This window comes from Manis pentadactyla, chromosome 14 (assembly GCF_030020395.1).
Source record: "Manis pentadactyla isolate mManPen7 chromosome 14, mManPen7.hap1, whole genome shotgun sequence".
NCBI lineage: Eukaryota > Metazoa > Chordata > Mammalia > Pholidota > Manidae > Manis > Manis pentadactyla.
Genome location: NC_080032.1, coordinates 22,434,230 through 22,558,329, shown reverse-complemented (window position 1 = coordinate 22,558,329; position 124,100 = coordinate 22,434,230). Strand labels below are relative to the sequence as shown.

The following is a 124,100-nucleotide window of genomic DNA, read 5'->3' as shown; positions in this document are numbered from 1 at the left end:
CAGCTTGAATAAGGATAGGTTGAGTCTTAGCCATCCTAGTATTTGTGTTGGTAGCTTGTTTTAATTTGCAATCCTCTAGTGACAGGATGATGAGTATCTTCTCATATGCCTATTTGCCATCTGTGCATCTTCTTTGATGAGGTATCTTTTGTCTGCTTTTTATTTGGGTTATTCGTGTTCTTACTAAGTTTTAAGTGTTCTTTGTATATTTTGGATAACAGTCTTTTGTTACGTGCCTGTTTCACAAATATTTTTCCCAGTCTGTAGCTTGTTTTCTCCTCCTCTTGACCACTCCTTTTACAAAAAAACTGTTTTTCAGTAATAATCCTGAAATTAAATGACTAGTCATAATGGCCAGAAAAGAAATGGACAGCGAAAATATCATTTATTTAAATAATGATGCTAGTAAAATTTTTTAATGAGAAGAAAACCATATTGCAGTACAAAAAGGCAGTGGATTAATAATTTTGAGTCATATTAATGGATTTAAAAAAATTTTATCCTACGTATTGGACTAGCAAAGGAATGAATAATATACGGTTTGTTTTTAATCCTTAAATTATACAAATTTGTCAGTAACTCAAAATTGATCTTTGCATATTCACATTCAATAGGCAGTATAAAAGCAGATTTGTCAGTCGTTAGAGCACAGTCATGAAAAGATAGGAAAAACTGAAATATGTATTAAAGAAGCCAGTTTAAAAAGGCTACATACTATATGATTCCAACTATATGACATTTTAGAAGATGAAACTGGAGACAGTAAAAAGATCAGTGGTTGCCAGGGGTTGAGGGGAGAGAGGAAGTGGAGCTCAGAGGATTTAGGACAGTGAAACTATTCTATATGATGCTATAATGGTGGATACAAATCATACATATCAAAACATAGAATGCCTAACTGTGGACTTTGGGTGCTAATGATGTGTCGATGTAGGTACATCAGTTCTAACACGTAGGTACATCAGTTCTAACATGTCCCACTCTGGTGCAGTATATTGATAGTGGGGGAGGCAGTGCATGTGTGAGGGGGCTATTTTCAGCTAATTTTGCTCTGCACCTAAATCTGCTCTAAAAAATTAAGTTTACTAAAAGAAGCGGGGGTGGGTAAAAATTGACCTGCTCTGGGTGTCAAACATGCTAAATACACCACTCTAGCTAATACACTTAGAACAATGGCCGGCACACAGTAAACACTATCTAAATGTTTGCTATTATATCTTTTTCTACATTTGAGATATTTCATAATTAAAACCACACCTAATAATAGCCAAAATGTGGGAAAATTCAAATATTCACTAACTGATGACTACATAAACCAAATGTGGTCTATCCATACCATGTAATCCTATTCAGCAAAAAATTAAAAAATGAAAGGAACTACTGATAATAACAGATCAGTTTAGCACACTGTACAAGGACATCCTACCATTAAGAGGTTCCAGAAAAGAGGGGAAACCAGCAGAAGACACTGGGTTAGGAACAATCAATGAGGTGGAAAGAAAAGTAAGAGAGTGTTCTGGAAGCCAAATGAATATGGTTCCAAGAAGGTGGAAGTAATCAACTGTGTATATATAAAGTGTTGGTAAGAGGTCAAGTAAGATGAGAAATTGCCATCAGATTATCAACAGGGAGTTCACTGGTGACCTTCACAAGAGCATTTTCAGGGTGGTGGGGTGGTCAAAAGGTTGGAAGAGACAAACGTGAGATAAAATAGATGATTCTTGGCAGAGAAGTGGTTCTCAACTGGAGGTGATTTTGCCCCTAGGGGACATTTAGCAATGTCTGGAGACCTTGGGAGTAAGGGGACTATTTGGCAGTAGAAACCAGGGATGCTGCTAAACCCTGTGTAATGCACAGGACAGATCTCTACAATAAAGTGGAGCAGAAATTTAAATGTATATATTTAAATATCAAGTCCAAAATGACAAAATATTAAGGTTGGGAAGCCCTGTTGTAAGAGAAAGGATGAAACGGGTGGTTAGCAGGTGAGGAAGTAGAATAGAAAGGATTTGTCTTTAAGACAGGAGAAATAACATGTTTATATGTTGATGGGAATGAAGGAGAATATATCACTGGCTAAATGGCAGGAGAAAAGTTGATAACTTTGATAAATAGTGCTAAAACATACCTGTGGGGTTGACAAACCTACACAATGTATGAAGCAAAATATTAAAGAGGCAAAGGAGAACCTACCTCCTCTGGAAACACTTTTACAATCTTTTTAAAAAGCAATTAACCCAAGTAGGATGGATTCCATAGTTGTTCCATTAACCCAATATAAGCCAGATCATGATTTTAGTATTATTTAAAGGACATATATAGCATTCAATTATCTTGGGACACACAAGAGCTATATATCCCAGAGGACAAGGCATACTCGTTCTCACAGCATCACCTTCCAAAATGGTAATTTTGGAACTGGGGAAACTTTAGAGGTTATCTCATTTTCAGTTTCCATTTTATGAGTTAGGAAACCAAAGCCCTAGGATGGTAATTGACATGGGCATGCACAGGGCTGGTCTTGACCCTGTAGGTAAACCCTTTCATAGATGCAGAATGACATGTATACACTGGAGTGTTGAATCAGATACATTAGAGGAACAATTTATAATTGTAAATGTTCTGTTCTACTTAAGTTCATTTCTAAACATCCAGCAGTCAGCTAAGAATGAAAATCTTTCCCAGCTGCATTAGACGTTTTTCTTAGATCTGTCTTTTGTACAAGGGGAAAAATACAACACTTGTAAATTGCTCTAAGGGAAACATTACTTAACATCCCTTAAGTGTCTGCGGGCAGTGATAGCCTTCAAGTAGAAAAGTAACTTCAGGACAAAGAATTTGAGGGGAATGAATGTGGCCATCTTTCCAAACAAATTGCCCCCTTTTCAGTACAAGTGGCTGCAAAACAACATATTCTGGGGTTCTAAACTGTCTAGATTGGCGTTTTGTTTATGGGATGGTCAGACAAGAAGGCTAGAGCAACGAACTCATTCAAACACAAATGCAAAACCGAAAGGGCTTGCAGAGTTCAGCTGCCATAAAATAAGGCTTCCTGGAGATTTTCAAACTACTAACGACCCCCTCCGAGAAATTCCTTTCTATTACTCTCATCTTTTACTAATTAACCTTTTTTTTCTTGGTGTAGAGATTTTTTTAAATTAAGGTATCATTGATATACAATCTTATGAAAGTTTCACATGAGCTATATTGTGGTTTCAACATTCATGCATATTACCAAGTTCTCAACCCCCCATTGCAGTCACTGTCAGTGTAGTAAGATGCCACAGTCATTACTTGTCTTCTCTGTGTTGTACTACCTTCTGCATGACCTAACCTAGATTGTGAGTTCTAATTACAGTGCCCCTAATCTCCTTCTCGCTCCCTCCCAACCCAGCCTCCCCAATCCCTTTCCTTTCGAAACTGCTAGTCCCCTCTTGGGAATCTGAGTCTGCTCCCGTTTTGTTCCTTCAGTTTTGCTTTGTTGTTATATTCCGCAAATGAGTGAAATCACTTGGTACTTGTCTTTCTCCACCTGACTTATTTCATTAAGCATAATACCCCCTAGCTCCATCCATGTTGTTGCAAATAGTGGGATTTTCTTCTTATGGCTGAATAGTGTTCCATTGTATATATGTACATCTTCTTTATCCATTCATCTACTGATGGACACTTAGGTTGCTTCCATATTTTGGTTGCTGTAAATAGTGCTGCGATAAACATGGGGTGCATGTTTTTTTGAACCTGGGATCTTTTCTTTGGGTAAATTCCTATAAGTGGAATTCCTGGGTCAAATGGTATTTCTATTTTTAGTTTTTTGAGAAGCCTCCATATTGCTTTCCACAATGATTGAATTAATTTACATTCCCACCAATAGTGTAGGAGGTTCCCCTTTCTCCACATCCTCGCCAGCATTTGTTGTTCCTTGTCTTCTGGAGGTTGGCCATCCTAACTGGTGTGAGGTGATATCTCATTGTGTCAACCTCTTATTCTGATTAAGCTTTTAGACTGATTCTTTGCTAATTCCTTCCATCTTCCAGATTCCTAACTGCTTATTTGTTAGAGGGATCAGATTCTATTTCCTAATTCCACTAGAACTTCCTGTCTCAAGTCTTTATTTCTTTTCTTGCTACTTCACGTATTTTCTATTTGCTGCTGAATATCACCCAGGCAATCACCTGCTCCTAAAATTCGGCGTGCTCAGAATTAAACTCATCTTCCATTTTCCTTCCAAAGGACTCCAAACCCAACTACCTATTTCCAGAAGTTTGCTTAGGACAATCCCAGTTTATGCCTGTTTTCCCAACAGGATTAATCATAGAATATTCTTTTACGCTCAAGAGTTTGGATAATAAATTATATCATCACCCCAACTCTTTCCATCAAAGGCACTGCTATTTTCCAAATCAGCTATACTCAGAATCTCAACCTAGATTTCAGCTGCTAAATCCAATGCAGTGGAATCTTCTTTTAGAATGTCTCTTAAATTTCCTTGTATTTTTAGTCTCAGTCACAACCATGAAATCCTTACATGGAGACCACCAATAAAATGCCTCTTATTCCCTAGAATCCCTCCTGTTTCTCTACCCTCCATCTAGTACACTATAACTCAATCTTACAAAAATCCTGATTTGCTTATCTAGCCCTTCTGTTTAGTAACTCATCAACAAACATTTACTAGGTAGTTACTATGTGGGAAGCACTCTGTCTTGACCCTCAAAAAGCTTTATTGGTTCAGTATATGAGTGCCTATGCACCTCACCTTCCCAAGCACATTGGAGCACAATGATGACAGGCATGGCCATAGCCACACACAAAAAAAAACTAAACAGCAGTATAAGACAGCTAGACAATGGTTCAGGGAGAAATTTTAAGGGTACTTGTGATAAAGTGGCAAGTGAGTGTTTTTTTTTTTAAGCACTGTGAGAAGCAAGAACCCAAACATATTTGTACACTGATGTTCATTATAACATTACTCACAATGGCCAAAAGGTAGAAACAAATGATAGGCAGACGAATGGATAGACAAAATGTGGTTTATCATACAATGGAATATTACCCAGCCACAAAGAGATGAAGTTCTAATACATGTTACAACACGGATGACCTCCAAAACATTAAGTGAAAGAAGCCAGTCACAAAAGGACAAATACTGCATGATTCACCTAAATATCTAGAATGGACAAATCCAGAGACAGCAAGTAGTTTAAAGGTTACCAGGGACTGGGGAGAGAGAATGGGGAGTTAGTGTTTCCTGCTGTACAGAGTTTCTGTTTGGGGTGATGAAGTTTGGGAAATAGATGGTGGTGATGGTAGCATACTATCAATGTAATTAATACCACCAAATCATTTACTTAAAAATGGTTAAAATGGAAATTGTTATGTTCTATATAAAAATATGCTAAAAACCATTGCATACTTTAAATGGGTGAATTATTTGGTATGTAAATTGTATCTAAATAAAAACTGTTTTAAAAAGTTGAGAATCAAGGACATAAACTGTGGAATGGCTTGGAAAGAAAAAAAGAGCAGGGAAAGAGATGGTTACTCAGGCAAATGGTTCTCACAGTGGTGGGGAAAAGCCAAAAGGTGCTCTAGTGTGGAGATCTGTCATGTTCTTTGTCTTACTAATAGAATACCAAGTTTAACGTTCTAAGCCGATCCTGACTCTTAAAAATATGGGGCATTACCTCCTGCTAGGGCTGCTTCCTCCCTCCCCATCATATTCTTTGCCCTAAGGTTTCCTTTGCACTGAGCTTGATCATGTCACCTGGCTGGCCCAGTATACTCTTTCTTCATCAAACCTGCCCAATTTGGCTCACTTGTTCTGAGCTCAGATAGTTTGACTGCCATCTTCACTCTGCTTTCTCCTACTAACCTCAGCAATAACAGCCTGTCCTTCTCAGGGCTTCTACAGTCCTGGACAGTCATGTCAATTTCTTGGCTTTCTTGTTATACACATTTCTCATCAGATGGTTAAGGTTCTGGAGGGCAGAGTTCACATTTTCATTTCTTGTATAACCTTTCAATAGGTGGCACAGCACAACAGAGCAATCTCCCGATTTTATCTCCTGAATGCATTACTAAAATTTGCAAATAGGCAAGTGACCATCTTATAATGGCTGAGGGCCAACAGGCTCAGAAAGACAGGTTTAATCGACATTTCTGCCAATTTCCAGGTGAGTTTGAGCCAGTTATTTAATTTCTGTAGGCCTCGGCTTTCACCTAGCAAAGGGGATAGTATCTATCTGCTACCAAAGTTTTTGCAAGGTTTACATAGGATTTAAAAATGTAAAGTGTCTAGCACACTGCCAGATCACCTGTAAATTGTAGCTGCAGTATTAAATAAAGCAAAGTGGAAAATTATGATTGATAATTTATCTCAAAATCAACACAGAACAGATGTGGCCCTAAAATTACTCTCCTAATGGAACTATCTTCCAAACTTCTATAAACAAAATGAAGGGGGAAGCAAACCAAATGGCTTTTAATAGTATCACATCCTTTTTGGACACAGCTCCAAACTTTTTATCAAGGTCTTCAGTACTAATAATTTTGGAGAAAAGGAAAATGCAGGATAAAACAGTTCTCATAAATCTTGTTCAAGTATTTCCAGGTACTATAATTTTTTTATACTTATGACGGTAACTCATGGCATATTAAAATGATAAATATAAACAGGATGCTTAAGAAAAAGAACAAAGTGACTGCTATTCTCAGACTATTTTTGGCTAATATAATTTTTTTCTAAAATTTGACTTTCTATCAGTTTTTTAAGAAGTTTTCTCCCTATTATTGGTAACATGTATTTTACTTTAGTATGTATGCCTTAGAATGTACAAATCTTTGCAATTGCTTCTCCCCAACAGAATCAATGCTAACAAATAGTGTATGTACTCCTACAGGTTTTCCTGGAGTACATACAATTAAAGAAACAAAAATAGAATCACACTGTAATACTGTCCTCAACATTTTTTTAAAACTCAACAGTATATCCTAAGGCATCTTTTCATGACAATACAGATAGAGCCCCTTATCATTTTCAATGGCTGCATATGTTATGGCTGTAACATAACTTATTTACAATTATTTGCAGGTGTGTGTGTGTGTGTGACTGATGTTGAGTGTGTGTGTGTGTGTGTGTGTGTGTGTGTGTGTGTGTGTGTGTGTGTGTGTGTGTGTGTGTGTGTGTGACTGATGTTGAGGTGCTGGATCAAAAAGAACAAACATTTAAAAATCCAATATAATTTAAAAAGGACAAAAAAATGGAAAAAAGTAAAAATCTGGTAGTGATTATAAAATTGCCTTCCCTAAAAATGTGTGCCTTGTAAACAATCTTCTTTTAATGTCAGCATTACATTTACATTTTGATTAAAGCTGTATTTTTAAATTCACTGTGCTGTACTTTATATATATTCTAAATCACTTGGAAATTGTTCTTAGATACATTAAAAAACAAAAACTACAATTATACAGCGCCAGTGGAGAGCGTTTTAGAAACCAAGTTTTTAGCTTTTGTCTGCACTTCCTGCTGGCACTAATGGAACAGACACAATAGTGAGTTGGTTTCTATCACAAAGGTTCCACAATTTGAAAAATGACTGTTAAAACCAAACCTTTAATCTTGATATGAATCACAATGGCTTTCTTTTTCTGATATATATCTGAGTCTAATGGAAGTTCCAACCTGAACACACAGAATCTGATTTTAGGTAAGAATTTTAATTATACAACAGTAACACTTCTTTGGCTTTAAGACTATCCTTTCATGTATCTATGGAGTATGTTTTTACAGATTTATACTGTTGGTATGTGAAATGTGATACTCAGTCCATAATTCAGATCTTCCATGAACAGATGCTCAAGAGTATTTAACTTATACACTAAAATTACATAATAACCCATGAAACCAAAATGGAAATAACTCTAGTTGATCAAGTAACACCATAAAGCTCCAGTTTTAAATACAATTTTAAACTTAGTTCTGCTCCTGTACACCCTTCCCTTTGTTCTTAAGTAGCACAACACAAATGATCTGGGTAGCAACATGCTCAGTTAAAATTCTGCTGTCACCATAATCCCTTGCAGGTAGAGGCCAAGGAGACACAGTCCAAGTCTCTGGGCAGGATTTCTGTAAGAGTATTTAAGGTGGTAGTCAGCTGGTATGTCTCTCTGGCCCTCATGCTGTCCCCGGTTCTTCCTGCCAAGCTCAGAGATGCAGGAGCTTCTAGAGGCTATAAAGATGAAGAACCACATGTGAAGGAGAGCAGAACAGAAAAATAGGAGCCTGGGTCCTCAGTAACATCCATTCAGGGAATACATCCAAATTCGAAAGAAAAACAAAACCTCCAAGGGACTGTAAATTGGGTTGTGTGCACTTATGGCCAAATACAATCCCAATACAGATACTGAAACAACTGCCTCTTAAAATAAAGGCCAAACACATAAAGGTGTGATAGAGATGATAAGTGAAGTAACTTTATGTCCAGAGGACTCAAGCACGTCCTGCAACATCTAATTTATAATCTTAATATACCAGGAAATACGTGGTCCTGTAAGTTTTTGGGAGAACTCACATAACAGCTATTTTTCTCAGCCAAATAAAAACCTCCTACATGCTAAAAACTGACCAAATATAAAAGTGAATGTCATGTAAGAATAGACAGTAGAGTTCAGAAATAAATTCATGTTTATGATCAACTGATTTTAGACAAGGTAGCCAATACAATTCAGAAGGGAAAGAATAGTCTTTTCAACAAATGGTACGGGGACAAATGGATAACCACATGTAAAAGAATAAAGCCAGACCCTTACCTTACTTTATATAAAAGTTAACTCTAAATGGATCAAAGGTCTACATGTAAGAACTAAAAGTGTAAAATGCTTATGATATAGACATAAATTGACACTTCAGATAGGCAATGAGTTCTTAGATATGACACAAAGAGCACAAATGGCCAGAGAGAAATAGGTAAATGGGACGTCACCAAAATTAAAAACCTCTGTGCTTCAAAGGATACCATCAAGAAAGTGAAGAAAAAAACCCTACAGAAATAGGAGTAAGTTTCTGCAAATCATCTGACAAGTCTAGTATTCAAAACAACGAACTCCTACCACTCAACAACAAAGAAAAATAATTCAAGTAAAAAGTGGACAAAGGATGTGAATAAATATTTCTACAGATACACAAATGGCAAGTATCCATATGAAAAGATGCTCATCATTAGTCACAAGGGAAATACAAATGCAAACCGCAAATGAGATACTGCTTCACACCCACTAGGAGAGCTATAAACAAGTACCAAGTGTTGGTGAGGATGTAGAGAAATCAGAACCCTCATACATTGCTGGTGAGAATGTAACATAATGCAGCCATTGTGGAAAAAGGTCTCCCAGTTCTTCAGAAAGTTAAACAGAGGTACCATATGACTCAGCAATTCCACTAGCAGGTATATAACCAAGAGAAATGGAAACATGTCCACACAAAAAATTTGTACACAAATGTCCTTGGCAACTTTGTTTCATAATAATCAAAATGTGGAAACAACCCAGATGTCCATAGACTGATGACTGGATAAACAAAATTGGGGTCTATCCATACAATGGATACTATTTGGCTATACAGAGGAATGAAGTATGGACACATGCTGCAACATAAATGAACCTTAAAGACATTATGCTAAGTAAAAGAACTCAGACAAAAAACGACAAACATTGTATGATTCCATTTATATGAGGTGCTGGGAATAAGCAAATTCGGAGACTGCAAGTAGGTGAGAGATTACCAGGAGTTGGCAGTTAGTTAACAGGTTTAATGGTTAGTGTTTCTATTTGGGGCAAGAAATTTTAGAAATACAGAATGGTGACGGCTGCACAACATTGTGAATGTAATTACACCAGTGAAGTGAACATTCAAAAATGGCTAAAATGGCAAATGTTATATATATTTTTTACCACAATTTGCAGACAGAAGGAATGAAGTACTGATACATGTTGTAACATGATGAACCTTGAAAATATTATACAAAGTCAAAGAAACCAGATGTAAAAGGCCACATGTTGCATGATCTCATTTATGTGAAATATCCATAATAGGCAAATCCAGAGAGACAGGAAGTCCATCAGTGGTTACCAGGGACTAGGGAAAAGAGGAAGAGGGACCTGGAAAAGAATAGGGAGTGACTGCTAAAGAGAGGCACATCTTTTGGGACGGTGAAAATGTTCCACAATCAGTGATGGTTGGAAAACTGTGTATACACTAAAAAAATCACTGAAATGTACACTTTAAAAGGGTGAATATTACCTCAAAAAAACTTAAGTTACTGTCAAAGAAGCAATAAACTTTTTCTGAGCTGGAATGTAGAAATTTCTTTATTCTTACTTATTAAACACCAGCTTAAAACTGCAGGAAATTTCAAATCACCCCTTGACAACCCTTCTTCTCTCTCCCACCCACCCAAATTCTTGATAAAGAGCTTTTTCAAGTAAAGACATGCTCTCTTTTCTTAAAAATTTGTGAAATAAAGGCAAAGAACTGTGTACATCTTGCTGTGAAATGCTGCTCATGGCTGCGAAGACAGTGTCTGCCCAGGATGCTCTTACTGTCCAGGTCCTGAAAGACTCTTGTTCATGAACTGTCTCTTCACAAAGCAAGTCCACCACTAACAAGGGACAAAAAAAAGAATGAACAGTGGCAGTCAAATCACAATGTACCTTCAAGGAAAGGTCAGAACAGGGATTTATTTAATAACAAATTCAGTATTAGTCTGGCATCCCTTATGTTATAAACTTCTTGAAAACACATGTAAACATTTTAAGTGACTTTAAGTTACTTGAAATTATGTAATGACCAAATAGCTGTAATATACTCAAGATCTCTCACACAAATTGTCCTGTGGGTTAACAATGCCCTAACATAAGAACATACAACCAGAATTTTTATTACATGCAATCCATTATTGTGATTCAGTGAACCCCTACTATGTACTAGGCACACACACAAGGTCAAGTAAAACTGCAATGCAGAAACAAAAAGTATTCTTACAAAAGGAACCCTTGGTTTGCTTAATGGTGGCTACAGGATAAAAAGCAATGTTATCAACTAAATGGGCAAAGCAGAGGTCTTACCTTGCTGGGCTTATCATTCTGAGGGTCAAAAACCTTCTCACACAGTCTCAGTCCAGTCTCTTGCCTTAGCTGCTGTAAATAGGCCCTCATCACTTCTAAAATAAGGAGCAGGTAGAACAGTAAAAAAAATTGTATCTGAGGACACATCCCAAATGTGCTGGTTGCTGGTCTGGACACTGACTTGGTACTACATTTCAATATATTCAAACAGAGTGAGAAATAGAAATGACAGTCCACTTTCATTTTCATCCAAACTATATTCTACATTCATTCTGATCCAAACTATATTTTATAACTACATTCATTTTGAGCCAAACAATTCTTTACATGTCACACTTATTGCCAAGAACATTTTGAGAGTGACTAGTAAGGTACTGGTTCTACTCTCAACCTGTACACCAATCAAGGCAATAAAAGTAGGGGGGAAGTAGTCAAATAGAGAAAATCTTGTGCATACCGAGAGAGGCAGAGACCCCATTCTTACCATCTTCCTGTTTGTTGGCAGGTTTGGCATAAATTGCATTAAGTGGAAAACCAGGCTCTCCAGGAATGGGAAAATTAGTGATTCCCAGTGTATACATTTCTTTCTCACCTTGGCTTTTGGAACTGCACTAAAAAAAAATTATACACACACATGTAATTTACAGGGAAAAGTATGATATGCAACTTGCAATTTTTTAGTCTAAATAGCTATGGCTGGGACTACTAATGCTTTTGGCATCCTTTTATAACCTGGTGAAGCCTAAAGACTCCTTCTCAGAATAATCTGTTAAATAAAACATACAGAATTACAAAAGAAACCAATTTTAGTGCAATACAATAATTGTAATATTAAAAAACCAAATTTATGACAGTCACACATGTGCTTCTATGTTAATGCACTAAACAAGATCCACCAGTAGCCCTAAAAACTAAATTTTTCACTAATCAATGTAAATAGAATTTTAAAATATCTGAATATAATGTGAAGATGCTATGATTTCTGCCAGATAATAAGTCACAGGTATTGCTAATACTACTGAGGGCGGTTGTCTTCTTTAAATAATATTGAAGTAAATGCTCAATCTCAATTACAGATTAGGGAAAAGAAAGATGTAATCTTTTTCCCACTCAAGTTCATGAACCCTTGAATTCTATCCTTGGACCCCAGGTTAAGAACCTTTGAACCAAGAGCTTAACAGACATTTTTTGGTCAAGAATTCTGTCTTGGGAAAACACATGCAAAGCTTTAAAACACCAATACCTTTATCTTCTTATTAGTCAACTACAGTACAAGTTTAGAAGTCTATATTCAGATTTGTCTCTGAAGTCCTTTAAGTCAGAAGAAATATTTTCTACTTGTCCTTAAAGTTTCAACAAGTCCAGATAGTTATGAGGGTGAATACCTAATAGTAGTTTGTTTTCATAATAGATGATCATCCAAGTTTAATTACCTTCTGGAGTTTCTTTAGACACTCAGAAATGTAGAGAGTTACATATATCAAGGTTCTATCAGCTTCATTCTACAGGGGGTAAAACAAAACTTAAAAAGTAGTACTGATCAAACGTAACAGTTTTGTGCAATAAATGAGTTCCATCTTTGTCTTTTGATTATTAACTGAAAACTGTAAAAGTATAGTTACTATAGCATCAAAAATTCCTATTGTCCAAATGCAGTCTTCTCAAGCCCCCTTTCTGTCCCATCCCAGGGAGGGAGCTTCCAGCTTCACCTTCAGCTGTGGCTGCTCCTGCTTTCCTTGGTCCCCCACCTTGCCCATGGCTTCCCATGGAGCTGTGCTGACAGCCCCTTCCTTGGTGTAGGAAGGAGAGTTAACAAGGCGGCCTCCAAAACCTGAGGTGCACCATATGGTTGGCTAATTTTTAAAAGCGCTTTCACTTCAGGATCTTTGCTGAGAACAAAAACATTCATGACTCTAAAAGAGGAAGCAATTGTTTCACATGCGCCTTGTTCTTGAAGAGCTCCATAAGCCCAACTCTTGATCTAACCAAAAGGAAAATGGGAAGAATGGCTGTAGAGCAACTGTGGCACATACTGCAGGTCAAATTTTACACAGACTTATAGTTTTAAGTAAACAAACTAAACATCTCCCTATTTTTAAGATCATACTATACTTAAGGAGAGAATGCAATGTGGCAGAATTATATTTACACAATTCCAAACACAACACTTAGACCACGCAGTAGATACATAAAACATTGTTAGTATCACAGACTGTTTAGACTACAATTTGCAGACCAAGAATATATAAATAATTATTTTAAACCCTGTTCGATTCCAAAAGGTCAAAGTCTGGCAAGTACAGGTTGAAGTTCCATAGTCTAGAATATAATCAAGGAAATCTGTTGACAGCTTTTGTAACTTGCTCATAGGAGGAGGTCAGGGAAATTTTTTTTTTCCATTTCTTCCTCTCTTTTTCTGTCACTCCCCTGCTATCTTCTCCTTTAGCTCATTCCTCACAAGAACTAAGAGCAGAAGGGAAGAAAGGGTGGTTGAGGAAAGGGTTAGAGTTACTGAAGTTTCTTTATTTCTCCATCTCAGGTCTAGGACTTTTTAGTTTTGGACTGGCACATAGTAGGTGCTTAATTAATGTTGAATAAAAAAGCATCTAGCTTTGGGTTGGCAAACTTCCTCTGTAAAGGACCAGATTTTAAATATTTTAGGCTTTGGGAGCCATATAGTCTTCATCACAATTACTCAACCTAGCTGTTGTGGTATGAAAGTGGCCACAGACAATATAGAAACAAATTCGTGTGGCTGCGTTCCAATAAAACTTTATCTACAAAAAGAGGTGGAGGCCAGATTTATCCCTCAGGATGTAGTTCGCCAACTCCTGGTGTAGACTTTGGAGGAAAATGAGAAGCTAATAGTGATATACAGTCTAACATTAGGGACTATCCTGATTTTTTTAAATCATACAATTTTATTTTATTTTATTTATTCCTCAGAGCAACCATGACTGACAGGTAGATATTATTCCCACCAGAAAACTAAAGTTTAAAAGCTCTGTACTTTACCTTAATTTCATAGTTTTTGAAGAAGACATTGGCCTTGAAGTAATAGATGGCTTCATCCACAATATCTGTATCTTTTGCTAAGCAGAACACAAAAGGAAAAAGGTAGAGAACATCAGTCAAACCCAAAAATAACACCCAGAAAGGATATAAAGGAAGAAAACCAAGGTTCAGTGGTTAAGAGTTTTAAAGTTGAGTAAAATAAAATGAGGCTACTGAAATATAAAATCTTTAGAAACAATTTCTAGAAGTACAAGGTTTATTCTTATAACTTTATTGTTTTAATATAAGTTATACATGCTTAGAAGATAAACTCATCAATAAAAAAATTTTTTTCAGTTGTCACCTTAAAACTCACTACCCAGAAATAACAACTATCAACATTTGGTGAATATCATTCCAGACATCACTCAATGCATTTATAAAACTAGACTGGGACATAGGTAGACTAATTTGTAATGAAATGTTTTTTAAAAATAAAAAGTATTCAATATAATTTTATTTGATTATACATACTGTAGTTTCAGGGAAAAACTCTCAATTGTCATTTAAACATCATATATTTACACACTGGAGTTCATATCTAAGTTTTCTTTTTATCAAAACTATGACTTAAAATATACTTGTACAAGATGTTCTAGGTGGCTAGAGCCTGAGAATAGCCAGACATAATACAATTATGACAAAGACAGATCTCATTACACAATTTCTTTGGCAATTTTTTGTTTTCTCTTTATTTTTCTTAAAAAAAGGTCAAAATCCCAGGGTCTTAATATCTGGCAGCTGGCTTCAGCAATGCAGACAGTTATTTATATTTCTTGTCCATGACTGCTCTCTCTCTCACACAGCAGAAATGCAAGTAATGCTCAAGTTTTAGTACTCTGTAATTCAGCTGTCTTTTCCCTTGCTCACTCCCCTGCTAAAGGATTTTAACAGAAGCCTAACTTTAGATTTGCAATCTATTTTCTTATCTGCAAAAAGGAAACTTTCTCAGAGGATTCAGTAATGTTTACAAAACCAGCTAGTTCTTCTAAATGTAATGTGGATGGTAGGGGGTGGGGATGGGCTATAAGATTCAGAACCGAGGACAGTGTTTGGCACATAAATGGTGTTCAAAAGATATTTGCTGGATGTAAAAAAATTAATTTGATTAATGCTAACAATTACTTAGTTCACAGCAGAATCTTACCCTCCCCCATAATCCCAATTCAGCTCTAATCCAGTCCCTTGATAAGAGTAACAGGTCATCCTTGTCTATAGAAATGATGAGGATCTTATTTCTTGGAATCCCATTCTCCCTCAAGGGCCCAAAAAGTGCACAGGTACAATCAGATTTACTTCATCCTTGGTCAACTGAACTGTCTGCTGTTCTATACAGCATTTTGTATATGAAAAGGTTTCTTCTCAAGGAGTCTGGGCTAACATTGGTTCTCATTCTTTCTTTGCACTGTAATTCTTTCATGTTTTTCTCTCTTTCTTGGTCTGCTTTTTTGCCCAACTGTTCCCTTTTCTTCACCTCAAAATCCGGTAGAGACTGTGGTGACTCACCAAATTTATTAAGCTTACGGAGCTTTCAACTGGTGTTGAAAACAAAATTAAATTAAGAGGAAGTCTAGTCAAATATAGGCTGGCAGAGGAATGAAGATGGGGTCAGTACAAAATTGGTAATTAAACCATGATCTGGGAAACCATGAATGCAATTCAGTGCAGACCCTTCTGGGTACAGGGAAATCATGTCTAATATAATACAAATTACACAGGTGGCAGAACGTCTTGGGGTGTCAGAAATCTCATCACACATTGTCTGGAAAGAATGGAGCTTTCTGAACAGTTGGTTTCAAAAAAAAAAAGTAACTACAAACAAAGATGATATAACATTCAGAAAAGCAAAGGAAAAAATTAGTAATGTTATATACAGGACACTTAAAATTTAAGATTAAGATACTGCTAAAAATGAAAATCCTGAAGAATGAATAAAGGAAGTAGATTTAGATGAGACAGATTGAAATGTTTTGTTTTTCCAGCTTGATGACACAGAAAGGATGGGGACATGGTATTTTATAAGAGACAGAAGCAGCAGCACTAGATCAGCATGTAAGAACAGAGAGTGATGACTGGAGCAGTGCCAAGAATTACACACATTTCCTCTTCTCTCTCAACAAAATATCCTGGAGAAATGAGTAATAATACCATTTCCTGCTAGATGCAACATATACCATGATCTTCAAAGGTCTAGAATGGAATCTCCATCAAGCAAACAGAAAATACAAGAGCAATCTGAGACACAGGACTGAGCTAAGAATTTCCCAGATTTGATGTCACAGGATTGCTAGATGTTTCATACCAAAATCTGAAAGAAATGGAAAGGAGCTCTGACTTACTCTCTCTGGGGGCAGGTCCTTTGAACTGACTTCTGATAGGCAACAGTGCCATGTTTCCAATAAGTTTTGTGTCGGGGTCCATGAGGGAAGAGTGGTAAGCCTGCAGTGAGAAGTCAAGTAAGAATCAGAGCAGAAAGAGCAAATGTCAATGGGGTAGACAAGTATATTCCCCAAAGAGTAACCCACCCAAGAATAACTAGGGCAGAGGAAAAAAGGGATGGTGGCAGCCATGTGATAGAGGTGGCTCTTACTAGCTCATGAAAACCAACTTGAATTTTGAGAAACTTTGAGGCAAGATGGTTACTGAACATAGCTGTTATTAAAAAGTATATAAATTTGCAATTAGTTATATTAAAAACACAGATGATAAATATTCAAAACTCATTGCTGTTTTTAAATTTATTTATCATTGTTTGTGACCTTAAGGTTGTCTTTTGTATCTTTAAGGTGGAAAGATGATAATGGTGTGCTACTGTGCATCTCTTCCAATTCTGTGTTGGTGACATCACAATACATACCACACAAATAGGCAAACACCACATAAATCAGGGGTACCCAAACCCCAACTGTCAAACCAGAACCCAAGCACTGGCTTTTCAGCTCTGCCCTTTGCTGGCTTTATGTTTTTGACCAAGACATCACTTTTTCCTTCTCTTAGCCCATTTCCAAATGTGTACAATGAAGAGTTAAAATACTGCTTTCGGTGGGTAGGTGTGAGTTAAGAAAGAAGAAAGTCACATTTATGACAGCTTTTGTATACTGATTCCTAGTTCTGCTTTTTACAAGATGTCTGGCTTTTTGTAAGACAAGACAACATGGATCCCATTCATAAATTTATTCATTTGCCAAATAATCACTAAGCACCTTCTTTGTGCAAGGCATGGTGACAGAAAGGTAGGCAAGAACAGTGATGGTCCCCATCCTTGAAGGATTTAAAAGCTAATGAAGAAGGCAGATATTAAGCAATCACAGGGTCTGTCCAGGATGCTCTATGTGTAAATGAAAGGAGCACAGGGCTTTAGAGACCTGGCTTAAAGTCTGGCTTTACCTCTAGAGCGCAACCTTGGGAAACTTACTTCCCTAAGCCTCTCAGCTTCATCCACAAAATGAGAGTAACATCTATTTCATTGGGTCACTGCAAGGATTAAATGGGATAATTTATATAGGGTGTGTAGCTCAGGGCCTGCCTGGCACACATCAGGAGTTAAACAGTAGCTATGGGATTCATAAAATATTTAACTTTGGCTTGCTCCTTTTGGTCACAAGTATACTTCATCTAACAGCCTCCACCCTCCCCTGTACCAGCTACTGTCTTTGTTACCCATCTATCTCCTTCAGAGCCTTTGTCACATTAACTGAAACTTTATTTACATGTACATGTTTGTCCTCCATTAGAATGTATACTCCTTAAGAGTAGGTATTGTTGGTATTATTACTAATTTCTCCAGGATATTTTGTTGAGAGAGAAGAGGAAATGTGCATAATTCTTGGCACTGCTCTGGTCATCACTCTCTGTTCTTACACGCTGATCTAGTGTTGCTGCTTCTATCTCTTGCCAGAATTGGAAGAGATGCACTTGGCACGCAGTAGGTGTTCAGTAAATGCTCGTTGCGCGAATAATCACGTTATCGAAACTTTTTCCCTAATCTGCGAAATGGGGCCCACGATGTCGATAAATCTTTGCCGCCGGCAAAGACTGGCTGTCAGAAATGAAGGACAAACTGACCACCACCAATGTTACTCCTACTCTGATGCGTAAAAAACCGCAAACATTTGGAAACTAGGTGCCGACCCTGCACCTCTGGGGGCCTTCAGCCCAGCGGCTCGGAGGTGGCCGCCACTTCTGGGTCGAGAGGCGGAGTCCGGGAGGTGTCTGACAGTGACGAGCACCTGGAGGAGCCCGCCCCCTGGGGCGAAGAAGGAAGTGGGCCGTAGGAAAAGGAGAGAAGCCAGACCCCACAAGCTCTTGGCTTGGCCACTCTCGTGAGGCTTTGGGGAACCCTGCTAGGGCCGGGGGTGCAGAAAGAGCAAGAGAAGGGGTAGGGACTGGAAAGAAGGGGGCGGAAGAGCTGAGGCAGCCTCCCCTGCACGCGACGGGTCTCCGGCCCACTCCGCCGCCCCCCCATGGCCGACGGGCCCGGGGCTGCCCCATCCCTACAGAAACCAGCCTCCTCCCCTCGTCTCTTTCTCAGGACCTCGCTTCCTCTTTGCCTTTCCAACCCGCTTCTTTCGGCGCACGCACAATTTCCTGCCGTTCTCCCCAATTCTCGCTGTCTCCCCACAACCCCGACTCTGCCCCCTCACCGGCATCTTCGCAGCGCCGATTTTCAACCCACACGAAAGACGGGATGGGATGAGAGCACGGCGCTTCCGGCCTGGCGGCCCGGGCGGGGTACGCAGAAGTGAGCCGGAAAGGGAGGGCGACGGGAGGACGCGAGGCTTCCGGCTTTGCTGTCCGGCGGCTGGCTGCTGCGGCTGCGTGAGTCCGAGGGGCGCCGGGGGGTGGGGGCGCCAGAGCACTAGGCGGGGTCTGTGAGTGCCGCGCATGCGTGAGGCGCGCAGGAAACCGAGATGTATCTTGGAGTTTGGGGATTCTAGGAGTCAGTGACCGCCTTAGTTTTTTTCTCAAAGGTTATCTTTTCAGTGAAGTATTCCCTGCATCACACTATTTTAAATTAAACCCACTCCACGCACCCCCGCGTCATCCTTTTTCCCTCTTCTTGGTTCTTAATGATTCTTTTATTATTTAGTTTGCTTTTGGTGGTGTTCTGTCCACGTGAACGTCAGAAAAGCAGGGATTTTGTTTTGTTCACTGTGTGCATCCCCGGCGCCTCTAACAGTGATGGTACACAGTAAGCGTCAATAAATATTTGATGAGTGAATGAATGAATCCAGCCTCCAGGTTTTCACAATGGGGAAAGGAGAGCGCAGTGAGAAGGGATTTGTGCATTACTGTGTTTCAATTCTCTCTGTAAAGGCTCAGAAAGTGAACTCTGGGTTTGAATCCCAGCTCCAACATTTAATTAGCAGTGTAATTTGGGAAGTTAACTTCTCTGGGCCTCAGTTTCCTCACCTGAATATGGAGATAACAAGTACTTACCTCAGTAGTTTTGAGGGTGAAATGAACTACATGTAAAGTGCTTGACATTTACTGTAAATCCGGGGAGAGGAAATCCCGGGGCAAAACACCTCTAAAAACCGAAATCAGTCAAAGGGAGAAATAAAGTTTAAAATCCGTTTATTGCTTACAAAACTGCAGTCTGGCCCATCTCTCTCACCTGTTCAAGCAGCAGCAACACCGGCCCTCCCCCTCACCTCTCAGGTACAGATAAGCCTTCTGTTGTCCATTTATAGGGAGATGAGTCTCTCCACCCCTGAGGAAAGATGCAAATGCACTAAAGCCTACTTCTTTCCTCCTCTGAACACCTGTTGATATGCAGATGTACCAAAGCCAGGTGAGAAATTCTGGAAATGTTTCAATTTTACCTACAGGCCACCCCTCCAGAAATCTCACCTTACAATTTACTCGATCCCCCTCTTCTGACCAATCTAGTTAACATTAGTAGCAACAGCAATAAAATCTTGATAATCCTCAAGCCAGAGGATTCAACCTACGCAGATTAAGTAAATGTACTTTATAGCACAATCTCTCACTAAGCACAAAATGTTTCTACACTTGTTTCCTCATTCCTAACAATCATGCTAGATTGCTCACAAAACTTTTACCAAACATTAGACAAAGTCAGTCCTCTCTTTAAGCATTTTTTTCTTGACAACAGCAACACAATCATAATTCTCAAGCCAGAGGATTCAGCTAGGTTCAAAGACCCATGCAGATTAAGTCCAAAGCTCATCCATTCCAGCCATCACGTGGCAGCTGCAGCCTGGGGTCACATCCAGACCACAAGGACTGTAGAAGGAAATAACCATGATTGTTGGGGGCCAATTTGCTGTTATTCCAGGAATACACAAGAGGCCAGCTTCCAGGCCTTTTCCCCAAGGTGCCAGAAGAGCCAGCCATCACTGGTCCATATGTGGAAATGTCCAAGGCCACGTCCATTTTATTCCTAATTGCTGCACCCATCCTTGCAACGCATGTCCAATAAAGTGGGTGCCATGGTTACCGCAGGCTGCAAAGAGACGCTCTAGGCCCTTCTTGGTGGTTTGCTGATCTGCACAAAGTGCAGGGTACTTCTTCCAGGGTCAGCTGACTACTTCAAAGGTCAACGGCAAGCCCTGCCAATGGGCTACAGCCCACATTGTCTTTTGCCCCACATGCAACAAATGCTGATGTAGCCATTGGGCCACATCAGAGGCAGGCTTTCCTTCTAGCCAGTGCACCTGGACTAATGCGTCTGCTTCATTATTCCCTGAGGATGCCAAAGGCAAATGGCCAGTCACATGATATAAGGTAGGTGTCTGTGCCATGCCAGTTTTTGAGTCCAGTCTCTCACCCACCCCGTGATGGGATAGGTGGTTATTACCTTGGTCAGACCTGTTCTGGCAATGGTCTGTAGCCAGCAAGGCATGGTACACAGCAGCCAGTTGCTTCTCTACTAAGATGTACCTGACCTCTGCTCCTTTCCATAGTTGTGACCAGGCTCCAGCTGGCAGCAGAAGCAGCAGCAGTGGCAGCAGCAGTAGCCTTAGGCTCAGGCCACAGGCCGGGGTTGGCGTGGCCAGCAGTGGTGGTGGTGGCTCCACGACCACACGAGTGTAGACACAGTTCCTCAGCATGAGAGTCACTTCTCTCGATCATTTTTTGGGGTGGGCCTCCCAAAGGTCGCACCCATTATAACATATTTCAGGTTCAGAGGAATCCTACTGACTGTGCCAGATGTAAGTCCGGGGAAAGGAAATCCCGGGGCAAAATACCTCTAAAAATCTTAATCAGTCAAAGGGAGAAATAAAGTTCAAAACCCATTTATTGCTTAGAAAACTGCAGTCTGGCCCATCTCTCTCTCCTGCTCAAGCACCAACAACACGGGCCCTCCCCCTCACCTCTCAGGTACAGATAAGCCCTCTGTTGCCCAGGTAATTACCCACTGATATGGAGATGAACTTCTCCATCCCTGAGGAAAGATGCTGATGCACTAAAGCCTACTTCTTTCCTCCTCTGAATGCCTGTTGAGATGCAGATGAACCAAAGCCAGGCAAGATATTCTGGAAATGTTTCAATTTTACCCACACCTACTCTTGTCCAACCTGCTCAAGAATTCTTTCTCATGCAGAATCAGGAATCTCCCCCCTCCAGGTTGAGGTTTCACCTGGTGCACAGGGAGAGTCCTCCCCAGATGCAGCTGCCTGGCAAGTTTTAATAACCAAGGGAACTTACTAACAAGGCTTTTCTTAGCCATAGGTGAGTAGATCTCTAGACCTGTCAACCAAAATCTTAAGTTCATATAGAGGCCTTAATTGGTGCAGTCATGTCCAGATGGTCTCAACACCATCTTACTCCCTCAAGGTATGTCCTTGAAACAGCTCCCACTGTGGGAAGGGTTGGCAGAGCATATATTCCAAGGACAAGGGAGAGGTAGGGAGCCTCCAATTACCAGGGTCCAGCTTGGAGGTCAATCAGTGGTCACATCCTCTTGGTTACCTCCTCCATTATGTTAAAAGCCAAGTTCTTTGCTGTCTCAGGTTGTTTCTTCTGCCAGTCCTCTGCCTCATGTTCCCACAACTGATTTCTCATTTAGGTCTCTGGACAAATAGCACCTTATAGGAGGCGGCTTCTTTGACCACAAGCCCAAAGCAGCCCCTTAGTCACTCTCCATTTCATTACTGTTTTCTTCTTCCCATTCCTTATCTGAGGTTTCTGTGTATATGGTTGGTCTCAAGGGCCCAGCATGTCAGCTCTATGACAGTAAGGCCTTGTGTGCCCTGAACAATCCCAGTGCTGGAACTCACCAATAAATTAATCCACAGAATCATGCCAGTCTCTCCAACAAGACAATGAAATCCTTGGGGGCTGGAATTGTCATACTCATCTTTGAAACCCCAGTGTTCTGAGGGGAAAGAAATGGAATCTGGCCCTTCACATCTTGCCCAGAGGCACGTGGCAGACTCCAGACACTAAATCAGGCATGAATAATTTAAGGAGCAACAAGGAAGGTGAATGAAAAGTTGCTTTTCATTTTCCCCCCTCCCTTATGACAATAAAATCTGTAAGAATTAGCAACACTGGGTAATCAGGGCATTTTCATCCTTTCCACACCCCGATGGCCAGAGGAAAAGTCCCCAAACAGCACAGCACACTCTGTGCTGCCCTCTCATCATGTTCTCATGACTGCCCCAGTGAGAAGAGCTCACACCCAAGGACCATGATGAGAACACCTGACTCTTGCCCCTAGCCTGGCCGACCCCAGGCAAAATCACCCGACAGCTATGACCCCTCACGTTTTGCACCTTCAGTTAAAATGGATCAAATTTGACACTGCAGGTGTACTTCTGCTATCTAGGCCCAAGAATGATTAAAAATTTAACCTGAGTCACAGATTTTCTATAAGGGCTTAATTTGTATCAACTGAAGATCAAGCACCAAATGACCAATGGAACCTGGGCCTAATACATGGGTTAAATGAGATTATGTAAAATGTTTTTCAGGACAATGCCTGGCAAAACTCAAAAACTTGACATTCTGTTCTACTTTAGCAAGGCCTGGCCTAAAGTGGGTGCCAGAGAAACATCTGCTGACTGACTAGCCATTCCCCATGTTATAACACCCAACCCAGGTGAACTTAGAAATACTGAAAATAAACTGAATGTGACAAAAATTAAAAAGGAAAAGTTGTCTTTTGCATTGTTGTGTGCATGTTATTATTCAAGGAAAGTATCAATTTTTAAATGCTCAGAGACTACAAACAACATTTTTAAAGAAATCACTGCCTACATTCTGACACATGGGGAAATATACTGATTCGAAAATTTGCCTTGATTGAATATTTCAAATTCTGAGTAGAAAACAAGAGTGTAATGAAAGGTTAGTGCCATCTTTCTACTTCTTTTATTTATATACATATATATCTTAAAACATAGTTAACTTTTCACATTTTAATTATACAAATAATACATTTTCAATGTAGGAAAACTGAAAGACACAGATAAGTAATGGTCTTATTTCCTTCCAGATTTTTTCCTTTGACCACACATATGTATATTTTGTTACAATAATTCCTGCCCCTCCAAAGTCTTTAAAAATAACAAAATCAGTAAAAATAAAGGTAAACTGATCTTAACTGTTCCATGGGTGTGGTGTTATATACAAATATATATGCATTCATTTCAACCTCTAATATCTAAATTGATGCTGTTAAAATAATATTAAAAGATTCCACTTTAAACAGCAGCAGCCTCAGAATAATTAAGAACTTGATTCAAGACATGTTGCTGATAAAGAGCCATGTACTAATATTTTTCATTAAAGTAGCTTTTCAGTATTGTAGCCTTTGAAAAGAAGAATGTTCTGCTGGTTCAGCCACAAGCTTTTCACATATACAGTTACTTTTTAATAAATTCTTCATTCATTCTGATGCTCTTGAAAATATTCGTCAAACACTGAAGAAGATTCATCTTCATGTTCCTGACACAAAGGAAACATAAAGTAGAAAATACATTCATTTCCCCTAAGTTAGACCTAGTATGTGTTAACGTATTTTTCAGGTAATGCTCTACTAGGAACTAATGGCCAGCAGTAGTCCCAGGTGTCATTTATAGTAACAAAGGGAATGACTTATGTAATTTTTCCAGATGTGCAGTAATTAAAGTGCTACGTCTCATCAGAAGCATTTCTTACTTGAACTTATACCCACACCCATTCTCAGCTAGTTTGCTGTGACAGGTGCCCACTGACAACTATCACCAGGCTTTCCACCAACATATGTGAGGGCAGCCCAAGTTCAACTAGATCTCACCTCCTTCTTTGCACATGCTGTCAGGACAAAGCGACTCAGTATTATTGCTTCAATAACAGGTAGAGTAAAACTATTTGTTGAGCACAGGTGGCAGTTTCAGAGATGGCCCAGAAAAGCGCAGGTTACCACTGCCATTCAGACAAAAATTAACTTAAGCAGTTGCTGGGATTATGCTGGAGGCCAGTCAGTGCAGGCAAACATTTTTACCAAAGCCAATAATCAAAAATTACCTTTGGTTCTTTGAATTCTAAGTCCTCTCCATACTGAATGGCAAAATCAATATGCTGTAATACAATGTTCATGCTTTCTTCATCTGACTGATCATAAGGCAAAAACCGAACCATGCTGTAGTCATCAATCTACAAGTTGGGGGTTTTGGAAAGGATCATTCTGAACTTGTGTAAAATACTTAATCTTCAACTTATATTTGAATTTATAACCATTTAAACTTTTGATTAAAAACATTTGTGTGTGAGGGGAAGGATAGAGACAGAATAGCAAATCATCATTGATTTTTCTGACCTCTGACTAACTAGAATATTTATTAACTTATTATGTAACTAGACACTTACTATTTCATAGGTATTTATCTAAATTCAACGACCATTGAAAATTCAAAAGGACACAGACAGCTCTGAACTCTCAAAATGTATGGAATAGGTATGTCAGTTCATTTATCACCTACCACCAGTAGCTACTTCTAAATTAAACCACTGACCAGTCAACCCATAGCCTCCCACCACCCTCTCCCCCTCTGCAAAGAACTGGACTGTACTTTCCATAATGGTAGCCACTGACCAGATGTGATTAAATGCCTGACCAGGTCATTTTAAAAAAGAAAATCTTAAAAAGCATACCAGTCCACATATAGCTTTAGTCAATTTTTTGAATTTTTTGCTTCTTAAGTCACTTGCAGAATCATCTAGTAAGGAATACATGTCTGGGTCTAGAAACCTACAATGTGAGAAAGAAGACTGATGAGTAAAAGGAAGAATAAATCAGGAAACTAGACTTATAGACTGACAGAAGCTCACATCTCTGCAACTGAGAGCTGATGATAATGGAAGATGTGAACTCACTTCTCAATTTCCTTTTTGGCTTTCTTACTCAGCAGATCCATTTTTGTCATTATATTAACCTGTGGAATTTCTAGGGAGATCATAGCACTCAGGGCTGCCAGGACGCCAGAAATAAACTGGAAGAGGAAACAGAAAAGGGAAGATGAGGTAACTGCTGCCAACAAAGTTCCCTGGTCTCTACATAAGAGGCTTCTCCTCCTCCCTGGAACAAAATTGGCTTGAGTAACAAGTACCAGTCCTAAAGAAAAGGCAGTCCACAAATCACATGGTGGCCCCTCAGTTTCCAAAGGTAAAGATAAGGAGGGAAGGGGTAGGTTTAATTTTCAATGATCACAAATCTCAATTTAGACAATACCTTTAACCTCCTTTCCCTGAATGTTCCTTAAGACCTATTAATGAGAAATCAAGTTTGTTTCAGAAATCAACCAGACAAAAGGTCCTCAGAAAATATAAAACAGACTTACAAACTATACAGCTGCCTCATTTTTCTCGGTAAGTAGTTCCCCACAGTCTATATGATATCATAATTTACCATTTTTGAGTTAAAAATTCATTCTTATAAAAATAAAGGATACTAAATAATTCTGGAGTATAGTTTCTGAAGTGGCCAGAATGTCACAATGATTAAAGGACACTGTCACCTGCTTATGCCCGTGACCGAAAACAGATTTATCCTCAAACCTTGAATGACTCCACCATGAACTGAGAATCAACCAGGAAAACTCCACAGACTCGGAACTCCCACTGTTCTAGCTGCTGGACCAGCTGTTTCATCACAGGTAGATGTGTGTACAACTCAATCTGACCTACATGGAGACATTACAATAATATTACAATCAGGAAATATATCATCAGATTACAGGAAAAGATTTTTCCCATAAGACGGTTAAGAAGGAAGTCAATCCTGATAATAAGTAATATATTCAAAATTGTAAAGGATCTTACAGTGTCTTGAAGTAAATTAACACCTAAGGCACTGCCTCCATGGGAGCCCAAAGGAAACTATTCAGTTTATGCAGAAAATGAGATTCTCCATACTTTGGCTTTTTCCAGTTAAAATCAAATGCTACACAGATTATGATGTATGCCCTTTTCTGTGGGAGTATGTATGGTCAATTAAAACTAAAGGAAAATAGGGGTGAATGTTGAAACCACAATGTTGTTCATGTGAAACCTCCATAAGATTGTCTATCAATGATACCTTAATTTAAAACAAACAAACAAACAAACAAACAAATAAATAAAAGCAAGGGGGAAAAAAAGTGAGAGCCATGAATGATCAAAGCTACGTTAGACTCAAGCCTAAATTTCACAATTTGGCTTAAGAAGTTGTGTGATTATCTGTCCCTTACCAGCCTCATCCCATACTTTTCATTATTCATGGTGCTCCAGCTACACTGGCCTTTTCGTACCTCAAACCCACTTTGTTTCTTCCTGCCTTAGGCCTTCAGCGCGCTGTGCCCACAGCCTCCCTCACCATCATCCCACAGCTCAGCTTACAGGCAACTTGATCAGAAGCCTCTTCTGCCTGTCCTGCTGCATGATGGTCTGTGCTACTACAGTGAGGCCATCTGTCACAAATAAACATTAAATGGTAATCTGGGTGATTTTTATTTATACTGCTAGCACTCCCACTTGACTATAAGCTCCAGGAGGGCAGAAACCATAGGTGCTTGGCTTTCTGTGCTACGCCCAGTGTACAAAGAAAGCACTTAGTGAACTCAGTGAATGAATTAGAGTCAATGAGCAAATGCTTTGTTCCTTACTACAGTATGGTTTAGGGCTATGAATGCTCACTCCACTTTTTCTCACTGAGGACAGAACTAGCACAACTTCAAGGAAAGGGACACATTCAAATTGCTGACTTACCTGGACAGTCAAAAAGGATGTAGTCATCTTCTACGTGGCCAAGACAGTTCTCTAGCCAGTCGAAATTATTGGCAAAGTACTCCATGCAAAATACCAATCCTCCATTGGGGCCAAAGCGCAGAGAGTTGTCCTCCATCACATCGTCTACCTCAATCAGTTCCCGGATGTCTGAAAAGGAAAGACAGGGCCCAGAACATAAGTCTGTCCATTCAAAAGCCATTATCCTCGCTAGTGATAATTAACAATTATAGAAAAACTAGTGCATGATTTATTTCTGTACATGGTTATTCACTGTAGAAGTGCTCATGGGAATTCATTAATAAAGTATTGTACAGCCAGACAATGGAATCCTATGCAGCCATAAAAAAGAAGCTCTTTAAGCACTGATATAATACAATCTCCCAGGTATGCTGTTCAGTACACAGTGCAAGGTGTAGAACTCTGTGTAAGAATGCCATCATCTGTGTTTAAAAAAACAAAGAGTCAGTGGATTAAAAGATGGAGGCATGAGAGGTGAGACAGAGGCCTCATCGCAAAACCACATAGCATACGAAAATATAGTTAACACAACTAATCCTAAAAGAGCAACTGGAAAGAAGGCTGTGGCAGACTGCATACACCTGGAGAAAAGAACAGACCTCACAGAACAGGGTAACATACCAAAGCTGTGATCCGGTAGGACCCAAGCCCTTCCCCCACCCCAGCTCACTGGTGGGAGGAAGAGAAACGGAGCCGGGAGGGGGTGGAAGCCTAGGACTGCTGAACATCCAGCCCTGGAGATCTGCTCTGGGATGAACATACATTGTATGATGTTCTGGAGATTAGTGGGGTTGGAAAGCTAAGAAAGGCAGAATACTTGGAGAGACTGAGATTCCAGCCGCTTGTAGAAAACAGGGATCCACATCCAGCTGCTCTGGGACAAAAGAAAGGCAGGCAGTCTGAGAGACTTCCTAACAGCGAGAGGGCTGCTAAAGGGGCAAGGATTGCACAGAGCTTACTGCATGGAGAAATGACAGGTGGACCAAATTGTCTGGGCGTGCTCTGCCCAGCAGGTTGGGAACTTTTAAGAGCTTCAGGCACTCCATTCCCCTGGCTGGCTACGCAGCTCTCAAGCCCCCGACGATGATATGCAGCCTGCTGTGCCTTCCTCCTGCGCAGCACCGTGTCAGAAAACCAGCAGCTGCTGCCCTGGTGTCAGTCCAGACAGACAGAGGCCCTGCCTACAGCAAATACAAACTCCAAGCTCAGATGCTTACACCTGGGCACTCAGCCCACTGGTTCTGGCAGTGGAGACAGGCACAGCAGCCAGGAAGCAGGAAACAGATCTTTCCTCCCCCCAGGCACCAGCGCTGCTCCCCTGTCACCCCTGACATTGCTTCAAGGAGTAAAGGTTCTGGGCACTAAAGGGCACCACATACAAATATGTCAAAGGAACCTGGTTCAACCCCAAATCCCAAAAACAACAGAAAAAGAGCCAAGTGAAACTGAACTCATCAATCTTTCTGAAAGAGATTTCAAAATAAAAATCATAAATATGCTCATGGAGCTAGAGAAAAATATTCAAGAACTCAGTGTAGAACTCAGGACCGAGATTCAATAAGTAAGGAATGCAATATCTGAAATGAAACATACAATGGAGGGATTTAAAAGCAGGTTAGATGTAGTAGAAGAGATGGTAAATGGAATAGAAATTAGAGAACAGGAATACAAAGAAGCTGAGGCACAGGGAGAAAAAAGGATCTCTAGGAATGAAATAATATTGAGAAAACTGTGTGACCAATCCAAATAGAACAATATTCGCATTATAGGGGTACCAGAAGAAGAAGAGAGAGAAAAAGGGATAGAAAATGTCTTTGAGGAGGTAATTGCTGAAAACTTCCCCAATCTGGGGAGGGAGACAGTTTCTCAGGTCATGGAGGTGCACAGATCTCCCAACACAAGGGACCCAAGGAAGACAACACCAAGACATATAATAATTAAAATGGCAAAGAACAAGGATAATAACAGACTATTAAAAGCAGCCAGAGAGAGAAAAAAGATCACATATAATGGAAAACCCATCAGGCTATCATCAGACTTCTCAACAGAAACCTTACAGGCCAGAAGGGAGTGGCATGATATATTTAATGCAATGAAACAGAAGGGCCTCCAACCAAGAATACTCTAGCTGGCAAGATTATCATTTAAATTTGAAGGAGGGATTAAACAATTACCAGAAAAGCAAAAGCTGAGAGCATTTACCACCCACAAACTGTCTCTACAGTGTATTCTGGAGGGACTGCTATAGATGGAAGTGTTCCTAAGACTAAATAGCTGTCACCAGAGGAAATAAAACCAAAGCAAAGAAAGTAGAATAATGAATTACTAAGCAAATGCAAAATCAAATCAACGACCCCCAAAGTCAGTCAAGGGATAGACAAAGGTTACAGAATGTGATACCTAATATATAAAGAATAGAAGAGGATCCCCTAAGATTGGGAACAAGACAAGGATGCCCACTCTCCCTGCTTTTAGTCAACATAGTTCTGGAGGTCCTAGCCACGGCAATCAGACAACACAAAGAAATAAAAGGCATCCAGATCGGTAAGGAACAAGTTAAAGTATCACTGTTTACAGATTACATGATATTGTACATAGAAAACCCTAAGGAATCAACTCCAAAACTACTAGAATAACTGAATTCAGCAAAGTTGCAGGATACAAAATTAATACACAGAAATCTGCTGCATTCCTATATAATAGTGATGAACTAGCAGAAAAATCAGGAAAACAATTCCATTCACAATTGCATCAAAAAGAATAAAATACCTAGGAATAAACCTAACAAAGGAACTGAAAGACCTATACCCTGAAAACTACATGACACTCTTAAGAGAAATTAAAGAGGACACTAATAAGTGGAAATTCATCCCATGTTCTTGGGTAGGAAGAATTAATATTGCCAAAACGGCCATCCTGCCTAAAGCAATCTATAGATTCAATGCAATCACTAACAAAATACCAACAACATTCTTCAATGAACTGAAACAATTAGTTCTAAAATTCATATGGAACCACCAAAAGACCCCAAATAGCCAAAGTAATCCTGAGAAGGAAGAATAAAGTGGGGGGGGATCTCGCTCCCCAACTTCAAGCTCTACTACAAAGCCACAGTAATCAAGACAATTGGGTACTGGCACAAGAACAGATCCATACACCAGTGGAACAGAAGAGAGAGTCCAGATATTAACCCAAGCATATATGGTCAATTAATATACGATAAAGGAGCCATGGATATACAATGGGGAAATGACAGCCTCTTCAACAGCTGGTGTTGGCAAAACTGGACAGCTATATGTAAGAGAATGACACTGGGTTATTGTCTAACCCCATACACAAAAGTAAACTCAAAATGGATCAAAGACCTGAATGTAAGTCATGAAATCATAGAACTCTTAGAAAAGAAACATAGGCAAAAATCTCTTGGACATAAACATGAGCAACTTCTTCATGAACATATCTCCCAGGGCAAGGGAAACAAAAGCAAACATGAACGCATAGAACTATATCAAACTAAGAAGCTTCTGTATAGCAAAGGACACCATCAGTAGAACAAAAAGACATCCTACAGTATGGGAGAACACATTCATAAATGACATATCCAATAAAGGGTTGACGTCCAAAATATATAAAGAGCTCATGCGCCTCAACAAACAAAAAGCAAATAATCCAATTAAAAAGTGGGCACAGGATCTCAACACACTTCTCCAAAGAAGAATTTCAGATGGCCAACAGGCACATGAAAAGATGCTCCACATCGCTAATCATCATAGAATGCAAATTAAAACCACAATGAGATATCACCTCACACCAGTAAGGATGGCCAACATCCAAAAGACAAACAACAAATGTTGGCAAGAATGTGGAGAAAGGGGAACCCTCCTACACTGCTGGTGGGAATGTAAATTAGTTCAACCATTGTGGAAAGCAGTACGGAGGTTCCTCAGAATGCTCAAAATAGAAATACCATTTGACCCAGGAATTCCACTCCTAGGAAATTACCCTATGAAAACCGGATCACAGATTCACAAAGACATATGCACCCCTATGTTTATCACAGCACTATTTACAATAGCCAAGAAATGGAAGCAACCTAAGTGTCCATCAGTAGATGAATGGATAAAGAAGATGTGGTACATATACATAATGGAATACTATTCAGCCATAAGAAAGAAACAAATGCTACCATTTGCAACAGCATGGATGGAGCTGGAGGATATTATGCTCAGTGAAATAAGCCAGGTGGAGAAAGACAAGTACCAAATGATTTCCATCATTTGTGGAGTATAAGAACAGAGCAAAACTTTAGAAACAAAACTGTAACAGACTCATAGACTTCAAGAAGGGACTAGCAGTTACCAAAGGGGAGGGGTGGGGGAGGGCAGGTGGGGAGGGAGGAGAATGGGATTGAGGGATACTATGATTGGCACACATGGTGTGGGGGGGATCATGGGGATGATGGTGTAGCAGAGAGAAGGCAAATAGTGACTCTGTGGCATCTTACTATACTGTTCAGCAGTGACTATAATGCGGTATGGGGAGGCCACATTGTTTTTTCATGTGAAACCTTCATAAGAGTATATATCAATCATACCTTAATAATAATAACAAAAAAATTTTTAATGTAAAAAAAGAGACCTCACAGAGGTTCCTGGCCCTTTTCCATTGTGTGAAGACACAGCGAGAAGTCAGCAGTCTGCAACCCAGCAGAGGGCCTTTACCAGAACCCCACCATGCTAGCATCCTGATCTTGGACTTCCAGAACTGTAAAAGCAACACAGTTCTGTTCATAAGCCACCTAGTTTGTGTTATTTTGCTGGAGCATCCTGAACAGACAAAGACAATGGGATAAAACCAAACATCTAATGCACTACTAGCTCTTACCCACTTCTTTCCTTCACGTGCCAGCTCATCATCTTAGAACTTCCTGGAACAAACCAAACCTTTTCCCATGTCTAGACTGTTTATTGACCTTGATGTTCCCTCACCTTAGACGGCCTTTCCCCAGAGTGGTGAGCACATTGCTGTCTTTAGGTAGAGCCCAAACAGCCTCGTGAGAGACACTGTCCCCGACTACCCTACTAAAAGCAACGTCCCTCAGTTATTCCTTCACACCAGCCTACTTGCAGTCCTTATCACGGTCTATAATCTGTTTGTTATTCTGCTTATTGCTTATCTTCCTGCTTAAAGGTCCACAAAGGCAGGGATAGTGTTTGTCATGTTCTCTGCTATAAAAACAAAATACTTAGAGGATACTTACTACACTGTGATCAGCAATAAACCAGATTCACTACAGCAGGACTAAGCATGAGTGGGACAGAAAGGAGGGCGAGGGAGGAGTCTACTCACTTAATCCTTCAATCAGAGACCAAGAAAGGGTACTGGTACACATATCAACATCAGTGGCTGTCACCAAATGACTTTCAGCCTCATGAATGTTCACCATGAAACCAGGTGGCCAGACTAAAATAATTAAATTTTCAGCTTCTATGCTGAGCCACCAGCATGCACTGCCTCCCCACAGCCTTATTTTTCCTGAAGGAGGGAGAAGGCTCCACCTAGCACTCACCAGCCATGACGGAGTAGTTGAAGTGTTCTGCTGCAGGATCTAGGTTCACAACCTGGACAGACCGATTGAGGGCTTCACAGTGCTGGACCATAGTGGCACAGTAGGTGCTCTGTAATGTCACAAGGCACAAGGTGTCAGAGCCAACAGGCAGTGTGCTACTTGCAGTGCTACTCCCTAAAACACCGGAAAGATTCCCCACAACCCTTGGGCAGAGTCCTCTAAGGTCAAAACTGCTTTCATTGACCAAGAAGCTGACTGAAAATGGAAAAGGCACTGGGCTGAAAGTTGGGACTGACTGGGCTGCAGGTCCAGACCTGGCGGGGTATAATGGGAACCTGTGGGGAAGCTGCTTCTCTACTCTGCCCCTCAATTTTCTTGTCTCTAACTGGGATGGCCTCCACAACTAAAGCTCCTTGCTGCTCTAATGTGCAACAAGTGGAATTCAAAGGGAAGAGTTCTGATAACACACACACAGCACTCAACACAAAGTGTCTCCACCGGGACTTGTACAGGCCAAACAAAGCTTTAAGTAGGGCAATCAGGGACGATGTCTCTGAGGAGGGGATATTTGAGCCCAGGGATGGGAATGTGCTTGTCAAGCCAGGGGAACAGCATTTCAAGATAAGAGAATATCAAGTTCAATAAATAGTCTGGAGGTGGGCTATCAGTTTGTAACTTATGGTTCAGATAATCTTTTTTTTTTTTTGAGGAACGTTATGTTTACTAGACTCCCCTCTTCACCAAGTCTCCCCAATAAACCCCATTACAGTTACTGTCCATCAGCATAGTAAGATGCTGTAGAATCACTACTTATCTTCTCTGTGTTGCATACCCCTCCCCATGCCCCCCCTACATTATACATGCTAATCGTAATGCCCCCTTTCTTCCCCTCCCCTATCCCTCCCTTCCCACCTATCCTCCCCAGTCCCTTTCCATTTGGTAACTGTCAGCCCATTCTTGGGTTCTGTGATTCTGCTGCTGTTTTGTTCCTTCAGGTTTTTTCTTTGTTCTTATACTCCACATATGAGTGAAATCATTTGGTACTTGTCTTTCTCTGCCTGGCTTATTTCACTGAGCATAATACCCTCTAGCTCCATCCATGTTGTTGCAAATGGTAGGATTTGTTTTCTTCTTACGGTTGAATAATATTCCATTGTGTATGTGTATACCTTCTTTATCCATTCACCTACTGATGGACACTTAGGTTGCTTCAATTTCTTGGCTATTGTAAATAGTGCTGTGATAAACATAGGGGTGCATCTGTCTTTTTCAAACTGGGCTGCTGTATTCTTAGGGTAAATTCCCAGAAATGGAATTCCTGGGTCAAATGGTATGTCTATTTTGAGCTTTTTGAGGAACCTCCATACTGCTTTTCACAATGGTTGAACTAATTTACATTCCCACCAGCAGTGTAGGAGGGTTCCCCTTTCTCCACAACCTCACCAACATTTGTTGTTGTTTGTCTTTTGGATGGCAGCCATCCTTACTGGTATGAGGTGATATCTCATTGTCGTTTTAATTTGCATTTCTCTGATGACTAGCGATGTGGAGCATCTTTTCATGTGTCTGTTGGCCATCTGAATTTCTTCTTTGGAGAAGTGTCTGTTCAGCAACTCTGCCCATTTTTTAATTGGATTATTTGCTTTTTGTTTGTTGAGGTGTGTGAGCTCTTTATATATTTTGGATGTCAACCCTTTATTGGATCTGTCATTTATGAATATATTCTCCCATACTGTAGGATGCCCTTTTTGTTCTATTGATGGTGTCCTTTGTTGTGCAGAAGCTTTTCAGCTTGATATAGTCCCACTTGTTCATTTTTGTTTTTGTTTCCCTTGCCCGGGGAGATATGTTCATGAAGAAGTTGCTCATGTTTATATACAAGAGATTTTTGCCTATGTTTTTTTCTAAGAGTTCTATGGCTTCATGACTTACATTCAGGTCTTTGATCCACTTTGAGTTTACTTTTGTGTATGGGGTTAGACAATAACCCAGTGTCATTCTCTTACATGTAGCTGTCAAGTTTTGCCAACACCAATTGTTGAAGAGGCTATCATTTCCCCATTGTATGTCCATGGCTCCTTTATCATTTATTAATTGACCATATATGTTTGGGTTAATGTCTGGAGTCTCTGTTCTGTTCCACTGGTCTGTGGGTCTGTTCTTGTGCCAGTACCAAACTGTCTTGATTACAGTGGCTTTGTAGTAGAGCTTTTAGTTGGGGAGTGAGATCCCCCCAGCTTTATTCTTCCTTCTCAGGATTACTTTGGCTATTCGGGATCTTTGGTGGTTCCATATGAATTTTTGAACTATTTGTTCCAGTTCATTGAAGAATGCTGTTGCTAATTTGATAGGGATTACATTGAATGTGTAGATTGCTTTGGGCAACACTCCTGTTGTTTGACCAATACCTTTACCATTTGTACCATATTTGAATGCCCCTAATATTATTCCTTTAATATTCATGTACAAGAAAAAACTATATTACTATTAGAAAGAGAAAATGAGTTACATTTATCATAATATTAAAGTAACCATAAAATTAAATACAACCTTGAAACTTTTTCTTTTAGCTAAATATAATTGTCTGTGGAAAGCTCTAAGCCTAAGATCTCTCTCTTTAGAGACTTGAGGATTAAACACGTGTTGAAGATACACTAGCATCAAACTATTTCACCTCAAGACAAACTGAAGAAATTGGAAAGAGCAACTTTCTCAATGTTCATTAATGTCAGAACCGTATACCTCCTAAAATTGCGTCCAATACCAGATGTACCAGAAACAGTCATTAACGAGACCAAGACAGACAAGATTCTTGGGTGAAACAAAAGCGAATTCAAATTCCAGCCGTCACGTAACTAGCTGTGTAATCTTGGGCAAAGATTAACCTTTCTGTATCTCATTTTCTTTATCTGTAAAATAGGATTATCAGGGGTCATCTCACCGGCTTGTTATGGAAATAAATGAGGGGTTTAGCGCAGTCTCTGCGGCAGAAGTATACACTAAATATCAGCAACTATTCATGAATCTCCTTTCAAGCTACAACGAAAAGGACACTGAAGCCCAGACTTCAGAAGCAAGGTGTCCAGGAAGACACACACCCCCTCACCCTCACCCTCACCTCCCTGCACCCCACGAACTCCGACTTTTCTCTCCTCCCGTCAAATCCTCACCTTCCCGCTGCCGGCGGGGCCCATGACCAGCTGCGCGTACCGAGGCATATCGCCTCTGGGTTCCCGGCACCGCCAGCCGCGCAGCACGGAGAGCCTGACAGTCACGCTCTCTTCGGCCTCCGTGCAACGCCCACTGAGTTCCGGGAACAAGACCTGCGAACCAATCGCAACCCAATTTCCTTTTGTTCCTACTGTTCTGACACACCTCCGATTACGGAGCGGCCCGCGGGCCAAATCCCAAGTGACACGCGTCCTGGCTAAACCCCCGGGAAGGGGGGAAGGGTTTGCGCGTACGCAAAACTAGTTGGCGGAAATGGCCGTTGGGAGGCTAGCGAAGCCTGGTTGCCTTGGTGATAACATCCCGGCGCCGGCTGCTCTGGTCCTCGGTTTGAGTACTGACGTTTGGCCTGTGTGGTGACCCTCAAGATCTGGAGATTTGCGGAGGGTCCGGCATACTGAAGTGGAAGGCATCTCTTGTTTTTAGAGGAGTGTATTTCCTTCTCGTGACTCATTCCTTCCACACAAAGATGTAAATGTGCAAGTTCACAATCAGCTAAAGAACTCCGGCCCCTCCCCCAATTTACTCCAGGATCGTAGACCCGCTCTCCCCCCTCTCTCGAAGCTATTCGGGCAGTGTCCAGAGCGCATCGGAGGGGGCTATAATCCGGCATCAGCCTCCTCACCCCCAGTAACGCCGGGCCTGACGTACGCGTGCCGACGGGGGTGGGGGTCGGGGGAAAGGGGAAGCTTCTACAGCACGCAGTTCGCGGTCCGGGCACCCAAAAGGAGATGCCCGGCCGGAGTTCAGTGTCCGACTGGTCGGAACGCAGCTCTTCCGCAGAGCCTCCCGCAGTGGCCAGGCCTGAGGGTAGCGGCGGCAGGTGAGGCTGCGGGGCCCTGAGGGGTTAGGGAGGACGGCGATCAGCACCGGGTCGTGATCCCCTTGTAAAGGACGGGGTGGGAGCTGGCTGTTCCAATGGAGGGGTCCCCAGTGCACTGAGGTGCGAGAGGGTGAGAACCTTTGTTGTGGCCGGGATGGAGATATGGAAGCCGACCTCACTGTTTAGAGGAAAAGCTTCTGAGGGGAGGTTAAGGAGGAGGGTTGTTGGTGCAAAGACTAAACGCGGTGACTGCGACAGTCGCCTGGGTGGCTCTTTCTGCCCCGAGGGGGCGCTGCGAAACCTGCTGGAAAATTTGCTCTCTGCTCCCAAAAAAGGGAGGAAGGAGAACAGAGGGAACAGAGGATTAACTGAGGGCTTCCAAGTCAGTAAATCAGTTCCCTCGGTGTGACATTAGCCAACTTTATGTCAAGGGGATTCTTAATCACCAAGGACACAGAATATTATGAATATTAGAGGCACCTTGATCTTGATATTTTCTTCACACAGAAGTTCCTTTCTTCTTAACTCCATTTCATTTTGGGCAGGTTTTTACCATCATTTTCTGAATGCTGAAGACAATTAGTTGCTGAAGTCACTGCTGGAGGCAGTACCTCCTCATCCCTTCCACCAGTTATTCCCTAAAAGTGAGAGCTGCAAGGCTCAATTCAGCCCACAGGCATGGCTCCTGCTGCACCCATGACCATCTTAAAAAAAAAGAAAAAAAAATATGTTTATGTATGTATATCTGGTAGATTGAAAACGTCTAAGGATGGGGTCTTAGATTTCTTTTCTGTTTATTACTGTGCTTGGGATCCTGATCCTAGTGAACTCTTGGTCATTGAGGCTTAACTCAGGAAAAGAAAAAAACTTGTACAAAATTAGAGACATTACAGACCAACTTATTAGTTCCATTATACTTTAATTATATATGTTAAAGAACAAAATAGTCTTTTTCATGCCCAAATAACTTTATTAAAAATAGAGCAATATTTACTTGGCAGGGGAGATACCTTGATCATGAAGGTGGTTCTCCCAGGGCGAGGCTCAGCCATTGCATTCCGGATGTGCTGACCCCTGCGATTTCCCCAAATGTGGGAAACTCGACTGCATAATTTGTGGTAGTAGGAGACTGCGTCCACACTTTCCCCTGCAAAAAGGAAAAAAACAATAGAGCAAGAAAGCATTATGGATAGCACAGAAACCCAAACTACTGAGCTCAATGAAGAGATTAGATTTGGAGGCTATAAAAGACCAAATCGGGCTTAGAGTTAATACTTTCTAATATGGTGAAAATGCCAAATAACTCCTTTGAAAAAGACTGGAGCTTAGGATATAACCAGGCTTACAGGAGGAAATTTGCAAGACATTCTGTCTGATGGAAACATAAATAAAAATCATTTGTAATACTGCCCTTTTTTCATTTAAACTACTTTCTTTAATGCTTACAAAGCTGTCAACAGTTACATCTTTTTTTTTTAAACAGATCAGCTGGACATTCTTATTACCAGAATTCCAAAGATACTGGTGAGTAGAGCATATAAAGCTAATAATACCTATAAATAACATGGTTCAAAGAAACCAATTCTGCTATAGCTACTCACACAATGGAATTTTGAAAATAGGCTTCATAAGCATCCTTCATGAACTCAGTCTTTAAAATTTTCAAAGGACAATCCAGCAGGTTCTTTTTCTTCTGTTAAGATATCTCACATCAAGCATTTTAAGAAGAATACTTCAAAATAGCAATGAATCAGAAAAGAACTGTGTTTATCAATGATATTGGAAAAGAACAGAGCACACAGCCTGGGGTTTATACGCAGATTGAAGGAAAAAATTCTAAAGTGAACAACTTCAAAGAATACAAAATATTTCTTATTGCTGCTATTTTCCTCTTACTTGAAATAAAGGATAGAAGTGCTAGAGTTAAAAGAGTAAGACAGGTCCCCCAAAGGCCTCTCACTAATATTTTTGGAGGGGAGCAGTTTCAATTCAATTATATATAAACCTGGACTCACTTTGCTTTTCCTTGGAAAATGTATAGTCCTTACAGTTACCTAGGAAAAACATATACACATATCTATGTGTACATACATATATGTAAAAATACACACGCATAAAATATGGTTGTTTTCAAATGGAATTGCTGGATCATGTGGTAATTCTATGTTTAATATTTTGAGGAACTGCCATACTGCTTGCACAGCAGCTGTGCCATTTTACACTCCCAGCAGCAATGCAGAGGGTTGCAATTTCTCCACATCCTAGCTAACGTATGTTTGCTGTTTTTTTATTTTTTTATTTTGTTATCATTAATCTACAATTACATGAAGAACATTATGTTTACTAGGCTCTCCCCTTCACCAAGTCCCCCCGACAAACCCCATTACACTCACTGTCCATCAGCGTAGTAAGATGTTGTAGAATCACTACTTGTCTTCTCTGTGTTGTACAGCCCTCCCCTTTCCCCCACTCCCCACATTATACATGCTAATCATAATACCCCCTTTCTTCTACCCCACCCTTATCCCTCAATACCCTCCCATTCTCCCCAGTCCCTTTCCCTTTGGTAACTGTTAGTCCCTTCTTGGGTTCTGTGATTCTGCTGCTGTTTTGTTCCTTCAGTTTTTCTTTGTTCTTATACTCCACATATGAGTGAAATCATTTGGTACTTGTCTTTCTCCGCCTGGCTTATTTCACTGAGCATAATACCCTCTAGCTCCATCCATGTTGTTGCAAATGGTAGGATTTGTTTTCTTCTTATGGCTGAATAATATTCCATTGTGTATATGTACCACATCTTCTTTATCCATTCATCTACTGATGGACACTTAGGTTGCTTCCATTTCTTGGCTATTGTAAATAGTGCTGCGATAAACATGGGGGTGCATATGTCTTTTTCAAACTAGGCTGTTGCATTCTTAGGATAAATTCCTAGAAGTGGAATTCCTGGGTCAAATGGCAAGTCTATTTTGAGCATTTTGAGGAACCGCCATACTGCTTTCCACAATGGTTGAACTAATTTGCATTCCCACCAGCAGTGTAGGAGGGTTTCCTTTTTTCCACAACCTCACCAACATTTGTTGCTGTTTGTCTTTTGGATGGTAGCCATCCTTACTGGTGTGAGGTGATATCTCATTGTGGTTTTAATTTGCATTTCTCTGATGACTAGCGATGTGGAGCATCTTTTCATGTGTCTGTTGGCCATCTGAATTTCTTCTTTAGCGAACTGTCTGTTCAGCTCCTCTGCCCATTTTTTAATTGGATTATTTACTTTTTGTTTGTTGAGGTGCGTCAGCTCTTTATATATTTTGGGTGTCAACCCTTTATTGGATCTGTCATTTATGAATATATTCTCCCATACTGTAGGATGCCTTTTGTTCTATTGATGGTGTCCTTTGCTGTACAGAAGCTTTTTAGCTTGATATAGTCCCACTTGTTCATTTTTGCTTTTGTTTCCCTTGCCCAGGGAGATATGTTCATGAAGAAGTCACTCATGTTTATGTCCATGAAATTTTTGCCTATGTTTTTTTCTAAGAGTTTTATGGTTTCATGACTTACATTCAGGTCTTGGTCCATTTTGAATTTACTTTTGTATATGGGGTTAGACAGTGATCCAGTTTCATTCTCTTACATGTAGCTGTCCAGTTTTGCCAGCACCATCTGTTGAAGAGACTGTCATTTCCCCATTGTATGTCCATGGCTCCTTTATCATATATTAATCAGCCATGTATGTTTGGGTTAATATTTGGAGTCTCTATTCTGTTCCACTGGTCTGTGGGTCTGTTCTTGTGCCAGTACCAAATTGTCTTGATTACTGTGGCTTTGTAGTAGAGCTTGAAGTTGGGGAGCGAGATCCCCCCCACTTTATTCTTCCTTCTCAGGATTCCTTTGGCTATTAGAGGTCTTTGGTGTTTCCATATGAATTTTTGAACTATCTGTTCTAGTTCGTTGAAGAATGTTATTGGTAATTTGATAGGGATTGCCTCAAATCTGTATATTGCTTTGGGCAGGATGGCCATTTTGATGATATTAATTCTTTGTAGCCAGGAGCATGGGATGAGTTTCCATTTGTTACTGTCCTCTTTAATTTCTCTTAAGAGCATCTTATAGTTTTCAGGGTATAGGTCTTTCACTTCTTTGGTTAGGGTTATTCCTAGGTATTTTATTCTTTTTGATGCAATTGTGAATGGAATTGTTTTCCTGATTTCTCTTTCTATTGGTTCATTGTTAGTGTATAGGAAAGCCACAGATTTCTGTGTGTTAATTTTGTATCCTGCTACTTTGCTGTATTCCGATATCAGTTCTAGTAGTTTTGGGGTGGAGTCTTTAGGGTTTTTCATGTACAGTATCATGTCATCTGCAAATAGTGACAGTTTAACTTCTTCTTTACCAATCTGGACTCCTTGTATTTCTTTGTTTTGTCTAATTGCTGTGACTAGGACCTCCTGTACTATGTTAAATAACAGTGGAGAGAGTGGGCATCCCTGTCTTGTTCCCAATCTCAGAGGAAAAGCTCTCAGCTTCTTGCTGTTCAGTATGATATTAGCGGTGGGTTTATCATATATGGCCTTTATTATATTGAGGTACTTGCCCTGTATACCCATTTTGCTGAGAGTTTTTATCATGAATGGATGTTGAATTTTGTCAAATGCTTTTTCAGCATCTATGGAGATGATCATGTGGATTTTGTCCTTCTTTTTGTTGATGTGGTGGATGATGTTGATGGATTTTCGAATGCTGTACCATCCTTGCATCCCTGGGATGAATCCCACTTGGTCATGGTGTATGATCCTTTTGATATATTTTTGAATTCGGTTTGCTAATATTTTGTTGAGTATTTTTGCATCTATGTTCATCAGGGATATTGGTCTGTAATTTTCATTTTTGGTGGGGTCTTTGCCTGGTTTTGATATTAGGGTGATGTTGGCTTCATAGAATGAGTTTGGAAGTATTCCCTCCTCTTCTATTTTTGGAAAACATTAAGGAGAATGGGTATTATGTCTTCTCTGTATGTCTGATAAAATTCCGAGGTAAATCCGTCTGGCCTGGGGGTTTTGTTCTTGGGTAGTTTTTTTATCACTGTTTCAATTTCTTTGCTCATAATTGGTTTAACTTTTGTGTTTCTTCCTTGGTCAGTCTTGGAAGGTTATATTTTTGTAGGAAGTTGTCCATTTCTTCTAGGTTTTCCAGCTTGTTAGCATATAGGTTTTCATAGTAATCTTTAATAATTCTTTGTATTTTTGTGCGGTCTGTCATGATTTTTCCATTCTCATTTCTGATTCTGTTGATGTGTGTTGATTCTCTTTTTCTCTTAATAAGTTTGGCTAGAGGCTTATCTATTTTGTTTTCTCAAAGAACCAGCTCTTGGTTTCATTGATTTTTTCTATTGTTTTATTCTTCTCAAATCTTCATTACATCCCTCCTTCTGCTGACTTTAGGCCTCATTTGTTCTTCTTTTTCCAGTTTTGATAATTGTGATGTTAGAATATTTGGGATTGTTCTTCCTTCTTTAAGTATGCCTGGATTGCTGTATACTTTCCTCTTAAGACTGCTTTCGCTGCGTCCCACAGAAGTTGGGGCTTTGTGTTGTTATTATCATTTGTTTCCATATATTCCTTGATCTCTATTTTAATTTGTTCGTTTATCCATTGATTATTTAGGAGCATGTTGTTAAGCCTCCATGTGTTTGTGAGCCTTTTTGTTTTCTTTGTATAATTCATTTCTCATTTTATACCTTTGTGGTCTGAAAAGTTGGTTGGTAGAATTTCAATATTTTGGAATTTACTGAGGTATTTGGAAATTACTGAGGCTCTTTTTGTGGCCTAGTATGTGGTCTATTCTGGAGAATGTTCCATGTGCACTTGAGAAGAATGTGTATCCTGTTGCTTTTGGATGTAGAGTTCTATAGATGTCTATTAGGTCCATCTGTTCTAGTATGTTGTTCAGTGCCTCCGTGTCCTTACTTATTTTCTGTCCGGTGGATGTATCCTTTGGAGCGAGTGGCGTGTTGAAGTCTCCCAAAATGAATGCATTGCATTCTATTTCCTCCTTTAGTTCTGTTAGTATTTGTTTCACATATGCTGGGGCTCCTGTGTTGGGTGCATATATATTTATAATGGTTATATACTCTTGTTGGACTGAGCCCTTTATCATTATGTAATGTCCTTCTTTATCTCTTGTTACTTTCTTTGTTTTGAAGTCTATTTTGTTTGGTACAAGTACTGCAACACCTTCTTTTTTCTCCCTGTTGTTTGCATGAAACACCTTTTTCTATCCCTTCACTTTTAGTTTGTGCATGTCTTTGGGTTTGAGGTGAGTTTTTTGTAAGCAGCATATAGATGGGTCTTGCTTTTTTATCCATTCTATTACTGTGTGTCTTTTGATTGGTGCATTCAGTCCATTTACATTTAGGGTGATTATTGAAAGATATGTACTTATTGCCATTGTAGGCTTTAGATTCATGGTTACCAAAGGTTCAAGATTATCTTCTTTAGTATCTTAGTGTCTAACTTAACTCACTTATTGAGCTGTTGTAAACAGTCTGATGATTCTTTATTTCTCTCCCTTCTTATTCCTCCTCCTCCATTCTTTATATGTTGGTTGTTTTATTGTGTGCTCTTTTGTGTTTCCTTTAACTGCTTTTGTGGGTTGTTGATTTTATTTTTTGCCTTTAGTTAGTATTTGGTTGGTCTGCTTTCTTTGCTGTGATTTTTTTCTCTGGTGACATCTATTTAGTCTTAGGAGTGCTCCCATCTAGAGCAGTCCCTCTAAAATACCCTGTAGAGGTGGTTTGTGGGAGGCAAATTCCCTCAACTTTTGCTTGTCTGGGAATTGTTTAATCCCTCCTTCATATTTAAATGATAATCGGGCTGGATACAGTATTCTTGGTTCAAGGCCCTTCTGTTTCATTGCATTAAATATATCATGCCATTCTGTTCTGGCCTGTAAGGTTTCTGTTGAGAAGTCTGACGATAGCCTGATGGGTTTTCCTTTGTAGGTGACCTTTTTCCTCTCTCTGGCTGCCTTGAAAACTCTGTCCTTGTCCTTGATCTTTGCCATTTTAATTAGTATGTGTCTTGGTGTTGTCCTCCTTGGGTCCCTTCTGTTGGGAGTTCTGTGTGCTTCTGTGGTCTGATCAATTATTTCCTCCCCCAGTTTGGGGAAGTTTTCAGTCATTATTTCTTCAAAGATACTTTCTATCCCTTTTCTCTCTCTTCTTCTTCTGGTACCCCTATAATGCGGATATTGTTCCTTTTGGATTGGTCACACAGTTCTCTTAATATTGTTTCATTCCTGGAGATCCTTTTATCTCTCTCTGCATCAGCTTCCATGCGTTTGTGTTCTTTGATTTCTATTCCATCAATGGCCTCTTGCATCTTATCCATTCTGCTTATAAATCCTTTTAGAGATTGTTTCATTTCTGTAATCTCCCTCCAGACGTCATCCCTTAGCTCTTGCATATTTCTCTGCAGGTCTGTCAGTATGGTTATGACCTTTATTTTGAATTCTTTTTCAGGAAGATTGGTTGGGTCTATCTCCTTCTCAGGGGTTGACTCTGTGATTTTGGTCTGTATCAAATTATTCTGCCTTTTCATGGCAATAGAGATAGTTTGCGGAGCTGGCGCATGTGATGGCTGGGAGAACGTCCCTTCTTGCTGGTTTGTGGCATTCCTCTCCTGGGAGAACAGCGACCTCTAGTGGCTTGTGCTGGGCAGCTGCATGCAGATGGAGCTTCTGATTCTTGCCCGGCCGCTGTGGAGTTTAGCTCCGCCTGGTTGCTGTGGGCGCGGCCTGCCTCAGGCTCCTGCTCCAATATGGTGGAGCCACGTTGTAGGGGAAACGGCCAGGAGGCTGTTTATCTCTGTGAGGGGCCTCCGAGGTGCGCTGCTGCCCAGGGGGTTAGGGCGCTCGAAGTTCCCCGGGATTCCCAGCTGCTGGGCTAAGTGTCCTGGGACGCTTCTGTCCAGCTGTGGGGTCCTTGTCCCTTTAAGACTTTCAAAAAGCACTCGCTTTTCTTTGTCTTGGGTGCGTCGGCTTTGGGAACTCGCTCACAGGTCTTACTGTCCTGTTTCCCTAGTTTCCAGCACCCCATGCATGCACTGTGTCTGTGCTCCGGTGCGGATGGCTGGGGCTGGGTGTTTAGCAGTCCTGGGCTCCCTCTCCCTCCCCGCTCCGACTCCTCTCCTCCCACCAGGAGCTGGGGTGAGGGGAGCTCCGGTCCTGCCGGGCCGCGGCTTGTATCTTACCCCCTTTTGCGAGGCGCTGGGTTCTCGCGGGTGTGGATGTAGTCTGGCTGTTGTCCTGTGTCTTCTGGTCTCTCTTTTAGGAAGAGTTGTATTTGTTGTATTTTCAAAAATATATATGGTTTTGGGAGGAGATTTCCGCTGCTCTACTCATGCCGCCATCTTGGCTCCGCCCTGTTTTGTTTTGTTTTTATAATAGTCAGCCTTATGGGTATGAAGTGATTATCTCATTGTGATTTTGATTTGCAATTCCCTAATGATTGATGATAGTGAGCATCTTTTCATGCACCTGCCAGCCATTTGTTTACCTTCTTTGAAGATATCCAAAGTATATTCCAATCCACTTATCAATTGGGTTGTTTGTTGTTGAGTTTAACTATTATTTTTAAATGTTTAATTTTCTGTAAAGAAATGCTATCAAGACTTTGAGAAACTAAGTTTTAGTCCAGATTATAATATGCATTGCAGAAATACTGATTAGCAGGGACACAAAGATATGTTCTTAGATAATTAGCCCACATTTGTACTTTGAAAAAGGATTAAAAAAAAATAAACTTTTAAATGTTGAATTGGTATTCATTTGATTATTACAGATTCTAAATTATGTTTTAAGGATCATAACAACATAGTTTCCAGATGATTTTGTATTTCTTGTTGAACTAGTTAGTTCTTCAGTATGCAAATATAACTTATCTACATTAACCATCCAGTTTGCCAAATCTTAAAGAAATAAGTCAATTTAAAGTTTAATATGTAAAATTGTAGTGGCCTTTGTTATCAATAATGTTGAAACAAAACTGTGTTTATTTAATTTGGTTTACTAAGTACAAAATTTTAACTTAAAGTTTGTTCTGTCAGCTTTATTCATAATAGCCAAAAGCTGGAAAAAACCCAAGTGTCCATCAACAGGTGGATGGATAATCAAATTTTTGTATATACATAATACATACAATGGAATACAACCCAACAGTAAAACAAAATGAACTATTGTTGGAATGATCACATCAGTGGATGGATTTTAAAGTTAATTATGTTTGTGAAAGAAGCCAGATGTAAACAGAATATATACTATTTCCACTTATATCAAACTTAAGAAGATGCAAACTAATCTATAGTGATAGAAAGCCACTGGTGGTTGCCTGGAGAGAGGGGCCATGTGGAGAGGAGGGGAGTGTTACAAAGAGTCACTTCCTAATTAAGTTTTGCCAGATATTTTTTTTTCCCCAAACTGCTATTACCCTAAATTATTGGTCTCAGTATGTCTGAAACTGAAACCTCATTTCCATTCTTCTGGGAATATCTCAACTTTTATATTCATTAAAAGACTATTCTCTTAATAGACTCACATCAGTATTTCAAACAATGAAATAGCTGAAATTATGTAAAGATAAGTTTTAATAAATTTTTACAAAGCCCTTCATCTTAACCTGCCTCATTACAGGGATAAAAGTGTTATTCTATCTTGAGTCTAATACAGAATATAATTTTATAACTATTACTAACATCAAATGAATGATAAAATGTTATTGTAAATCTATAAAGTGCAAATCTTGCATGTATATTACTGCTTAGTATATAGTCTGACGTACAATAAACTGAAAAGGTAAATTCTTGTCATTAGTTTGCATCTCAGCTGAGTTCAAAATAATGTAGTCCATATATAATATATATAAAGAAAATATATCTTAGATATTTGTATGTTGTAAAACTAAATAGCATATAATACAGTCTCTTCAAATTTAACATTCTGACTTATATTAATACTCCAGGATAATCATTGAGAACAATTTAAATACATAGATCTTAGTAATTAATTTGTTGAACTCATCTTTGCTCATGAAATTCACATAATGTCCTTGCCTACAGATAGAGTCAAAGATGGACACAAAGTGAACTCACATATAGCCAAGCTGCAAGAGTTATGGAAAACTCCTCAAATTCAAACAATTCACATCCCTAAATCAATGACAGATGCATCCTTTCTAAAGGTATGTTAACTAAAATACCAACACAATATTTAAATACCAATATTCTTTGTATTCAGAGCTGAACCTGTATTGAAGATAAACTACTTAGAGGGTAAGGCATTGCGGAAGACAAAGTACAACCAGCATATTGTCTAGGAGTCTATAAATATATGCTGGGTAAAATCATGAATGAATGCATGGATTTTATCACTATAGATTCCATATCCCACAGGTTTTTTTCAGGGCTTTAAAATACTTCAGATCTAATGTATCTTTACTCAGGAATCTTGGTGTCTCAAGCACAAAGCTTCTTGAGGAAAGCTCCATTCTAGACATGGAAACCCAACCTCATAAAGATTTTGCCTCATGGACTACAAAAATATAAACAAGTAAAGAAATCGCATTTTATAACTGTTGACTTGTATTACCTTACCCATCAAAGATCATCACTGCCAGAAGTATCCTTTCTAGAGCAATGAAGATTAAATTACTAAAGCTTGTGCAAACTGGTAAAATTTTCTGACCAACATATTTGAATTTTCTCTGGATTTATTACATTTAGTGCAGTAAATCCTGTGTGTGTGTATACATGTGCGTATATAGTGGTGCCTTGCGTTTTAGGTGAACATTAACTTCTAAAATCAGCAAGTACAGTGAAAATCTTAATCAAAATTACTTTTTTTCAGAGAACAATATACTATCCCTTAGTCTGTCCCATGCAAACAGCTGTCTTTCTGGTGCTAGAAAAGGCTGTTTCTTTAGTTGAAATGAAGAATAACTAAGTTACTTTTAGGTACCATGTTCTACCTCAGAAATGATGTTTGGAAGGCAAGATGCCACAGTCACTGAGGGGCACATGGAAAGTAAGACTTGCTGACAGACAGCAGATTCCTACTTTGCTTATTTCTCTAGAGCAGTGGTTCTCAAATCTCACTGGGCATCTGAATCACTGGAGTGAAAATGACAGAGTCACTTGTACTATTTAAATGGCCATTTCTTTCTCTTTTGGCCAAATTAAGAGTTGAAATTTTCATTAAGTGACATGTACAGATGGTACAACCCTCCTGAACATTCGTCCTTTCAGATAAGAAATATTGCCCACCTCTGTTCTACAATTTGGCATATAAATCTTGTTCTGTCTTTTAGCATTCAGACCTCACCGTAGGCCAGGAGCGTTATCTGTGCAGCATTGCTAAGATCTATAATGCAAAACATTTGAGGATGTTGATGAAGAGGCAGTACGTGTACATGATCCAGCACAGTTCACAGAAGACAGGCAGGTGCACCTCCAGTTATTCTCTCACTGGTTCTCACAAGAAAACGAAGGGGTCTTCTAAAAGACATGATTTATACGGCAGGTGTCCTTGCTCATCCCAGGAGCCGCCTCAGTTCTCATTACTCACAGAGGCAGCATTCCCCCTGCACCACGTGGCGACACCAACTGGAGAGCGTGAACTCAGGGCCTACCATCACAGCTGCATCTGCACATGAAGTGGTCATACAGCACTCCCTTCGGCGGCCAGGGAGGAGCAAAGAAGGGTCTGTTTCTTATTGTTTAAAAGGAGGAAAATGTACCCCAGTTTTATTTGAAGGGTAGCTAAATGACATTAAACTGCATTCCCTACTATATTCACTTTGCTAAATTCAGAGTAAGTTGGGACAAAAAGCACAAAAGGATGCTGTCTTACAGTGTCTTTACTGAGCTGACTGGGGTATACCACTTCTTTCAAAACATATTTTGGGGAATTGTTAAAATTTCTTGATCAAGCCAGCGATATGGAAGACTGCCCTATTCAATGATTCCCACTCAAATACAAAATACAAACACTTCTAAAAAGAGAAGCATATGGTTGCTTCTGCACAGAGGTAATACTATAAACAAAAAGGGAAAGAGAAAAAGAGATTAAGAAGCCTGATTATTCAACTGAAACTACAATAGTTAACTTTGAATTTCAGGGTTAATAAATCATAGGAGAATTCAAGGGCTGAGTGGGTCTCTTTGGTGATGCTGGCAGCTTAATAAAAATAATTTATATCGTGTTCCACATATATTAGGCAGCTGTTCACTTTGCTGGTTCCAATTAAGGTGCTTCTCTTACAGTTTCAAATCTGGATATGCATCAAAAACAAGATCTAAGTCACTGAAGATTTTTAGAAAACCAGGCAGACTGTTCATACAATCAGGTAAATATGCAATTTTTTAAATATGCATTTTTAAAGATCTTATACATAAAACAATTAAACCAATAGTTTCATTTCTATTAAAGAAGACATTAAAAACTTTTAAGTGGTTTGCTTGTATTGCTGCAAAACATGAAATAGTTTGTTTTCACCTAAGAACACACTCCTCAAAGGCATTAAGATTGAAAGTATTTCCAATTCTAAATAGATACAATATTGAGCCTAAAGACTTAACAGAGAATTTGTCAGACCTCAGAGCTACATATACTTTTTCAAGCCATAGCACTTCTTTTATGACATAGTGCCATTTTTGTTACCTAAGCCATTTCCTTTAGTAGTCAACAAACCAGTAGAAGCAAGCCAACTGGTTGCTATTACCAAAATTTTGTGGAGCAACTCAGACAAATCCAGACTTGGTAAGAATCAGTAACAAGGATCCCTCTACCCCAAGTACAGAATACCACAAAATGAAAAAGGCAAAAGAGGGAGATCGAATGCTCAGAAGTATTTCTCAGAATTGATAAAATGGAAAGGACTACATGGAAGTTAAATGACTTTTTAGTTACTATCACGTGAGTAGGGAAGTGAGTAGAAAGGTCATCTAAACCCATATTCCATGGCTATGTGACAGTGTCACTCAGCTCTGCTGTAAATACTATACTAAACTTATGCAAGAAATGAGGGAAATGGCAGGGGCAAGTTAAGTCTGGTTCCAAAAATAACAGCTAGAGGAAACCCCAAGTAGTGGAAAGTTCCTGTGCTCCCTAAGGAAAGAGATGAGAAGGAACTTAGGGAAAATGGAGAATGCTGAAACTGTAACTTCCCCCTAATCAAAAGACTGAGAAGCCAAGGGAAATAGGACTTAGTAACAGAATCTGTATACAGATTCAGAATACAGTAATGAGTATCTTGTTTTAGAAAGTAAGAGATTTGGGGTAAGAGGGAGGTGATTAAGTTTTGAAAATTGCAGTCAATTTGCTTTTGCAAAAGGCTTAATAAGGTAGGTCATTTTGAAAGCTGTTCTTTATACAAATCTCAATTTTCAGAATGAAATTCAACTTTATTTCCAAGAGAGACATTCTATACTCTTATTTTTCATTCAGTTTCTGCAAATGATTCTGAATCACATGTGAATGAAGAAGAAAAGGAAGAAGATTTACTAAATAAGTGTATGCAATCAATGTCAATTGAAGAACAGGGAGAACATGTGATGTTAACTTGACAGTCTCGTGTATTAATGATGCACCAAAGTTCAGGGAAGGATTGTGAATTGTGTCCTCTCACTGCATTTAGGACAGTATTGTTAGTCACCACCAACTCACTGATTTTGGTTTGTTCAGAAACTTTTACAGCAGTATAACTGCTTTGATGTAGTTCGTGCACCGGTGACATTTGTGTAATAAAATTTATGTGTAATATATGCTTGTATAGCTAGATAAAATTAAAATTTTTCTTGCCACTTAAAATTATTTTTCTTTAAATCTAACAAATACACTGTATAATTCTTCCTGTTTACAGTAAGTCCTAAAACAGCAACCTTAGAATATCCTACAAGTATTTTCTTGATTGGGTTGAGAAAACTGAAATATCCTGGTATATGTTACATATTAAAAGAGAACAACATTTGATAGGGAAAACATACCGGCTTGCAAACAAGGTGCTTAATAAATATTTGCTCCTTGAACACAACTTAAAAATAGAAGTATCAATTTGCCCTATTTTAGGAAAACTGCCATGTATAAACACTTGGACTTTCAAACTATATTAAGCTGGGAGTACTTGTACTCATGATGAGAGGATACTTTACATTATAAATTCACACTTCCCTTCTAAACATTGTTTTCGAGAAAATTTTGTTAAAACTAGAAAAATAGGAATGGGCAATTAAAGCAAGTTTGAAGAATCACCGCTGATTCAGTATGTCAATATGGTATATTATTTAGAATAAAATCAGACTCCAACATTATGACCCAGAACATTGTTGATATGAAAGAACTCTGAAAGGGCATCTCATCAACCTCATCACTTTAATACTTGTCCACACTTTCATTTGGTCTCATTTTTATGATTAAAGAAAATTAAAACACAGTTTATCAAGAAAATATAAATGAAAGGTAACTGTTTATTATTGGAGAAGAGAAATGCATACAAGAAAGTCTAGATTCTTTTTCCTCATGCACTACTTTTGTAATAAAGCTCCAAATATCAACTTTGAAGATATTTACAAGGATAAATTTTTCTTAACACATGACCATTTACTGTGTGGAGGACATTTTTTCATAGAAATCATATACTCAAACTAAATACATTATTATAGTTTACAAGAAGCTTAGAGCATTGTATTAACAGAAGACAATACTGTGTTTTACTGCAAAATATTATAAAAGTGATATAATTTTTGTATCACTTTTATATGTTTAATTAACTTCATTTGAACAGGGTAATGAAAAAAAAAAAAACCCAAATAAAAAATCATCAAGACAGGCCTAGCTTTAAGATTTTTTGTATTCGATTCGTTCTACTTTCACGTCATCTCCAATTAGCTGATACACATAAGTGACAACTGTAGAAGCCTGGATATCCATCAACACAAATGAAGGAATAATGTTTCTGGAAGAAAATACAAATAATGTCAGTGTTCTGTACTAAAAAGCAGCAGCACTATAATTTTCAATTTAAGATGGCAATTTGGATTCAAGGAGAAATCTGGTTGTTACATTTAAAAAGAATAATCACCAAAAGATTGTCAAAAGGCTATAATCATTTAAATGGTCAAATTTCTAGTTTACAAAATGTCACATGTACAATTAACTACATAAAACCCCCAAATTCCCAAACTGCCTACTACTCACGTTTCCAAGGCATTATATGCTCCAGTGGCAGAACCTGGGTTAATGTAGAATTTATTTTCATGCTCAAATGCTTCAAATTTATGTGTGTGTCCTGAGATAAGAATGTCCACATCAAACTGCCTCTGCAACAGGGCTAAGCTGGCCATATCTCCCCATGGAATAACTTGATGTCCATGGATCAAACCAATTTTGAATTGCCCCACAGTCACAACTTTCTGTTCTGGGTAATTCAGATTCTAAAGAATAGACATAAGAAAAAAATGTATTTTAGAGATACTGATGTTTAAAAAAACCTGCTTAAATATTTGATTTCATATGGATGTTTTGATACAGTGCTCTACAACCATTTCTTAAATATTTGATTTCTTCGCAGTGTCCAAGACCACAACTATCCTCGAAACATACATTAGGTAAACTGGAGTTTATCATGCAATCTCTTAATTGTATATGGGTTCTTTTGGGCATTCTGTAGAGAAAAATTATTCCCCCAAATTTGTGAGTTTCCTCTAAGAATCCTAGGCGTAAGACCTGTAAGCCAGCGTATGTTCAAATTATATGGCAGGTTTTAATAGTTATACAGATGGCTTAAAATAATAATAGTTAACACATAACACTTAGTATGAACCACCAGACACTTTCAAAGGGCTTTATAAATATCGACCTATTTAATCCTTAACAATCCTAAGAGGTAGGTTCTATTATAACCCACATTTTATGGATGAGGAAACTTGAGGAATGAGAGGTTAAAATAACTTGCCAAAGGTCACATGTTAGTAAGTGGTTGAGTCAAGATCCAAACCCTCATAGTTTGGCTCCAGGATCTGTGAATTTAGCAAATTAGAAGCAAAGAATCTTAATTCTCATTGCTGAAACTGTCTTTAGCATAACACAAACAGAACCCTTAATGTTTTCAATAAGCAAGACCTATATTCTAATTACTGGCAAGGTTGCCCCTTCCCTTCTCATCCCCCTTTCACCTACATGCCACCTTTTGTTTATCTAAACCCTTTGAAAAAATTCCATTAAAAAAACCCACTATGCTCACTCAGTTTGGCATAAAGGAACTCCATCATTAAAGAGCACCAATTAAATTAAGTAATTTATGAAACAGCTTATATTCCCAGAAATACAAAATAAATTTTTTATACTGCAATCAGATTTATCATGCTAAATCATACAAAGCACCAACAGGGGTCTTAAAAATTATCTGTTACGTAGAGGAAACTAAGGCCAGACAGAGGATAAAATTTACCTGAGATAGCATTATTAGTTAATGGGCAAAGTTGGAGTTCTAGGACTCCTTATTTTTTCATAAAAGTCAGGTTTATTAAGTATAATCTATATATAATAAAATTACCCTTTTTAGTGTACAATTCAAGGGGGTTTTACAAACATATACTGTCATGTAAGCACCACCAGAGTCAAGATATAGAGGACTTGTTATCACCTCCTCAAAACTCCCTCATGCCCCTTTATAGGTAACCCTTCAGACAGGAAGCCATGGCAGGGTTTTCAGCACAGTAATGATGGGATCCCTCTGGGTGTTACTTGAAGAACGAACTCTGGTGGCAGGAAGGGTAGAATCAGGAAGCTGGACGACATGAAAGTGATATGGTAGCTTGGAACAGGGTAGTAGAGGTAATGGTGGTTAAGAATTTTGCAACAAAAACTTTATATAAACTAACTGATAGTACTACAAAAAACAGTAACCACTTTAATTCTATTCAATTTAGTTAGAACTAGTATTTAAAATGTTTATTGAGTAATCCAAAAATCAGTGATTTTCAAATAGTAAGGAAGAGATATGTGTAGCAGTTTTATATTGGAAAAAAAAAATCTTAACAGTTGAGAAACTCTGGACTGAAGGATAAAGCTTATAAATATCAGAATCAAGAAAAGGAAATATTAGGGAAGGGGAAGGGAAATACATCACCTCATCGAAGTCTCCTCTCACAATATGAACATCACCAGCCAGAGTCTTGAGATAGTCATAACTCTCTTTGGTGCAAAGGTTTCCAGTGCAGAGAATGTGCTGAATCTTTCCTGGCACCAGCAGTTTTTTGAATTTAGCTGGCAAACTGTTGCACCGGTGGGGGATGTGCAGATCTCCTAATACCAACACCAACTTGAAAGTGTCAAGGCGAAACAAGGTGTAATGTTAAATACGATGTCAAAACAAGATATTTTCCTCTCATCACTCCCCTTTTAAACTATAATAATCAGATTCCAGAACCTGAAGGAGCAGCAATTGTTCATACAGTTCCTATTTTGACCATTAAAGCAAACACACATAGTATAATATACTGTTCTAAATGAATCTTATTTTATTTTGGTCATAAACAGGTGTGCATATACAATATAGGTAATCATTCTTTATTAAGAATAAAATTGAGCTTTCTAAAGCTATTCATTTAGAGATCTATAAATTGCACTGGATAAAAAATTTTCAAAATGAAAAATATACTACTGGGCCCTATAGAATTTAATATTTTTGAAGACTGATATGTTGTCTCTGCCATTTTAATGTAAAACCTCATATATTGACTCCAGAAACATTAATGGAGAGAATTGTTAAAAATTTAACAAGATAAAAAGAGTTAATTCTATAATTTATGTTTACTAGACTGACAACTATTTGGAGGGAAAGCAGCCAAAATTTACAATATTTATTACTTAAGACTAATAGCTATATACTACAGAAAAATAAGAACAGCCCATATTTCAAAGAGTTTTAATAGGCCAAACACATGCTTTTGAATTATATATACATATATAATATAATCTTTGTTATCTATTATATATTTATTATATGATATATGTGATCTTTATCTTCTCTTTATTAGGAATCCCCAGTCATATTTTTATTGTTTTGGTTAAATTGTCTATGTAATCTTTCATGTGCATTAGAGCACAAAAAAAAAAAAAAAAAAGCTATATAAGTGATAAATTTAGCAGGTGCTTTAGAGTTGCAACATAGTCTCAGATGACAAAAGTAAATTTTTCCCTTAAATATAAAAGAATAAAATACCTCAATCCTGTAAAATTTTAATTTTAAAATTTCAAGATTTGATGATAAACATTACTTAATTCTGTTACTTAACAGAATATTGTCAAAAGATCATTTAAACATAGTATCTGCCCTCCAAAGGACAATGGAATCAATTTATTCATGTTGATTAGTATCTATGATGGGATGTTTTCCCACACAGGTGTCCCATCAATCAATACACATGCCGTTTAGCTGCTTTTAAAGAAGGCATGACTGTTCCTTAATATTATCAAACAAAATATGTAAGATAGGATAAAACAAAATAGTTTTGCCACCAGACTCTGGAAATTGAAATTAATCAAAATAAAATGTGTGAAATTAAAATTACTAAAATAAGATTTATTCACCTTGCAACAAATAGCGAAGTGATTACAAAAGAAAGGAACTGTTATCAGGATGTACAGTAACTGAAGTAACACAAGGCTACAAAATTAGCACACTTTAAAATAAATTGTTAAATTTGAAGTTTCTTCTTTAATAAAGAGTAGTTTCAGCTGGTATTTGCTCAATGCCTTGTATTCATTGTTTTAGTCCAGATCTTAGTGGCCAAAACATCACAGAACTAAAAACCACCTTGAAGTTTACACCCTCAATGGTAATCAATACCAAAATACCTGGAGATAGAACAATCTTCATCTTTAGAGGGGAGATTCCTTCAGATACGGATTGAAGTACATAGTTAATGTGGGAAGCGAGCATTTGAGAAAAAGGTAAAAAATAGATTCCTGTATTAAAAAAAAAAAGAACCTCAAACTCATAAAAGGGTATATGCCTATAACAGACTGAAAATGTATGGGACTAATAATGAATGAGCTGTTCAATCTGAATGTACTACAAAGAACATTAGTAAGACACGATACTTTATAAAGGTTCATGACCTAAATTCTATAATGCAATGTGGATTCTGCCCAAATGTATCTAGACCACTGGCAGTCTAAAGACATAATTGTATGAATGACCATAAAGAAATTATTTAAACTTAGTAAGAATCTTTACTAGAACTGATTTCCTGCAGGTGACAAAGTTATAGGGAACTCTCTCTAACCTGAGAGTTCAAGTTAAACATGGATTATGGAGTTTTTTAAGACAGCAAAAGATCCTGGAAATAGGTGTCTTGTTAAATTCAATTAAGCTACTCACCCAGTCAAAGCATAGGAATTTGGTTACTTCCTATATGATAAACCTTAAAAGGGTGAAAATCCCAGTAATCAGCCATCCAACCACCATTGTTAGTAGGAGCTAAGAGAAGAAACTTACTCTGTGCCCAGCCTTAGTGGAATGAAGTTGATTGCAGACAGGGGAATGAAAAAAAAGGGTGAAACATGACTAATGTTAAAAGAAAGCAACGAAAAGAAACAAACCAAAAAAAGAGCAACAAAAATTTATATCAAATGAATATGCCAACAATTGTTAATGATTTCTGAGTGTTATGAAAGAAAATGTTAAAAATCAGCTTTGCTCAAAACAATACCAAAAGAACCATTTGCTGTATTTTTAAATATGACACATGGACACCCACAAACAAAAATGTACCTTGTCAACTTTTTCTACTTTTCCTTATCTTAATCTCCATACTGACTCCTATCCCTTTTGTTTTCTGTTGTTTAGAATTTTATAAGACAATTTGAAGATTCATCAAAAATAGCTTAAATAAAAGCTAACATTTTCTGGATTATTAAGACCTAATTATTCCGCAAGTATACTGATTTTAATTATTTTATGTTCAAAATTCTAGTAATAAACATAATTTCTGGGAAATTGCACTGCAGCTAGGTCATTATTTTGTATAACCTAACATAGCACAATGAATACATTATCAAATTGTGAAGTTACCAACTAAAGATAAAACCAAACACATTCCTACAGCTAAACTAGACCTTCACCACACCTGAACGTGCTGCCTGTAGACTCTGGATACTATTGAGTATTGAACATTTCTAATCTCCTTTGGCAAATAAACTGCTTTTAATCGTAAAAGAATCGGCTAATGCTAAATTTCGCCCCGTTCTATGTCATGTGACAAGTGATGTTCCAGTACAACTACACTAATGAAGTGTTCACCTCTCAAAAAAAACATCAGAAACTTGAATATGGAATCATATGTCAGGCAATTTAGTCTTCTCCCAGGGATAATCTTCTCAAGGTTATTGTAAATTGATTACTTTAAACTGAAGTCTGTTTAGAAACAAAAATCAAGAGTGGGATTGAAGACTTTAACATATATAAAGAAGCTAAAGAAACATATACCATATATCTTTGGCTGTCACGTCCGTAAGCCACCTCAAAGTGTTACAGAATCGCGATAACCTTGAAAATGCAATGGATGGCCGTCAGAGAAGTCCCTTTAAAGTTAACCTCATCAACACAAATACCAAAATAATCAAGAGCTCCTTTTGAAATCGTTAACTTTTGAGGGGGTCAAGGGCATCTCTGAAAATGTGATTTCCGCTACGAGCCCTCTCCGGTACCAGCTCCCGAGTTTTTATGTAGCAAGCTCTCAGGGGTAGCCACACGGCGAGAGCGGGGGCGATGGGCCCGCCTTGAAGCTGGTTGGGGCAGTCTGATGAACGACAGAGGCATAAGTCCCCAAGTACCCTTGGCTCCAACACTGTCCCTTTACCCAGAAAAATGTACGTATTCACAAAATTTTTCAAGCAATTTCAAGGAGTACATAAACCATTAAAAGATGGTTTATAAACCATCTAAAGGGTCGCAGGATCCCGAGAAAACAAGCAAGCAATTCTAACAGCCAAATCCAGTCTTTTCAGGACATTTCAACGTCAGCTGTTATTTCAGAGGCGAAAGGACAATTTTTATCCCCTCTCCTACATGGGAAACTAAAACGGACAGGGAATTCTGCTCACTACTTCCCATTTTGCATCCCAGAAGCCAGCTTCCGCCACATGGCGGTGGTAGCCAGCACACCCCAACCAGCGGGAGGTGCAGGAAAGGAGTAGGGAAACGTCTGGAAACTGAGGGGGCCAGGCCACTTTCTCGGGGACTCTCAAGGCACAGGCCCGAAGGCCTTTCCCGCTCGAAGTGCGGGTCTTGTAACAGAACGAACAGCTGAGGACCCTAGTCCCCCTCGGACATCCTCTGGCCTTTAGAGCGGGGGTGCGAGGCCAAGGCCGGCCGCACCCAGAGGTGGCCGGTCTCTATCTTCCCCGGTCCTACCCCTGGGCCTTCCCCAAACCCGGGCCTGGGCCGCGCCCATCAGGCCTCTGGGATGGCCCAAGCCCTCTCCCAGACACTCCCAGAGGCTCCAAACGACTCAGCAACCCGGCCGAGAGCAAGGCCTCGGCTGCTACGGCTGCCGTCCTCACCATCCTGTCACCGGGCTCCGCTCAGTCACCACAGTCACCGCCGCCCTCTTCCTCAGGCTTCCTCAATGACCCGCCCACCCTACTCACAACCAATGAAAAATGAGGTCAACCGGAGACGGTCGTACGGAGGCCCGCATAGGCCGTTCCCCGCCATAAAGCGAAGCAACTCTTTGGCAAAGAGTGGACATGCACGAGAGAGGATCTCGATGCTTTCAAAAGTGCGAGCAACATCCGGGCATCTGGGACTGTCGAGCTGAGGCGCCACTTGCGACCCTGCTTGTTGGGGACCGCAGCCATGCTGAAGTGTGGGATGAGCGGCGGTCGGGTGAAAGGTGCAGCAGCCTTTCCTGCCTTCATATGTAGAGAAGAAAGGCTAAGGTTCCCGGGGCGTGTACACCGTCTTCTTATTTTATCCCCTTTGCCTTTACGTACGAGGGCTGAGGACTCAAGATCTGGCCACAGACACTCCCCACGCGCCCAGTTAGGTTCTGAGGGGAGGATGAAGGCCCATCTGCTGTTACTTAGGCGTAATGTTCTTTTGATGGGTATTCATGAAATGAAGTTGAACCATCAGAACAGAGATTGGGAGTGCGGGTCTCCAACTCGGGATAAGTATTGTGTGGGGAGGAGCTGGAAAAAAATGCTTGGACAGTTGAAGTATTTTAGGGCCACGAGAAACTTGTAAACCTGGTTTTTATTCCATATGCTGCCATTTTTTAATGTATGACCTGGGGCAAGATACCGAATTCGTATCTCAATTTCCTCATTTGTAGAATGTGAATAATAACAACATCTTATAGGGTTGTTGTAGGAATGAAATGGAAATGTACATAAAGAGCTCAGTAATAAATGGGAACGTACAGGACCAATTGTAATAAATGGCACCTGATTTATCTTTATTGCCTATAATTTCTCTCTTATGACTTGTTTTGACTTTGCCAAATCTGAAGTTATTAAAACCCTTTAAACATCCTCTCCGTGCTCTCTTCACAATTTTGAGCAAGGGTGGCAGGTACATTTATTTAAGCTAAATTTAAAAGTACATTAATATAGAAATTGGTTTGCCACAGTAGCTCCATGCGATGTCTCAAATACACAGGAAAAATTTTGTTGCATTTTATCATTTCACATTCTTATTCTGTGAATCTATTGAGCTCCTACTGTGTGTCAGGCATTTTGCCAAGGGTGTTATACTGTATTTCTTAAAGTAATTTATAGCATTAGCTTATAAAACACTGTTCTTCCTGAATTTATCTTGAGTCCTGTGAATACCGAAGTAATCCTATGATTTGTTTTCATTGTTTGAGAGAAATAATTTAAGCAGCACTTTTCTTTTTCTCCATAGTATTTGGGAAAGCAATCCAAGCTCTATCACGAGTTAGTGACGAGGTGTGGCTAGACCCATCTGAAAAAGGAGTAAGTAGGAAAGTAAACTAATAGACCATCTATTAAGGCAAAAGAACGTTTAACACATGCCAGTCCAGGTTGAATGTTACCTAAGAAATCCAGAAATTGTAACTATCCTTTTCACTATTTTTATTTTACGTATCTGGATACATTTAGAGCATAGTAAACTTAATAGTCATACAGGTAAATACAATTGATTTAGCCCAGAAGTCACAAACTGGTGGTCACAAGACTAGATATGGCTTGCAGAAGTGTTTTGTGGGGACTATACTCTGTTTTTTTTTAATTGAAATAAATTCTAAACTTAAAAATTGGGGGAGTCCACATAAAAATCGGAATGTCCTGCTTCTCTTGAAAACTCATCTGACAGTTTTGGGCCTGCATTCCCAAGAAGTAGTTGGTTGACACCAGGAGATTCTCCCCTTAGATAAGGCAAAAGATCACCATTTTGTTGCAAAGGGAAACTTCTCATTCTCTTTATATTGTCTTCTGCCACTTCATGCATTAAAATGAGAACTTCTTAGGCATTTATAATTTTACAATTTCAACATGCAAGATCTGGGATTTAATATCTGTATTCAATAATGATATGTACACATTTGTATATATGTATGCAAATTCAGTACACACTGTATAATGCAATCCATGTATTTATAATTCACATGTACAATGTAGTCCATAAAACACAGTTAACATTCCATAGCCTGATTTGAATTAACATTTAATTGCATTAATGTTAAATATAATAGAATTCTCAAAGTAATCATTTAAAGAAAGTTGATTTTTTTCCTAAGCAGTATTTTGTTTTTCCAGCTTGCTTTGAGATCTGTGAATTCTTGTCGGTCAGCATATGGATGCGTCCTCTTCTCTCCTGTGTTTTTTCAATATTATCAATGGTCAACCTCAGTGAAGAAGAATGATAAGGACACAATGTCCAACTTAAATTGCAAACTGGGAATGAAGGTAAATATAAGTGATCTTGGTTTTCTCTTGTACTGTAGAAATATTTGTTAGGACATAACTTCTATTCTATACTTAATCCTTGGTTTAAATGGCAGGCAGGACAAGTCTATTCATTTATGAATATACATACTCCTTTTTTGTTAGTTTTTAACTAGCCAACCATATTAAGTATGTGCTGTTCTACAATGTATTTCTGTTACAGTCAATTCTGCCTATCTTTAGATGTCTGAATTCCCTTGAAAGAAATGTAGAAAAGTGCAAAATATTCACCAGACCTGAAAAGTGCAAAGTCATTTTTCAATTCTTCTGCAGACATGGTATGTATAGTTAAAAATAGTATTGTGTTTTTTGTTAATATTTTTCATGTTTAGAATACCCAGACTACACATCAAGACTTCTAATTGCATTTTTGCTTAGAATTTATGTAGTTTTGTGGTAGGATGTTAGTATTTAAAAACTATTACCTTGTCTCTACAGAAGTATTGTGAGAGAATTGATATTATTTCCTTTTTTGATTTGTCAGTGGCACAAGCTTTACCTGCTTACAAACCAATTTTTTAAAATGTCCTTTTGAATTCAAACAATTGTTTCTTCTAAAATTAACTGGCTGTTTGATGATATTCCATGAGAGTGCCTTGGTAACAGTGTTCTTTGGTAAGAACAGAAAAGAATAATGTTTACCTGTATTGAAACTCCTCTAGGAGGCAGATAGTGTCATATTGGGGCTGAAAGAAGTGTGGTAACTGGCCAAAGGTCACAGAACTACTAAGTCCCAGAATCTGGATTTGAGTTCAACTTCCCAATAACAGGAACTATAACCTTCATTCATTCTCTTGGCTACACCAAGCTGTAAAACAGATTTCCTGCCTCCCAGCCTTGCATGGTAAATACTCAAATGTACTCATCAACTTTTACATGCTTAATTATGTATAAAATATTGATTAAGAGCATGGACACTGGAGGCTACAAGCTCTGGGGTAGAATCTTGCTCTGCCCCTTCCTTGCTGAGACCTTTGGAGATAATACTAGTGCCAGGCTCCTTGGATTTTTGTACGGATTTGGTGAGTTATAGGAAGTTATAGTTCTAAAGCATTTAAAGGGAGGCCTGGCACATTCTCTAAGTGTTAGCTTTAATTGTATTTATTGTTTGTTACATTTAGTTATTTATTATTGCTACTATTTGAAGTTAGCAGGTACAACTGTATGGTTTAAGAAATCCTATAATTGTGATATTGGTTTAAATCTTTTTTTGTAGTGGAACGGTCTTCTGGAAGGTTATCTGAGTGTTACAATGTATCTTATATTTCTTAATTTTGTCTTATACTTGTCTCAGTATGTTTACTTAAGGTCATATTTATATTATATTTCTTAATTTATTCCCTAAAAAATGTAAACATTTAACCTTATTTTTCCCTCTTGAATTTTAGTTCATGTAGTAGCAGAATCATGTGATTAAAAGCACAGCAAGCCTTGACGTCATATAGATTTGGGTGTAGATTCTTCTTCTGTACTTATCAGCTTTGTGACAGTACCTAAGCTCTCTGAACCTCCATTTTCTTTTCTGTAAAACATGGATAATCTTACCTATGCTCACATTCCAGGGTTGTTTTGAGGGTGAAGTGAGATCACATATGTAAGCACATGGCATGGTGCCTGACATGGAGGGAGTACCAAATAGTCAATGACTACTGTTACCATAATTCTTGCCCCTTTTCTCCAGCTAGATTTTAAGCAACCCCTTTTTCAGTTTCTTAGGTATCTCTCAAGTGGCTTGATTAGAGTAATGTCCAATATATATTTGTTGATCAGTTGATTTTTTTTTTTTAAAGGTCAAATCCTTTCCAGTTTTTTTAATTGTTTATTTTTTTTATTTTGATATCATTAATCTACAATTACATGAGGAACATTATGTTTACTAGACTCCCCCCATCACCAAGCCCTCCTCACAAAACCCATTACAGTCACTGTCCATCAGCGTAGTAAGATGCTGTGGAACCACTACTTGTCTTCTCTGTGTTGCACAGCCCTCCCTGTGCGCCCCCAACATTATACGTGCTAATCATAATGCCCCCTTTCTTTTTTCCCCCCTTATCCCTCCCTTCCCACCTATCCTCCCCAGTCCCTTTCCCTTTGGTAACTGTTAGTCCATTCTTGGGTTCTGTAGGTCTGCTGCTGTTTTGTTCCTTCAAGTTTTTCTTTGTTCTTACACTCCACAGATGAGTGAAATCATTTGGTACTTGTCTTTCTCCTCCTGGCTTATTTCACTGAGTATAATACCCTCTGGCTCCATCCATGTTGTTGCAAATGGTAGGATTTTTCTTCTTCTTATGGCTGAATAATATTCCATTGTGTATATGTACCACATCTTCTTTATCCATTCATCTACTGATGGACAGTTTGGTTGCTTCCATTTCTTGGCTATTGTAAATAGTGCTGCGGTAAACATAGGGGTGCATATGTCTTTTTCAAACTGGGCTGCTGCATTCTTAAGGTAAATTCCTAGAAGTGGAATTCCTGGGTCAAATGGTATGTCTATTTTGAGCTTTTTGAGGACCCTCCATCCTGCTTTTCACAATGGTTGAATTAGTTTACATTCCCACCAGCAGTGTAGGAGGGTTCCCCTTTCTCCACAACCTCACCAACATTTGTTGTTTGTCTTTTGGATGGTAGCGATCCTTACTGGTGTGAGGTGATATCTCATTGTGGTTTTAATTTGCATTTCTCTGATGACTAGCGATGTGGAGCATCTTTTCATGTGTCTGTTGGCCATCTGAATTTCTTCTTTGGAGAAGTGTCTGTTCAGCTCCTCTGCCCATTTTTTAATTGGATTATTTGCTTTTTGTTTGTTGAGGTGCGTGAGCTCTTTATATATTTTGGATGTCAACCCTTTATTGGATCTGTCATTTATGAATATATTCTCCCATACTGTAGGATGCCTTTTTGTTCTATTGGTGGTGTCCTTTGCTATACAGAAACTTTTCAGCTTGATATAGTCCCACTTGTTCATTTTCGCTTTTGTTTCCCTTGCCCAGGGAGATATGTTCATGAACAGGTCGCTCATGTTTATGTCCAAGAGATTTTTGCCTATGTTTTTTTCTAAGAGTTCTATGGTTTCATGACTTACATTCAGGTCTTTGGTCCATTTCTAATTTACTTTTGAATATGGGATTAGACAATGATCCAGTTTCATTTTCTTACATGTAGCTGTCAGGTTTGCCAACACCAGCTGTTAAAGAGGCTGTCATTTCCCCATTGTATGCCCATGGCTCCTTTATCATATATTAATTGACCATATATGTTTGGGTTAATGTCTGGAGTCTCTATTCTGTTCCACTGGTCTGTGGCTCTGTTCTTGTTCCAGTACCAAATTGTCTTGATTACTGTGGCTTTGTAGTAGAGCTTGAAGTTGGGGAGTGAGATCCCCCTTGCTTTATTCTTCCTTCTCAGGATTGCTTTGGCTATTCGGGGTCTTTTGTGATTCCATATGAATTTTAGAACTGTTTGTTCCAGTTCGTTGAAGAATGCTGTTGGTATTTTGATAGGGATTGCATTGAATTTGTAGATTGCTTTAGGCAGGATGGCCATTTTGACGATATTAATTCTTCCTAGCCAAGAGCATGGGAGGAGTTACCATTTGTTAGTGTCCTCTTTATTTCTCTTAAGATGATCAGTTGATTTTCAATAGCTTTTGTAGGGAGGGGGTGAGTTAGGATGCTCTAGTAACAGAAAAAAAAAACCAACAGTAAAATCCAACTCAATTACTTAAACAATAAGGAGGAAACTTGGATCATGTAAGTGAAAAATTTAGGTCATAGGTGTGGTTTGATCCAGGCTGCAGCAGATGCTACTTCTTTTCCTTCTCTTCATTTAAAAAAATTCTCTGCTCTGCTCTCCTCCATGTTTATACTAAGTCTGGCTTCTCTTATCAACCTTTAACAATAAGGTGACTTTCAGCAGCAGCTGGAGCCACATGCTTGCTCTTTCAAGTCCAGGGAGAATGAGAACCTAACCTCATAAATCCATTGAACAAAATTGCTTGACTTTGCTCTGATTAGACCAACCTAAATTAATCCTGGTGGCTAGGGGCATACCATTCTCTAACTCCCTTGGCTTACTGTCATATCTGGACCACATTCAGCTGTGGAGGGATAAGATTATACCAAGTGGATCTATACCGATGCATTCTCCCACCTGTGATGCTGGAAGTGGTCAGTCCACCCAAACCTCATGGCTGCCCCACAGTGGGGAAGCGACGGCACAGGAAGGAAGGGGACATGTAGGGGACAGATGCTGTTGTAGTAACTGGGGTCAACAGTTGTGTTTTCCAAAACTGTGTGTACTCAGCAAATTGCAGTTGCAACTTTATATTTGTAATCTGGTGGAGAAATATTCAAATATACTTGAGAAAAATCACCTGGGCATAGATATCCAATAAGCTGCTAGAAATACATATTTGAAATTTGGGAAGAAAATAAAAATAGTGAAGTAAACTTGGCTCTCTTCATTGGTAGAAAACAGTTGTGAAAACAGGAGCTACTAAAAAGGCTAATGTCTCTGAATCTAACCATAGGTTAGATGAATGGTGATTCAAACAGGTGATATCTTAGATTATTTAGCATCTCCTATTAGACAAAAAGGATGATTTATATCAAGATCCAAGATTAATCTGAAATACTTATCTGCTTATTAATAATTCCACCAGTTCTCCATATTTTCTTTTGCACTGACCCAAGAGTTGCATAAAAGTGAGTCAGTGAATTGTCAAAATGCGCCCTTATATAAACCACCTGCTAATAAGTTCTGACCTGGCTCAAGGAGACACATTTCCAGCAGGGAGGGGCTCCCATGAGAGGCATGTGCTGGGCTACTGAGTGCAAATAAAACTGATTCATACACATATGTTAACAGAGTCATGTCAGGAGGGCTAGCTTCCCACTGAAAGGTTTTAAGATTTTGTAAGAGGGGATTCTACAGATGTGCTAATGACTTTAAACTCACTTAACAATGAACTTAAAGGGATTAGGGAACACTTGAATAACCTATAAGACCTTTGAAGTATCACTATCCTCTGAAATTCCAAACTCAAGAATTATGGTTGTTCCTTAGCTATACTCCTTGAGTTTGAAAGACTTCTCTGCACCTACTGAGGAATGTTCCAAATTGACCTTAAGAAGTGGCAGGTGGAATTCTGTCGTAACATCAGGTATCCCAAGGCCAGAAGCAGATGGTAAAAGGCACTGCTACTCGGAGCGGTCCAAGGACTGGCTGCTGGGCCCCAAACTGTTTGTTACTGGTCTGTGAGAAGATAAAGTGCTTATGCCAGAATTTAAGCCAACCACATTACTAAGCATTCCCTTTATCTCACTTTGTTTTTCCTTTTTTGTTTGTGTTTAACAGTAAGACTTTCTCAATGAAGAAAGTAAATTCTGATAAAAATTTCTCATCTTATTACAGTCCACTACTTTGTGCAGTACTTAATAAGTGACCCAGGGAGAACACAGGACTTCCACATTTTTATCTCATTTGCATGCTATTAAACTAAAAGACTAGAAAAACCACAGCGGAGAGGTACATCAAGCCCAGTTGCTTTAAAAAGGGTACTGTAAACAAGAGAACCAGAGAGAAAGGTGAAAAGGAAAGGCTTTCTGGTGAGTGGCATCACATTGGAGTGAGTTTCCAATAGGCAGGAATGGGAGGGCATTCTATGATGAGGGAGCAGTGTGACCAGAGGTATAGGTTCAAAGTGTTTAGCATGTGTTGATAAGGAAAAAGGGAAGGAAGCAAGTTGCAAGAACAGGAGCATCAGGGATGACAGAGAAAGGAGGCATTCCTCAGCACGGACACCCTTAGTTGGCAATTCTAATATTCACTTGGGCCAAATATTTGTGATAGAGGTATGGTTGTGCTTCTCTCTGCATGGGCTCTTTCTGAAGGATACCTAAGAAGCTTGGAACAGTGAAGGGTACTGGGGTGGCAGGAGTCGTGGGTGGGGAATGACTTACTTTTCACTGTCTGTTCTTTGGTATCTTTTGAATTTATACCAGGTGTGTCTATTACCTGTCTCTTGCAAATATAAACTTGCAAATATCTTTTTAAATAGGTAAGACATGTCAGCTTTTGAGCTTTATGTCTTCCCAGAACTTCCCTAAATATAAATCACATTAATTCCTTGCAAGCCCATGCTTCTTACAATACTTCTAAAATTGATAGAAGAGTGCAAAGATAAAATAGGGTCAGATTATATAACTCCACTGCTCAAATGTCTCAAAAAAAAAACTTCCCCATTTTACCCAGGGTAAAAGCCTGAGATCTTACAATGGCCTTTAAGGTCCTAGTGATTCTGAAGCCCCAGGTATGCTTCCTCCTCGCCCCTGCTCCCTCGGCCCTGCATGCTCCTTCTCTAGGTAGCACACGGCTTGCTCTTTCTCCTCCTCCAGGCCTTCACTCAAATGGCATTTTATCCATGAAGTCTTCCTTGGCCTCCCCATTTGAAATTGTTGCCCCCACTGGCACTCCCTAGGGCCCTCTGTGCTTTCCTTTTTCCTGTGGCACTTATCACCATGTGAATACCAATTGTTTTACTTATTTTCTTATTGTCTCTGCCTTTCTAGAATGTAAGCTCTGTGAAGCCAGAGGTTTTTGTCCAATTTGTTCTTTGCTTGTCTGCAGTTCCTAAAATTGTCTGTGTGGTAGGTTACCAAAATATGGTCACAGATTATTTGCAGCCCCCTCTTCAAAAGCTGGCGTCTGTGTTTCCCCATTTGGAATCTCAGCTGGCCTTGGACTTGCTTTGATGTCAGTAAAATGAACTGGAAGTGATATTGTGAGTTCCAGGCTGAGGCCTATTAGCCTTCACTGTTGAACCTGGAGCCTTTCTATCAGCGTGAGAACAAGTGCAGCTCAGTGTAGACTCCTGGAGGATTGGAGGCTATGTTGAGAGACCTCAGCTATACCAGTAATCCCAGCCATTTGAGTTGTCCTGGCTGAGGCCCCAGACATGAAAATTAGACCATCCAAGATGATCCAGCTATAGCTAAGCCAGCCTAAACCAGACCTGCTCAGCTGAATTGTGAGAAATTACAAGTGCTTATTTTGAGCCACTAAATTTTGGAGTGGTTTGTCCAGTAAAAGCTAACTAATACAGCCTTGTATATAGCAGTTGCTCAGTAAACACTTACACACTTACGAAATTAATAAATGTTGCTATTGTTATTAATTCAGTACAAAAAAACCCAAATAAAATGCAAAATGTTCTAATGAGCCCTTTTGTTTCTCACTGCAACATTATTATGCTGTAGAAAGTTATAGCCCACTTGGATTTGATTACATGGACTCTGTATTCAAACTTAGATTCAAATTCTAGCTATATTGGTTAAAATTGTAGAGCCTTGAAAAGTCATTGAGCCTCACCCAGCTAGTTTCCTCTTCCCAGATTAAGTACTCAGCCCATAAGAATATTGTGAAGAAAATGTGTGCCACAGCTCCTGGTACGTATGGCTGTGGAACCCTACACCCTCTCCTTCTCTTCCTCTCAGAGGAAAAGAATTTACAGACCAGATGTTTAGGTCGAACTTCCGCAAGTCCCAGAAATCCAGGAACATCAGTCCTGGATGAGAGGTACTGAAAGAGAATCATAGATATATGGTCCTAAGTGGGCATCCATTATTTTACACGGTTTAAGAAATTCCTTTATTTCAAACGAATTTGGGAACTACTGACTGACTGGTCAGAAGACATGGCATGTTGAATGGTGTCCACTAGGGAGCAATAAACACATTTCATTAAGGAATGGTGCTTCAAACTACATGGCACCTGCCAGATAATAAATGTTACTTTAAATTTATTATTTTCATATGGCTGTGAAACTTAAAGACTTTTGAAATCTGCTCAGTTTGTACTTAAAATTATTAATGGTTTGCTTTATTCCTTTTAAGGTATTAAAAGAACTCATAATGTGTGTTTTCAAGAAAGTCAGCCCTTGCAAGTTATTTTTGATAAAAATATGTGTTCTAATACACTAATGATTCAACCAAGGTAATGAGTTCTCTGTTGTTTTTCTTTTTTTAAATATAGTGTGGTCACAGGAGAAAGCATTAATGCCCTTGAGCCTTTAAATCAGTTACATTATTTAAAAAGCTAACACTTGGCTTGGAGAAATCACCTTACAGGGCCAAGAGGAAATCTTAAGAAAGATACTAGTAGATAATAATTGCCCAATGGTGGCAATAATAATTTAGTGGCAAGAAAGTCCTAAAAATACTCCATCAGTGGCCTTCTACATCAAGTGATACGAAGAGAAAAATGTATTACAGTTGACTCTTGAATAATACAGAGGTTAGGATCACCACACCCAGTGCTGTTGAAAATCTGTGTATAACTTTGACTCCCCAGAATTTAACAATGTACTGTTGACCAGAAGCCTCACTGATAATATAAAAAGTTGATTAACACATAGTTTGTATGTTATATGTATTGTATACTGTATTCTTATAATATAGTGAGAGAAAAGAAAATGTTTTTCAAATTGTTGCAGTCTCCAAAAAATTTCCCAACACATTTATTGAAAAAAATCTGCATATAAGTGACTTGTGTTATTCAAGGGTCAACTGTAATATTTTGTATTTATAAGTTGCCTTCTGTCTTGAGTTTTAAAATACACAGTACAAGGAAATGCTTGCATTTTTTATGTGAACTGATATTATCCCTGTTTGCTTTTTTCTCTCTAGAAAATGAGTAAGGCATATTTGTTGGTGAAAGGGTACCCAGTTCTTCCATTAAGCTATAGCCATTCATTACTTTGAAAGCCAAAAGATATTTTATCCTTATTGGTTTTTAAGTTACAAAAACAATACATGCTCCTTGCAACACATCTAAAATATATAGAAGAGTGCAAAGGTAAAAAACGAAAGTCTGTCTTCTCTGTCTGCCCCTATATTCCACTTGGCAAAGATAACATCTATTAACAATTTGGTGTACAACCTTCTAGGTCTGTTTATCCAAATACAATCTTGCTATAACTCTCCCTCTCCCTATTTCTGTGGATGTAAATTTCTCTCCTTATCTCCCTCTCTCTTTTAAATTCATATCATACACTAGACAACATACAGTTTTTCAAAGAAAACATCCTACTATTCTTATTGTTTGGCAACTTGCTTTTTTTAGTCTCTAAGTCAGTTCACTGAAGTCAATCTTATTCTTTTTAATGATTGTGTAATTTTTCATTGCCTGACTGAACCATAACTTATCCATTACCCTACTAGTGAAAAAGTAGGTTGTTTCCAACTTTTTGTTGTCACAAACAATGCTGCTGGTTATACATGGGATAGTATATTAGTTACCTATTTCTGTGAAGTAAATAGCCCCACAACTTAGAGCTTAAAAAGACCAGACATTTATTACTTAATAGTAATAAGTGTGGCTTAGCTGGGTGCTTCTAGCTCAAGGTCTCTCCTGAGGTTGAAGCGAGGCTGTCAGCCAAGACTGCAGCCTCACCTGAAGGCTGGACTTGGGGGATGCATTCCCAAGCTCACTGACACTCCTTTTGGGAGGCCTCAGAAGACCAGTTTCCAAGCCCACTCATGTGGTTGCTGGTAGGCCGAACCTGACCATGCAGACCTCTCTGTAGGCTGCCTGATTGTCCTCACAACATGGCAGCTGGTAATGAGAGAGAGAGAGAATTCCCAGTATGGAAGCCAAAGTCCCTTATAACCTCATCTCAGGGTTGACATTTCATCACTCATTTTCCCTTCCTTAAAAGTGAGTCTATAAATCCAGCCCATGCTCCAGGGGAGGGAATTATATAAAAGCATGAATACCAGGATGTGGGGATCTTTGGGGGCCATCTTAAAGGCTGCCTGACACAGATAGAGTCCTAGAAATGAATTTGCTGGGTCAAAGTCTTGCACAAGTTTAAAATTTTTACACATATTGACTGCTACCAAATTGCTGTCTGAAAAGTTTGTGCCAATTTCCATTCCCACCAAAAGTATAGGAGATTCCTTCCAAGTAAAGAATATGATCCACCTTTAAAAATGTTGCCAACCTAGTAGGTAGAAAATGGTATTATTAGATGTTCTTTATTGTTGTGTTTATTACTAGGGAGTTTGAGCACCATTTCTTATATTTATTAGCAATTTGTATTTTTCTTCCTTTACATCTGCACATTTGTGTTATCATTTTTTATATCAGGTTATTTGTTATCTTGTACAACACCTCCCCTTAATACTGGAAAACTTCCCAGATGATTTGATAGGTGTTCCTGACATTTTGACATCAAGAAACATTGCTGAGCTAATGTCTAGCATCAGGTTAACACCAACATTACATAAATTCTAAGAATCTAATTTTTATCTAACAACATCTTGATTTCAAAAGTAGCCCAGAACTTAAAATATAATAATAAAAGGATAACCTAACAAAAAAATGGGAAAGGGATTTGAATAGACAGTTTTCCAAAGAAGATACACAAATGCTCAAAATCATTCATCATTAGGAAATACAAATTATTAAATAACTTCAACTCTGTGACTCTTATAGTATGTGAATTATATCTCAATAAAGCTATTTGTAAAAAGAAAGCCCAGGATGAAAGGACATTTGGGATGTCAAAGCAACCTGGAAAGTAATAGGTAATAATCCAGGACAAGTAAAATAGGGGAAGAGAATACAGGCAGCAGGCTGCTTGTAAACCTCTGTCCCTCAACTGGGTCTCCAGCATTGTTCCCCCAGACTATTTGAACAGCCCTGTTTTCTACTATCTCCCTTTGGAATATGATTCCAGGCCATTAAAAAAATATATTGGGCATATGAAAACATAGAATTAAAGACACTTTGTTCTAGTGTTTGATTTACCCTGCAGCTTTCACATGTCTTACTAAGAATATAATCTCGTGGCCTTCGAGTGAAGCTCTAATTTTTAAATATCCTAAAAATATAGCAGCTCATTTAGAAGAAAGAAGGTATGTTTTGGGGGTAAGTTTTTCTATTAACCTATAACCTCTAAGTTGGTTGTAACTACATAACCTGTTTAAGATTTAATAAGGTTATTTCTATTTTTCAAACAATGTAATACTTTTCATTACATTTTATAGAGTGCTTGCTGAGGCAGCTGTTCTTTTTACATCAAGTCAAGAAGTTACTCTTGCTGTTACTCCACTGAATGTTTGCCTTAAGAGTTCTAACGAGGAATCAGTGGGTAAGGTTCATGGTGCTTTGATGAAATACTACTTCCTGGCTTTCTTGATTACTAACTGCACAGTAAATATTAGTGGCATAATATTTATTCTTATCTAAAAAGCAGTAAGATGAGGAAAGATTGAAATTTTTAAGAGAACCAGGAAATTTAAACCCAATCGGCAATAAAATGTTAGGCTTTGAAATTCAGGTTGTTTTAAAATTAGGAGAATGGTTACTGAGAAAAATATTTTTTCAGTTAATATTTTAAAGTCTACTTCTCTTCCTTTCTCATCCTTTGTGTTTAGCATAAAGAATTAAGAGGCCAGCAATCCAATTGCGACGATCTTTGGCCACATAAGAAGAAAAAATAATTTGAATTAGAAATGTAAGGTATTCCAGATGGCAAATACATAGGGCAGAAAATTGAATACTTAAGCCAGTTCTTCCAAGAGTTATCTATGTGGAATGGTGAAACTAAGGCTCAATTAAATCAGGAGTGTTGGTATCAAGAAATATTAGTAGGGTCTTTTTGGCACAAGCTGTTTGAGATTCTTTGACCTTGAATAATGTGTGTGTGTGTGTGTGTGTGTGTGTATGAAAGAATACAAAGGAGGGGATTATGTTATTTTAAAGTGAAAAACCAGTAGAACCAGGGCTTAAATGGGTCAGATGACTTTTGTGGTGTTTAGTTTGTGCCAAGTTCTGTTCTAAATGGTTTACACTTATGAATTCATTTGATCTTTTAATTTTTTAATTAAAAATTTTTTTTTATTTTGGTATCATTAATCTATAATTACACGAAGAACATTATGTTTACTAGACTCCCCCCATCACCAAGTCCCCCCCACATACCCCATTACAGTCACTGTCCATCAGTGTAGTAAGATGCTATAGAATCACTACTTGTCTTCTCTGTGTTGTACAACCCTCCCCGTCCTCACCCCACATTATGTGTGCTAATAGTAATGCCCCCTTTTTTCCCCCCCTTATCCCTCCCTTCCCACCCATTCTTCCCAGTGCCTTTCTCTTTGGTAACTGTTAGTCCATTCTCGGGTTCTGTGAGTCTGACGCTGTTTTGTTCCTTCAGTTTTTTCTTTGTTCTTATACTCCACAGATGAGTGAAATCATTTGATACTTGTCTTTTTCCACCTGGCTTATTTCACTGAGCATAATACCCTCTAACTCCATCCATGCTGTTGCAAATGGTAGGATTTGTTTTCTTCTTTTGGCTGAATAATATTCCATTGTGTATATGTACCACATCTTTATCCATTCATCTACTGATGGACACTTAAGTTGCTTCCATTTCTTGGCTATTGTGAATAGTGCTGCAATAAACTTAGGGGTGCATATGTCTTTTTCAAACTGGGCTGCTGCATTCTTAGGGTAAATTCCTAGGAGTGGAATTCCTGGGTCAAATGGTATTTCTATTTTTATTTTTTTGAGGAACCTCCATACTGCTTTTCACAATGGTTGAACTAATTTACATTTCCACCAGAAGTGTAGGAGGGTTCCTCTTTCTCCGCATCCTCACCAGCATTTGTTGTTGTCTGTCTTTTGGATAGTGGCCATCCTCACCAGTGTGAGGTGATATCTCATTGTGGTTTTAATTTGCATTTCTCTGATGATTAGCAATATGGAGCATCTTTTCATGTGCCTGTTGACCATCTGAATTTCTTCTTTGGAGAAGTGTCTGTTCAGCTCCTCTGTCCATTTTTTAATTGGATTATTTGCTTTTTGTTTGTTGAGGTGGGTAAGCTCTTTATATATTTTGAAAGTCAACCCTTTATTGGATATGTCATTTATGAATATATTCTCCCATACTGTAGGCTGGCTTTTTGTTCTACTGATGGTGTCCTTTGCTGTACAGAAGCTTTTTATAGTTTGATGTAGTCCCACTTCTTCATTTTTGCTTTTGTTTCCCTTGCCCAGGGAGATATGTTCATGAAGAAGTTGCTAATGTTTATGTCTAAGAGATTTTTGCCTATATATTTTTCTAAGAGTTTTATGGTTTCATGACTTACATTCAGGTCTTTAGTCCATTTCAAATTTACTTTTGTGTATGGGGTTAGACAATGATCTCTTACATGTAGCTGTCCAGTTTTGCCAACACCAGCTGTTGAAGAGGCTGTCATTTCCCCGTTGTATGTCCATGGCTCCTTTATTGTATATTAATTGACCATATATGTTTGGGTTAATGTCTGGAGTCTCTATTCTGTTCCACTGGTCTGTGGGTCTGTTCTTGTGCCAGTACCCCATTGTCTTGATTACTGTGGCTTTGTAGTAGAGCTTGAAGTGGGAAGTGAGATCCCCCTTGCTTTATTCTTCCTTCTCAGGATTGTTTTGGCTATTCAGGGTCTTCGGTGGTTCCATATGAGTTTTAGAACTATTTGTTCCAGTTTTTTGAAGAATGCTGTTGGTATTTTGATAGGGATTGCATTTAATCTGTAGATTGCTTTAGGCAGGATGGCCATTTTGACAATATTAATTCTTCCTACCCAAGAGCATGGGATGAGTTTCCATTTGTTAGTGTCCTTTTTAATTTGTCTTAAGAGTGTCTTGTAGTTTTCAGGGTATAGGTCTTTCACTTCCTTGGTTAGGTTTATTTCTAGGTATTTTATTCTTTTTGATGCTATTGTGAATGGAATTGTTTTCCTGATTTCTCTTTCTGCTAGTTCATTGCTAGTGTATAGGAAAGCAACAGATTTCTGTGTGTTAATTTTGTATCCTGCAACTTTGCTGAATTCAGATATTAGTTCTAGTAGTTTTGGAATGGAGTCTTTAGGGTTTTTTTATGTACAATATCATGTCAGCGATAAATACTTTTAATAGTTTGGTTCATCTCCTTCTACACCTCAGTGCTAACAGGAGATTGGTTAAGTGAAGGTATTGAAATACTACGAAGCTGTGTGTGTGTGTGTGTGTGTGCATTCCTTTCTCTCTGAGTGTATACATCAAAGATGTTTATTGAAGCATTTTTGTAGTGGAAAACGGAACACTGACACACATGTAAAAATTATAAAAATGTACTTACTGACATGGAAAAATAGGATTGATTATTGAATACATTATAAAATCATGCACTGTATGATCATATTTGTCTTTTAAAAATTACACATAAAAGTTGAATAAATATTAGGAAATAAAATTCAACACCTCAATAAAGAAATAATATGCCATGATCAAGGGGGATTTATTCCAGAAATGCAAGGTTGGTTTGATATTGGAAAATCCAATAACATAAAACACTATATTAATAAATTTAGGGAAAAACTCTATATGATTATCTCCATAGATGCTGAAAAAGCCTTAGAAAAATTTTAACATTCATTCTTGACATAAAACACTGAAGAATATAGGAACTAATTGACACTTTATTTTATTTTTTTTTATTTTGGTATCATTAACCTACAATTACATGAGCAACATTATGATTACTAGACTCCCCCCATTATCAAGTCCCCGCCACATGCCCCATTACAGTCACTGTCTATCAGCATAGTAATTGACACTTTCTTAACAGTATGAAATACGTATTTTTTACATATACCTAAAGCCAGCATCCTACTTAATAGGAAAACACTAGAATCTTTTCCACTAAGATCAGAAATAAGGCAAGGATGCTTAGTGTGTCCTCCACTATTTAACATTGTACTAGAGTTATTAGTCAATGCAATTAGGTAAGATAAGTTACAAGGTTTTGTTAAAGATAACAAATGATAAGTTATTAAAGATATGAATGAAAAAGAAGTGTGATTCAAAATTATGTCTTTGTATCATTCCCATTAGAAATTTTATTCTTTTTAGATCAATTTAGATAACTGGCATTTAAAACAGTTTGATTTATGTGAAGTGAACTTGTAGCAGACCCTAGCCTGTTGGGAGTTAAATAGGAATTTACAATTTATTACAAATAACACATTGAGTTTATTTTTGAACAAAGATATTTGAAAATAGTATACAGATATTGTGTGTGGGGATAAGGTGGATTAGGAGGAAATTGCATACAGTTAGGGAGACAAAAAAATTTTTTTTTTCCTCCAATTTCATCACTTTTTTAAAAAAACAGCTTTATTGAGATATAATTCATATACTAGTTGATCCACTTAAAGTGTATAATTCAGTGATTTTTCAGTATATTCAGAGTTATGCATTCATCATCACAGTCAACTTGAGAACATTGAGTCATATGTATTAGCAGTCACCTCCCATTTCCTCCCAATCCCCATCCCAGCCCTAGTCAACCACTGATCTACTTTCTGTCTTTATGGATTGCCTATTCCAGGACATTTCATATATATGGAGTCATATATAACGTGGCTTTTTGTGTCTGGTTTCTTTTACTGAGCATAATGTTTTCAAGGTTGTTCCATGTAGTAGTTATGCATACTACTACTTTTTAATTTCTTTTTGCTGCTGGATAACCCATTGTAATGGATATGCCACATTTGACTTATGTGCTCATTTGATGGGTTTTTAGTTGTTTCACTTTTTGGCTCTTATGAATAGTGTTGCAGTAATAGTGCTACAATGTTTTTGTGGACATGTCTTCATTCATCTTGGGTATTTGCTGAGTCATGTGGTAACCCAATGTTCATTATTTTGAAAAACTGTCAGACTGTTTTCCAAGGCAGGTGTACCATTTTACATTCCCACCAGCAGTTTTATCAGGGTTCTGATTTCCCCACACCCTCAATATTTGTTATTGTTTATCTTTTGGATTTTAACCATCCTAGTAGGTATGAAATGCTGTCTTACTGTGGTTTTGATTTTTATTTCCCTAGTAACTAATGATGTTGAGTATCTTTTTATGTGTTATTGGTATTAGCATATCTTCTTCGGAGAAATGTGTTTCAATCCCTATTTTTCACTTGGGTTGTCTTTTTATTGTTCTGGATACAATATATCCAGCCTCTTATGATATATGTACTTTCAAATATTCTCTCCCACTCCATAGGTTGTCTTTCTATTTTCTTGTCTTTTGAAGCACAGTTTTTAATTTTGATGAAGTCCAATTTATCTATTTTTCTTTTGTCACTTGTGCTTTTGGTATATTGTTTTTTAAATTATAAAAGAATATGTAGTAAGGAGCATAATAGGCATAATGCCTGTATCTTTGATTATCTTAAAATGTATGTCTTAAGTTCCAAACATAAGGGGCTCATCATGACTGTAGTTGTTAAGAAAAATTGAAGTCCAATGACCTCTTCTTGAACAGAAGATGTATAGGATATGGCGTATCTCTATTCTTAATAAGCAAACACGATATGGAAAAATCTACATGAAAAATTGTAGGGTGTATTTGTTAGGATTAACTTCAACTGGGAGTGACAGAAAACATAAAATAAAATAATAGTGGTTTGTATGGATATTCCATGATCGTCAAGGTATCAGATTTTTCTGTCTTGTTTCTCTAACATCTCTAACAAGTGACTTCCACTTCACAGTTCACACAAATGTTCATAGCAGCATTATTTATAATAGCCACAGAGTGGAAACTACCCAAAAGTCATGAAACTTGTGAATGGATGTACAAAATGAGGCAATCCATACAACTAATATTACTCAGCAATAGAAAAGAATGAAGTACGTTGGTACATGCTACAACATGGATGAGACTTGAAAGCACTAGAAGCTAGACACAAAAAGATCCTATTGTATGATTCAATTTATAAGAAATATTCAGAGTCAGTAAATCCATAGAGACAGAAAAAAGTGTTTCTAGGGACTGGAAGGAGGTGGAAGTGGGGAGCAATTGGTAATGGATGTGGGATTTCTTTTTGGGGTGATAACATGTTCTGGAATTTAATGGTGGTTGCACCACCTGTGAATATACTAACAAACACTGGAGTGTGTACTTTCAGGCAGTGAATGTTATGGTATGTGAATTACATCTCAACTTAAAATTTTTAAATGCATCTTTAACCCTGTTTTGTAATTTAGTATGATACCTCTATATTATCCGTTAGCCCTTTTTGTTAATACTTTTTGAAACAAGATGGGATATAATGAAATAAAATGTAACTTTGTTGTTTTATGTTAAGCTGTATTCATAAAGTTCCCTTTAGAATAGTTTTCATGGTATTCTGGTTATTTAATTGTTTTTAATAAGCCACTCCAAAACATAGTAGCTTAAAACAATTTATTCTTCCCTCTCATGTTTCTGTCAGTTGATGGGGCTTGGAGGGGCTGTTCTCACTTAGGGGTGTCTCATGCAGTTGCAGTTAGATAGTGGCTGGGTCTGGAATCATCGAAGTCATCCAGGATGATGCACTGACATGACTGGTAATTGATGCCTGAGGCTAAGCTGGGCTATAAATCAGAGTGACTGTACACATGTGGCCTTTCCATTAACTTGGACTCCATACAGCATGAAATCAGCGTGGTGGCTGAGTTCCAAGAGAGTGTTGCAGGATAAAGTGGATGGAGGATAGAGGAAGTGGAGGCTGCCGGTCTCTTAAGGCCCAGAAACCAGCGCCAGGTCACTTCACCTATATATATATACCCTATTGGTCAAAGCAGTGAGAGTCTAGCCCACCCACCCAGAGCGTAAGACACGGACCCTACCTCTCAATGAAGGAATGTCAAAGAATTTGACTATTTTTATTTTACCACTTAGTTATATTTTCATATTAAAATTTAACAAGTACCTCTGGAACTAATTGTATTCTTTCTTTTCCTATAATATTGAACAGATTTGGCCAGTTCTGTGTACAGTGAGATGTTTGTCGGCCCAGATGAGTTTGATTTCTTTCAAATTAGAGTTGATACTGAAATAACATTTTGCTTCAAAGAATTAAAGGTAAACAAAAATGTGTCAAATCAAAAATTTCACTGGTATATTTTTATGAGGATTTCAATTTTTGTTTTTTCCTTCCAGGGAATGCTGACATTTTCAGAAGCTACACATGCTCCTGTATCTATTCATTTTGATTTTCCTGGGAAGTAGGTCCTTGGGAACTTGCCTGAATTTGTTTCTTTTTCTTTTGTTATATAGCAATAATAAACCCTTTAGATCACTTTGCAATTAATTCAAACCTCAGGAATTCCTTTACTACAAACACTTACCAAACTTAAATTAAAGGATGCCATAACATGGCATTTTTAAATTGACAATCGATATTGAAAGATATATTCTTCTGCAGGGTGAAAACATTTATAAATTTGACATGATGCTGAATACATTCCCTAATTAGAAATTTATACATGGCTTAACCAAGTTAAGCCATGAAACTATGATACTTTGTATATTTCAGCACAAAAATTTCAAATGAGATTGGGTTGGGATATTTTATGAAACTGGATCTGATGATTTCTAAGGGCCTGTTCAGATTTTAGGATTATGTTAATTTGTGAAATGACAAAAGGGACTTCTACTTTCACTATTTCTTTTTTCTCCACAATTAGGTAGTTTTCTAAACTTTTCCCAATGCCAATCAGAAAAATAACTGTGATGTTTGCTTTGCCTTTGCCTTTTTTAGACCAATGTCTTTAAGTATTGATGATATGTTACTGGAAGCTAACTTTATTTTGGCTACATTAGCTGATGAGCCAAGTAGAGCATCTTCTCCACAATCACTGTGTCTTTCACAAAAACGAAAAAGGTAAGGCCATGTTTTAACTTCTTTATTGGTTGGGGAAAAGCCACTGCCATCTCACTGTGAAGTAAGTGGCACTCATTGAAGAAACAATTGAGGAGTAAAACATTAGAAGATCAGAAATTTTGAATTAGAAGAGCTATAGTACAACAACATAGAAGATCATAATCTTGCATTTGATACTTGCTTTTTCTCTTCTGATCTAAATTTAACAGGACTGTCTGTTTTACCTTTGCTATTCCCCAAAACTCATTTCCATTTTTAGTAGTATTTTTAAGGAGTGACATACGGATAGCCATTGTTTTTCTCTTTTTTTTCTTATGTCTCTTTTTTTTTTTTTTTTGGTGGGGGTGCTTCACCATAAAAGCGACATAATGTTACTATTGGAAATTGCAAAATACAGAAAAGTATAATGAAGAAAATCAAAATCACCCACAATTGCACCACCTAGAGGAAGCCACTGTTAACAATTGGCTCACTGTATTTTCTTCCACTTTTAATTTTACATATGCTTTGTACAGTTAACCCTTGAACCACATGGGTCCACTTATACACAGATTTTCTCAGTAAATAGATTGGAAATATTGGGAGATTTGCAACAATCTGGAAAAATATTTTCTCTAGCTTTATCACAAGAATACAAGTATATAATACATATGACATACAAAATATGTGAATCAACAGCTTGTTATGGGTAAGGTCAACAGTAGGCTATTAGTAGTTAAGTTTTCTGGGAGTTTAAAGTTATATGTGGATTTTTGACTGTGTGGCAGGAGCCAGTGCTTCTGACCTCCATGTTGTTCAAAGGTCAACTATCTTAAAACAGCACCAGGATCATATAGAGTACGTAGTTTTGTATCCTGTTTTTACCCACAAAGTATATTGTGAACATGTTCCAATATCACTGATTATGACTTGGAAACATGGTCTTTAATGACTGTATAAAATTGTCATACAGATGTAATTTGACTTTTTTTTCCTAACTTGGCCCTGATACCATATTATGATTGTCTCATGCACACTGGGTTGCTTTACTAAAAACTTGCATCTGTAGAATTTCTAAATAATCATATGTGTAAATCTCAACTTTGAACAAGTTCCATGTTATTTCAATATACTCCCTAAACCAGTGTTGTTATTGTCATCCCATGTTGCTCCATTAGTTATGTAAAAATATTTGTTTCAAAGTAAATAACTTGTTCATTTAATCCCTATTAATACCTCAGGTCAGATCTGGTCTGTTCAAATTCAAGGACTGGTAAAAATGCAACCAGCAAGGCCCCGGAATCTATCTCAAGAAAAGTGGCATCAAAAAGCCTTTATCCTAATGAGACCCTCAGAAACACTTCCACACTGGCAAGCTGTGACAGCCCTATAACAAAGAAAACAAATGGAGACGTTACTGAAGTACCAGAAAGCAGTGTCAGCGACGCAGAGGAAGTGCCAGGGTCTCCGTATCACAGGAAGGTAAAAGAAAAATGTTGAGATTTGAGCATGTCTCAATCAAGAATTCTCATCATCTGTCTCCAGCCGACCCTAACTATCCTGAAAACTAATTTTCCTACATTTTGATAGGGGAGAGGCGAAACCAGTCTGAGGCAGATAAAAGACTGATCTATAGAATGTCAGAACAAAATAGTTAAATTATCAATAGCAATCTCTAACAAAGTATATTCAGAGTTGAGATTTGGGTCACTTATTTTTTGAAGACTAAATTATGATTGTTCATAGCATACTTATCTTTGAATACAAGCAATATGCTTAAGTCAGGGAAGGGTTTTGTTGTAGGATTTTTTGGACCAGTCATTGGAGGTTCTGGGTTGTTCCATGAACCATCACTATATTAGCCATGTTATCTGGAGCTTTCACTCTAATCAAAGTTTTCACATTAATCAAAGTTTAATGAGCACTTTCACTTTGAATAAACAGTGGAATTATTTTTTTTCCCTCCAGTTTTCTTGCATGTTCTTTGGAGCAGTTTCTAATGATCAGCAAGAACACATTAGCTACCCTTTCAACAGTCTGGCAACAGCAAGTGACAGTGAAGAGGACACGAATGACAGCTTTCCAACATTCTAACACCGAATGATGACTGAGTCGGCCCCAGCCCATTTGCTGGCTCACCTGCACCTCAAACTGTTTTCACACTTGGTCTGTATTATCTTGGACTTCCTTGAAATAGAAGAGGGGCTTTTGCTTTTCTAAACATCAGCTCATTCAACAACTGTATCTAGAAATAGCTGCTTGTCAAGTGTATATAATTTGCTTTAAATCCATTATGTTACTTGGGAGGCAGAATTTTGTGTGCAGGGATAAAGCTCATTAGAATCATTCAGTTCAATCACATTCACACTACACCTTTTAAAATTTTCTTTACCAGTTTTACAAAGGTGTTTACTTTCTTCAGCAGCCATTTGGAGTGCATCAATATGGCTTGTATAGTTTGGTGACTAGCAGTCAGGTAGCTTTTGTACTCAAGTGCAAACATTTGAGTTTTGATACTTTCAGATATGGTAAAAAATTATGCAGTCTTTCCTCAGGTAATGCAATGACTTTTCTAGTCTGTTGCTTTTTATATCTTAACATAGTCTGTTGCTTTTTTATATCTTAACATTTTAAGTAAGATAACCCCTGGGAAAAAAGTCAAGAAAAAAAATACATAGCCACCCCTTTCACTTTGGAATCACTTTATATGTTGTAAAATTCTCTTATAGCCTTACATTGTTCTGCTTCTCAGATATGATTTAATTTTGCAATGTGATACAGTAAAGAATTTAATAGAAACAATGCCAGAAAATTTCTCTCTTATCTGCCGTACAGCAGCAGCAACCTCCACTCACAACAGCCTGGAGTTGGAATCGAATGAGGTGGACAATGAATCTTTCTCTGTTCTTTCCTTCTTTAAGAATTAGCTTCATACCTGCACAAACAGACTAAAAAATCTGGCACAAAAACAGTTATGTAGTATCTTGTGATACATGCCTTTCTTTCCTGCGAACCTGTTTACAGTCAATTATAACCTGACAAACTAGACTTCTTTAACATCTTATTGTTAAGTCTTTGTGAAACTATCAAATCACAAGGAAATGTTAACTGGCAAGCAAGTATTGTAAGGAATTCATGCACAGAAGTGCCTGAGTGGATTAGTAAACTTTAGAACTGTGAACAGAACTCTAAAACCAAAATGAATTTGGCTCTTGTAGCTTAGTAATGAGTCAGAGCTACCCACAATAACCTAATAAAAACTCATGAGCATCCCAAAATGTTCCTCAGTGAATGAAAATGGGCTTTCACCAAGCTTTGTGCGGAAACTAGCAGTGCCCACATAGTTTCAAGAAGTCCTTTCACACTCTGGGCTAAAGAATTATATACCTTATGCTTACATTAGTGATTAACACCGAATTTCACATATTGCTAACAAATGCAGATAACTACACAGAGAACATTTATACACAAGACTGATTGCAGGTCTCTTTGCTGAAGATAAAATTTCTGTTTCATTCATCAAAATGGTCAGGAGCATTTAGGCTATGAAGGCATCATTAATTGCCTGGATGTAGGTAGCATTGGTCTGTAAAAAAATAGTTAAATTGTATATACTTCGGATTTCAGAATTTGGCACCAGATTTTTTTGTGGCTTCACTCCATACCATTTGGAAGATGCAAAACACTCCACTAGGAAAACATCTATATTTTAAATTCAATTATCAGTCCATTTTGACAACTCTTTGAGAAGTTAAAATGATGTAGTAATCCAGCTGGTAAAAAAGAGCTAAGGTGGATAAACTAGCAAAAGACAGGAAATGATAGCTACAAAGTATGGAGTCACTGCTAGACTAAGAGGCTTGGAAATGAGGACTTGGTAGAGACCTACAAACCCAATGTCAAGGGCTAGTGTCTTATTTAGTTACTATTCAAATTATAAGGACTACACAGATTAGTATAAATACTATATTTATTAAATATCTTTACAGTTTATTTAAATGTATTTACAGAACTATTCCTGCATAAGTTATATTTCAGACATCCAATTCAGGTCACTGACTCTTGGGTAAGATAAATGATGATAGTCTCAACAGAAAAAAGAGGCTCATTAGTATACACAAATTCAAAATTGCTTCATTATTTAACCATCTTTGCCACAAACTACCTGCTAACAAAATTTTGACATGGACACTTTCAATTTTTAGTTGAGAAGTTCAATTTTGCAAAGAAATTCATATTTTTTTAAACAAATAGAATCCAAATGCTTTCTGCTTTATATTTTCGGTTTTCTAAGATTTTAATTTTTTGATACTGTAAAATTTGTTAAATGCAAAAATGTGACATAGTTTCCAGGGAAATTGGATGCTGTAGGTTCTACCAAAGATAGCTGGTATAAGGTGACAAGGAACCACAAACTTTTCAAAAGTACAAATATTTACAGTTCTAGCCAATCTTGTTTACAATCTCCAAAATGCTAAAAAAACTGACATAGTAAATTCCCACAACTCCTGCCTTGTTACTTGACGTGGTTTGGTAGGTTGGTGGTACTGAAGGCTACTGTCTGTCTAGAACAGAGTCAGCCAATAGGAGAGGACACTCTCCCATCATGCACGCAAAACTTGAAATCTAGCTTCTAATCTAGACACAGCCCAACTCCCGGACATGCAACCTTGGAATGGATTTTTTTGTGACTTAGTACCCATCAACCATGTCAAGCCAGTACAGTAATTCAGAACAACACCCCCCCACCCTCAATTTCTTCTTTCAGTTTTGTAAGAGCCTATGGGCTCTACTGCATATCCATTCAGTGAATTTTTGTGCGCAGGCAGCTTTAAGTACACAGGATGAAATAAGGTTCTGATATGTTCAGAGTGCACATTTTAAAACAGAACAAAATAAAAACTTCAAGCATACGATAAAAATATTCACTTTTATAATACAGTATTGCTTTATAAATATAGATGGAAAAGCTATAAACTTTACCGGTCTTTGGTGCATCCAGAGAGGGATAAATAATTTGCCATTTGTAAATTAAAAATCCAAATTTTCTTTTGTTATAAAAGTCCATTACATGAGGCAAATGTGTGTGTGTTTTATACTATTTAATTTAAAATAACACACACATCAAGTTCAGAATTAGACCCACAAGTGGTATATCTTGGTCACACCCCATAAAGACTTGGGTCTCGTGACCTGGAAAATTCCAGTATGGGTCTAACACAGCCTCTGACCCACTGAGAGTAGGAGAGTTACTTGTTAAGCAGCACTCCAACTGAACTCCGGTGGTCATAAAATTAATGCGTAACACAAAAAAGGGAAAAAGAAAACAAAAATATTTTGTGTCACTAATCTATGAGCCAGGTCCAAGGTCGGTTCCACTATGAAACTTATTTCTTGTCCCACTATTTTCAACGTCATCACTGGAACAAACACAGTCAATTTCTAACAATCATATCTCAAAAAAGACTAGGTGATTAAATGAGTTGTGTAAAACACCACCAATCTAGCTTTATAAAGATTGTGTTTGATGGGTTAAATGAGAGCAGAGAAAAGCCAGTGACTTGACCATACTGCTCTTACCAGTAATTAAACGTAGGCATTGAAAAATTAATGCAGAGGCTACATACATCTAACCATAAATAATTAAAAACCCAAACAAAGGAACTGAAATCTTCAGCCTAAGATGTATAAATGTACCTTCCAACAAAATCTTTCTGGATGCAACTTTCTTTACTTTTTAAATACACAGAGACTGCAAATAGTTTGTGCAAAATAAATAACCCGCCACTTGCCACTACACTTCCGTATTTTATCATAGCACAATGGGTCCTCATTATTTAAACAGTCTCCCCCTCCCCTTCCCACCCCACCCTATCTCCTCTACCAACAAGGAATTCCATTATGTTAAGTTAGGGTAGTTAAGGCATTCTGACATGTAATTAAAGTTGATTCAAAATAGGTATCTAACATTATGCCAATTTAGGAATAGTAGATAAATTACTGAACGGCTTACAAATGAATAACTCATTCTTATAAATGAAATGCCTGTTACAAGCATGATGCATTGAAATATAGTAATGACATGTACATGGTACATGTTAAACAATTTTAAATAAAACAAAAGCCTGACAGTTACTCAAATATACAGTACAAATTCACAAAACAATATTTTAAAACAAATTGAGGTAACCTCAAACATAAGTTTTAATGCAATAAACCAAGGAGTAAGTATCTCCTTTAGAGAAAGAGACTTTTTATATTTTCTCATCAGGTTTGATTGCATTTTCATCTATACACCAATGTTACCTGACTTATATATAAAACATGGCTTTAATTTAAGGATTTCTAAGTATATATTTTTTTCTACCACCGAGTTAATGAAGGAAAAAACTGACCCCAAAATATATATCTTTACAGCAGTTGACATACATAAACCTTGTTAAGTTTGAGCTTGCAGATAAGGGGAAAACTGAATTTAGGGTAGTTTTATGAGGCAACTGTACATTGCTTTAAGATGGCTATTAAGAAACTGTAAACATTAAGCTTGGTTCAGAAACCCTTAAATTTCTGGGCACGGCAAATAGATGTCAGATCATCACCAGTTTTCCTCATGTCCTCTGTGCTGCTGCCCCCGTCACAGTGCCGCTTCCACGTGGACTCCTTGCATTTGATGCACGCTCTACCGAAAGCATGGTGGCTAATCAAAGATCTGAGGGTGAGACTAGGAGTACCATGTCCATCAAAAGCCTACAAAACTCAGTTAACAGTTGTCCCTTCTCTACCCATTGGGTCTCTGGGTGTAGAGCCCCCATGTGGAGGCATCATATTAGACAGCTAAGAGGATTTTCAGCCATAACATTAAATTTCTAGGCTTTGTGGAGTTCTACACTCTTGATATTTCCATTAAAATTTTTTGGTAAGGAGTCTCCCCCACCTCTCCTGCGCATCAGGCCACCAGCCTGTGATTCGGACTAATCAATAAACTGCCAAAGCTTTCATTACAGAAACGCAATTTAGCATCTCTTAAAAACCACAAAACATTTGCACCCACAGAACTAAACTGAATTTTTCTTCCGATTTGTAACAAAAAAGCGCCTGGGATCAAGATTTCATAATCCAGGTAATGCTTTAGAGAAGAATTATAAGCCCCTGAAAAATAGGAGTTTATAATGGAAACATAAAGGTACACCCAATCATCATAACAAAGACTGTATAGTACATGTGTAACATTTCTTTTGATGAATAATATGTTTTGAATAGATGTACCATAACATACAATTTGTATTAAACTTTTAAAATCCCTTTCACACACTGTAATTTTGAATTTACCATTATTCAATTTTCAATATTTAAACCACTTTTGAAAAGTAACAGCCATTTTGGCTTTGAAAAACCTCCATTCCATCTTATGAAGTGAAGGGCAAACTTCAAATCTTGATTCTCTTCAAAGCTGCTGGCAGATACAAGCTAGTGAAAGACAGTAGTGGTTCTCAACAAAGATCTCAATGGAATCTCAGAAAGACAGGCATTGGTTCACATCACTGGCCATTGAGATCAGTGGCAAAGAAACATGGTCCTGCCAGCAGGATCAGCACACATGGCAGGGGAGAATTTGGAAAGATGAAAGGAAAAGCAGGAATTGACAACTCAGTGAGTCAGTCTGTATACTCAGCCACTATCGAAAGAAGGACGGTGATGTCATCTGGCTTTCCACCTAAAATGAAAATGAAAATGTATTCACATAGTTTAAAAAAAAAGTCAATAAAAAATGTTAGCCTAACGATTAGCATGTATAATGTGGGAGGAGGCATGGGGAGGGCTGTGCAACACAGAGAAGACAAGTAGTGATTCTACAGCATCTTACTACACTGATGGACAGTGATTGTACTGGGGTTTGTGGGGGGGACTTGGTGAAGGGGGGAGCCTAGTAAACAATGTTCCTCATGTAATTGTAGATTAATGATACCAAAAAAAAAAATGTAAGCCTAAGTAAGTACTATGCAGGTTTGATTTGTCTGTATACTCTATTAGAAAAAAATATTTGATAGAGAAATGTTAAACAAAAACACCAAGAAATTACATGCAATTTAACCGAAGCTTTTAAAAAAACCTTCCTTGCTCTTTTATAGCAAGAGCTCTGTTAAAATGGCCACCAAATCCTGTTTTATAGAAATCACAGTAAAGACAAAATCTGGTTAAGATAAATTCTGCCTGATGAGAAAGTTGCATGCTTCTACCTACAATCCTAATTTGGACAAACATATCCAATGTTTTGAAACTAGGAAGGAATAGTCTTGTATTCTAATTTGCCAAACAGCTATGGCATGTGCTTTTTTCTATTTTAATATTTCCTGGAGGGCTAAGAAATGCTTTACATGTTATAATACTGTATCAGTAAGAAACTGACCAACTTTACTAACTCTGATATGCTACCACCAATATACCATCCCAGCTCTAAGACCAAGCTACTGGCCTGCTCCCAAAGTTACATGCCATTTAGTAATAGAAGGACTCTTCAAGCAAGGACAGTCTAACACCACTTTCCCGTTCAAAACCGGCTGTGGCAACTGGCAGGCAAATACTGTCAATGAGTCCCAGAAAGCCAGAGGAAGGGATACATGAAAGTCAGATCCATGAAGGGCAGAATGTTAAACTGTCAGGAATGTCCAGTCAGAGTTTGGAGGCCTTTTGGGCTCACACCCAAGTAGTGCAGTGGTGCCAGAAAAGGGCTTCAGGTTTCCCATTTCTGCAGCCAATGAAGTTCAGTTCTGAAGGGCATCCTCTGTGGGGAAGACATGTTGACGCGCACTTGCTCTTGTCCTCCAGGGTTAAAGCCTGCTGGCTTTGCTCAGAGCCCACAGGCTCACAGCTGGAAGAGGACACCTCAACATTCCCACCCCTCTAGTTTACCTCACTCCTCAGCCCAGAATGCTCCTATCCTGCTATGTCCAAAATGAGTCTCTATGACCATCCTAAAGAATGCTTACCTCTTACATTCAATCCGTTGTCACATGCAAACTGTGCAAAAGGTGACATATAATTTGGGTCATAGGCCAGCTCATGGGCTTGCTCAGCAATGCTTCTTGCCGTCTGCTGTATACTCTCGTAATTTGAATTCTAAGATGAAAGAATGAGGAGTTAGTTTTATTGCAATACCTCACATGATTTCTGCATACCAGTGTATTTCTTGCAAATATCAGTTGGTAAGACAGTAACATTGATCTAACCACAGTTTTCAGCATTTAAGTTTCATCTATTAGATAAGACATTAAAACACTATGTCTTGAGTAAAAGAGACAAGACTACCAGTGCTGCCTGTATAACATGTCAATCAGAAAGTCCTTTGCTATGGGTGGTTGTGGGTCCTGAAGTTTGGATTTTCATTTTTGCTTTTTTTCCCATTTGAAGTTCTTAAGGTATTCTTGCTAAAATGGGATAGGATTGAAAAGGTGGACTTTTGTAACACTTTAGGGCTGACTTCAAAAGATTCCTTGCTTAGGAATGAACGCACTCCTGGCCAACCACAGTTTGCTTTCCAAGTAAGAGCTGCCAGGTGTCCTACTGAAAATATATTCAGAATTTTACATCATGATGAAAGATTCTTGTCTAGCTGTGTAATCTTGGGTCATACCCTTATCCCTTGCTGCTTCAACTTCATCATCTGTAAAATGGGGATGGGAAACAATGTCCATTTTATCTAACATTCTAAGATTCAGAATAGTCTCAGTACAGATAATAATAGATCTCCACTTCAATGTCCCTGACCAATCTTTCTCAAATAGTAGCTCTCTCTATTCTGTTCCTTCATCCCTTCACCTTGCTTTATTTTTCTTCTTCATTACCACCAGCATAGTATCACCTATTTATTTCTCTGTATTAGCTATCTTCCTCCACTAGAATGTAAGCTTCATGAGGGCAGGGAAGATGTTTCTGCTTGCCACCCTGTCACCAGACAGAGTACAGTGCTGGTACATGTAAGCAACCGATCTTTACTGAACCCCCCAGACAGGCACAACACAGGATTTCATGTGCACAGTCTCAGCTAATCCTCACCACAACCTTATAAAATAGGGCCTTTCTGTATCCCTCATTTTAGGTGAGGAAAATATTGCTTAAAACGTTTAGAAATTCACTCAGTCATACTAATTAGTGGTAAAAATATGAGAGACTAATTTTTCTCGGTACTTTTACAAAGCCAGGAGAATACAGAAAGACTGGTTTTCGCTTCCTTCCACTTTCTGTATGGGCCAAGTCTGAACTTTTTTGTTACTGGTAACCTGTCAGACCACATCAAGGCCCTTAGATGCATGCTGCCTTGGCTGGCTCTGGTATAAGGATTTCCTATGTTTCCCAGCATCAACAACTGCTGAGGTTTGTTATAAGAGGAGAAAAAGACAACCAGGAGCTAACGCCATTAAACACCATTAAAATACAATGAAAAATACAAACAAGAAAATTCTTCATCTGGACTTTCCTACCTTTACCACCCTACTAAAGGTTTGGATGAGAAGCCTTTTTTTTCCTCCTCAAGTTCTCCAACTGTGAATATTTCCATTTACAATTGCTTGAAAGATTAGAACTATTTTTTCCTACATTCATAAAACAGTCCTTTCCAAAACTACAAAGAGAGATAGTGTAACTGAATCAATAAAACTCAGCTGTCCAGAGAAGGCCACTGCTTCCAAGGGTTAACCTTTCAGTTAATTACCTTTAACTTTTTAAGCTCCTGAAGGATCATATAATCAGGCATGTTGTCAAAGAGTCCATCTGTTGCCGTCAGGATAATGTCTCCTAACTGGACATCAAAAGATGTGCTATCAGCAGCATCCGGGCTGTGACAAGGACAGGGTAGGGGCAAGGTTAAGAGAGCCCTTTAGAGGCACGGTTCAAAGTTTTCAATAGGTACTATGTTATAATGTAATTAGGCTTTAAGAAAAACTTTAATAACAGTCAGTAACAGAAACAGCCACCTGAAATTCCTAAGCTTAAAAAAAATAATTGAAAACTGATATATTTCAAAAGCTTAACTGAAACTACTAAAACTGAGTTTTGATGATTAGTCACATGTGGTTTAAGAGGAGGAAGGGTTCTTTTCTGAGTCAGAACTAACGTGCCTCTAAAATCCTAGTGCAAATGAGTCTTTATTTCCTAATTCTTTAGAGCCAAATTCCATCTTCTTTTATTCATTTTCCACACATCAGTTTCCCTGCAGGCTTGACTCTAGTTCTCAGGAGGATATGTTAGAATGGAACAACTGAGTACATGGAAGAGAGCACGCAAACCCTGTAAGAATTAATTCATAGAAAATACCTACAATGGTATTTCTTATCACAGTACTCGCAATTGCTAGCATATTACTAGCAATACTATGTTAGTATTGCTAAGTAATACTCACTCTGGCACAATAAGGACATGTGTCTCCCAGGGTTTACAAAGTGCTCATCATGCATGGGGGCTTAATTATTAGTGTGCCTGGCACATGGCAGGTCTTTAAGAAATATCTAATGAATGAAGAAACAAAGTGGCCCTCCAAATTGGGAAAAAAATTCTTTTTAATATATTGTTAATGAAGAGAACAAGGCAGAGATAGTGTGGGGAGGAAGATCCATAGATATAGATACTTCTACATGCAAAGAATAAATCTGGAAGTTCTCAGAGAAACAGGTAATAGTGGCTGCCTCTGAGGAGGGAATGTGTGGCTGGGGCAAGGATAGATTTTTCAAAACTTCTTTTTGTGTAAAACTTTAAAAAAGATGAGAAATTTTTTTCTCTGACAACACCTGATGAAAACAGACATAAGAATGAGGAGAAAAACCCCACATGGGGAGAAAAGAACAGATCATATACTTGAGAAGTTAATGGCCCCCCAGCGGCCACTTCTCTGTCATTTCCAAAGACTAGCTTCACTGCTCCCAGGCTTCCAAGGTGAGATGCCTTATAATCTGCCTTCACCTATAACTAGGGAACAAGAGCCAGGAAAAAGTTTATACAATGACGAGGAAGAGAGGGTCCAGAACCAAAGCACCCTGAGCTTGACAGAAAAACTCCAAAACTTGTATAAGTGATATGTTATAAAATTTGTGAAGAGAAAACAGAAACAAACGACCCATCCATTATCTGTTGGGAATTTATACAAAGTGCACAGAAAATTTCTGGTTAATCTTCTCTTGACTGAGGAAAGAATTGGCACATCTGAAGTTCTGTGATGGGCTTTGGCAAGGAACAAATTAACTTTCAAGTATACATTTATACAATAAATATTTGTAAAAACAGTTACTAATGTAAAACCTATAAGTTAAGGTTAAAATAATATTTTACAGGTAAAAGGGACCACGAAGAAAACATGCAGCAGGGGAAGAAAGAAAAAAGACAATGAAACTGGCGGAAACAGGTCGATTGCTTCTCTGGAATAAAGAAAAACAATACAAGATACTTCACATTCGCTCAGTCTTTGGAAACTAATCAGTTCTAGAAGTTTAGATTAATGATGAGGTTGACACTGAAGCTCTGTTTTATGCTAAGGTTCTTCTTTCCCCAGGAGTGTCTTTTGCTATTCTGCCTGTGAGAGACTCGCTACCATTGGACAGTTCATCCTCTTCTCCCAACACCCATGAGCTTGGTGTTCCGCCAGCTGCATTCTGCCCATTTTGATTGAACATACTGTGCTGCTGGAAACTTTTGACTGCACTGAAACACGAGCTAAAATCACATGCTAGCAAGCTGTCTCTGGGCTCCTGGGGAAGCAACCTCCACTTCGCTGGCACGCCAAGCTGAGTGCTGCCCTAACCAGACTCTCCAAAAGATAGTGTGTGAGATAGAGCAGGGCTGCCCCAGCATTTAGAAGCCAAAACAAGAAGAATCAAATCAAGGAAAACTAAAACAGTGTCCTCCAAAAACTGTTAGCTGAGCTCTACCAAGGCCTTGGGATTCTGAGTTCTCCCCACTCCAATATGGCTAATATTAATGTGTATTACATCCAACTCAAGAAAGATCTATAATAAAATATTCTTCCAATTATGATAATCCAAAAGTAACAAATGTTTCCTTTTCTCTAGGAGTTAGCAACAGACTTTAGATAAGCAATGCTGAATACCTAATTATACAATACATTCATTCAAGTTTAAAGATGGCAGTAATAATCATTTTATCTTAGTTTGGACTTATGATCTGGCTTACTAAGAACTGTTAAGTAGAGTCAACATGCAGTTGCTAGAATGCTCCTCTTTTTACAAAAGGTTCATTACCCATTTAACATTTATGAATTACCAACAATGTTTGTGCCAGGCCCTGTCAGGTTGTTAAAGGCAATGAAATCTGAGATTGTTTTAGCCTTACTCTGATCTTAGGAAAGATAAACTGTAAACATTGATTAAAAATGTACATTTTGGAAGGCTCTAGACAATTTAAAAATGAGCTGAGAGAAGGTGTCAGAAGAACACGTCAACAGCATCATCACAGAACATATCCAAAACTACTTTGACTCCATTTCCTGCAGGTTAACTTTGCCCTCACAGGTTTCACACAGACTGCAATTTCTTTTTGATGCATATAATAGGAGGCCCTGAGATTCGGGAAGTTATTCTGATAAATAAAGCAAACGTCTGTTTGAGCTCTTCCTTAACAACGTATGCAAAATCTTGCACAGGCAGTGGCATACATGAACAATAACTCATTTCTCAGCACAATTTAACAAATACAACTGTATGTACCATGTGGTCTTGGTATGAAAACCTGACACTCTGTAAGCCTGAAGTAGTGTTTTCATAGTCTTGTCAAACTACTGGGTGTTTATCAGAATTCAACTTGGCTGCAATGTCAAGTTCAAGCAAAATATCTTTCAAAGTCAAACTAAAAAGGTCCTCCTGATAACATTCTCGGTATGGCTTCTTTTTTCACATGAGAATGGCTAAGGGGAATGGGAAGGAACCTGTGGGTGAGCCATGTCCTGCTCACACTTAATGGCCAAGAGGAGAGGTTACCTGTCACTCAAGACGACTCCCTCAGCCTCAGGTGGTGCGATTGAGAGTTGGAATGGAGTGTTGAAGTAATGCTGCTGCTCATCTGATCTGTGCACAACTTCGCCACCCCTCACAACCAGAAAGCCTGAATCACCCAGGTTTGCCGTGTGTAAGCGGTGGCTAGTTCTGTCCAGCACCACAATGCAGGCAGTACTGCTACCTAGAAACAAAAATAATCTTCATTTATTTTCTCTTCCTAGGCTGCTCTTGCATACACATTTTTATAGTATCATCCCAAAGAGCAACATGCCATAATTTGAACCTCCTTTGCCTAAATAGGACCTTTTGTAGATATGCTCTTTATCTCCAACAAATGTCAATAGTAACCTCATCAGGGTCAACATGGTGGGGACAGGAAAAGGGATTTATATTATACATAGTAAGTGAGCCACTAAGATCGGAATTCTTTCATTTGTAGAGACAGAAAATGACAAATATGGCTGGTATTTAACCATACTATTTCAATACGGCTAATCTATGCCAACTGCTCAAAAGCACATTATTGAGATATTAAATTTTAATACTTAAAATGCCAGAATAAAAATGTTACATTCCCCTGACATTTCTTATTAGTTATTGGCAGGAAGCCTTCTCCAACAAAATTCATTAACATTTAAGACAGGGCACATACCTATAATTTTAAATCAGATTTCCATCTGTTGAGGTCATGAAGAACTTTTACTAGAGACTGACTCACTATGAAGTAACAAGACCAATTTTCCCAGGTAACCAGGAATCAACCGGTTCACTTTACAAAGACTACTAATGTTCAGAGAGAAGAGACCATATCCCAAAGAGAGAGCAAAAAGCTCCTGTGTACCTTTGTACACACAGCTCATGTGACGTTTCCCAGACTGAGAGGGGGATCGAACAACTAGTAAGATCACTGTCACATACTAAAATTTAAACCTCTACAGTTCACCAAGATGTTAATGGTCTGTAAATATTTGAAGAAATGATCATCACACTAGTAACCATTTTACCTATGAATTTAAGAGTCGTAGGGGGATAATGTATGGTGTTGGCAAGAATGCATAGAACAAGGTCACTCTCATTCCATGATGAGAGAGAAAAACTACACAGCCTTTCTAAAGGGCAATAAAGCCCTGAAAAATGTGCACAGCCCTTGATCTAGCAATTCTGTTCGTACGAATTTGTCCTAAGAAAACATTTAGAGATGCAAACAAGACTAGTATAAAAACACTATTTAGGATCAGGAACAACTGGAAACAACTTCAATATCTAAAATTAAAGGATTGGCAGGAGAGGGAGGTTGGGTGAAATAGGTGAAGGTCATAAAAAGGTGCAAACTTGGAATAAAATGAAAATTACTCCCCTAAAAAAAAAAAAAGGTGCAAACTTCAAATTATAAAATAAACAATTCATGGGGATGAAAAGTACAGCATAGCGAATACAGTCAATAATATTGCAGTATCTTTGTATGTTGACAGATGGCAAACACTTACCATGGTGAGCATTTTGTAATGCACATAATTACTGAATCACTATGGTGTACACCTGAAACCAATATAATATTTTATATCGACTATACTTCAATAAAAAATAAATAAAATGAAGAAATCGGTTAAATAAATCACAGTGAAGTCTATACACTCTCACATAATACTTAGGAGTACAGACTCTCGAGCCAGCTGGCCTGAGTGAATGCTGGCTCTGCCACTTACAAGCTGTGTTATCTGGGGCAAATTATTTAACCAATCTGTGCCTCAGTTTCCTGACCTACAAAAATAGGCATCACAATAAATACCTCATAGAATGGTCTGTGAAGATAAAATTAGTTAAATCGTATTAAACACTTATAACATTGTAAGTTTGACAGTTACTAAAACTGTTATAGAAATACATTTGAAAATGAAAGGCAACTTACTTGAAACTAGATTACAAGCTAGTATCAAAGTTTTCTTAAAAAAAGTGATCTCAAACTTAACTGTACATCAAAAAGACTGAAATTTACTCTAATTTTTTTAGAGAAGCAATAGTAGGTAAAGTCTAAACTGCTAAGATGACAGTTAAAAAGCAAAACAAAATGCACTTACTCTGGCAATCATCTAGTAATGTATATAATTATCAAGTCACTATGTTGTGCATCTGAAACCAATATAATATTGTGTATCAACTTTATCCCCCCACCAAAATGAAAAGTAAACTGGGTGTGGAACCAGATGTGTTAAATCCCAGTGGTCCATTATTTTCCAGTTGTGTGACTGTGGGCAAGTCATTTATTCTCTCTAGGCCTTAAGTTTCTTCCTAACAAAATGGGGAATAAAAGTACCTATGAACCTACTTCATGCAGCTATTGTGAGCACACAGTAGATTAAATTCTGGTTATCATTACCTTATGCAAAACATACATAGAAAAAAAATCAGGGTGCATAATTACTTAAATATTAATTGTCTTCTTAGTGGAATTATGGGTCATTTCATTTTTGTTATTTTTTCCTTAATGAAAATGTATAAATGAAATACACACACACACACACACACACGCACATATAAAATAATAAAATGAAAAAACACTTAAATTTAAGGACTTGTCTCATGGTAATGTCCAGAAATTCTATTTCATTGTTATCTACAGTATATACATGGGTACTAACCTGACACTCTAATGCTAAACTATCTACTACTCATTTGTTAATGGTCAAAGAAGAGAAAAACACAGGTGCTGTAACAAACTGGCAGTGCTGTCAGATTACCTACTTCACAGCTTGTATTAGAACTGAGATCACCAATTACCCTTCCTTCCTAACTCAATGCACAAAATCTCCAATCATTTATTATTAATAGAATCACCATACAAAAGATATTCTAGAAGCTGGAGGGATTAATCTGAGAATGAAAAAAGACAAATAAGTAGCACAGCCTTGAAAATTCTGCTACAGGAAGGACTCATGTTGACTCATTATTTCACACTGACAAAGCCAGACTATCATTTTGCTATCCTTGTGGCAGTAACCTACTGAGTTAGAATCAAAATGGTCCTCATGAGTGACAGAGCTTTAATATGCAAAGCAGAACCAAGGAAGGAAAGCTTCGCCTTACACAATTATCTGGGCTTGGAGTGTATACCACTCCTCTGCCTCTTCAAATTACTGATGTGCACATGGCTCAAGCCCTGACAGCCTAATACTGGGAGAGAAGCTCATCATTCTTATGTGTTTAGAGAGCAGCAAGCAGGCAAAGAAAAAAGGAAGTGCTGAGAACAACAGCATCGGGTGTTCAGACGACTGACCAATCCAGACACACACCCAAGCAAATCCCTTATACTAAAAGTGAAATATTTTTATCATCTGACTCCTTATTTTATAAATTACTACTAAGCCTTTTGAGTAGCAGAGAGAAAGGGATAACCTCATTAGGATGGATCCCTCAAATTCTTAAAATATGCTTCATAAGACCTAAATCCAGTTATGGTTTCTGAAGAAATACATGTCAACAATTAGCCCACAATGCCAATCTAAATCTAAAAGCAGCTAGAAATTCTCAAGAAATAAGTGATATGGCTATCAGCTTTCCCTTTATATTGGAATTGTTATGGGCTTTTTAGCAGCTGCTGAATTAAAAAAAGAAAAAGGATGAACTAATCTTGTAAAGTTATCATTATTTGCAATTGTACCTGAGGTCAATACAACTCAGTAGCCCATATTTGCCAAAATATGCTTGAGTTTAATTACAAACATCTTAGAGATGTATAGATTAGATGAGAGAGAAGTGTGTGTGTGTCAAACATTGTAAGGAAGGATTATTTCATTATGTCTTTCAGGAGAAAAAGTAAGTATAATATTCCACATAAAAAAACCTCCAAATTTAAGGTCACTCAGTTACATGAGGGTGAGTAGGAAAAGGAAATAGGGATAAGGAAGAAACATAGCAAAAAACAAAGCTTTCAAAGTGCAAAATCAGAGTAGTTTGTTTTGTAACTTCTTATTCCAAGTCACAGTAAACAGCTGGGGAGCATCAGCAGAGGACTCATGGGAACATGCAGAGTGGGGCCCATGGAATCTCTGTTCAGGCTCTCTGTTAGCTGATAGACTACTAGATGGTATTCTGCAATGTCCTTTTTCCTTCAACTTGTTTCTGAGTATTGCATGAAGCTTTGAGTCTTTCCTTTTCACACATACACACAATAAAGATCTCTCCATTTAACATATGAAGGAGGGGTCAGAGGTTAAGTATTTTGTCCCAAGTCATACAGCAAGTTGACAGAGAGGTGCTAGAAATAGAATCTAGAATGTTTCACTGTGCCAAGCAAGCTCCAGATTGCATGTCCAAAATAGCGGATTCAGACAAAGTGGGATATTGAAACCTCAGGACAAGGTTTCTTTTCGCTTAGAAGGAAAACAAGCTGGTTAGTCACAGCGCAGAGAAGATAGAGGATGGCAGCATGATAACAGGAGCCCCTTATTACAAAGCATTTAAACTGAAGGCAAGATTCTACAAAATGGAGATCTCCATTAACACTGAACAGAGGCCGATTTTAAATGTGGATGGTGACTGGGAGGGGAAGCCTTCTAGTAATCAGAAAGATGCTGGCAATTAGCAGAAACTTAATAACACCCTTCAGAGAGCCTGCTTAGAAGGCTGGTAAGTTCCCAGAAAACCATTTAATAAACAAATGTAGAGGCATGGCCAAAGGATGCTGCATTAGCATACCAGATAAACAAACACTAGATATTTGTAAGTTTTCTAGTACAAGATTAACAGGAACCTATTTTGTGCCATGCAACTTCAGGGACTAAGCTCACTGCTAGCAGTCTGGGATGCCTATCTGCAACTTGAACTCCCCATAGCTAATCAACTGAATTTTACATGCCAGACCCCATACTCGTACTTCCTTTCTTGGAGAAAACCACTATCTTGAATTATAAAACCACTTGCTCTTCTTTCTTCTTTTATCATATTTTAGAATATCTAAACAATACAGTTTTTATGTTTTTGAACTTAAAATACATGGCGTCAGACAGGTGGTATTCTGCAATGTCCTCTTTTCCCTCAACATATTCCTGAGTTGCTTTAAATTGTTCCTTTTCAAAATGTGTTTTTCAACTATATATGAACTTTTAGGTTGCTCCCAGTTTTCTGCCATTATATACATGTTACTACGAACATTCTTGTACCTATCTCTTGATACACAGATGTGCTAGTTTCTCTAGTCTACAGTACAGACTTAGAAATAGAACTGCTGTGGCATATTATCTGCTTACAGATAAATAAAGAATAAAGTTTTAGCTTATAGAATAAAGTTTTAACTTTATTCTGTAATTCCAAATTGTTTTCCAAAGTGGTTATAGCTATTTACATTCCCTCCAAGCAGTAGTAAGTATTCTGTTTGAGCTCACAGCTCTCAATCAAAATTTGCTTAATAGGAAGAGCTTCAGAAAAAAAGTTGGGCTGGTAAGTTATCTTCTTGGTTTGTTATTAACTGTCACCTGAACTCCTTTAGAGAGGAAAACACATAGGATATCTACTTACCAAGCAAAGGTACTTTATTTTGCAGCAACTCACAGTAGCTTGTGGTGAGGATTCCAATGGGATTACTTGGGATGAACCGTCCTTCTTTTACTAACCGTTCACAGGTCCGCATTAAAGTCCCTGAGAACTGAGATGGATCAACTCCATAGTCTCTCCATCCTCCTACACCATCTGCAACCCCTAAAAAATTTTAAAAATTAAAAATTAAAAATATTAAATACATTTCAAGGATGTTCTTACCAATTTCTCAGGAATTCTTACTTTGTCACTTCCTAATAGTTAACTCTACTACATACTAATACATATATTTACCCTGAAATTCAGAATAAAAGATGCTCAAAGTTAATGTATTATACATGAATACTCATTCTTTACTTAGAATTTGATCTTTCATATATGATGATAAACATGTGGGTTACCACAGGGTGGCACTGACTACTGGCTAAAAGTTCAATTTCAGCAGGATTTCTTTGTATAGAGGTATCTGTGTTATGAATCTGTTATATTTTAAAAGAATGAAAATTGATTTTTTTTTAAAGTGCCGATGCTAGTGATTATACAGCTGAACCAGAGCTGACGATAATTAATACCAAAAGCAGCAAACTTTTAACTTCAACTATTGGTCAATAACTGTGAAATAAAGAACAACATAAGAACATATTCCACCTTCTCCTCTTCCCTCAGAGACAACCACAATCCTGTACAGGGCTGTACTGTCCAATACAACAACGACTACCACACATGGCTATTGGGCACTTGAAATGGGGCCGGTCCAAACTGAGAAGTACTCTAGGTATAAAAGTCACACTGGATTTTGGAAGCTTAGTGTGAGAAAAAGGGTAAAATAGCTCTTTAATTTTTATACTGATTACATGTCAAAATACTATTTTGGATATACTGTGCTAAAGAGAATACATTATTAAAATTAATTTCATCTGTTTCTTTTGATTTTTAATGAACCTGAATACCAGAAAATTTTAAGGAACATGTAAAGCTCACATTATATTTCTATTGTACAGAACTGGTACAGAGATTTTCACAGGTCCATAGAGCTATTGTTGAGTCCCATCTTAGTAAGACGCCTTTGTCAAGAGGAAACAAGTGTTCAGTAAAGTCAGTAGGACATCAAAGTCAACATGATAACATTTCCCAATCAGCCCCATGCAAAACACCAAGCTAATTGTCCAGTAAAGAGGGTGACAAATAACTTATCATTGGGGCAGCAACTTTCCCCATCTTTTGTGACCAACCAATAAGCAAAATTTCACTTTGGGGCAATTCCAAATTAATTGATTAGGTAATATGATGTCTGAGATCTGTGTCAAAACAACAGGGAGGTGGAGTGGTGGACTGGCAGCTATGAATGGATAACTGAAGTTGAAGGGGAGGTACACTCATCTTTCTACTTGGAGATATATTTGAAATTTCCATTATACAAAGTTTAAATGGTAATGATGATAGCTATAAAAATGATCCTTCTGCCTGTTGTGCACAGACCAAGAGCAGGAAAAGGGGAAGAGTCAGGAATCTGTCTCAGTAGCTCAACTGTGAAATGGTGGCAGTGCAGTCAGAGCACAGGGATTTGCGATCCAGAAATGTGGGTAGTTTGGATTGAGATGTGCTGTTAAATGTAAAATAGATTCTGGATTCTAAAGATGTTGTACCAAAAATACTGTAAAATATCTTGGTAATAGTTTTTTTATATTAAAATAGTTTAGATATATGAGGTTAAATAAATATATTATAGGTGGACTGGATGGGGGACAGTGGTCATGGGAGAAAGAGAAGCATCAGGGATGACTGAGATCTACCTTACCAGGAAGAAATATCACCTTTTTCTGTGTTTTTCAAGCAGCTGTGAGGATATTTAGAAATTCTTAGGAGAATTTAGGAGAGTTTAATAGGAACTTCTTTTAAGGAATTCTTATTTCACTAGGGTAAGATTTCATCACCAATTTAACACAACAATTCGTGTGAAAACACAGAATGCAGTTAAAATCCTTGCAAATCCATCTGATGAATCATTCATTCTTTTCAAACTACTGCTTGCCCACAGAATTTCTTTTTAACCAGTCTCTAGGAGCCACAATTAACTTTAAATATAAACTGATTTCATCTACAAATGCCCTTCACAAAAAAACCATTAAAATCTGAGATAACGTTGAGAGTTGATCCTGGCACTCACTAAAAAAGCTGTCAGCAGGTTATAGAGTCTGGCCTGACACAGCCCTTCAACATTAATCAGATTTCTCCCAGAATAGAGCACAACCTTTCAGACACCTGTTTACTTTTAAATGGGAAAAGATCTCTGGCAAAACTCCACTGGCCAAATCTCTTTAGGGGAGAAACAGATTCAAAAAGCATATAAACTTTTCAATAAGCCTGTGGGGGGAAAAGCCTTAGTATACAAATATAATTTACTTACAAAGAACAAGTTCTATAATAGAGTCATTTTAGGATTAGAATCAGGCTAAAACCAGAATTACCTACCACACATACATTTGAAAGCTAGTTTAATTCACATTAGGCAGTTACTTCTACAAGGAAATGAGTATTTCCTCTCTTGCACAAGCAAAAGCTTCCACAAAGAGAAAGAACACCTTTTAAAAGTGGAATTAATCCAGATACCAAGGGAAATTTCATTTATAATAGATTTTAAAGGTAAAGAAAACAACTGTTAAAGAAGAGACTGCTTAAGATCCCAAATATATCAAAGAGCAGAGGATAAGAATATCTCTAAGAGCAAATGGAGGCCACACTGAAGAAATAAGAGGGCTCTGGGAGACATGTCCTGTTTCTGGTAAGTGCATCATCTAGTGGACTACTACCCCATAGGAACTAGACAAACGGTTCCCCCCATAAATGCTGCCAGGAGGGTCAAGAGAAAGTGGTTAATGCTTTGGGGTACTATGAGAGTGGAATAAGCTTTTGCTTAGGGAGTAAGTCAGATTTACCTGGAAGGTAAGTCAGATTTCCACGGGCATTAGGAATAGTAATGAAAGGAAAAGAATAGCAGACTAGTATTTAAGGGTGGGGCTTGGGTAAGGGAAGAGAAGTTGAAAAACGCAGAGCAGGAGCTGAAGCTGTAAAAGGTCCAGAATTGCAACCCAAGAACTTTCAACTTGATGCTGTAGACTTGCACTGTCCAATAAGGGAGCTGCAGCCATATGTGATTATTGAGTTTGAAATGTGGGTAGTTTGGATTGAGATGTGCTGTTAAATGTAAAATAGATTCTGGATTCTAAAAATGTAGTACCAAAAATACTGTAAAATATCTTGGTAATAGTTTTTTATATTAAAATAGTTTAGATATATGAGGTTAAATAAATATATTACTGCTGGCCCTTGAACAGTGCAGGGGTTGGGGTGCCTACCCCACCCCCATGCAGCTGAAAATATGAATATAACTTCTGACACCCCCCCCAAAACAACTACTAAAAGCCTACTGTTGACAGGAGGCCTTAATAATAACACAAACAGTTGATTAACAAATTTTTAATGCTATCTGTATTATACGCTGTATTTTTACAAAAAGTTAGAGAAAAAATGTTTTTCAAATTATGCCACAAATGTCCCCAAAACTTTCCAATACTATATTTACTGAAAAAAATCCACATAAAAGTGGATCCACGCAGTTCAAACCCATATTGTTCAAGGGTCAACTGTAACTGAAATTCACCATCTGTTCCATTTTACTTTTTAAAATATGGTCCTAGATAATTTAAGATTACATACATAGTTTACAGTATATTTCGAATCTATAGGCCTGCTATAGACAATAAAAAGTCATTAATGCCAGGTGGAGAAAGACAAATACCATATAATTTCATTTATTTGTGGAATATATAAAACAAAGCAAAACAGCAGCAGACTCACAGACACTGAGAAGTGACTAGTGGTTACCGAGGGGGAGGGGCTGGGACAGGTGCAGGGGGTGGGTGGATAAAGGGGCACAATAATTCGCAATCACAATATAAGTTGATCACAGGGACTGTTGAACTACTGTGATATACATCTGAAACCAACATGAAATTGTATATTAATGACACTTTAATTTTAAAAAGTCATCAAGGTTTCTGGGTGGAAGTGATATAATCCAATCTATATTTTAGAAAAATAATTCTGATAGTAGTGGAGAAAATAAGTTACAAGGAGTTAGAGGTCAGGCACCAGCTGTTAAGAGTTCAGGTTAAAGGTAGTAAGTAAAACACAATCAATGGAAAAACAAAGGAATGAATACAAAAAGACATTTAGACTCTACTATCAATACATTTTATATCAGTAGGGTTCTGGATTTCAGAAATGAATGTTGATTAGATGATTCCCTGGTTGGGAAGGAGGTGGAAATACTTTTTAAAGATATTAAATTATGTCTCAGGTATGTTGAGTTTCAAGTGTCAGCAGGGCATTTTTTTTATGGAAATATTCTGTATGAAATCAGGAAATGTAAGTCTGCAGCTGCGAAGGCAATCAGTGCCATATCTTTGACAGAGATCTGGAATTGACATCACAGGGGTGGATGAGATGCTCAGGGAGAGGATACAGAGTACTAAGCTCAAGGAGTTAAGAGAGGATCTTATTTTAGGAGTGAGAATTCCTGGCCAAACAGCTCATTTGTGAACTGCATCTTACTCTTGGCATCAAATTACAATCACAGATATAATAGCTGATTAAGCAACAGCCAAGAAATCCAGTTTGATTCAACTTCTTTAGAGATGAAGAGAGGTCAAACTGAAAAGGTGGACTAAGTTCATAAAATGGAAAGACTTTGAATGCCAAGATCAAGAGTTTACACTGAGTTAGAAGCTATTTCCTTTAATTCACTATAATCACCTTATGTCTTCATTAATAACATTCTGTCAGCACATGTCTAGCTTAAGTGTCTCCTTTGACCCCAAATCCAATTAAAACCATTGTTAGATTAAGGTAATGGCTACATATCTGAAATAGCTGAGCAAAAGGCTGAGAGAAGACTATAGAGCAAAGAAAATTCCTTTGTTTGTACTATTATATAGAAATGTCAGTTTTATGAAGTAGGAAATAATCAACTAGAAAATATTTATGATATTTACAATTTTAATGTAATACTTCATGAAGTTTTCCATAGATTGTTTTTCTAAAGTGATGAGGATAAAGAAAAATTCTGGTTTGTCTCCCATAATTCAAATTTATCTTTTTATAAGAAGAAAATTCTTAAAGTAACAGTCAATTCTCATTTTTCTAATTAACACATTTTGATCTTTGCTTTAGTTTTAACCATATTTAAACAAAATTCTGCTGTACTTTAAAAAACCACTAAGCTTTTTATTAAACTCAGAACTTTACTTAATAGCTTTGTTTTAGGCCAAAAGTTCAAAGGAAAAGGTTTGGTAAGTAAACTGAAGTAAACCGAATTATGGAAGCTTAAAAATTCTATCTTTCAAATGATATACAGTCATCTTAACTGTGTAGTTGCAAAAGGCTGACCCTGAAAAAGACTTTGAACTAAACCACCATCAGTATGAGTCTCTTCAGCCCTGTCCTCCATCATCAGCCATCAACATGAGGCTGCCACTCTACTTAAGCCCTTCCTATTATACTCACCTTCAGACTAATATACAATAGGTTAGTTTCCAGAAGAAAAAGATGCTCAGAGAATAAATACCAAATTTCAATTTTAATATAAGCATCAGGAAAGAAAAATTCGGCAATTTTACTTTATCCAAAGATAGACTCTGGCAGAATTTCAAAAACCCAAAGGTATTAACTTATTCCTTGCATCTTTGATGATTGTGGCATTTTACACAGAGCCTCATACTCTAATGAAGCAAACAATTCTATGGGTAATTGTTTTTCCATTAGTGAAACACATCTCCTATCTACTAGGATGGGTATTTGATAGTGAACTGAAACTCCAGAAGAGAAACTGAGTTAAGAATCTGGCTGGATCACAAAGCTGAATAAGGAACGATAAGGATATCTGGTTTTATACTTTCTGCAGTGAGTGTTCATCTAATGAGGTACTGAGCTAGGTCATATTTACTGCAGTGCTACAGATGGCTTCTCAGATGCTGAGGCTCTTCTTAAAATACTATAATCTAGTGTTCTCAGAGACAATCTTATTTGTCCAGAGGCATCACAACATGAAGCATTATAACTAGAGAGAAGGGAGTTTGGAAAATAAACTTAATTTTTATCAAATAGAACAGATCACATTTGTATCAACATTTCTGAAGCCTCAACTATTTGGGCATTAAGAACACTCCCCTGTGATTCAGGACTGTGCAATGTTGTATCTGCAAATAATTATCCCAAAGAGAGTAAGAAGCAGAATTATCGAAAAAATATATTCAACAGTTGAATTACTCAGAAAAGTACAATTTGTTCTAACAGTCCTTTCAGTTCTGTAGAGCAGAAATTATATAGATTATGATGTTCTTCCTGCTTTAACAAGCAAGTGATATATATATATATATTCCCTTTGCAAGAAATTTCCCTGAAGCAACTACTCTGCATTAATCACAATGAAACCTGTGTCTTCTGATTCTCCAGGGACCAAGTCTACATCAAGAATTGAAGAGCTCTAAACCAAACAGCTTACTCAAAAGCTAAGGCAACAAGGCTGAAAGGATGGAAAGGAGAAAGATTCAACCCTGTGATGAAATGTGTGAAAAATGGAACCTATAAGCAAAACTCAAATTCTGCTAAAAGAAGTGGAACTGTCCAGGGAAGTTAACAAAATCCAAATAAGGACTCAAAGCAGGAATAAGTTGGTCCATTTTATGTTTTAGAATTCCCAAACAAAGCAGTTATTTCTTTCGAGCTTAGTAAACATGACATTACTTAATAATTAATCAAATTAAAATGAACATACATACATAAACTCTTATCTACTGTCCAGAATACTTCATTATGAACTAGAGATGGTAATTTCCAGACTATTCTGGGCAATTGCTTTGTCTTAAAATGCAATGAAAAACGCTGAAAAGAAGATTAGGAAACAATAATGTGAAGGCAAAGAAACTCAAAGTCAACCTTTTAAAAATAAAAATGTTCTTCCTCTAACTTTAGCTCTTGTTTAAATACCAAATACTTAACATGGAATGTTCAGCTCAACAGTGGCTTGGGGACTTTGGGGACCTTACAGAGCTGGGTGATTCATCCAGCCACATGAACTACAGAGCTGAAGGTGAAGTCAAAGAAAAGGTTACTTCACTCCTTTCTAAGCTACAACAGTATCTTCCTCAAATACTACACAGCAATGCCTCTGGACAGGAGGAAGCAAAAGACAAATCATCTGGGGTTCACACCTATTGTAAATGATGAACTGTAAGGATAGGGCCCTTAGTGTGCTACAGAATTAAAGGCTTCTATTAAAGCTGAGGCTTCTGTTAGTTTCTAGATATTAGGAAATGTTATATAAATGCCTAATAATAATGTTTAAATAAGAAAATAACAGCAATTAAAGTCCAGCTATCTGATGTGTGCCTACTTGTATTGGCCCTTAAGGCTAAGAGAAAAAATTCCCTTCTGTTTATAGAAGATCAGATCTAGAATTCTGGCCTTAAAGTTTAACCTAAGATTTATGACAAGCCATATATCCTTGACCTAACCCCAAAGAGGATACTATTTATCCCCTGCTTTCTTCACCCCTCTATAAAAATAAGAGCTGGCCTTTACTAAAATACCACCCTCTGGGAGAGGCCAATAGTCACATGTAGCCCTGGTACAACTGCTTTTTTAATGAGAACATAATTCCTTTGAATAAGCCTGTCAAGTAAAGAACTGTCCCTTAGTTTCTGAACACTAATTATATTTTTTCCCTACATATTGTTCAATTAAGTAATGATCTTTGAGTAGTAGGACAAGTAATTTTCTTTATTTTCCATACTTTCCCATTTTTCAGTAGTGAGTACATGTTACCTTTATGGGATGTATGACAAAAACTATGTATACAAATCCAGTTAGAAGTACATTTTGCACTTACACTCAACACATTTTACTGAACACATTACACTTATTCAACACATGTTACTGAATATTTTCTATATGCAAGATATTGTGGTGAAAGGGAGCTGAAGGGATTTACATATATAGATTTCCAGCCATGGGAAATTAAAATCAAGTGGTGGTGACTGTGGTAGGGGGGGTGTGTTTGGAGAGGTTTAAGAAGTATAATAAAACAAAATAAACATATACCACTAAAAGCAAAAGCAAGGAAGATGTGATTACATCCAGCTGAAGGAAATCAGAAAAGTATTAATGGAGAAAAGAACTGTCTGATATGAGCCTTGAAGGATGAAAATATGAGCTGTGAGGGAGGAGGTGGAAGAGAGAAGCATTTCCGGCACTTCCCTGTAACTCTAACTGATACGGATAAAGTCCAAGTAATAAAGGGAGGTTAGAGCTCCAGAAACCTGGCCTCCAGGTAAAGGCCTATTACACCCCTGCCAGGAACCCGTCCAAAACAACTCACTGTAGAAGCCTAGGCACTTGAGAAGTCCTGGGAAGGAAAGGGATGGCGTGAAGCCTCCAAAGACCTTGTGGCCTATGACTAGTTCAACAAGGCTCACTAAGCCATTTATTTTCTTTAATAAAGAGGCTTTGCCCAAATAACTAAGTAGTATTCAGATTTAGCAAAGATCATCTAAGTTAAAGTTTTAAATGGTCATTTCTGATTGAAAGTCATTGTATATATAATGGGGCACAGGCTTTGGAGTGAGATCTGGGTTCAAATTCACTCCAAGGCTAGGATGAAGGGTACTAAGGATGTGCTTGGGTAGCTCTCTGAGCCTCAATATCTTCACTTGTAAATGGGAATAATATCCTGGACATCACAGGGCTGGTGTGAGGAACCAGGAATAATGTGTTAGAGTGCCTGCCATAGTGCTCAGTTTACAGCAGACATGCAATAAATGAGAGTTATGCCTCTCGTTAAGAAAGATCAAATAATAGCACATAGACCAGTCTAGCCTGCAGCAATCAGAAAAAAAGAAGTCTTTGGTGTTTGAGGGCTGCAAGCTCCACAAACACTGGTCTGTGGTCAAAAACAAAAGATAATTCCCACTCACACATAATGTATGAAAGATGAGTGGTCCATTCAGCTTTTCTGGTCACATATCCACCATCATTCAATAATTCCATTAAATATTTAACAGTAACATTTCAAGCACTAAGAAACAAACACATTATTTGTCTCCAAAAATACAGAAGGAAAAATATTCACCTGCACTTTGAAGAATTGACTTCTTTTTCCAGAAGTGACTTTGAAGTAACCTTATTTTAAAAATGTCCCTTAAATGCCTGATGCCTACTATGTGCTAGGGTGCAGCCTTAGAAATGTTTCATATTATATGAGAAATCTTATAACAACTAGTAATACATAAAGGTCCAAACCATTTCCTTACGTCATTACAATAATCACAGTGACTCTATCAGGTTTTTCTGCCTCCTTTCTCCCTGCCCATATTTTGACTCCTTGCAGGGCTGAATCTCTTTCACACTCTCTTTTCATTTCCGGATGCTGGCACCATACCCAGCACAACAGTTCTCAATTCTTGCTGCATAGTGAGATTACTTCTGGAACCCATTCCTGGGCCTTCGAGCCAAGTATAAAAACCAAACTGCACAGGTGATTCTAATGAGACTCACGGCCAAGCACTCACAACTAAATAAAGGACAGCTGGACTCAAGCATTCCCCAAGCCAGATGATTCTGCCACTGAAATGCCTCTTGCACCAAGCAATTCCATTTTCCACTCCCAAACTTGATCCTTCTCTTACATTTTCTAACTCAATTAATGGCAACCCAGTGCACCTACTCTTCCAGGCTAGAAACTATGGAAGCTTCCAGATGCAAAAACCTCAAAATCAACTTCAATTCCTCTTTCTCTTTCACTTTCTTCATACAATTACTACTTAAGTCCTGATGACTCTGTCTGCAATGTGTATGAAGCCCAACTACTTTCTACTGCCCTACTTACAGCCCTTTCTAGCTCAGACTATGTCAGTAGTTTCCTAACTAGTCTTTGGCCTCCTGTTCTTCTATTACATCCTCTGTATCATTTCCATCTTCTTTTTTACAAGATTACTATGTCCATATTACCCTTCCAGTCAAATATCTTCCATGTATGTACACTTAGTTACTTATGTATGCAAAAATATTCTCTAAAAGGATACACTCCTCTTGGGAGAGGAACTTTGCAGCCAGGAGAGTGAGACGGTGACATCTCACTGTGCACTCTCCTGAATTTTGAATACCCTTTGAATTCTGTATCATCTGAATGTGCTGCCTCTTCAAAAATGAACAAACCAAACCCCACCAAATTAACAAGAGCAAAGACATCTTCTATAGCCTCCTACTAAAAAACAAAATGCCCAATTCCTTAACATGGCAATTGTGACCTTCAATAATTTGGTCTCAACCTATTTTCCTTTTTTTTTTTTTTTTTAGAAAATTATTTTTTTATTGAAGGGTAGTTGACACAAGGTATTACATTAGTTTCAGGTGTACAACATAGTGATTCAACATTTATATACATGACAATTCTAGGTACCAGCTATCACCATACCAAGCTGTTACAATATCTTGACTATATTCATTACATCCCAGTTACTTATTATTTTACCATTGGAAGTATATACTTTTTTTTTTGTGTGTGAGGGCATCTCTCATATTTATTGATCAAATGGTTGTTAACAACAATAAAATTCTGTATAGGGGAGTCAATGCTCAATGCACAATCATTAATCCACCCCAAGCCTAATTTTCGTCAGTCTCCAATCTTCTGAGGCATAAGAAACAAGTTCTTACATGGAGAACAAATTCTTACATAGTGAATAAGTTCTTACATGGTGAACAGTACAAGGGCAGCCATCAAACCTTCGGTTTTGCTCATGCATTATGAACTATAAACAGTCAGTTCAAATATGAATACTCATTTGATTTTTATACTTGATTTATATGTGGATACCACATTTCTCTCTTTATTATTATTATTTTTAATAAAATGCTGAAGTGGTAGGTAGATACAAGATAAAGGTAGAAAACATAGTTTAGTGTTGTAAGAGAGCAAATGTAGATGATCAAGTGTGTGCCTGTAGACTATGTGTTAATCCAAGCTAGACAAGGGCAATAAAACATCCACGTATGCAGAAGATTTCTCTCAGAACGGGGGGGGGGGGGGGGTGAGGTTCTAAGCCTCACCTCTGTTGATCCCCAATTTCTCACCTGATGACCCCCCTGCGACTGTGCCTGTCTTAGGTTGTTCCTCCCTTGAGGAATCTTACCCGTCTCTGGCTAACCAGTCATCTTCCGGGGCCATACAGGGAAATGTAATATTTTCCTTTTTTTAATCTGTTTTTTTATTGGAATAAAGTCGATACACAATATTATATTGGTTTCAGATGTACAAAAAGTGACTTAATAATTATATACATTACTAGATGCTTGCTGCAATAAGTGTAGTTATCTTATGTTACCATGCCAAGATACTGCAGTATTATTGGTTATATTCTATATGTTATACTTTCATTCCTATGATTAACTTGTTTTTTACAATTTGCACTTTGCTCAACCTATTTTCCAATATCAATTCTCAACCTCCCTCCCATCCCACCCACAGCCCCAAACTACTCTCCACTCATAAAACTGCAGTTTGGGGAATTAACTGTCCATGCCTTTGCTTATCTCCCAATCTAGAGAACCTTGCCATTCTTCTTACCTGCCTCAATTTACTAAAAAACCCATCTCTGGAAGCCTGACTCCATGCTTCCCCAACACTGAATGTGTGTGTACTCTTTCATACTGTTTCTGTGCCTTTCCCAGCAGACTATGAAACCTCAGGGCTGAAGTCTGTTTGTTCTTGTTCTTCACAGTACCTGTCAGGAACTACCAGGAAACAAATAGTAAATAATGAATTCAGTTGACTGTACTGAAAAGTTCGAATACCAACATTCTGGTACACAAACTTTCATTCAAGACCTCAAAAAGGAGGATGAAACCATGATCTCATCCTAGGGTTGCACAAGGTGTCTGCCTAAGTCAGAGCTGGCTATAAGATGTTTCTTTCAAAGACTTTTAAAAGAAAGTTTGATGGAAGAGGCTGGAAAAGGAGCCTAGAGAAGACACCACTCCCCGCTGTCTGTGCCACTAACTGGCTGTAGAACACTGGCCAAATCACCTCTTTAAGCTTTAGTTTACTCACCTGTGGTAAAAAGGGGACAAGGACAATTCCTCTTGAGAGTTCCTTTTTCTAAGATCTAAGATTCTAAGTTACACTTCAAGAAAAGAGAGCCTAATTTAAAACTGCTTTATAAAAATAAAGGTTAACAGATACACATATACTTTGACATACAAATTACATTTGCTGCAAGAACTAGTTTTGAGGCAAGGTTCCATTTCAGGCTTCCCAATTTTTCCTTTCCCCTGATTACATTGCTCCATGTATGTTTTCAGAGAAGTTTCAATAATGACTCAGAGTAAAAACACAGCCCCATGTCCTTTCGCTTTAGTTTTAATTACCTGACTAAAATCTTTAAGTTTTCTCCCTTAAGCCACTAACAAAAAGGCAGGCAAACCATTTTTCAATTTGAAATTCTGATGAAAGAATAAGACAATTATAGATTAGTATTAGTTGACTTCACTGATTTCAAATGATCTGTAAACAAATTCATATGGATGTGTAGAATGTTTTCACAAAACACACTAACCTTGTTATCCAAAGACCACTCACTGACTGTTCACTAAATTCAGTGTATATGAAGAAAACGACAACATCAAAGTTGTGGCTCAAGAACCAAAAGAAGTGGCTTTCTAAAAACAATTCATGCCTAAGACATTTAGACTTTCTCATTTCATGGAAACACTGACGACCATATTACCAACTAATGTTCAACCTAAAGACCATGAACAATTTCCTAGCTCTTATGCAAGTAGCTCAAATCTATTTTCTCATCTAAAATTGCTATCCAAACACTGGCATGAAAATAAAAGAAGTTTTTGTTTGCTTCAGTCACCACAGCTAACCTTTTGCATCTACCTCAAATGATGGCACAGACTAATTCTGATAAGTCAAAAAACTTGCTGGGTGATGCCATCCTTCAAAGATCAAAATGTACAGTCATATTAGTACAAAAAGAAATTCCCTTTCTTTCAAAACAGTCTTAATGAGTAAAAGAAAAATCAGTGCAAAAATGTGTTGGCATTGGATTGACTCAAAATAGTACTGGGTCCTTCAACAGAAAGCTCTCTTTGTAGTAAGTCACTTTTGTAGGCGCTGGCAAAGTTTCTGCAGTTACTTTGTTGTCCTTGGGATTCATACCAACAATTCAATCAATTCTAGAACTAGTCACCAGCTACAAACTTATTCACCTCAAAAACAACTGTTTAAGAACTTAGTAAATTTATAAATTGTTAAATGTGATAGACTCAACATCAACAATAAGCTTATTGATGAGAGCAATTCATAGCAACTGGAAAAGCATAAATTAGTATAACCTTTCTGCAGGAACTTAAAACAATATTTTATCAGAGGCCTTGCAAATGTTTACAGCTGACTCAGGAGCTCCTCTTTAGAGAATTTATCCTAAAGAAATATTCAGATATAGAGACGTTCAGTCATACTACTTTTAAGGAAAATTGTAAATAATCTAAATAACTAAAAATAGATGGCTGGTTAAAGTATGGACTATACATGCAGCAAAATACGATGCAATTAGGCTATTAGTATGGAAATATGCTCAACTTACATTACATAAAATAACGAGAATACACATTAACCTAATATTATCTAATAATGTATATACATATAATTTTATATACACAAAGGCTGGAGGAAACTACACAGGCTACAGCTGAATTATGAGCTACAGGTATTTTATGCTGTGCTTTTCTGAACATGTGCTACTTTTATGAGCACAAAACAAAAGCATTTATTGACAAGCACTAAACACACAAGCAGGAAACTTAGGCTCAAGCTTCAGCTATGATACTAGCTGTACCCACCTTCTATTGATGAGTCAACTTTATAGATGAGGAAACAGATGCAGATTAAGTGGAGATATGAGCAGCTATTTCACAGTTAAAGGAGTAAATACAGTAAAACAAAAACACTGTAAAATCTGAAGCACTATATGAAGCAATGGTAATACGATCATGCTATGTCAGGTATTGAATAAATGCTTAGGAGAAACAGAGAAAAGAACTTTTACTCTGTAAAGAAAAGCTCTTTCTTCCCTTCCCAATCCACCCCAAAACCTGTTTAGGCATTATTCAAAAGCATTTCGCATCTTTTCTTCTTCAAAATTATATACTAAATTGAAAGGGCTCTGCCACTTGCCAAACTCAAGTTTAAATGAGTGTGTCTGATTAAACAGCCCACTACCCTCTGCAGTGGGTCAGCTATTGCAAAAAGTCTTGATTTATGATGCCATTCTGTGAATTGTTTAATAGCAAGAAACAAACGACTTTAGATCTCAGAGAGATAGAAAACTAGCAGATTTTTAAAATATTTCACAACTCCCAAGTGAAAGAGATCACTTTTATTACTAATGACAAAAATTAGGATCCAGAGTACAATTCTAAAAATAAGACCAAAAGTTAACACTAATTTTGAAAGGCAAAGTCACAAGATTTTTCAACTGACTAGGACTTTTGGTTTGAAAAATCAAATCTCTTTTGGAAGAAAATACTGTTTACTTTTCTGAAGCATTTTCCTGAAAAATTCTGAACCTAAAGCCCCACATAAGGCCTCTGTGTAAGGCACAGGGCCCTACATAAAATGAATTTGACATTTAGCTTGAATTTGAAGTATGCATTTACTCAAAGGACATGGTTGTAGGTCAAATACTCTGACCTGGTATACTGCCTCCTGACTCACACAGGAGTACAAACTCCATTTGGATACTGTTGCAACCGTTCAGGTTATATATTGCCCAGCTTCATAAAGTAGTGCTAAAGTTCAGGGAACATCTTCCTCCCATCCAGGTCTCCCTCCCCACCCCAAAAGGCCACAACAACCAGCTAACATCTGCATCCTACTTCTGACTACAATTTAAAATCTTTTTCCAAAAAGTGTTTTCTAAAAAGTATAAACAGTCATGCTTTCAAAATTCTATTACTTGCTCTCCAAAAAATATTCATCCAGAATCCTTTAAGGAGATTATTAACAAATTTAAAGAGACACTGTAAATTAGGAAAATTAAAAACTAAATTTGAGAGTCTCTAGATTAAAGTCTAAACAAAGGAAAAGTAGCTCTGACGGTATAACAAATGAGGAAGTTACTTTAAAAATAATGTACCTTACAAGAACCTTATGAAAAGTACAATATATGTATCTATATAGCAAAATGAGAAAAAGGGAGCAGGAGTTTAAAAAATGAACAGCAAAATTCCTCTATCCATCAACCCTACAATCTTATTTTGTAATAACAAAATGACAGAACACTCAGAAAATCAGACAACAACTCATCAAATGGCTTTTTTGGGGGTGGAGGTGGCATTGGTCAGTGGCTTCTTAAACCTATTGTTTCTATGAATCCTAGAAGGCTCCTTTACTAACCCCACAACTTTCACATTTCCTTAACATTCCACAATTTTCTCTTGAAAGCACACAAACTACAAAATCAGACATACATAAAGTACTATTTCAATTTATCTTAGAACTTACATATCTGATTGCTGCCATTTAAAAAATATTTTCTCTTGTATAAAATATATTAGAATCAATGGGTGGGAAGGAAGGGACAAGGGCGGGGAAAAAGAAAAGGGGCATTACGATTAGCATGTATAGTGCGTGGGGGGCATGGGGAGGGCTGTGCAACACAGAGAAGACAAGTAGTGATTTTACAGCATCTTACTACGCTGATGGACAGTGACTGTGAAGGGCTATGTGGGGGGGATTTGGTGAAGGGGGAGCCTAGTAAACATAATGTTCTTCATGTAATTGTAGATTAATGATACCAAAAGAAAAAGAAAGAAAAAAATATATTAGAATCGTATAAAATAAATATATAAAAAACTATATTCCTCATAAAGTTACAGTTATTAGAATACAACCCAACATTCTGGTTATATGCCCAAGAGAATGGAAAATTGTTTCACAAAAGCCTGTACATGAATGTGTCATAGCGGCTCTATTCACAACAGCCAAGAAGTGGAAACAATTCAATGTTCATTAATGGATAAACATTAATGACAGCTGAATGAATAAACAAAATATGGTCTGTCTATATAATGGACTATTATTCAGCCATAAAAAGGAATGGAGAACTGATACATACTACAATGTGGGTGAACCTTAAAAATACTAAGTGAAAAAAGCCAGACACAAAAGACCACATATTATATAATTCTATTTGTATGAAACATCCAGAATAGGGAAATCTATTGCCAGAATCTACTTTGTGGTGTCATGGGTTGACGGAGGAGAGAGTGGAGAGTGACTGTTAATGGGTACGGGGTTTCTTCTGAGGTGATGAATATGTTTTGGAACTAGTTAGTGGTGGTGGCTACACAATCTTGTGTTATGTACTAAATGTCACTGAATTTTTCATTTTATGGAAGGTGAATTATATATCTCAACTTTTAAAAATTCAATCATGTCTACTGTCAAAGGGTGGATCAGGCTGAATTTTGACTTCCAGGAAATTATGACTATATAATAAGGAGACACAGCTTTCCTAACACAGGTTTCCTAACACAGCTTGAAATCTAGCTGGGGAAATTCCAAACAGGACTCCTTGAAAGGCTGAAATTAGCACACCATACAACCTCCCAATGTGACTACTTTGTTATGAAAAGGAAAACTCACTTTCAGACACAGAGGTTCTACCAGACACAATGACTTTCTCCAGACTGTTGGAATACATTAAATTCTACCTAATCTTACTTCCTAGATCACACCCTTAAGCAGGAAAAGCATTAAGACAAACAGTACCAGCAGACAGACTGGTTTTGAATTCACCTATCTTGTCAAGAAAATTTGACCAGCAATGTAACGGAAAGAGGATTGGAATGCGGAGCTGGTGGTGTTAGCTCTACTTCTGCCATTAACTAACAGAGGAATAAACTTAAGAGAAATCATTTGACCTTCCATAGGCCTGTTTTCTCATCAGTAAAATAAAAGAATCAGACTCCATGGGTTTCTAAAGGTCTTAAAACTCTTTTAACAGTCTTAGATTCTATTGTTAAGTAGCTTAGGGCTATGGGAGGCCCAGCAATTACACACTAGTCAGTTCTCATATTTTTGTGTACTCAGGCATTCATGCCCTATAGAGTAATTAGAGAACTCAGGATTAGCCACAGGGAAGAGGAAGAGGAGAGCACATAGCTCCTGCTGGTACTGGTTTACTCCTGTTGGACCTAATAAAGAGAAAGCACCTTTGCCAATTTTCCAGGGGATAGGAGTGGTTTCTACCGCTCACCACACCCACTACAATTGGTTTTTCCTAAAAGAAATCCAGTGGGAACTCTACAAAAATGTTGTAAAGTACCAAGTACATTTAGTCACTGCATGACTAATAGGCCAGATCAATTCTAAATTAAAGAAATAAAACAGCTTTCTCTAATACAAAAAATAAACATCTTTCATTCCCAAAAGTCAAGGAGGAGTCCGAGATGACCACAATGAGCTGCACAGGTACTTTAGCAATAAACACATTGTCAACATAAAGAAAATGAAATTTCTATAGAATTATAAGGCTCAAAGCACTGAGGTTTAACATAGCCTTTTTAAAAAAATTTTTTTATTACGGTATGATTGATAAACACTCTTAGGAAGGTTTCACATGAAAAAACAATGTGGTTACTACATTTACCCATATTATCAAGTTCCCACCCATACCCCAATGCAGTCACCGTCCATCAGTGCAGCAAGTTGCCAGAGATCCACTATGTCCCTTCTCTGTGATACACTGTTCTCCGCGTGATCCCCCACACCATGTGTACTAAACAGAATACTCCTCAGTCCCCTTCTCCCTCCCTCCCCACCTGCCTTCCCACACCCCTCCCCTTTGGTAACCACTAGTTCATTCTTGGAGTCTCTGAGTCTGTTCAACATAGCCTTTTAATGCAGTTCAGTTTACAACTCCAACTTTGAGAGTAAAACGCAGTATTAAAGTCTTGCTGAAGCTCAACACCTTTTTCAGTCAAGAGATAATCAGCCCTGCCTGATGGGATGGCAGCTATAAAACAGAAATCACCATCAATACAACCTATTTTGTGGAAGCCAAAGATCAAATGAGGCCAACTCAGAAGCTGTTTAATGTGGCTCCCAAGATGACTTTCTGGAAGAGCCCCTCCAAAACAGGACAGTCCTAAAGAACCTTTCTTTTCCAATTTGCATACAACACACACACAGATTCTTAACACAGCTTTTTGTCAAATATGGTCAAAGACCATCCTTAGGTCACATAAGCAACCATCTGGTTATTATGTCTGGCTCTTGGGGGGGGGTATAGAGCTGTGGTTCTTAAACTGGTACCCATGCATGGACCTCTGGTTGGTATATGAATGGTACTGATGGGATCAGTGAAGCCTTTGTTGTATGCAAAATTTTGTCTCTATGCACATTTTTCTGGGCAGAGAGCCCCTGGGCAGTTGAAAATTCTCAAGGCTGTGAACCAAGAAAAGTTAAGAAATCATTGGTTTAACACCAGATATAAAACAGATGAAATCTACCTAAGGTGTCCATATGAATAAGACATGAAGTAATGCCTGTTATTTGAGGTGCAAAAGAAAGGGTGCCACCTTTCCAAAACAAAAAGAAAATATGATCTGATGGTCAGATAGTCCACTGCCTTCATCCTTCCAGTCTAGAAGAGGAAAGTGAGCTGAGAAGCTCTTACCCAAAATCACAGATCGCAGAGCCAGGCTGGCAAAGCTGAGCACCAAATTAGGCTGGGTTTCTGTCAGGATTATATGTTTATACTTTTCTTAGAATGGGTTTGACCAAAATTTCCCATATAGTAAATACTCCACTCCATTAAGGAAGTAGCCTTCAAATTTTTTAAAATTAAGCTTTAGCATAGGGATTTGACATATTAAAATATTCCCAAATCATCAATCAAATCACAAATTTTTCACAAAAGCCAGCACATAGATTTTTAAGGGGGAACCTTAGTGGTTCATTATCCTGTTGCACCGTGACTGCAACTTAAAAAAGCAGCACAAGGTCACAAGATAATTGAGTAAAGTGCTTCTAAATGTAATGGAAAAAGATAGCCACTGACAGTCCTTTAAAAGAGACACTGAGTCAGTCAAGTTGACTTCAAAGTGGATTTGAACAATTTCTATCTGTAAGTTCCCTAACGGTCTAAGGAGCACCCCCTCCACCCCCAAAGTTAAGATCAAGAGTGTTGCCTATACAAAATTATTTTTCAACCCAGGTAATGAGATTATTCATAAATTAAACTAAGAATAACCATTCTAGTTTCATGTTCACAAGCACTACATGTAGAAGCAAAGATAATAATAGGCAGTTATACTGAGATCAAATTAAAAAATAATTATTGTCATAAAAAGTTACAGGACCATTTGTTTCAACACCAAACTTTGCCTCAGCATATGAAATTTAGAATAATCAAAAACTCAATCTCACCTGAGAAGTGAAACCAGAGTGACATCAGAACCCAAATTCAATGACAGCATGTCCTTCAATTTCAAAGAAGTGCTTTATTCATTAAAAGATTTAATGGCATACGAGTTTATGGCATATACATTGTCTCTAAAGGCATATATTATGGTAAAGGTTGGGATTGCTTGTGAATTACGCTTAGCTCTTTCTGCAAGCTCTTACTCTAAGTCTCCCACCCCTAAAGGTTTAACTAAAACAGGCCTTCGGAAGCACCTGTGGCCTAAAAAGGCTTTAACCAATTCTCAAGACTTCCTTGGCTGCAGTCTAGAAGAGGGTTCGACCATTCTATTTTGGGTCAAGGAGACTCTCTTCCACCTCGTGACCTCATGTGTACAAGATCAGTTTGGGTAAATGCACTGGGAGTGTTTTTTTCACAAGACCAGCGCCCCCCACAGCGAGCCTCCGAAAAGGATGGAGATCTGGTCCAGAGCCAGGCGGCGAAAGAATGCGGCTGGGCTGTCTGGGCTCACGACAATCAGTCTGCTCGGGATCCCGCAGCCCGTGACCGGGCTGTGGCGTCAGGCGCAGGCGGAGAAGCAGGGCAGGGATCCCCGGGACACGCGGAGGGAGGAGGGTTGGAAAGAACAAGAGGGAGGTTAGGAGCCTGCAGGTGTCGCCGGGGGGAGGGGATGAGGTCGTCCGGGAGCTGGCACAGCCAGAGGACTAACAGTGCGGTTCTAGATTGGAACAAACTGGTCTTCTCACGCTGTGTGACCTTGAACACACGGCTCGACCGCCGGACACCTCAGTTTCCTCATCTCTAAAATGGAAGTTGTTCGAGCGGTACACGCACCTGGGAGCGCTTGGCACGGCGCCTGGCACATAGTAAGCACTCCCTATATGTGAGCTACTACTGGCTCTCCGGCTCCTCTCCCCTCGGGGAGAAATGGGGAAAGCCCCAGGGGGCGGATCCGGGGCTGGGGCGGGGGAACCCGGCCGGGTACTCACCGAGAACGTCGGCCGAGCGGTGCCGGGCCACGAAGCACGCGTCGTCCCCGTAGCACGCGCCTTTCTTAAGGAGGCCCTTACGGAAGTCCTTGCCAAACCCGCAACCAGCAGTCACCAGCCCGTAGTCGCCGCCGCCGCCGCCGCCGCCGGCCCTGGGGTCGGTCTGCGAGAGACCGCCGAGCACGGCGCGGGCCACCAGCCGCCCGTACGAGAGGACCGAGAACATCGCCGCCGCCGCCCCCCCGAGGCGGCGGGGGTCCCGGGGTGCAGGAGGACGCGGAGGCCCGGAGCCGGCTCTCTCCTCAGCCGCAGCCGCACCGCCGCCGGAGTGCTCCTCAGGGCGGCGCGCAGTCGCCGCCGCCGCCGCCCCTGCCCGACGCACCGGGCCTCGCACACGCTCCGCCGCGCGCACCGGAGCCAGAGCGAGGTTAGCGCCGGCGGCTTCTCCGCCTTAGTCCGACTGGAGTCCCGACTGCAGCCACCGCTGCTGCCGCCATCTTCCGCTCCACTAGCGTGTTCCGGGCCCCGGCAGCAGCACCGCCCCCCGAACAGCCACGCCTCTATCCCCGCCCAGGCCCCGCGGCTCCGGCCCAGGCCCCGCCCCCTCGGGCCCATTGCCTCACGCATCCCCGATTTCGAGCGTGCGCAGAGGGTGTGGACACAATGTCTCCTGGGAGTTGTAGTCTCTTCGCTGCTTACCATCCAGGACCTACGAGGATTCCCGCCAGTCACGGGACCTAAATTAAGCTATTGAGAATAATAAATGGACTGTTTAAAAGCCTTCCCCCCTGTTTTAACCATGTCTTTGAAAGGCTATTGTTTTAAATAACGCCACCATCCCTTTAAAATCCTGAAAGAACCCAGAATCTGGTCGTATTATTCTGTGGTACGTGTACGGCGAAACTGAAGTACACAAATCTAGTGACAGCTCCAGAATTTACATACTGGTTTTGGGGCGTCAATCCGGAAAAAAGAGCCGTTTTGCATAGTATTTAGTAAAATTCGAAAAAATGTTATCTGTCCCTATTAGACTGAGGGCTGAGTGAGTCGGCCTTATAGCTATGGAGATACAGGCACGGCCACTGCAGATATGTGATATACAAGTGTTTCAGACTTTGCACATGGTTCTGCCAAATTGGGAATGAAAAATTAAAAGCCCCAAATTTCTTTGCCCCAAAACATAATTTTCTTGAAGTTCCCCCTGGCAAAGTAGGTCTTCTCCTGACCTCTGGTCTGGGTGTTCAGAAAGTTCATGCAGTGCCAAAGACTTTCAAAGATTAGACCCCTTTCTTTCTCCTTATACAGCTGCCACCTCTTCTGGTCAAAAGGATAGCCCTTGGCAAGAAAGGCAGCTCCCCGCCCTTTTTTTAAAGCTCTTAGCCCACCCCTAGCAAAGGTATCACAGTAGATGACTTCACCAGGTTTTAACTATTATTATGCACAACCTTCTGCAATTATTTAGGTTGAATAATAACTAAATTTAATGGGGAATTTGTAATCTAATTGGGAAGATTAGCTCACCAAATCTTTGTAATATTGTCTGTACATGTATATGAATGTACATACAGATTCCATACCATGCCCTGTGGGGCTGCACATAATCAAGCCTCTGCATACCTCTCCAGCCCATTTGGAACAATGTCCCCTTCGCTAACTGGGCTCTAGCCATGCTCACAGCTGTCTCAGGACCTATGATCTCCCTCTTCCTTTTACCCACCAGGATGTAGTGCCATTGTATGAGAGTCCTGTGCTCTTTGTTGCTGTGGCCCCAGAACATATGGATACAGTAAATACTTTAGTAAATGAATGAAAGAATGAATGAATATTTCACTAGGTCCTAAGCTCCACAAGGACAAGGATCATTTGCCACTGGATTATTAGAATCTAATGCAATACCTGGCAGACAGTAGGGGAGTCTGTAAATGTTTGTTGAATAAAAGGAGGAATGATTGAATAGGAACCATAAATAATATAAAAATATTTGTTGAATAAGGAATGATTGAATTAATGGGGTTCACAAATAAAAGAAAATTGAGACTTGAGGTAAGTGATCCAATTTGGAATAATTTTTAGTTTTATGAAATGTAAATATATATGACCCAGAAGTAGTGGTCCTTCCAGTTCACTTCTGACAGAACTGAAGTTCTGTGTGTAGAACCATAGAATTGAGGGATTCCCATCCATTCTTTGCATAATCTTTTTTTATACCTTTCTTAATATAACTAAAGTACTGCCAACCATCAACTCAAAGCACATTATTCCATTATCCTAATTACTGTCATCATTTTACACATTTTTGTGGTTCACAGTGTCCAAGTACTCTTAAGCATTTCTGTCCTTAAGGATTTTCATCAAAATTGGACTGAGTAGATCACTTCATATAGTGAGTGGCATTTTGTCAAATAAGTAGATTTTTAGTTTGCTGGATAAATGATACACTGTTCCCAAGAATGCAGTCACACCTTGCTGTTTTTTATGGCCCACAAGAAATGGAGAGCACCCAGAAGAGGAGGTGGAGCCTTGCGGATCCTCTGCCTGGCATTATGTCTATGCCAGCTGTGCTAAAGGGTGTTCTTTCAAGCACACACATCACCAACAAATCCCAACCAGGCTGTCAGGTAATTCTACCCCAAGGACAAACTTTTTAAAATAGCATGTCAACCCCTATTCCTTGCCTCATCAAACTCCTTCAGACTGCTCCTACCTTTCATTTTTAGGGCATATGTTACTGATTTCCATGTCACTCACAAAAACCAGTTGGATTAGATGAGCAGGAACATAAAATTTTATTCTAAAGCTGGTAACCTTTGCTCTGATGGGGCCACTGTTTTCACAGTTAGAAGGTATCAGTGCCTTGAGTTTCCTAGAAATGTTTCCTGCAAAGGAGTTGCTCACAAAAGCACAATGTGAACAGGATCCTTTCTCAAAGTTAACTTTGCACTTTTGGAAAGCTGAGGAGACAGGGCCTGAGGTTCCCTTGAATCATTTATTCCAGAGCCAGCTCTGAAAAGTTTCACCATTGTGGGGGAGCCAGGAGAGGATACTTTGAAAAAAATACCTTCCTCTGCCCTCCCCCTGGAGCACAATTCACTTTTGACATTTTGATAGTTTTAAAAAGTCCTACGAATTTTCTTCCTTAACAGAGTTACATTCCTAGCACTTCAAGGATTCCTGGGAGGTCAGTTGTCAATCTCAGAGGCGAACATGTGGTGAAAATACCATCTGTGCTCCCAGGGAACTCTATGGCATTAGGAAAGAACTTTGTGTTGGAGTCACCCCCAGCTCCTAAAAAAAAAGGCGTGAATTCCCTAATAAGATTCTCTGCCAGACTGGTACAGTGATCTCTTCTGATTTCTTTTTGCTAACCTATTCAAAAGGAGCACTGATTAGTTTATGGCAATGCTTCTCAACCTTGGCATTACTACCAATATGGGCCAGATAATTCTTTGTTGTGGGGGGCTATTATGTGCGTTGGAGGGGTCCCAGCAGCATTCCTGGTCTCTACTTACTAAATGCCAGTAGCACACCTCACCCCCTAGTTGGGACAACCAAAAATATCTCCAGATATTGCCAGATATCCACTGGGAGGCAAAATCGCCCCTAGTTTAGAACCACTGAGTTATACCAATGCTATGTAAGTGAACAAATATTTGGCAGTTATGTCCAAGATTTTGGGCTAAAGATAAAAAAAAAGTTGGTGCCTTCCTGGCAGTCACAAGTGTAGTAGAAGGGTTAAAATTAACTAAGTATATAGAGAAAATAAGCACCATTGGTTATGATAAAGGAGGAGTGTGGGGAAGAGAGATAGGACCCACTAGGGTGGGAGAACAGTCAGGGCAATTCATAAAGAAGTGACATATTTAAAAAGCCTGAATGGACAGACAGAGGTCAGAGGAGGGGGTATAACCATTCCAAGAGGAAGAAACGGAAACTCAGTGAATGCAGCGTGTGACTGGAGAAGAGTAAGTACTCCGGTGCAGCTCACCAATGGAGTGTGAAGGAGGGCTCATAAGAAATGGGGTTAGGAAAATAGTTTAAGAACTATTCAGCTATAAAAAGGAATAATTACTGACACATGCCTCAACATAGATGAACCTGGAAAACGTTATGCCAAATTAAAGAAACCATTCCCCAAAGGCCATGTATTGTGTGATTCTATTTATATAAAATGTCCAGAATAGGCAAACCTGTGGAGACAGAAAGCAGATGAGTAGTTACCAGGGACTGGGGGAGGCGGAATGGAAAATGACTG

General features: G+C 38.3%; 6 protein-coding genes, 1 long non-coding RNA gene and 1 other non-coding gene across 17 annotated transcripts; 4 read left to right on the top strand and 4 right to left on the bottom strand.

Annotated features, from left to right (window-relative positions):
• Positions 1–9,709: 9,709 nt before the first annotated feature.
• On the bottom strand, positions 9,710–18,996 carry ARPC3 (actin related protein 2/3 complex subunit 3). The gene is made up of 7 exons (XM_036929175.2): positions 18,822–18,996; positions 16,518–16,617; positions 14,140–14,216; positions 12,558–12,626; positions 11,609–11,735; positions 11,125–11,219; positions 9,710–10,658 (listed from the first exon to the last, which is right to left on the bottom strand). The coding sequence occupies exons 1-7, from the start codon at positions 18,825–18,827 to the stop codon at positions 10,596–10,598; spliced, it is 537 nt and encodes a 178-aa protein (XP_036785070.1). The 5' UTR covers positions 18,828–18,996; the 3' UTR covers positions 9,710–10,595.
• On the top strand, positions 18,881–26,286 carry LOC118934075 (uncharacterized). Its single transcript, XR_005033323.2, has 3 exons — positions 18,881–18,996; positions 25,010–25,087; positions 26,174–26,286. It is a non-coding gene; the product is annotated as an uncharacterized LOC118934075 (long non-coding RNA).
• Positions 23,493–36,312, bottom strand: GPN3 (GPN-loop GTPase 3). 3 transcript variants are annotated; one of them, XM_036929169.2, is made up of 8 exons: positions 36,154–36,312; positions 32,984–33,092; positions 27,376–27,543; positions 26,188–26,312; positions 25,507–25,622; positions 25,285–25,381; positions 24,658–24,786; positions 23,493–24,096 (listed from the first exon to the last, which is right to left on the bottom strand). In XM_036929169.2, the coding sequence occupies exons 1-8, from the start codon at positions 36,199–36,201 to the stop codon at positions 24,034–24,036; spliced, it is 855 nt and encodes a 284-aa protein (XP_036785064.1). In that variant the 5' UTR covers positions 36,202–36,312; the 3' UTR covers positions 23,493–24,033. The 3 variants fall into 3 exon arrangements, with proteins under 3 accessions (XP_036785064.1, XP_036785065.1, XP_057347473.1); XM_036929170.2 differs by having other exon boundaries at positions 36,102–36,215; XM_057491490.1 differs by lacking the exon at positions 24,658–24,786.
• A 582-nt stretch (positions 36,313–36,894) lies between these two features.
• Positions 36,895–50,891, top strand: FAM216A (family with sequence similarity 216 member A). 2 transcript variants are annotated; one of them, XM_057491491.1, is made up of 8 exons: positions 36,895–37,034; positions 37,580–37,769; positions 38,518–38,558; positions 47,144–47,265; positions 48,391–48,520; positions 48,603–48,783; positions 49,346–49,428; positions 50,529–50,891. In XM_057491491.1, the coding sequence occupies exons 2-8, from the start codon at positions 37,762–37,764 to the stop codon at positions 50,645–50,647; spliced, it is 684 nt and encodes a 227-aa protein (XP_057347474.1). In that variant the 5' UTR covers positions 36,895–37,034; positions 37,580–37,761; the 3' UTR covers positions 50,648–50,891. The 2 variants fall into 2 exon arrangements, with proteins under 2 accessions (XP_057347474.1, XP_036785078.2); XM_036929183.2 differs by lacking the exon at positions 37,580–37,769 and having other exon boundaries at positions 36,906–37,034.
• LOC118934235 (U1 spliceosomal RNA) lies at positions 38,021–38,184 on the top strand. The gene has a single exon (XR_005033401.1). It is a non-coding gene; the product is annotated as a U1 spliceosomal RNA (small nuclear RNA).
• Positions 50,892–51,527: 636 nt separating the features above from the next.
• Positions 51,528–58,737, bottom strand: VPS29 (VPS29 retromer complex component). 3 transcript variants are annotated; one of them, XM_036929172.2, is made up of 5 exons: positions 57,574–57,591; positions 56,584–56,595; positions 54,211–54,402; positions 52,278–52,513; positions 51,528–52,035 (listed from the first exon to the last, which is right to left on the bottom strand). In XM_036929172.2, exons 1-5 carry the CDS (start codon positions 57,574–57,576, stop codon positions 51,918–51,920), a joined length of 561 nt encoding a protein of 186 aa, XP_036785067.1. In that variant the 5' UTR covers positions 57,577–57,591; the 3' UTR covers positions 51,528–51,917. The 3 variants fall into 3 exon arrangements, with proteins under 3 accessions (XP_036785067.1, XP_036785068.1, XP_036785069.1); XM_036929173.2 differs by lacking the exons at positions 56,584–56,595; positions 57,574–57,591 and adding an exon at positions 58,650–58,737; XM_036929174.2 differs by lacking the exon at positions 56,584–56,595 and having other exon boundaries at positions 57,574–57,595.
• A 64-nt stretch (positions 58,738–58,801) lies between these two features.
• On the top strand, positions 58,802–93,745 carry RAD9B (RAD9 checkpoint clamp component B). Of its 4 annotated transcripts, none has more exons than XR_008993631.1 (11): positions 58,802–58,981; positions 59,995–60,065; positions 60,870–61,019; positions 61,222–61,336; positions 68,954–69,053; positions 72,110–72,213; positions 78,890–79,139; positions 79,676–79,798; positions 81,019–81,259; positions 81,746–81,943; positions 92,098–93,745. XR_008993631.1 is itself a non-coding variant. In XM_036929163.2 (11 exons), exons 1-11 carry the CDS (start codon positions 58,945–58,947, stop codon positions 81,869–81,871), a joined length of 1,239 nt encoding a protein of 412 aa, XP_036785058.2. In that variant the 5' UTR covers positions 58,802–58,944; the 3' UTR covers positions 81,872–82,722. The 4 variants fall into 4 exon arrangements, 3 of the variants coding, with proteins under 3 accessions (XP_036785058.2, XP_036785057.2, XP_036785059.2); XM_036929163.2 differs by lacking the exon at positions 92,098–93,745 and having other exon boundaries at positions 78,890–78,996; positions 79,075–79,139; positions 81,746–82,722; XM_036929162.2 differs by lacking the exon at positions 92,098–93,745 and having other exon boundaries at positions 81,746–82,722.
• Positions 63,074–120,644, bottom strand: PPTC7 (protein phosphatase targeting COQ7). 2 transcript variants are annotated; one of them, XM_036929167.2, is made up of 6 exons: positions 119,849–120,644; positions 99,289–99,468; positions 93,757–93,955; positions 90,486–90,609; positions 88,765–88,894; positions 63,074–64,735 (listed from the first exon to the last, which is right to left on the bottom strand). In XM_036929167.2, exons 1-6 carry the CDS (start codon positions 120,072–120,074, stop codon positions 64,698–64,700), a joined length of 897 nt encoding a protein of 298 aa, XP_036785062.1. In that variant the 5' UTR covers positions 120,075–120,644; the 3' UTR covers positions 63,074–64,697. The 2 variants fall into 2 exon arrangements, with proteins under 2 accessions (XP_036785062.1, XP_036785060.1); XM_036929165.2 differs by lacking the exon at positions 63,074–64,735 and adding an exon at positions 83,730–87,491 and having other exon boundaries at positions 119,849–120,638.
• Between the last annotated feature and the right edge of the window lie 3,456 nt (positions 120,645–124,100).

Coding starts and splice junctions, on each gene's coding strand:
- GPN3 (XM_036929169.2), bottom strand. CDS start 36,201: ATGCCTCGGTACGCGCAGCTGGTCATGGGCCCCGCCGGCAGCGGGAAG. Junction 25,623..26,187: donor TCATGGTGGAGTCATTCAAG/GTTTGAGGATAA, acceptor TTCCTCTTCCAG/TTTATTTCTGGCGTCCTGGC. Junction 24,097..24,657: donor TAGAATTCAAAGAACCAAAG/GTAATTTTTGAT, acceptor CCTTTGTGTCAG/GAACATGAAGATGAATCTTC.
- PPTC7 (XM_036929165.2), bottom strand. CDS start 120,074: ATGTTCTCGGTCCTCTCGTACGGGCGGCTGGTGGCCCGCGCCGTGCTC. Junction 88,895..90,485: donor AGGAGCTTAAAAAGTTAAAG/GTAATTAACTGA, acceptor CTTTCATCTTAG/AATTCAAATTACGAGAGTAT. Junction 87,492..88,764: donor CAACGGATTGAATGTAAGAG/GTAAGCATTCTT, acceptor TTTTCATTTTAG/GTGGAAAGCCAGATGACATC.
- FAM216A (XM_036929183.2), top strand. CDS start 36,943: ATGCCCGGCCGGAGTTCAGTGTCCGACTGGTCGGAACGCAGCTCTTCC. Junction 37,035..38,517: donor CCTGAGGGTAGCGGCGGCAG/GTGAGGCTGCGG, acceptor TTTTTTAAACAG/ATCAGCTGGACATTCTTATT. Junction 49,429..50,528: donor CAGACTGTTCATACAATCAG/GTAAATATGCAA, acceptor TTTTTCATTCAG/TTTCTGCAAATGATTCTGAA.
- ARPC3 (XM_036929175.2), bottom strand. Junction 11,220..11,608: donor TGCCAACAAACAGGAAGATG/GTAAGAATGGGG, acceptor TCCTTATTTTAG/AAGTGATGAGGGCCTATTTA. Junction 10,659..11,124: donor AGAATGATAAGCCCAGCAAG/GTAAGACCTCTG, acceptor GTCCCTTGTTAG/TGGTGGACTTGCTTTGTGAA.
- VPS29 (XM_036929172.2), bottom strand. Junction 52,514..54,210: donor TGAGAGGAGACTTCGATGAG/GTGATGTATTTC, acceptor TCTATTCTTTAG/AATCTGAATTACCCAGAACA. Junction 52,036..52,277: donor GCATATAATGCCTTGGAAAC/GTGAGTAGTAGG, acceptor ATTTTCTTCCAG/AAACATTATTCCTTCATTTG.
- RAD9B (XM_036929162.2), top strand. CDS start 58,945: ATGCTGAAGTGTGGGATGAGCGGCGGTCGGGTGAAAG. Junction 61,020..61,221: donor ATTGCAAACTGGGAATGAAG/GTAAATATAAGT, acceptor TTTCTGTTACAG/TCAATTCTGCCTATCTTTAG. Junction 61,337..68,953: donor TCAATTCTTCTGCAGACATG/GTATGTATAGTT, acceptor ATTCCTTTTAAG/GTATTAAAAGAACTCATAAT.